The 144,179-nt window shown below is 40.6% G+C and overlaps 2 protein-coding genes across 6 annotated transcripts; one reads left to right on the top strand and one right to left on the bottom strand.

Annotated features, from left to right (window-relative positions):
• Positions 1–24,874: 24,874 nt before the first annotated feature.
• On the top strand, positions 24,875–113,054 carry COL18A1 (collagen type XVIII alpha 1 chain). Of its 3 annotated transcripts, none has more exons than XM_088146209.1 (41): positions 24,875–26,519; positions 51,468–52,012; positions 59,034–59,117; positions 60,040–60,099; positions 66,866–67,010; positions 68,653–68,759; positions 69,813–69,839; positions 74,143–74,358; positions 76,695–76,721; positions 78,085–78,147; positions 78,296–78,382; positions 79,138–79,191; positions 79,543–79,701; positions 80,337–80,399; positions 80,553–80,597; positions 85,646–85,768; positions 87,167–87,238; positions 87,334–87,378; positions 88,155–88,199; positions 89,459–89,521; positions 90,087–90,122; positions 90,715–90,804; positions 91,224–91,253; positions 92,595–92,657; positions 93,690–93,761; positions 95,077–95,112; positions 95,826–95,879; positions 97,546–97,620; positions 98,711–98,794; positions 98,908–98,950; positions 99,545–99,607; positions 100,909–100,952; positions 102,521–102,643; positions 103,367–103,520; positions 103,651–103,727; positions 104,215–104,343; positions 104,992–105,027; positions 106,191–106,508; positions 107,933–108,130; positions 109,869–109,984; positions 110,706–113,054. In XM_088146209.1, the coding sequence occupies exons 1-41, from the start codon at positions 24,974–24,976 to the stop codon at positions 110,917–110,919; spliced, it is 5,631 nt and encodes a 1,876-aa protein (XP_088002335.1). In that variant the 5' UTR covers positions 24,875–24,973; the 3' UTR covers positions 110,920–113,054. The 3 variants fall into 3 exon arrangements, with proteins under 3 accessions (XP_088002335.1, XP_088002337.1, XP_088002336.1); XM_088146211.1 differs by having other exon boundaries at positions 24,877–25,601; XM_088146210.1 differs by lacking the exon at positions 69,813–69,839 and having other exon boundaries at positions 25,634–26,519.
• On the bottom strand, positions 112,033–141,492 carry SLC19A1 (solute carrier family 19 member 1). Of its 3 annotated transcripts, none has more exons than XM_088146212.1 (6): positions 141,325–141,492; positions 130,680–130,999; positions 118,277–119,033; positions 116,996–117,188; positions 116,145–116,286; positions 112,033–114,337 (listed from the first exon to the last, which is right to left on the bottom strand). In XM_088146212.1, exons 2-6 carry the CDS (start codon positions 130,854–130,856, stop codon positions 114,149–114,151), a joined length of 1,458 nt encoding a protein of 485 aa, XP_088002338.1. In that variant the 5' UTR covers positions 130,857–130,999; positions 141,325–141,492; the 3' UTR covers positions 112,033–114,148. The 3 variants fall into 3 exon arrangements, with proteins under 3 accessions (XP_088002338.1, XP_088002339.1, XP_088002340.1); XM_088146213.1 differs by lacking the exon at positions 141,325–141,492 and adding an exon at positions 130,027–130,152 and having other exon boundaries at positions 130,680–130,817; XM_088146214.1 differs by lacking the exon at positions 130,680–130,999.
• Between the last annotated feature and the right edge of the window lie 2,687 nt (positions 141,493–144,179).

Genomic DNA, 144,179 nt, shown 5'->3' with positions numbered 1-144,179 from the left:
TATTGGTGTCATGATTATCCTGGAGGTCCCTGTATGTTGGATTCGGATAGATGAGTTTCTCTTGCTGCAGCCTCAGAAGTGAAGCAAAATCCATAGCGTTGCAAAAGGCAATGGAAAGAACATGGAAAAGGCTGTCTGTCCTTCCTATTTTCCAAGAAGGAAAAGGCGGCATTTATGGTTCTTCCATCTTTGCCCTCCTTTTATACAGACTGGTATATGATATAATTATATAAATGCAATACCATAAGAATTCATATACAAAACAATGTTTTAAGTTAATTTCTGCTTCAGCATGTTTTATGTTTGGAAATCCTAAATTGTTGCCAACAAGCATACTTTTTTTTAAAGCTATGAGATACAGTGATATTTTCAGCCAACACTACTTATATTTTGAAAATGTTTCCAAAGAGATAGACTTATTAGTCTTTTGTAACAAAAATAAGTAGCTCCACAAATCACAGCAACATGTTCCATTTGTCTGAATGTACATTATCCCATTTGTGCACCACAAAAGCTTGTGTGATAACAAAAGTGATCTTTAAGGTACTATAAAATTCTATTTTTAAAATATTTCAATTTGGGAAACTCCTGCTGGTGTTTCTGGCACTTTCTTTTCCAAGGCACACAAACACTGGAAATGTTGAATGTCAAGGTTTATCGCTGGCCGTTAGATGGCGCTGAATGACCTTGAAATGGGAAACTTACTTAACAGAGAAAACAACAACAGTGCCATTAATTTCATCAGTCATTTTGTAAAGAGTTTATAAGACACGTCTTGTTGACTTAGCTTTGCAGCTGTAAAAAACAGAGTATGGATTTAAAGCAGAGAAGGAGATTATTATAGAGGGTGTATATACTAATATTTTGTGATGGGGAGAGATCTTTCCAGGGCTTTCTCTTTCTAGGAATTTAGGTTTGAATGATCCTGTCAAATGAAAGGATTATTGTGAAAGGTTTTCTTTTGTCCCTTGAGATAAATGAGTTTGGGGGGTTGGGAAACGGAGAAGGCCTCAAGTTCAGTCCTTATGATATTTTGGGTAGCAGGATTTGTTTTTGCTTGGAAGCTTGGAAAGTCGTGTCCAGTCAGAAGAAACAGCACTGGGTAATAAAGACCTAGTGGCTGGCAGTTTTATAATGGCTTACGAAGAGCAAGGAACTTGCTTTCCAGTTCAGTTCTAAACTCCAGGACTGCTTTACTGGATCAGACCAGACTGAGTTAATTTAGTCTAATCAAGCAGAGAAGCCGAGAACTGGGGGGCCTCTTTGGAGCATCCCAGGCAAAGTAACAAGATGAAGATAAATGCTCTTGTTTTGTCCCTAACACCTGGTTTATTTCTCAGTAACATTTCTTATGACTGTGTAGATCATGATGATATGATATGATTTGGAGATACAGTAGCATCAATTATTGCTATATACCCTGTTCCAAGCTTCTGCCTGTGTAAATCTTCAGAGCCAGTTGTTTGTTCCTTTCTTCCAACATTTTCCCTCCTGTTACTATGGTTTCCCAAACCCTTTAGTGAAGCATCAAAGGAGGTGAGGAAGTGTGAAATTAACCATTAATTAAAATGAAAGAAAGTATGATGAAGAGAGGAGGCTTAAGGGTTCGGTGGCCTTCTTGAGATGGGGTCTTCCCATCTGCTGCTGTAGAATATCAGCTGCCCTATGCTGGGGGTGCACGTTTCGTTGTCTGGAGATGATCAGCTATACACATGCACCCGGTATATCTTGAAGCCAAGTTTTCACAATGCAAAATAAATCAATATTCAAGAAACATACCGTCAGTTCCTCAAAGCCTTCTCCGGGGTTGCCTGGGTAATCAGAGAGAGTCCTTGAGGAATTGATGGAGTGTGCCTTAAATATTGGTCTATTTTGCATTGTAGAAACTTGGTTAATGACCTTTTTTCCATGGTTCTGGGTGTGGTACCCTTGGTGGTAGTCTTTGTTGTTTCAGGGACTAATCTTGCTTGTGTGTGAGAAAGAGGTTCCCCCCTCTTCAAAATAAGGCAGGTAGTTTAATAACAACGGAGTGTGACTTTTCTATGTTACCCAGTATCTTGGGGGGGGGGGTTGTCAACATTATTCCAAGGTGCCTGTGGCAGCCCAAGGTCTTTTCAAAGTTCTCTCTTTACCTTGAAAGTTTGTTTTGGTAGCTACTTTATTTTAGTTCTGTGCTGTGACTGACAGTAAAAAAAATAATTGTGTTCTGTCCTCTTAATTGCTAAAGAGGGCCACCAAGGCTTTTAACTGGATCCTGGGAAATATGTTGTTGGCCCCACACTATACACAGGAAACATTTTCCCCCTCATCAACTGGTAACTTTCCCATTCTTTCGGAATCATTGCAAACTGAACAACAGTATATTTGCTGTCTTGGTTCAGATGAATCAACAGAGTTGGAGTCCATTAAATATCAGAAAAGTAAACTGCAGTGACCACAGCAGCAACACATTTTTCTGGGTGGAGATGACCAAATGCGAACACTGTAGCAACTTGCTTGGTTTGATGTGGAGAATCTCCAAAAATAAAATGTTCATGTTAATTGAGTGTGTCTGTCACATGTTGCCTCGATCAGAAGGTCAGCTATGTGACTCAGTAGTTGTTTGAAGCTCCACATGGTCCAGAGGTAACAGCTCTGTAGATGGATTTCCATTACCATTTGGGAGGGTAACAACATGGGAAGTTTTTGCCCTCATGTACTGATTTGAAGCAGCACTGAGAACTACATTTAAGCTGGGATTGCTTCATTCTCACAGGAATCTATAGGGAATGCAATGGAGTTTGAGGTAATGATAGGAAGTTATATAAGGCACAGTTGTTATATATTACTGTGCAAAGAGAGAGCCAGTAGTAGGCAAGTAATACTAAGCTACGAATACTTAAATGTCCTTTATTTGCACAAATATTCTGCTCACAAAAATGATTTTTGAAGCAGTTTTAAATCTTTTTCAATGAGAAAATCCTTTGTAAGTCAGAAAGTCCTAATTTTATCCCCAAAAATACTCCTGGGAAATAGGTTAAGGTAAACAATATTAACTTTCCCAAGGTAACATTGATTGATTATGTGCCATCAAGTCGGTGGCAACTTTTAGCGACCACACAGATAGATTTTCTCCAGGACAAGGTCACATACTGAGCTTCATAGGAGGCGCTTCTTCAAGGCTGGGTCTCTGCCATGTCCAGATCCAGGACTATGCTCTTGCATTATTCTCAGAGGTCAACCACCTGAGAACTCTGCACTGACATGAAAGCAGGTTCAGATCTTGGTGAGGATGTCAGCTGCGTCCAAGGCTGAGGCAGATAATTTGCAGCTCAGCTAAGTTATATTTGAAACCACAGTAAAACTAGACTTCTTTTTAAAAACATGCTTCAGCTCTATAGAGGCTTTAGATAGCCCATTTCCCCCTTTACAGAAACACCTGCCTCACTGCATTTCCTGAGGTTATTTGAGGAAAAAAGTGGCTTTTCAACTTCTCTCCATTAGAACCATTGGGGTTTTTTTTTGTTTTGGTTTTTTTGCATATAACTAGAGCAAAGGGCAGGAAATAAGGATGGAGATGGGATAAAGCAGTTCCTTTAATTTTCCTTTGATATGGGGGAGGTGAGCGAATTTTGGTTACTATGGGATCTGCAGCAGCTCATGCAGGGCAGTGATTTTTGCTTCTTAACCTTCTGTGACCAGAAGATGTTTGTGGGTCATCTTCAAATGCCTTTAATGGAATGGGAGTGGCTGTTGTGGCAGTCTGGAAATGCTCTTAGAATCATAGAGTTGGAAGACTTTATTAGGCCATTATGTTCAACCTGCTCCTCAGTGTAAGAATTCCGGTTAAAGCATCACCAGGAGATGGTTCTAGGCACAGTCATCCACAGGATCCGAGGCTTTCATGAAGATGACAGAACCGTACTGCTGTGGCAAAACAAGCTCCATCTCTTTTGTATGTGCGTACAGAGTCACAACGCGTGTACAAAAGGGGGGATGCTACTTTTCCCCCTCTGTAGATGCCTCCGATTGTGTGCCTCTGCCTGAATACTTTGAGCGAATGGGGGCTCACCGCCTTCCTTTGTGATTGGTCTACTGTTGAAACAGCTCTTATTTTTAGGAGCTTTTTATAACATTCAAGCAGAATCCATCTTCTCGTAATTTAAGAGAGTTATTCCATGTCCTGCATCAGGAATAATAGACCACCACAGTCGTGGCTGCCTTCTGTATTCTGCTACTTGAAATTGCTACCATATGCTTACCTCTTCCTTGACATGCACATACTAGGAAAGCAGAGATGGGAGTTAGAAAGGCACAGTTGTTTTAGATAAGTAGGAGAGTAAACTGCCAAGAAAGCAGATGTCTTACCATAATTCCTCCAGATAACTGCACCATATCCCGTGTTTCACACCAGCACTGCAGACACTGAGGTTGCAAGACTGCATGGTTCAAATGGCATTTCATTCAGTGGATTATTTCTGTTGCAACCTGCCCCATAAGCTTCTTTGTGTAGTAATATTTTATGTACCTGGCAGAATCTGATGCTTTTTATTCTTGTATCTTTTTGCTAAAATACATGCTGGAGATGCATAGATCTCTCCCCATCTGCTGCTGCATCTGGACTTATTTTTACAGGTGGACATTTAAAAAAAAAAATGAATGTAAAAGGTTGAGGTTACGAAGAAAAGCAGGATTGTTGCAAGCCAAGTTTAAATTTACCATGATGAGAGGCTGTCAAAAGATTATGCATTCTAACACTTTTTTTTAAAGTATCCAGAATAACAATCTTAGTAGTTTTTGGAGAACAATAGTGGGTCATCCATTGTTCCCAGGATAAAAGTTGTACTTTGATCTAAATACTAAAACATTTTACTTTTCTTTCTAAGGAGGATGAGAAAGTTGGGGGGGGGAGGGACAATTTGCTTAACAGATGGTTTAACCTAGGTCTAGGACTAAAGAAAAACGATGTTTCTGAAGTTGCAAAATAACACATGAAATCATGGGGTATAGTGCAATTAAGCTGAGTAACCCACTTATTTCAGCAAAACCATCCAGGTAACATTTTTCAGTGAAAGTAGAGCATGGGACTAATATAAGCATAGATTAAACAAAGCTATAGAATATTTTGGCTTGACTCATGACTAGGTCAGCAGGGGGCTCACTTTTTCCTTATCCAGAGGGCAGATCGATTGAACCTTTGGAAACCAGTGGCTTGAACCAAAGCTCATATTGAAACTGCCCTCATATCCAGATCACCAGCTCTGCAGCCTGTGGGAAGAATAGTGCCAGAACAAATGTGGGTCTTCCAATATGTCTTGGGCCATTGACAGTGGGGCAGCTCTTGGTATTTATAAAAACCCAGTCCTTTCTTGTAGATTCCTGCTTTCTTTTGTCTTTAGAAGTTTACCAGTCTGGGGCCAAAAATAAATAATAATTTATTGCTTTTTAAAGTGATTGTTGAACCTCTAATTTAATCTGCAGTCATATTTTATTTATATTTTTTAGTATTTATGTTGCATCTTGGATTAATGTCATGACAGGTAGGCAGTGTTTTCCAAGTCAGTGGATACATTCTCAAAATATGGAATGTATTCTCTAAAATTCTCAGAGTTGGATTTTTGACAGCATGTTGTTGGCCTTCTTATAAAACAGCTGCTATGGGGAGAAGGTTCCTGTTTAAAAAAATGGCTGCTGTTATGAAAGTGAGCAGTGGAAGAATATTTATCAAACACACACTAGTAGTTGTCCTCACTCACTAAGTACTGGGTTGCAGCAAAGCTTAATTCAGATGTATTCAGGGTTAAATTGTCTCTTAATTTCCAAATGTGCTTCTTGGAGGACAGAACCAAGAGGATCAGGGGCCTGAAAGGAAAAAAAAAAGAGAAATAGTTGGAGGCATTGGGTATGTTTAACACAGAGATGAGAAGATTAATGGGAGACACGATAGCTGTCTTCAAGCATCTGAAAGGCTTTCAGGTGAAATATAAGGTAGACTTGTTCTGGGTTGTTTCAAAAAGCAAGACAAGAAACAATAGATTTAAATTAAGGGAAATAAATGTTGGTTAGACACGGGAAGAATAGTAAGAACTGTTCAACTGTTCAAGAGATTGCTTGGGAGGTCGTGGAATTTCCTTTGCTGGAAATATTTAAACAGAGGTTGGATGGCCATCTGTTGGAGATGCTGTAGCAGAAGATTCCTACACTGGGCAGGGGATTGGACTAAATAATTTCCAAAGGTACTTCCAAGCATTACATTCTACAATCCTGTGATATTCTTCAGACAAATCACAGCAATGCTATTTGTGGCAAAATCCAGTGAGGCAACAGAACTCATTGGATAGTGCTGGGTTGAACCTTTCTTTTGCATTTTTTCAGCTATTCTTCAATTAGATATTCAGACGAGAAGAAAATGGTGGTATTTTGGGGGGGGGGGTGAATTCAAGATCCTTGTACTTTTCTTTCTTTATGAAGCTGCCTGTGTGTGTGCATGCACGCATCAGCATCCTATCTTCCACTGCACAGCCATTTCTCTCCCAGCCTGTCTCCCTGGCTTCTCATGTTTTACATGTTCTTTCATCATTCCTGCCAGGAGACTATTTCAGATCACGAATTAGGTAGCCAGGGAAGCTGCGAAGTGATTGAGAGGTGTGCAGAAAACAAAACCACTTCTACCAGCATCTTCCATTGTGCAGCAATAAATTAGGCTGGAAACAATCCTAAGAAAAGCATCACAGGAATGATAAAATACTTCAAGAATGAGATAAACAGATGCTACTGTTTATCTGTTTCGCAGAGAAAGAAATAGTTCAGGAAGCTGAAGGATAGGTTTTGGCACGGCAGTAACTCTGTAAACAAACAGATTTATTTGGGACTTCGATATGCATACCAGCTGCATAATGCCACTCAGGTTTTCCTTTATACACACCTGCCCACACACACATACATATGCACACTCAAATACACGGGCTTCCTCAGATTAAAAAGGAGTGAATTTGGCAAAATGGGTTCCCTTGAGGAATCATTCTATTTATTTATTCAATTTATATAGCCGCCCATCAGAGACCAGTGACCAGATTTGATGTAAAGGCATTTGTATGGTGGAGGGGGATCCTGGGTCCTGTCTCTTGTGATGCTTCAGTAATATATGTTATTTGTCTTGAAGATGGACAAGGAGCTTTGAAACATGAAATATTTCTGACAAAGTCAGAATGTGGCAGAAGTTGTGGTGATGTCATATTTAACTGCCAGTAGAGGTTTTAAAATCCCAAAATATATGGTTTCCTAAAGTCTCAATGTCTTGCAAATCTTGTTGTGGCTGCCTTCTAAGAAAGCTTCTTTGCCTCAAAGCTACCATTTTGATTTCCCCTAATGCTGTGGAATAATACTGTGTTGGGAAGACAAGTGATTTTAAAGGATAGCTGGTTGATTTTGATCCGTACCACTGTTGTCATTGGTGTCATGAGCTACAGAGGTGGAAGGGCTGGTGATGACCACAGATGCTGCTGCCAGCGGCCTCCTTGAAACTGGGCTAAGCCTCAGACATGCTTTTGAATTGCTTGTGTAAAGACAACCAGTGCACTGACAGTTGCTTTGGAGGAAAACCAAGCTGCATCCTTATCGAAACTCATTTTATACTTTTGCAGCTGAAAATTAAAAAAAGAACTAGTGGGTTGTAATATAGAACTCTGACATCATTTGTCTTACAATGCCAGGCCATCTGTGGAAGGTTTTAATTGATATATATGGGAAAAGAATGTGTGGTATGCTCACACAAAATTTGTCATGGCACTGTGGCTGATAAGACTAATAAACAGTTTAGGGATCAGCATTACTCAGAAACCATTACTTTGCTACAGCAGTTTGGTGGAAGAAAAGGAGTGATTCTTGATGTGAAATAGCTTCACTCTTGTAGCTGGCTAACACACTGAAGAGACCATTTTAAATAAACCAGTGTAGTAGCTAGTAATGTGGGTACCTGTATAGTAGTTCTCTGTGCAGCTTGGAAATAAAACAAGCATTTCAACTCATCTGCATAACTTCAGCGTACACATACTTCTTCCTTTAGGGACAGAAATGTGGTGGTCATCGGGCCATGGCCATCTTGTGTGAACCAGCATTTTGTCACGTCGTACTGCAGTAAAGTTTATCAAATGCTCGCCCCTTCCACCATTCTGCATTTTGCCACAATGCCTTTGTAGCCTACTTCCAGCCCAAGATTTGTGCATGGTAAGCCACCTGGGACAAAGACCATTTTGACGACTTTTGAATATTCATTTATTTATTTATTTACATAGATTTAAAAATACCTGACTCTGGACAGTTCTAGACATATATATTTGTGCAAACATAGCAATTCTCTTGCTGAATCCGGATGCATAGCATCATTATGCAGCCGTCTGTGGATCAGCCACATGTTTTTTGAAAACTTATAAGACCGGATATATTGATGGTGACCTTCCCAACCTGCTTGCTTCCTGATAGTATTCAAATTTATGCTAATTCTTTACACATAGGAAGATTTCTCTTCTGTTTATAACAGGGGTTGACAGATCTATTGTTCATGCATTTTCCAGTTCTTTCAAAAAGCCATGTTAACCTAATGACATTCATTGTCTCCAATCTTAGTATCAGAAGAGAGGAAGAAAACTTTCTGCTTGTCTGCATCACATTCATAATTTCTTTTTAAACCTCTATTGTGTCTCCAGTAATTATCTTTCCAGGTGGCAGTACCTAGCAAAGCTTGGCTGATCTTGAAAGGAGCTGAAAAAGTTTTGACCTGGTTAGTACTTGGATGGGAGAACAGTGAGAAATTCCAGGATTATATACGAAACTTGGAAAGTTTAAAAAAATATCCTGGAAGATGGTAGTTACAAGAAAACTACATTAAAGTAGTCATGTAACCGAGATAAGCTCAACTTAAGGAATTTGTTTCCTTTATCATCCCTTGTACAAACACTTTAGGCTTTGATCATAAGTAATAGCTCATTTTTAAAAGCTTTTTGACAGTATTTTGAGATGTGAGATAATTGGATAATTATGCACTGTATTCTAAATGAAGTTGGACTATACAGCTTTTGTTGCTTTTCATGAACAGCGTTCTGCATCTCCTGTTGTAACTTATAAAAAAAACCTTATGTGATCATAAATATATTAATTTTTAAGGTTTTGTTGATTTTAAGGCACTATAAGACTCTTTTGCAACAGAGTAACTTTCTCTGTTTCTTTTTGCAAATTTTTCACATACAAATTGCATTCGTGCAACATGCCTAACCTGATTACTGAATTTCTCTGGGTTTGAATACTAAACTGAAATACAAACTAGCCAAATGGTTTCACTAGCATATACTAAGCCACCCCTCTCAACAAAACAAAAACTAACTAAGGGTAAAACTAATCAAGTTTAATATGCTGTGCCAGTGGAGCTAGGTTTATAACTGACTGGGTGAAGCATGTTGGATGAAGATTCAGTGCTTTGTGAATGCTTCATTAAAAGCTGCTTAAACTTCAGTAATAACATATGAAGTTACCCAGAAAAAGATTTAAATCTATCTTGACTGTTTCAAGTATGATACTTAAAACTGTTCATAATGCTGTGTCTGTGTTGCCATCGTCAAGCATGTCTTTATGTCATTATAATTCCAAATGTTGGTTTCCTCCCCCCCCCCCAAAAAAAAAGAAAACCATTCAGTAACAATTTTTTGTGATGGTGAGGAAAGAGGTTGGTTGAAAATGAAAGAGAAATCTTTCCCCTTCAAAGGAAGAGAAACACATAAAAAGTAAAGGTGAGAAATACAAGTAGGAGACTAACATCTAAAATTGTTTGGAGAAACTAATTGAGGTCAGATGGCTTCACAGCTGGCAACACAGCTTCTTCTTTATTTGAAAGATGAGCGGCAAATGGCAAGAACAGGCCCTTCTCTAGCTGATAACCAGGTGAAATGTAGTTCTACTTTGAGTTCATTCTAATCTTGTGATTCTAGGATTCCTGGTTCTTGCAGAACCAAGTACCCAAGTAAAGTTTATCTTCGTGGGTTTGATTTGGGATTTTAAGTACAACTACTTCATAACGGATTGGCTTAAAGATTTCCTCACAATCTTTGCACGCCCTTTAGACCTTGCCAGCTGCATTAAGCTAACAAGATTGTTATAGTACTTTAGGAAGAATGGGAAAAAATAATTTGGAAAGTTGCATGTGGCCATGCAACTGTTTTTCAGGTGAGCTTCAAGACTTTTTCATTGCCACCTAAGGTGTAAACTAGTTTCTGAAAGAGTTGAATGTGACAGTTCTTCAGTGGCACAAAATGGACTTGTTTACAAATAAACCTTGGTTTGCTTAATAATGCACTCATACCCTAAGTCGCATGTGCTCGGAACATAGGCTGGGGCTGGAGAACATGTGAAGTCTTTTGAAGCTAGTTAAGGAAATCCAGCTCTTTCAAGTTGAATAGGGATCTTGTTTCACCTGTCTGCCTTACATCATTTGTATATCCTGCTAAATTGCAGTACAAGGTACATAATGATACAAGTGTTTTACATTGAGGTATTCAAGCCAAAATAAAGCAATTGGTATAGTGTTATTTCTTAAATGGTGAACAATAATTGGCATTTCTTAAAAAGAATATGTTTATATACTAAAACAGTGTTTCTCAACCTCAGCAGCTTTAAGATGTGTGGACTTCAACCCCCAGAATTCCCCAACCAGCATGCTAAACACTGCTAAAATGATGTGAGAACACAATATGCATTAATTACAATGCATTGCTCTATTTGAACTGACGGTATACACTGCCATAGGCTTCAGACCTGCAGATAAGAAGTAGTAGATCTAGTGGCATATCGGGAAGATTGTAACAAGATCCAAGTTAGAAGCAACTCCCTCTGTCTTTCTGAACAACACTTTTCTTAGGAGAAATGACACACTTTCTGGTTTCATTCAGCACTAGCACTGAATAGTTAAACAGCCATACAAGAATCCAAATAGCCATGCAAGAATTTCTGTGCTGCCAAGAATCCACAGGCTAGACAAGGGATTATGCACAAATGTAGTTCTCTTCAGGAGAAAAAAAATGGATCGGCATTGTCGAGGGTAAAGTACAGCCAAGTTCTACCTAAAGTTATGATGGATGGATGTGCATTCAGACAAATATAAGTCAGTGCTAATGTGAATTTGGTAATAAGATCAGAGTTTTAAAATGCATTTTTGCCAATCATAGGATTTATCACGGCAGTGATATTCAAAAACATTAGTGGTTTACATAATCCCAAACACAGATTTCAAATAAATGTGTGAAGCTTGCTAAAAATCAGGTTTGTTTGTTTATTCATTTGTTCAATTCATATGGCTGCCCCTTTTAAGCAGGCAGCTAACAGAGAACAAAAAACGAGATTAAAACATCATTTAAAAATCATAAATGTAGGACCTAAGATAAAACCAAGGACACAATCAGTATAGCCAAGATATGGGCTCAGCCACACACCCTGGGCCCCAGGCTTGGCAACAAAGCCAGTTTTTAGGGAAAAGCCAGCAGGATCAGGGGAAGTCTGATCTCCAAGGGAATTATGTTCCAGAAGGAGGACACCATAAAGAAAAAGCTCTCCTCTGGGAGCCACCAAATGACACTCCCTGACGGACGGGACCTGGAGCATACCTCTCCTGCTAGATCTCACAGAACAGGTAGGTACAACTGAGGAGAGGTGGTCCTGGAAGTAACCCAGCCCCATGCCATGAAGGGTTTATAGGTCACTATCAGCACCTTGAATTGAATCCGGAAGTGTACTGGCAACCAGCGCAGCTTGCAGAGCAGAGATGTCACGTGGGCCAAACAAAGGGTACCTATAACTTCCTGCACCACTGCATTTTGCATCAGTCGAAGCTTCTGGATGCTCTTCAAGGGCAACACTATGTAAAGAGCATAGCAGTAGTCTAACTGGGAGGTGATCAGGGTTTCATGACCATGAGCAGAGCCTCTTGATACAGGAACAGACACAAGAGTTGCATAACACAAAGCTGGGCAAAGGCCGTCCTAGCCATGGCTGCCACCTGCTCTTCAAGCAGGAGCCGTGATTCCAGGAGGACCCCCAAACTGTGTACCGGTTTCATCTGGGATAGTGCAACCCCATCCAGAACAAGAGATGAAAGATCCCAGGTTGAGGGAAGCCTGTTCTAGGTCATCTAAAAGTGTGATCAATGCCATCTTGGTCCCATACTCGTTCTGAATCCTGACTGAAAGGGGGCCAGGTAATCCACTTCTTCCAGAGTTCTGTGGAGCTGCTACACAACCACCTTCCCTAAAAAAGATGAACATTGTCCAGAATAGTTGGGTCCAGCAGTGGCCTCATGAGGAATGGCAGACACTGCATCCTGAAGAGCCAGCAGACCTACCCCTTCTCTCAAAGAGAAATTTACCGCCACCAAGACCCAACACTTTCTGGGAGGCCTTAGCTAACCAGGAGGGACATGGATTTAAAACAGGGGTGGCCAAGCTAACAGTTGCAAGAACCCTGTCTACTTTCTCAGGATCAACAAGATCAAGCTCCTCCCAGATACCAAGCCAGACCAAGCCCCAGTCACCTCCACAGGCCCTGCTCCAAGGCCAGAATCCAACCTAGCATGAATCTGAGCAATCTTTATCTGTTAGATGCCGAACATATTCCTCAGTAATCTTGTAGGTGAAACTCCAAACCACCCCATCCCAGGAGGGTTTGAGTCACCTGAAATAAGGCCTCCAGACAGCTATCCATAGAAGTGATAAGGGCAGAGAGGTTGTGATATTGCCACAAGATAGGCCCTAATAGTGGCCCTAGCCCAGTCAGATTCACTCTTGTGTTGCCCTCCATCAATGCTCCAGGCATCTCTTTACCCGCTTGATCTCCCTCAACTCTTCTGTAAACCAAGTGGAGTTGCAGGATTCCCAGAAAAGGAGAGGCCATATAATGTGATTTGATCCAAAGCCCCAGTCCCCCTGTCATTCCAGGCAGCCACCAGGGCTTCAGTCAGACCATGTAGCAGGCCCTTGGGAACAAACCCAAGTTCCATCTGGAACCCACTTGGGTCCATTAGTTGCCTGGGGCAGACCAATTGAATGGGGTGGACCAAGTGACCAGCTTCTCTGCACTGAAGGACAGTGTCAGAAAACTGGAGGGCTGTCAGGGAATGATATGACCTCGACAGGGGAGAAACAGAAATCTCCCCCAATTCCAGATCATGTTGACATTGCTCCAACATAAAAACCAGATCCATCTTATGACCATAGTTATGTATCAGGCCCTGGATGACCTGGAACAGACCCATGACTGTCATGGTGGCCATGAACTCCTGAGCTATATCAGACCCCACACCCAAAGAAGGCAGATTGAAGTCTCCCAGGGGATCTCTACTGCCATCCCAGCCGTGGAGTCAAGGAGCTCAGTCAGGAAGGTTGCTATGTAGCAGGGAGGCTGGTACCATAGCAGTGGTCCCAACTGTACCCTAGAGCCCAACCTAACAGGGTCCCGCACCTGGCAATCTGCGGAGTAGCACCCCTGGAGCCCACCCAAGTATCTCAGATGACAATCACTACACCTCTGGTCCTGCCCAAGGGTCGTGGCTGATGCCACACCTGAAACCCAACTGGGCACATCTCTGATAGGGGAACCCCCTCTCTGAGCCCAGCCAGATTTTGGCTTTAGTACTAGCCAAACATGTTGTTAGTACTAGCAGAAAGCATTTAATGTCTTCACTGTTCCTCCTCTAGAACATGGCTGCTTGTGTTACCAGTAACATTTACTTTTTTGGAATTTGCCACAGCTGGAGATTTGTTTTTAATTAGATGCAAATAAAATAGCACAGCTGTACAGCAGTGATTCAAAATATTTTCCTTGCAGCATTGGAGAAAGCAGCAACTTTCCCTTTGGTCTTTTGACTCACCCGCATGAGAAATCAATTTGGCTTCTTTTTTTGAAGAAAAGCCTTCTTGTTAATGCTTTTGCATGACCTTGAGAACAATGAGCTCAAATGTTCGCATCCTTTTTCTTTTTGGCCCCTGTACCCGAAGCTTTAAGCATTTCACTTAAATGGTGTTGTTTGACTAAATATTGAATATTTAGTGAGCATGGATGCTGGTGATATGGGGATATGTACATGAAGCCTTGATATTCACTACCAGGCTGGTGCTTCTAAGAAATGGCAGTCCTGAAGTTTGTGCACATTGAGCTATTTAAACCTCATAATTGTCATAAATGAGTAATGAAAAATAAGGGAAGAAATCCCCTAGTGCTCAGGGAACAGTCTTTCAAATCCTGGCCTTCGTTACAGGGGAATTTAAAATTACTTGGATGTATTAGCTCAAGTATCCTAGATTAGTATATAGCATCTTCAAATGAATAGAGGAACTGAGAGCTTTTGTCCCGCTTTTATGATGTTAATCCAGGATGCTAGATATTCATTCCTTGGAAATAACTTTATCTGATTAAGTGAACAGCCTGTAGCCAAGAAATCATTTTGAATCCATAAAAATGTTCTAAAAGGTTAATCTTGCAGGTATCTGGAGGATGTCAGATTAGGGAAGGCTGGCCATAGGATGTGCAGCTTTCATAAGCTGCTTTGAAATGCACAAAGGGTTTTCTCTTCATTGGTGCACCTTTATATGGTTTATTCCAGTGTTTCTCAACCTTGGCAGCTTTCAGATGGGTGGACTTCAACTCCCAGAATTCCCCAGCCAGCAAGGCTGGCTGGGGAATTCTGGGAGTTGAAGTCCACCCATCTGAAAGCTGCCAAGGTTGAGAAACACTGGTTTATTCCATAGGGAACCAGCAGAAGGCTGCTATTATGACTTTGAGCTAATCCTGACAAAAGCATAAATGAGACAATCCTACTAGCAAGATGCCTTTGTGAAAGGCATTTTACTTCTCAAGTAACAATAGATTGTCTGACCTGTGTCATAAGCTCCAAGGCACTGGCAGGGCTGCAGTTAAGTGACTGACTACTTTTTCTGAATCCTAGTTTATGTAGTTCCGATCTAATATCTGTATTGCTTTACGTCATAGGAGTAGAGTTTTGTGGGAGGATTTTTTAAATTGATTTGGGGAACTGGCTCAGGGAGAAAGTGCTGGTTCTTTCTCCCCAGTACTGTAGTGCTGATCCAAATTATATCCTAATCCAAAGTGAAAGGTTTTGTTAATGCTTTTCCTGAACAGCATTTAATTTGGCCCTAGCTGGAAGTCATGGTTTATTTTATCCTAACTGTTCAGTTGGCCCTAGGATGTACATAGGGAAATTTGGAAGAAACAAGAAAGGAAACAGTATGCTGGCAGATTCCCAAAACAGTGCTAGCAGATCTTCTATTGTTGTTTGCTCCATAGTGAATTCAACTGTGTTTCCTTTATTATGAAAACAGGCTCAGAAATCCAAAATACAATAACATCTTAATGCATCTCCAGGCAGGCAGGAATTAATTGCACTTTTAAGGATATTTTTGCTGACTGCAGCAGGCACCATGTTATCTGGGTTATGACTATAGGAGGGAATCCAGGTGCTTCAAAAAATGTGCTGGGCCAAAGTCATGAAGAACAAGTAAAAGCTAGGAATGTAATTCTTTGGAGAAGAATCACCTTTTCTTAAGAGTGAGAGGTAGGAAAAAGTTTCTTTAATCTCTGAGACTGAAAGGAACCTCACATAGAAACAATTGTTGTATCATCTAAAATGGAATGGAATAGACAGGTGGATATTGCCAGTAACAACTTCCAAAGATAAGATACAGTGTGAAGTCTGGGGAAAGAGCCAGAAGTAAAAGGGGATTCTACTTTGGGGAGATAAAAAATGAGAAGTGTTTCAGAAATGTGCTATTTCTTCCTTATATTTCTATACCACCAATCACTTGTCTAAAATAAACAATTTTTAGACTTGCAACCCAACTTTATTCTAATGGTTGGTAAACCCTGGGTGCTATCGTGCAGTCTCCAGGTTGGCCTAGTAACACCTCCTTCCATCATTAGAATTCTTAGTAATGCCAAAAGCATATAATGTTTGCTAAAATATTGGTTATATTTCCAGCCTTTAAAAAAAAAGAAGATTTAATTTACTTTGGTAAGTGAGCCTGCTGTTCCAAAAGCACCCTCTTCTTTTCATACAAATAGGAAGCTTGGAGATCCAGTATTCCAGACTTTGTTTTAAAGCAAAGTTGTGTTGCTTGGCAGTTTCATTGTAAGAAATGCTCATGAGTTTATTTAAAAGTTTCATAAGGCTCTGTACAGAAGAGCAATGTATGGAGCTTAGAGCTGGCGTGAGGGGAGGCACATGACTTTTATAGCTGTCCCACTCCTAGATGGACCACTCTATCTTCCACTACTACTGCCTCGATCTAGGCAACAGGGCCAACATTTGAACTGTTCTTAGATCAGGCTTCTGCTGTCTGGTACCTGTCCAGACACATCAACCCTGTCATTCCCAGACTATCAATCTTGCAGGTATCTGGAGGATGTCAGATTAGGGAAGGCTGGCCATAGGATGGGCAGTTTTCATAAGCTGCTTTGAAATGCACAAAGGGCCTTTTCTTCATTGCTGCACCTTTATATGGTTTATTCCAGTGTTTCTCAACCTTGGCAGCTTTCAGATGGGTGGACTTCAACTCCCAGAATTCCCCAGCCAGCCTTGCTGGCTGGGGAATTCTGGGAGTTGAAGTCCACCCATCTGAAAGCTGCCAAGGTTGAGAAACACTGGTTTATTCCATAGGGAACCGGCAGAAGGCTGCTATTATGACTTTGAGCTAATCCTGACAAAAGCATAAAAATAGGCAAGGTGATTCATATCTGCTTCTCTTGCTCCAATTTTAGATTATTTGTCTTGCAGATTATATTCTTCAGATAATGTCTGCTGAAAAGAATGATTTAGACTGCAATGCTATATACACTTAGTAGGGAGTAAATCCCACTTCTTTTAACAGAGTTTATTTCTGAGTAAATAATCAAATTGTGCATCTTCATCTTTAACCTGCTTCAATCTCAGATTTCTTTTTTAATTACATCCAAAAAAGGTTGAAAATTTATTTTTATTTTTATTCTTTTTAGTTTTTTAATAAAACATTAAACAACAATCTTGCTTAAGATTCTTTTGAGTATGTACATGAATATAAATAAATTATACTATTCCTATATGCGTAGGAAAAAAAATGAGGAAGGGAAAATGAAGGAAAACGGGTTGCAGTTGCTTAATTTTTATTTTGTTTAAATAAATATTGAAGCAAGATAGGCACCATTATATAACTAATTAAAAATAGCAAAACTCTGCCTACAGACTTTATTTATTCTAAACACTCAAGCCTTTTCTGTATATATAACATGTAAAATTGTTAATGTAGTGAAAGTATTACACCTTCTCCTTGTCGAATAGAAAAAGAAAGGTGTTAAGTAGTCTTAGACATTTACAGTCATTGTTAAGTGATGTATCAGCATGCTTTTATTCTTTCCAGTTCAGTGGGCTGTTGGAAAGAATGAGACTCTGAACTCCATCTGCCCACCCACCCACCCACCCATCCGAAGAACTGTCCAAAACCAGAACAGAATAAGACCAAATGTGGTGTGGTGGGAGAAGCTGGCAAAAGAAAGATCTAGTCTGAAAATGCTCCAAATCTGGCCAGGGACTGTGGAGAAAAAAGACTCTTCAAGGCAATTGGGCAATGCTTCAGGATGCTGCCAATTCCATTCATTCTTAAGCCCCTTTCTCCTTCCTCCTAGTCATATGGCTCAACAAAACTGCTCTTAAGGGGGTGGTCAGAATGTCAGAAGCCAGGCTTCTGCAGGCTTTCCCTACCCTTTTTTTTTTTTTTTTAAGCAGATAAACTTTGTTTTAAAACAACGCAGGCATAAATACACGTGTCATTGAATTCTGAAGTTCTTCCTTGCATAATTTCAGAGCTGTGCAATTCATGTGATGCTCTCTGAGATTTTCCTGGGCCATCATTATGCCACAGTTCTGCACTACTTCTAAAATTGGATTTTTTGTTGTTTAATATTTATTAGTATAAAAGCTTACTTTTATGAAACTTGGCAAAATATATCGACTGCATGCCTGCTGCTGATGTCCTTCATTTAGACAATGTTGGTTTCTGAAGGAGGTACGTTACATCTTGATGCACCTGGCTTCCAAAGTTTTGTTAGGTGTCATATGGGCTTCTTATAAACTCAACTCAAAATAGCTGAAGTTCTTAAATCAGCCTTACCAAAGCTGCCTAGGGGATTATGGAACTGATACCCAGAATATCTGGAAGATACTGAGTTGAAGTAGATTTAAATTTAATTGGGTTTTCTATAGAAATTAGTGACCTGCAGTATCATTCAGATTACAGTAAAAAAAACTGCAGCCCCAGGCTACGCATTATTAGAAGGTGGTTGCTATTAAATTCAGTGAAACTTCTGAGGAGACATTTTAGGAGCACATTAGAAGTACTGTATGTATACTTGTCTAGCTAAATGGAGTAACACCTAGCCAACTTTGCTGACCTCAAAAAGTTAAGCAGGATCAGACATGTTTAGTACTTGGATGGGGACAACCAGGAAACCCCAAAGCCCTAGACTGGATTGGAAGGTCAAACTATGCTGGAAGAAGGCAGTGGCAACTGATTTCTCCACTGTTGTCAAGAAAACAACATGGATGTGTCCAGAAGGGGAGTTCAATTTGAAGAAGACTGTATTTTAATACATTGGAATTCCACCAATGGAATAATAATAAATGGAATTCTACCTTTCTGGTTTTTACCAAATATTTATGTATTAATTATATACTACTTTTACAGTATATAAAGTTTTCAGCAATATCCTGTCTAGTATACTGTTTAGCTTCAATAAAACTCTTGCATTATTTGTTCCCAGACTATTCCTAGGCTGTCATCCCTTTCTGTGTATTAATTGGGTGGCTTGGCATCAAAAATAGGATTCTTTAGGCTGTTTGCAACTGCTTACTTATTACTCTGTAGTTCCTGATTGGTGCTTGGATAAATTCTACTTTAAATGCTCTCCTCTCCACTAAGGTAACTTTAACAGTTAAATTGCTAAAGGTAGCCCATGAGAAAAAGTGGCTTTTGCTTGGACGTCAAAACTGCCAAGCCCTGTGTGAAATAATGGACTCTTTATTTGTGTGGATCTGTTTGAAAAGCAGAAATCGGGGCTTTAAGCACTGAAGGACAAGAAAAATGACTGGCCTTGTATTCTAGGATAAGGGCCAGTTTAGATTTACAATATACAGAGCAGACATACACTGAAAAACAGAATTAAAATATGTTAGGCAAATGGTCAGGGAGAGAAGAAAATGGTTCACAGTTCTCTGATCAACCCATTTACCACCACCACCACCATGCTGAACCTTCCAGAGCAATTCCATGTTTGTGAAAAAGATTTACAATTAGCTGGCTTATTACAGAGACTCCTCTTACACAATGGGTATATTATACATATAAAAAACAGAAGCTACTTTGTTCTAAAGTTCAGCTGAGACTATATATGTGAAATTGTAGTTTGTCTGGTAGCATGATGAGTGATTGGGCAATAACCAGCAGTGTGGGCATAGCTGGATGGCCATGTGGATGTGCTGTCCACTACTCCTTGTAGTGGATAGTAGAAAAGAATGTTTATGCTGCTGATACAACATTTCCTATCCTGGTTGCTGGCAGTACTCTGCCTCGGAGACAAGGCTGGCAACTAGTGCTTTCCTTAATGTTTTGATGTGGGACAAGTTAAGGAAAGCAACTGGTGGATTTTCCTAGCTTTGTTTCCCCTTCCAACAAGATGGGAAACAACCACCAGACACACTCCCTAATGTGGGGTGGAGCAGGGTTGGGTAAGTGTAGGTGGATGCTTGGAATGGTGCATTGGCCCACTTGCCAAATTGCCCCATTAACAGGTGGTGGGCAGGGAGGTACTCCTTTGGGCTTTTACTGAATGTGGATCTAACTCAGTCCAAAAATAGGCCAGCTGATGGGTCACAGACCCCAGAGAAGGGGTGCAGGAGAAAGCATTCAATAATGAGTGAGTTCCATCCTCGTCTAGTATTACAAGGTTCTTAGGAGTTTTGTTCTCATATCCAGTAGCACCTGCAAGTAGCTCGTGGACAAGCATGGACCTGCAATCAAGTGGGCACAATGATGCCACTTGCTCACCAAAATAAAAACAGTAAAATGTACAGCCATGCAAAACCCTTTGTTAGCAGAAGCAAGAGAAAATCTGTGATATATTCAATGGTGACAGAAGCAGCAACGCTCAGCTGGCAGAACCTAGTTCTCTTTCCTGGTTTAAATTTGGTGCAGTGTAGGAGCAGCACTCTGGTCTAGCCCTCTTCTAAAAAACATAGAATCATAGGGTTGGAAGTGACCTTGGAGGTTTATAAAGAATCCATGTAACACCTGACAATGCTTTGGAGGCCACGTATCTGATCTCTCTTGCAGTCCAAGCCAAAATGTCCATGGAGAGCAGTTCCTCATGAACCGGAGGGAGGGGGCATGCCTGCAGCAGCCCAAGAGGCCAACAGCCGGGCAGATCCCAGGGCCTGACTGTGTCCTAGTGACCTCCACCTCACTGGTAACGGAGTATGCTATATTGGATTTATGCAGAAATTGTATGGAGACAAGAAACCTGCTTTGAAACTGGAACAGCTAAAGACCATTCTAAGTTGCTTCAGCTGTCATCTGGGGATGAGAGAAAGACAATATCATGAGAACGTGGCATAAACAAATAGTTTACAGGGCAAGTTCATGCCCTGGTTAGGGAGATGTGAAGCTAAAATGCAGAGCCTGTCAACCTGCAGTAAATGGAAAATGGTTATCTGAGAGCTTTAAATGATAATGTTGTCTTCAAGTCAGTCTTGACTGCTGAATAAGTCCCTGAAGTTTTCTTGGCAACATTTTCGGAAGTGTCTTGCCATTTCCTTCTTCCTAAGTCTGAAATCCAACCTTCATTTATTTATATATTTATTGAGCTATATATGTTAGCGCTATAAGATGGTGCCCCTGTTCATATTGGGAGCTATCCCTCTTTAAAACCATCTCCAGGAACAGGAGGAGGAATCCATCTATTCCAGCCTTAGCATTTTTTAGTAATATGTGCTTCCCCACCACCAAGGGTCAGCCAAATTGTCATAATGTTAATGAAATTTAAAGATAATGGCTTTATTTATATTCCAGGTTCCATGAACTGATTAAAGGAAGTATGGCGGGAATTTACAGCAGTTCTTCCTCTTGAACATGTGAATCACTTTTGTATTTGGAAGATCCAGATAAAAGCTAGTAGTTGGCAAGATATTTAGTCTATTCAAGAGGTAATAAAAATAAATCGGAAATTTAGGATAATGGTTGGAATTGTGAGGATGGTAGGTTATCACCACAGTATTCACGAGATCGGACTATTATTGTATCCCATTTAGAGGTGGGCAAAAGCCAGGAAAAATTCTTGTACTTTTCATGGTTTTGTAAAAAAGGAGATTTCAGCAAGTGTAGCTTGCCATGTAATATATATTTGCTGAAATTCCCGTTTCACAGTGGTTGATAAAACTCAGGAGCTCAATTCTCTCTTGTATCTGGTCACAATAGTACTGCAGAAGTTTTCTGTTGTTCTGACCATGTATTTGCAAAACAGCGAAAAAACTGAGAAATGAGTAATGGGGTTGAGTTTGGAGGTCCACCTAAAAGCTCATTATATTTTGCTTTTGATTCCTTGAAAATCTCTTATGTAGTAGTTACCATAGCACACAGTACTTTTCAGGATCTCAAAGAAGTATTAACAGACAAACGCTCAATTGAGTCATTTAAGCAGGGCTTTAAGCTTGTTTTAAACTCCCACCCCCCATTCTCTAATGAATAAAATAAATTCTTTGTTCAGAATAAATCATTTGCATTTGGTTTGCATGCATAAAAATTAGTTAAAATGGGAAGATTGGGCTACAAAACAGTTAATCTTTGATTGTACAGCTGTCTTAACATTCACTTTATTTAATCCTCAGAAAAGTTTACATCACTGCCTATTCAAGCAAACTTTGAACATCCATATGTCATAGTTGAAAAATCCTGGCATTTGCCCAGGGCCTGAAATTGGAATCAGGGGCAAAGCCCAGTGATTTAGGAGAAGAGAGATTTGGAAAAACTGTTTCTGTATCTCTGATGACAACCTGTTTTTCGGGGCTATCCAAGGGGTTCCCAACCTGGTACATGTAGGGCCAACATGGCCATGGGTACCTCCCATGACATCCTAGGATTTTCAAGATATCACAGCCCAATGTGGTTCAGTGAATAGTCTATTGTTGGAGAAAAATCATTCCTTTCTTTGCATAATCCATAGGGCCTCTCCAAGGTCACTAGAAGAGGTCTGTCTTTAGATGCCATCAACTCATCTGATCTCATTTATTCTGCTAGGTTGTGGAATGGACTCTCTGTAGATGTTAGAGGCTGACCTTCTTTAGAGGGCTTCAGGTAGCCTTCAAGACTCTTCAGATTAGCCTGGCTTTTAATAATATTTTCAAATGGCTTTAATATGAGTTTTATATTGATTTTAATGTTTTGTTTTAAAATTATTTAAATCTTCAAGTTTTATTTTGTAGATGGGAAATGGTTTGGTCCATGTATCCACCATGTTCATAGGTAGCAGGCTTTTTAAGAATCCCTCAGTTTTTCTCCTGTATGTGTATAAATAAGAATTAATTGCTTTCTTTTATGCCTAAGATAACAGCTGCATACTAGCTTTGTAGCATAGATGTATTAGTGCTACAGGAAAGAAAATGGGGGTTTCTGCTGGACAAGTAGCTTTTTCACATATTAATATCCATTAATTGGATGAACGAAAGGAAGCTTTCCAGTGAAATCTGTAGGATGCTGTTTATTCCGCAGAAGAAGATGCTGCTGACCATCTTTTCAGTCTATAGAGAACAGATTTCAACAATAGTCCAGGGGGGACTGATGCAGCTTTCTTCAACCCAACACCCTTACGCTTTGCTGACTTTCTGCTCCCATACTCCTAGCCAGCAAAAGCAACACTGGTTGAGGGTTATGGGAGCTAACTTCAACACCTCTGAGGAGCCCTAAATTGGGGAAGACTATATAGTGTGGTGTTTCTCAACCTTAGCAACTTTAAGATGAGTGGACTTCAACTCCCAGAATTCCCCAACCAGCCGTGCTGGCTAGGGAATTCTGGGAATTGAAGTCCACCCATCTTAAAGTTGCCAAGGTTGAGAAATGCTGATATAGTGTATATCTGTGCACTGACAGAAATTATTAGAAGACACTGATGGTCTTCCATTCCATTACTAATCGTGGCTAATTCTGCTTAGCCAACTTTGCCTGTATTTAGAAGCTACAAGTATTTCATAGTTCCAGCCTGGCTTGGGTTTGTGTGCATGTGTGTCTGTGTGTTTTCCCAAATGCTCTAGACTTTTTAAGATACTGCCTGCTTTGAGGCACTGGGTTAGATTAGAAATTTTAGCTGAAATAAATGATATACCTCCACGCCCACCCCTTGCTTTATTCAGGTGTTGCCAGGACACTGAACAAGATAAAAGCATTTTGCAGATGCTTAGCAGCTAAGCTGGGTGTCCCTTTTGCTGATCTAGGCATGCCCGGTCCCTAGAACCGCTTGCTCAAATAGAAGCGTGGTGTTTGTCATCTCAGTAACATTTGCACATAATAGCCCACCTTCCCTAGACAAATTGGAGCTTGCTCAGTACTAAACACATTCAACTATTTCATTGCCTGGGCAGCTTCATTTCCATTCCATCCCTGCTTTCAAGTAGCTCTGATCAAAGTTGTTGTGCAAGAAATCCATCTGTTTCTCACTCCCTGTCCTCTTTGCAGCCTGGTCCTAATTACTCAGAAGTAAGTTCTTTGGACTACAATGATCCCATGGACGGAAATGGAGAATTATGAACTTTGGCTGAATCACTACGCCCAGGACAGTCCAGTTAGTCTGATGCAGTTTTCTAATGTAGGATGTTGAAGTTCCCCCACTTTCTGGGTGTTTGTAAGGACCAGTCTAATAAATATCCTACTGATTATTCATGATGGCAGAAGAGCAGTCAATCCCCTGACATTAGAGAGCCTGTTCATTTGGAGAACTAAGCGTATTGCCTGAGCAAATATCGGTTCTGTTTAATCCTATTAATTTCAATAGAGATTTAATCAAGTTTTGTCTGCTCTTACAATGGTAAGCAGGGTGAGGGAAGACTCCCCAGGAAATCTCAGAGGTGTAGGCTACCCTGTAAAGTTGAAAAGTGCACTAGAAAAGGGCCATGGTAAATCACTGCCAGACTGTTATTAAATAAATGGTATAGATTGGCCATATAGTCATCAGGAGGCAGGCTTGGCTCAAAACAGACGTTCAAAAAATGGACTGAAAACTGGTTGGCTTTGGCTGGATCAAGTCCATGTTACTGAGTGGGATCTCTGTGAAGTAAACTAGTTAGTGAAAAATGCTTTCTTGAGTGACTTGGAACATATTTCATCCTCCACAGGTTTTCCTGATGCCTCTTTTCTCCCTTAGATGGGATTTCTCTGGGGAAAAGCATCTGTGCTCTTATGTTAATGGTTTGAGAAATAAGATCTCAGCAGCTAGGAAAGGGAAAGATCTCCACCTTTTGTTTAATATCAGTTCAGGGCAGGGAGGAGCTTCATGTGCCCAAATGTTTCTCTAAGGTTTGGGTGGAGAAGAGGAACAGCACGCTGCTTACATTAGGAAATTACTAGCTTCCAGGCATGCTTTTCTATTGCTTGGATGTAAAATATAAAATAGAAGCATTACATTTAAGGTATACTCGTATGCTCACCTTCGTTCTGCTAAAAGCCTTCATGGGCTGCATTGAAAAGTGTTTGGTTTAATAGGAAACAGGCTGCTGGAGGGAGGGCTTGGTTAGCCACACCTCCGTCGCTTTATATCTGCTTGGACGGGAGCAGCCAGCGTGCTTCCTAACCCCAGAACTTCAGAGGACAGATCAATGTGAATTCTTTCATTCACCACTCACGGCAGCACATTTCCCCATACCAACTTTTTCATGGCTCGAGTAATAGTCAGTGTTTGGCTTCTGCTGGTGCTCTTCTGCTGCGTATCCAATGCCCAGAGCTGGAGGAATTGGTTTTGGGGGGATTCTGGAAAGACCACACTGGCTCCCACAAAAGCTGCCCAAGCTGAAGATCAGACCAGCCAGGAGCTTTCCACCCCAGCGGCGACCACCAGCCCAAAGGCCCCCTTTGAAAGTACTACTGATCCTGAACCTTTGGGGAAAGGGTGGAATGTACTGACCCCGAAGCAACCAGACTTTACTACAGATTCCCCTGCATCTCCTTCCCAGGAGGAAGGCAGAGAAGGAAATATTGCAGGAGTGGGAGCTGAGATCCTCAATGTGGCTGAAGGCATTCGGAATTTGGTTCAGCTTTTGGATGAAAAGACCACAAAGGGGACAGAGAGGACAGAGGTGCCTGCCACGACTGAGATCAGCGCATCACCTGCCCCTGTTACGGAGCTGGGGAGCATCCAGAACATGACTGACAACTTAATGGGTGACGGACAAACCTCCCTGCAAACTAGGAAGCCAGCGGTGGTTCCCTCTGTGACAACGAAGTTCGCTCTTCTGTGGAACAGGACTCGAGTCCTCCTGAAGAAGCCTGGGAAACCACGTCAAGGTAGTGCTTCTTTCTCATTTTCACCTGATGATCATTTCAGTGGCACCATGTTGGTTTTTCAAGAATCTCCAGAAGTGGGGCAAGAAGGTGCTTTCATCCCAGCAACAAGGGCGGCCTGGGGCGCTTTCTCAAAAAACCAAGGGATTTTGTCCACTGCAAAAGCTCTGAAATTGCAGGAGCCCCAGACCAGCAGCAGCAGCAGCAGCAGCAGCAGCAGCAGCAGCTTGCATGCAGGAATGCCGTCCAAGGTGGTGGGTGCTTTAGACAACGGGGTGCTGCCTTATGTTCCAAATTCCAGCCAGCCTCTCTCTAAAGTCAGTAGAGCACACCTCAGTTTTAAAAGCCACCCTTGCTTTAAGCATTCTGGGATAGCAGTAGCTGATGCACAAACAAACCATTCTAGTGGTTCAGCTTCTAATTCCAGCGCAACTAATTCTATGGATCCCCCCCCTGCCAATCACTCTGACTCTCTTGAGTTTCTACTAACCTACGCTGTGCAACATAGCAATAGTAGTTCAGGGCTTGCCTCCTTCTTTCCTGGATTGACTCCGACAGCTGGCCAGTGCTTGCCCTTACCAACCAAGCTGTCATATTGCAACCACCTGGGCATGAAGCATTTCCGAGTGCCGAATTATTTGCATCATAGCAGTGAGGAGGAAGTTCGGGCTGCTTTGCATGAGTGGGAGGGGCTTCTTAAATCTCGGTGTCACCGCTACTTGGAGTGGTTTCTGTGCTTGCTGCTGGTACCTGGGTGCAATGCTTCTCTCCCGGTCACACCACCACCATGCCGGGGATTTTGTGAGGCCCTGAAAGATCTGTGTTGGATTCACTGGAAAGAGGGGCGCCTTCCGATATCCTGTGACTCTCTCCCAGCGGAGGACGGTCCATATTCATGTGTATTTGTAAATGTTTCAGCAGGTAATAAGGCAGGGCTAATCGTCTCTTCTTAATTCTTTCCCACCGTCAGGTAAGCTCATTTTGTGATAGATTCTGATATGCAAAAAGAGCCACTCCATCAATGTGGACACAGACAAAGTGTCAGAAAGGAAGGAGAATGAAAGGAAACCACCATTTCTCCCTACCTGAAAAATGATATCCAGGCTTTATGATGCCATTGCAGGCATCATTCTAATGTGAACTTCGTCATATATCAGCCTTTCCAAATCTGAGTGTCCTGCTGATGTATGAACTTCAATTCCCAGAATTCCTGGCCAGCACTGCCATTGTTGAGGATGCTGGGATTTGGAAGTTCACACTGCAGAGGGCGTCTAGGTTGGGAGAGGCTGCATTCTTCAGTAACAAGGATGGACTTCTTGCCAACAGTGGAAGAGGTATTCGGCACAGCTAGGAAGGCCCATAATTCTCTTGGTCATGACTAAGAGAATCTGTCTGTAAGGGTTACCTCCACTCCTGTGCTGTAAGAGTAGCTGCACCGTGATTCTGCAGAGTGGAGGCAAAGCAGCACTAACTCACAGGAGACCATGTGTTGGATCAACATGCTGTTGTTTTGTAGACTTCCTGACAGATTTTCCCCCAAAGTTGTTATAGGTTCTAGACATAGTCTTGAACCCTTGAGTGAGAAATTAATGGAAAGTGAAAAAGAGATAAGGTGGCAGCATGTTAAGAATTAGGGTTTGTGATTGTTTCTATATGTGGGTAAAACAGAGGAAGAGCTTAAATCCTTCCTCTGATTTGACCAAAGTGGCAGAAAAAGTGGATTGCCATTAATAGTATTTTTCCTACATAGCTTTGGGCAAGGCGCCTTCTCATCTTAAGAATATAGTCACACAAAAACATATGTGATGATAAGCAGTAAGACTGTTCTTTTAAAATGCTTTGCAAGAAGCAATATGATAAGGCAATCTTATAGGGTCAGAAAGATAGTTGATTTTGTGTGTGTGTGTGTGTGTGTGTTTGCATGCACACGCAAAAGAGAGGAAGAAAAAAAACACGGATGCAGGAATTTTAACAGACTTTCAGTGTAATGCCATTTTCATTTTTTATGGTAATTTTATTAAAAATTACAACTGCAACAATAAGGTAATGCAATTTTCAGTGTAGCACATGTGGAACTATTCTTTTTTCATTTCGTTTTTGCATTCAGCACTTCTGCATAATGCTTTTCTATTTATCTTTGTTCTATTCAATACTGAAACCATTTTCCAATCCAAACTGTATTTTAGGATCTCAAAAAATGCCCTCTGATAAACAGGTAAATCTTTCTTAAAGGGCTTCTTTGCCTGGTCACCCGGCCCTGGGCGTTTCCACATTTCCTATATCTTGGAGTTTCCCATTCTTTTTGCCATGTACGGGAGCTGTAAGATTCAGAAAACAAGTTCCTACAAGACAAGACTTTTCCTTGGTGTGCCTGTGATATCTCAGATTTCTGCTGGCAAAGAATTATCCACGCTCTCACTAAGTTTTAAAACTTGGGGGTCATCCAGAACATTTGCTTGGCAGTAGATTCAGGACAGGCAAAAAAGAAATACTTCACGCAACATGTAATTAATCCAGGATATAGAATATCTGGTCACAGGATGTTCCGATAGCCGTTGGCTTCAATGTTTTTTTCTTACTGATAAATCTATCCAGCGTAAATCTGTACAATAACAGCTATTCATAATAATTATGGATGGGGCATCCATGTTCAGAATCACTCTGTTTGGAGATAGACAATAATCCAGAAATGAAAGTCATCTGAGATAGCTTTTGCTTCCCATGATATTGATAGGTATATGTTTCTTTTGGCCCACTCATCAAAGGGAGTTTTGCAAGTTACTGAAACAATGGCAAGACCTCTTTATCAGAGATGAAAGGTAGATGGCTATATACACTATGATCAAACATTCTTCTTTGAAAAAGTGCTTTCAGTTCTCTGGAAAAAAAAAACTTGTCACTGATTAGCAAACTCTGGGGGCAAAAAGAGGGTGCTCGTTACCACTGTGACTTGCTTGAGATTTCCCAAGAAAGTTTAGTTGCCTGGACAACTAAATAACAGTGATTGATGCCAGTTACATTCTTCAATCTTGTGTGTGTATGGAAATAGCTGGGTGCCCCCCCCAGTTTAAAAATAATTTGGAGCAAAAATAATATACTTTCTAAACCAAGGAAAGCTGAAAACTGCAGCCTATAGGAATGAAGCACATTTAAGTGTGCATATTGTACAGTTGTCCAATTCGGGGACTTCTATTGATCTACCTTTCTTCAATAGAATTCCGGGGACCATTTTTCATTTAGTTACTAACTAGATCCAGATTGGTTTAACTTCTTCAAAATTGTTTCATCCTTTTCCTCCAGGTCATAGTGAAGCCAGTTGATACTGCCCCTTAAATTTGGAAGAGATAGAGGGTAGGTTCAAATCCTGCACTAATTTGTAATATGGTTTGGTTTTAGTTTAGCGTATTGCATGAATCCAGCCATTGTGGTTTGCAAATCATGGTTTGTAGGCTAGCATGACACGACAGTTTCAAACTCAGAAAGACTCATTTTAAATTTGAAATGTTGCACACCACTATTTAAGTGAATACATTTTAATGCTACAGTTATGTGTGGCACAGCAAGGGATTGAACAATCTCTCAATCAACAATAATGTTCTGTAAATCTTCTGAGTAACCCCCAGTTCCTAGAAAACCAACCATATAGATTAGCCTTGTAATTAAATCACTGTTATTTACTGAAAATAAGCTCTTTTATCAAGCACAGCACAGCGAAGGCTAGCTGACGATGAAGGACGCGTGCAAACGACTATTTTTAGTCTTGCCTGCAAGGGTGATCTGTGTACCAATGTCAGAGGAGGCAGCCAAATTGACGGGAAATCTGCCATAGAGATAATCTTAATTCCAAATTTCTCATTTTCATTTGTGGCCATACTTTGCTTGAAAAGCCAAGGCCTTCATTTGTCAGATTCCAATTGTACTGCCGTTTAGATCATTAGGGGTTTCTTTTGGTGTTAATTTCATCTGTAATGTCTCAACTGGTCTGAAATCACAAGAAGTTATATCTTTGGTTGGCTGACTTTGCTGCACTTCATGAGGCACAAAGTTATACACAGAGCTAATTTCAACACAATTTTCTTGACACTGACTTTGTCAAATTAATCAGATTGTTCTATACCCTTACAGTTAGATTGAAAAAATTCATTTGGGTCAACTGTGATATTGGTTCATTTTTAGGAGTCACATATTTGTCTAGATCAGTGTTTCTCAACCTCGGCAACTTTAAGGTGTGTGGACTTCAATTCCCCAACATGGCTGGCTGGGGAATTCTGGGAGTTGAAGTCCACACATCTTAAAGTTGCCGAGGTTGTGAAGCACTGGTCTAGATGGATATGTATATGTATGTATATAGCAAAGGATCGTGAAACAGACTCCTGAATTCAGAAAAATGTATTTTGAAAAGAGGCAAGTATCACTCTACTATTGCTCTTACTGTATCCACAGTCATTTTCCACTATTGGCTTGACTTGTGAAAACATTTCATAACTTTAAAAAAATGTTAAGAGGTGTCTTTTTGCCTGATTAAAGAGTTTCCAGCTTAAATAGAGGAGTAAAATTGCTTGGCTTTGCATCTTATCTGTTCTAATTTCCTTTTACCAGGTAAGAAGAGTTTTCCTTTAATCCATGTTTTTAAGTTGTTCGTTTCTTGAAACATTTATCATGGGAATTACCACGAGAGTCTTACACTGCGTTATGAGAAACATCTTCATGGCCTTCTTGATTATTTTAAAGTTTAATTGTCATTGAAAAGAAATTTAATACAAAAAACCCCACAACAAAGTAAAACTCATTCATGCTTGGCTCACCCTCACAACCATATCTGCATTGTCAGATGTGTCTCCAGTCTATTTTGCTTTGTATTGTAAAGTCTTTACTCTCATTCATCTACTGAGTTCAAGACATCCTAAATGAATTTATTTATTGATTAAATTTATATGGCCGCTCATCTCAAGTACATGACTCTGAGCAGCCAATAGTTAAAAACAGAATGAAATCAGTATGACAAAATTATACATAACATAAATATAAATAGTATACACAACTAAGAAATGGGCTTGCTCACACCATCAGGGCCCAATGACAAAACCAGATCTTTAAGGCCTTGTGAATGGCCGGCAGGGTTGGTGTGAGCCTGTTCTCCAGAGGGTGGGCATCACAATAGAAAAGGCTCTCTTCCTGGGTCCTGCCAGATGGCATTCCCTTGTGGATGGGACCCGGAGCACGCCTCTCCTTCCAGATCTGACAGGACAGGTAGATATCACTAGGTAGAGATGGTCCTTTAAGTTTGATAAATGAAAACTTCCACACAAGTTAGAATTTTGCAATAGAAAAAAATTATTTAATAAAGTGCCTTTATTAACAATAAAGTTAGTTAGTGTATAAGTTGTTATAGACTAAGTACAAGAGAAGTTAAGTTATTGCATTAAAAATATTCACAACCAATTAAATAGAAACAATGCTAGTTGAGTGTCAAGATCACAGGAAGTGATAGAACCGCTCTGTGCTGCACTGGTCAGACCACACTTGGAAAGCAGTGTCCAGTTCTGCTCGCCACAGTACAAAAAGGATGCTGAGGAACTGGAAAGGGTGCAACAAAGATGGCTTGGAGGCTAAATCCTACAAAAAGCAGTTCCTTTAACTTGGGATGTTTAGCTTAAAGAAGAGAAGGCTAAGGGGAGCATGATAGCAGTCTTCCTGTACATGAGGGAATGTCCCAGGGAAGAGGGAGAAGATTTATTCTCCCAAGCACCTGAAGGTAAGACAAGAACCAGTGGGTGGAAGCTATACTGTGAGAGATCCAAACATGAACTCAGGAGGAATTTCCTGACTGTGAGAGCTATTAAGCACTGGAACAGCCTGCCTCCTGAAGTTGTGGGTGCTCCATCACTGTAGGCTGGACAGCCATTTGTCCAGAATGGTCTGAGGATTCCTGCACTGGGCAGGAGTTGAACTAGAAGACCTCCAAAGTCCCTTCCAACCCTAGGATTGTATGATTCTAATCCATATTAACATTTAATAGATCTGATCAAAATAGTACAAAAGTGTATGCAGGCTTTTGACTTCTCCAGAACTCTTCATCAAGTAAGATGTTACAAACTCCAGAGAACAGAGAAGCAGCAGGACAAGTTTGCAGTATGAGTAAAGATAGATATTATAAACTTAATGGACTTGCTAGAACTGGATGTTGCATGTATTAGGTTACACCTAGCAATTAGGAATGAAGAATAATGGCTAACTGTCCTCCTGGTACTGAAAACAAAAATGCCCCTTTTTAATCAAATTATCATGCAATCTTTTGAGATGATTCAAACATCACAGAGATCTTGGTCTGAATGTCTAGGCAATTGTTCACTCTACATCTAAGGCTCTGTTTAAATGTCTGCAGAATATGCCCATCAATAAAAGTCTGGGTGCACTGGAACTTTCTAATCCCCAATTTGTTGCTTTAAATGTGCACATTACATGTGCAAGAGATAATCTCTGTCTCCCACTTTGTCTGTTCTTTCTTCTTGTTGCTGCCATAGCTTTTCTTTTCATGCCTTTCTGTGGTGGTTTCAAGTGTGTGTTCCAGCCCAGGGCTTACTAGCAGTCATACAGTTGTCCATATTATCTGCCAAATAGAGGAAGACATTTTGTGGCTCAAACTTTTTGGAGTTCCTTTGTTTGTTACATAATTTTCCAGGCTTCCTTTTTTCTTTTCCTTTAATTATAATATTGCATTATTAATACTATTATATGTATGTGCTTCTTTTCTTAAACTGATCTAAATAATAAATGATTTAAAAGACAGTGCTGTTGAAAAAATAAAGACACTCTTCACAATATGGTTTCCAGTTAGATCATCCTTATTTTTTTTTTTTCCTATATGGGGAAGAGAAATTTGTTTAAGCCCCATGGCATCTTGTCTATAAAAGCTCTTGTTTTCCTGGCTTGGATGTGTTTCTTTTAATGTTCCAATGGATGCCGGAACCTGTTTTAAGGGCTGTGTCAGTCTGTTGAGAAAGGCACTTCTTGACGATATTATTTATGTCCAAGAACCTTTTCCCTCAAGGGGTTAGGGATACACCTCCCTCTTTTCGGTGTGCTGCTAAATGCTTTACCCTCCAGGTACATATGGGTGGTTCCTGGCATCAGTCCAGTTTGGGAAATATTTACAGGAAAGACATAAGTCCAAATGCCAAAAGAACAATGTGTGGGGCAATCTGAGCTCCCTTGGGTCTCATCTTCAGAAAGAAGGGGTTGAATTCCACCAGCTCCTCCTTTTTCTTGACAGATTCCTTCTGAGTGGAGAGGTCTGGCCAGTTCTGAAACCCCATCGACACAGGCACCCCTCCGTGCCTCTCTGGCTCCTTCTACACCTCCTTTCAAAGCTTAGAGAGAATGGCTGGAATCAAGCAGCGCTGCTTTTTCCAGCTGAAAAGGGCTCATACAGGATCACTGAAGCCTGGGCTTTTGTGATCTGGTCCCATGCATTTGGGGCATGCATTTGGACTGCTGTGGGGTTTCTGAGAGTTTTAGTCCCAAAACATCTGGAGGTTACTAAGCTGGAGAAAGCTGCTCTAGTTGCCTGTGCTGCCTCGTGAGATCACAGCAGGCAAAAGCTTGGCTGCCTCTTCTGGTTTCAAAGTGCCGAGAGAGGCACCGGGGAATGCAATGCAGATCTCTTTCCAGCTTTTAATAAATATGGCATTTATTTTTCCATCACAGTGACTTTAGCTTCCTCCTTAATGCATTGAAACTCCTAAATTTCCCATCACTATTTTAGTTTTCTGAAGAGTTCCCCCCCCCCTTAGATATTGTGCAGAATACATTTTTGGGTAGAATTTAAAGTTGTTCCATTGACAGTTACTCCACTCTTTTTGACTTGCTGCATTGTGACAAAATGCTTCCTTTTTGTTGGTTTGTTTGTGGATGATTAACTTCCAAAGGTTGCGGGCTAGGGTCAAAATGTACTTTGTGGGTTTAGGTTCATTTTAGTTCATGGGATTAGCACGTTGATGAAATAGGGCACAAATGAACAAAGACTGTCGTCGTGGTCTTTAGTGGAAAAATAAAAAAGCTATTACATCTTATGCTCCGCATCAATGGCAGCTACAGCATGTTAGGGTGTGTTGTATGGAACAGAGAAATGGGGTCAACCCTGCTTAGAGGCTTAGACACTCTGTCAAGGGTAGACAGCTTGGTCTCTTCTACAGGTTTTAGACTACATCTCTTGAAAGTCCCCTCCAGCATGCCCAATAGTCACAAGTTCTGGGAATTGTAGGGCAAAATATCTAAAGGCTACCAGGTTATCTAACAAGTATTAGCTGAACCAGCAGACTTCAAACTTTCCATACATTTGAATGGTGGTGGCATCGCTGACATGTTCCATCTTAAGTCAGACTCAGCCATTAATATTGTCCAAATAAGCTAAAGACAGGGAAGCAGGGAGAGATCAATTGAAGTCTGTTTTTCTCAAGTCTAAGCCCTAAACATCTGGGGCAGTGTTTCTCAACCTTGGCAACTTTAAGATGTGTGGATGCCAATTCCCCACAGCTGGCTGGGGAATTCTGGGAGTTGAAGTCCACACACCTTAAAGTTGCCAAGGTTGAGAAACACTGGTTTACACTATATACTAAACCAACCCTCCCAACAAAACAAATACTTTAAGATATGTGGACTTCAACTCCCAGAATTCTCCAGTCAGCCATGGGGAATGGAATTCTGGGAGTTGACGTTCACACATCTTAAAGTTTTTGTTTTGTTGGGAGGGATGGCTTAGTATATAGTATAAACCAGTGCTTCTCAACCTTGGCAACTTTAAGCTGTGTGGACTTCAGTTCCCCAGCATGCTGGCTGGAGAATTCTGGGAGTTGAAGTCCACACATCTTAAAGTTGCCAAGGTTGAGAAACACTGATCTGGGGGATCACAAATAGGCCAAAGTTCCCTTTATTTATTTGTTTATTTAGCAAATTTATATAGCCGCCAGAGTGACTCTGGGCAACTTACAAGCAAAATAACAATTAAAACCATATCACAATATTTAAAAAATCAGACATAAATAACAACAAAAACAAAAAATAAAAACATAAAGGAACAAAACATAAAAGAACCCCAAGATTTATCCCAGTTTCCAAAGTCAGGACAGATGTTGAGGGTTTATAAATCCTAATATTATTACTTAGTGGTCTTTAATTTTGAACATAACCACTTTTTTGTCTGAAATACTTACCAATTTCCTGCACATTAGAAGTAGTGAAAGGTATTATAATGGGGAAATTAAAAGGGGCAGCTTGTTCTTTTCTTAAAAAACGCAGCCTATCTGCAGTGCCATATGGTTTCTAGCCCTGCCCAGAGATAATTCTAGAGCTCTCATGGGAGAGATAATGTTCTGGCAGTCCTCTTGAAAAATAAATCCCCCCAGACAAATGCCGCCTCTCCTTCAGTCACATTTTGACCCTAGAAACAGCGGCTCTAGCAGCCCCCTTTCTTTCTCCATTTCCACTTCAGATAAAATATTTTAAATTGTGTGAAGCAATTTAATTGCTCTTCATCCCACAACTTTTTTCTTAGCAAGTAATTTATTATCTGAAATATATTAAGCCAGTTGTCACCAGTTTCCTAGGCTTGAATCATCTTTGTGTTGAAAGGCCTTGGAACACACACTAGGAATGAGGAGTGAAGCTTTCTGCTCACTTGTAGTGGTTGAGACATCCATGAGCCACAAGAGAAATCTTGCTCACTATGGGCCACTGAAATGGCACCAGTACCCCACGTTGACAACGTGCTACTGCTTGCCAAAGTAACCTGTTGTAGTTATGTTAATTTGAAACGTCATTCATGTGGGAATGTGACTACTTCTTCTGCCCTTTCAGGATCGGCATCTTTACGATTGATTGGGACTGAGGGACCAGTTGGTCTACAGATGCTGTTTTGCTTAAACGACATGTTTTGAGCATGTACAGATAATGTTATGCAGAGTTTGGTGGAGCTATTTTTCCTCCCCTTTTAATATTCTCATGGAAAACTGAAACTTTCCATCAGATATATCTTTGCTCACCTGGCAATTACCCTCCTGGACCTCTTCAGCTTTCAACCAGTTAGTACGATTTACAACATGCTGCAACTACAAAAAGAGAATTAAGCAGGAAAGGGCTTCCCTCTGCCCTTTGAGGAATGAGCCCACAGCCAGAACTATTCTCTTGAGGCTAGATTTGCACAGAACATTTTAGAAGACTCGGTTATTCTAGAATTTACATGGATTCCAAATCCACATAGAATACAGGCTGCAGTGTCAAAGGACACCCATTCAATATAGCTTTTCCCCCTAATGCATAAGCACAAATGGATGCTTTTCTTCCTATCAGAAGTTTCCATACCTTAATAATTTAGAACATCTGGCACTTTCCCTCTTTTTCTTTCTTTTAATGGCACCAATTCAGGACAAAGGATTTGCATCATGCTTCAAACTTGCTGGCATTCATGCCTTGTAATTTTTACAGCTGTCAAGAGGATATCGCATAATACACTATTGTAGTCAGCAGCACTAGGGGAAAAAAACTCTTTGGTCAAGTCTGGACATGAATCCAGTTTGTGCAATCTGTTTCATTAAGAGCAACGTGATTGTCTGATGAATCCAGTGTTCTCGTTCTTCTCTTTCCACCTCCTGCCATCATTAGTACAGATGCATCAGGGTCTTAACAAATAAAACCATTATATTTTGCACCATTTGTTCAGTTGCTAATTCTGTAAAAATAACAGCAGTACACACTCTGTCTCATTTGCCAAGTGCCTCATGAGAAAATACTGTGCCTTTCATGCAAGTAAGATGGATCCCTGACGTAGGCTTGCTGTGCTTATTGGAGATAGGACCACCTTAATTTTAATTACTTTGCTTAAGTCAACGGTGTGCATATCATATGATTGTGTTTTACAATTTTTTATTGTTGCATTTTTCCATATTACATTTTGTATGTTAGCATTGGAGTCAGTTTGGTATAAGGGTTTAAGACATCAGACTAGAAACTGGGAGACTGAGTTCTAGCCCCACCTTAGGCAAACAGCCAGCTGGGTGACCTTGGGCCAGTCGCTCTCTCTCAGCCCTAGGAAAGAGGCAATGGCAAACCACTCCTGAAAAATCTTCTCAAGAAAACTGCAGGGACTTGCCCAGGCAGTTGCCAGGAGTCAGCACTGACTTGAAGGCGCACCCCCCCATACAAAAAAAGTTAGCATTGCTCTTTAGTTTTGTTGTTTTGAAATACCTTTTCTTGATATAAGAAGAGATATACAGTGATTATATAAAGAGCCGGGGTGGTGAAGTACTTAAGGTGGTAGACTGGCACTGGGAAGACTCAGGTTCAAGTCTGTCCTCAGCCACAGAAACTCCCCGGATGACTTTGGGTGAGTTGCTCTTTCTCAGCCCAAGAAATATACTATATTTAGGTTCACAGAACCATGTGGTTCAGACTTGCATAGGAAATAAAAATGATGGATGGTTGCAATAATTGCAGTAAGTACAAAGCTCTTGAGCAGATTTAAAAGAAGAGTTATCTGATCTTTTTGGTTTACCAACATTAAAAATGCAAAACAAGAAGTTACTGCTACGCAAGATGTAGCTGTTAAATTTCTGTAGACCAGGGAAGGCATGTTTTGGCCAGGAGTATATCTGAAAATTTGAGTGTATGAGGAGGTGTGCCCAGGCCAGTCAAACAATACAAAGTTACCAGAAGACAAACTGGTAAGGATAGTCCTCTGCCACCTCCTTGAATCCCCAGCCAGGCCTCCTGGTCTTGCCTTTCCCCAGGACGGCACTAGGCAGAAGACTGAGTTGCAGCCACCACCACTAAGAGAGACGATGGGAGTTTGTGTTGTGGACAGATGCACTCCTGTAAATAAAGATGATAGTAAAAACTAAAAAGAAATTTAAAAAAAAGGGGGGGGATAACAACTGAACTGGGTGGCAAACTAAACATCTATGAGACTCTGCACTTATGGGTAACATGTTGCCTATGTCTGCTAAAGACAGTGGCCTTGCAAATAAAATCCTTTTATGGAGCATATCTGCAAACTGTCCAGTGTGCCTGCATTTATATGCACAGCTGTTTTGGGGCCACCAGGGAGTGGAGTTTAAGCTTTCTTCCACCCAGTTATTCTGGCCAAGATGTAGTTTAATGGCAGCCACCATTTCTGCTAAAGATCACTGCTATTATTGGGGGAAAGAGCCACTCAGTTGCACTGGGAGAATCAATGAGATGAGGTGAGAACTCAGTGAGTTTCCTCCCTGTCCTTCAATTTTTTTTTTATCAATATTGGTGCTTTGGATCTGCTGAAAACAACCTGAGAACAGCCGTCCTTTTTCTATCAGAAGGTCAGGAGAGAAAAAGGACCTGGTATCCTGGAGCCCTGAAAATCACAGGGACTGTAGCCAAGTGTCACAGGTGGGCTGTGGATTGCCCACTTGTACGTTAATGGAACCTGACTCAGGAGACATTGCTTTGAACTGGACACATCCCAAGGAAACTCCCTGTGGGTTACTTGGCTTCCCTCAACAAAGATTTTCTCATCATGCTTGATTGCACTGGAATTAGCAGGATTTTACAAAGACTTGGGAAGTAATCAAGCATGGACTGGGTTTCTAAGACTAGAACAGAAGAGGGAAGAGCAAGTTCTTTTCCTCTTATGACTCTTGGGCTTTCAAAGCTATTTAAAGATTCTTAATTCCTGACTTCCTGGAAAAAATTATTAATTTTTGATCTAGGCCACAGAGCTGTGGAACAGAACTAGAAGGAACTATCTGGATTATTGTAAAATAAGCTTCTTTCATAAACTGTAATTAGAAATAAATTGCACATCTTCACATTCCTCTTCATGTGTAGGACCAGTAAAAAGCCTGAGTGAGATGCTTGAATACTTGTAAGATGGTGCTAGGCAAACTTGTGCCCTCCAGGTGATTTGGACCCCATCAACCCTGAGCAGTGATGAAGGATTATGGGAATTAGAACTCAGAACTTTACAACTCACAAATTACATCTTGGGACAACATAATGACATTAAAAGTAGGAGAGAAATCCTTTGATCACAAGAATACTGTGTTTGCTTTTAATATAAGAAAGAATCTTGTGGCATCTTAAAGACTAACACGTTTATTACATCATACATCTTAATGGATTATAACCCACAATCAAATACAGAGTTGGAGTAATAGCCATTTTGGTGCTGTCATTTATACCTTTAGGTGCCTAGAAAAATTGACCTTATTTAAGATCCTTCTTATGTTGCATTCTCTCTTCCTTTATGTTATTTAATCTACTTTGCTTATTTGGCGGATGTTTTAAATTTCAGTATGATGTATCATTTTGCATGAATATGCATAACAAGAGGTTGCTTGAAGGAGGTTCCAAGTTGAATTGAATTTCCAATTTAAAGGAGCTCGACAGGCATTACAGCTGGGGAGGGTCTCTGCTTGATTCCCAAAGGAGTCTTGGTCAACTGGGACAGAGAAATTAGATCTCCCACAGTATAAGGGTTCTCACACAGTATAAGGGTCAAGGCGGTCATGTGAGTTGACTTTTGCTCCAAAGTTGTCTGTATGGTAGCTGAATACTGGCAGGCATTTTTAGGAATATAGCTAGTTACTTTGGGAACTCTATTTTGGGGTGGGGGGTATATAAAAGGGAACAAACATCTGGCAATCTCTTTTGATTGCTCATCTTTTAGGAGCCATTAATCTCCCTGGTGGTGGTGGGTGAGTCATAGCTAACAAGGGTTATCTTTGTTCACAGTACAGGCCCTGGTCTGGGGTCAGAGGGGAAGACAGTCCTGGAGTGATGTAGGGTGTCCCTTTGCTCTTTCCTGTGGGCTGTAGGTCTGACAGCCTCCGTTTATGATACTTACATAAGCGTGGGAGTGAAAGATTGTGGACTGCACATTTTATCTACTTTCTTAGAAGCTGCTTTTCTGTTTAGTTTTGAGCATCCAAACATAACATCTGCAAAGGCCAAATGGCAACATTTTATAGACTTGAAAGAATTAAGATTTGTTCGTTCATTTGAAAGGGAAAAACTGGTTCAGTGTTCACCATTTTAATTTCATGAGGAATACGTAGAATGTTTTTTGTTGACCCAGGTTTTCCCAGCTTTGCCAGCTTTTATTTAAACCAGTGTTTCTCAACCTTGGCAACATGAAGACTGTGGACTTCAACTTCCAGAATTCCCCAGCCAGCCATGCTGGCTGGGGAATTCTGGGAGTTGAAGTCCACACGTCTTCAAGTTGCCAAGGTTGAAAAACACTGATTTAAACTGGCCAAGCATTCTTGTGTTTGTTAGGCTAATGTCTTTTGCAGATTGTAAAGCTTGTGCGTACACTAAAATACAAATGTACACAGGAGTGGGTCTGTTAGTTTGTTAATGAGTCATTGACTTTAGATGGTGTAGTTAATATTTCTCTGAAAAGGTACAGGGTGGTTCTGCAAAAGATGGCATTACTGGAGAGAAAATTTGCTTCTTGGCCAGAGGCAAAGATCATAATCCTGTTTTCTGTAATTAGAATCTTTTTTATGGTGGCATTTTACTCCAGAATATGAGGAGTGTTATAATTAGATAATGACCTTATCTAAACGTGGTAAGAATCAGTGCGAATTAGCTGCCAATTTAAAATTTTCATAAAAACCCTTGATTTGATTTAATTACCCTTATGGGTAAAAATAATACCCAACTTCCCAATTCACAAGTACTTTACAGTTGTAGAAAACAAATTCTTATATGAGTAGTAATGTACTTGAGAAAAGGCATCACATTTTTATTCCTCAAGCTCTCTTGTTCGTTTTGATTCTGATATTGAATTTTAAAATCTCCACGAATTAGGGTTGCTTCTTTGATTGTTACATTTCTTTCTGCAAAATCATTTAGCATAGTAATCAACTCTGGCTTTTCAATTTGGGGAACAGTTTGATTTATATTTTTGGTTTATTTCCTAACTCCAACCTAGTCCCTGGATAGTCTTTACCTTGTAATTGTGTCAGGTTTTGCTATAATTTTACTTTTTTAAGGACGTTTTAAAATATGCCTGAAATACTGGATAATTATAATTATAATATTTAGATTTTAATTAAAAAATAGAGAAGTTTGTTTGCACCAGTTGGCTCTAGCTTGAAGAATGGACATGTATTTAAAAAAAAAATCTCACTAGCTGTGTGGGTGATTGAGAAGAGATGAAGAATAATGCCAGAAATATAATAATTTATTGTGGAGGTCAGCATATAAATGTCCCAATGTTCTGCTGGGGCTGCTATGGGAATTATTACTGGATAAGAAGTGACCAGCCTGCCTCGTGAGAAACTTGATGCCCTTTATAAATATTTCATTTTCCAAAATAAAAATGTGCAATTAAATTGGGAAGCATGGAACGCCAATGGAGGCAGCTTTGCCAGGGAGTAGAGGAATGGAATTTATAATATTGGGAGGGGCTAGTAAGGGAGCAGTAGTGTGGGTGTGGGTTCAGTGTAATCATCGTCAACCTTTTCAATGTTTCTTGTGCATAATATTAAGTAAGCCTACTTGGTCAAATGGACATTCATTATACCTTCTGTTCATTGTAGCTGATTCCTGCATACATTTGTGTAAGATTATAAATTGAATGTGAAGTGTATTTTGTGGCTGTGTTTGGACACAGAGCTTAGTTTTCCTTCCTCAGTCCAGTTATCAGCCCACAAAAGAACATAGGAGACAGCATATACAGGAACAGATCTTGCACCTACTAGAACTGCACATCACTTTTGCAGTTCAATTCCTGTGTGATATGCTATACGAGGACCATGTCAAAGTACTGTACTGTACATCAGCCTACCCCAGGGCCACACACACCCCCAATCACCATGACTATTGTGATACAAATGGAATGAATAATAATGGCCCTGGCATTGGCCACTATTGCTGCAGTTGGTGACACTTCCACATACACATTTCCTGATGGAATCACGGACCCAAAAGCAGCAGAGAAGGGAAGCCCTACACAAATTGCAACATGTTCTACATTCTCCACTACCACTGGTCACAGAGGAGAAGGAAAGAGAATAACTCAGTGCATCCAATCTGACCATGCATAGGAAAAGTAGGACTGAGGAGGAACTATGGAGAGGTCCCATGACCTCAAGCAGGAAGCAGCAGTTGTCATCCCTGGTCAGGGAACCCGTTGGCCACAACACCCACATGTGCCTTAGGGGATAGGCTGCCCATGGCATTCCCAGGCATTCATGAGGAAGTGCCTGTGAAGGAGGAACGCCTTCAGGTGGGAGGTACAAGGAACGGTCCAGACCAGTGTGGAATAAAGCCGCATGTTCATGATTTACGGAGTTCATGTCCAAGTACATGACTGGATTTTACCTAGATAAACCAGCTTCAGTTCCTGTACTTGTCAGTGCAGACACAAAGAAGCTCTGTTGAATGCCAGATAATAACCAGTGCATTCCAAGCATGAAGTGCACTAAGATTCAGGCGGTCAGCACTGTTTAAATCAGTCAGAGAGTTTTCCTATTGAGATTGTGCAAAGTAAGTGGATCTGAAGTCCCCAACTAGTACAGCGACTCTTTGTGAGCATCTAATATCTCCTGTGTGTTGTCATGGCAATGGCATGAAACTTTTTGAAAGATACTTCAGCTGTAAAAGGTTCTCAAGGACCGAATCACCGCTTTCCAGGGAGTTCTACAGCCCAACAGCACACTACCAGGGCACATATAGGTAGACAACAGGCTGATTACCTTCAGCCACCCAAACCCACCATATAGCAGGATACTTGTGAGGGATGAGTGGAATTGGCCCCTCAGGAGCCTGTAGAACTTGGTCTTCACCTGCTCCAGTCGCATGCATCCCTGGGAAGCTTCCCTCCCCAGGCTCTTGGCCAGAAAAAGGTAATCAAAGAGCAACTAGAGGTGGCTGCTCCAAGTGAACATGCCAACTGGACCAAAGAGTAAGGCCCAACACAATTTTGACTCTCATGTCAGTGATACAAACCAGCTTGGGAGGTCATGTTTTCTCAAAACAAATGCCCAGTGGAGAAAAGTGGGAGAGAATGGAGCTTGAAGTTGATACGTATTGAGTATTCGAGGACACGAAGAGGGACCTGTGCTGGATAAAAGACACAGTGCACACTCCAAACACATGAGAGTCACAGGTGCACAAATTGTGATATAAGCTTCCCCCTCTGCTCTTCTTCTTGCAGCAAGACAATTATGGGAATATGGGTTGATAGGTCAGTATAGAAATAAAAATCCAGGCAGTGAAAGATCAACAGCTACTATTTTAAAAAAATCCACCAGTGAACAGTGCACTCTGCCTAATCCTCCAGTTGGTGGGCTCTTTGTGGGGTGAAAACGAGGGGTAGGCTCTGTGGGGGAAGGCTGCCAGCTGTGGTTGGCGCAGCCCCTGACGATCTTTGCTAGGCGTGCCTGGTGAAGATGCAGCGTGAGGGGCAGAATGCACAGCCTGGATCTCCTCCTGACTTCAGGGCAATACGGAGGCTGCTGGGGGTGAGGCCTTCGTTCCAGAATTGTACAAGGATCTTTAGTGAGGAAAAGATGGAATCACTGCAGAAAAATGTATGATCGGTTGCACTTCCTTTAACTGGAAGCAACCTAATACACATGAGCTTTCTCATACCTCTCTGCATGCTCACCCACACGTTATCATATTCACAGACCCATATACATTTTAGTGGGCGCCACAACCACCTATACAGCCTCTCTCTTCACCCCATTGGGATCACCTCATGTGCCTGCCAGTCCAGGCATTGTTGCGTCTCCCCAGTTGTCCCCAAAGTTAATCAGGTTGGCAACAAAGAGCTGGCGGGGGGGGGGGAGGGAGAGGTAAGTCAGCTGCAGGCAGGACCAAATGCAAATCCATAGGATGCCAGTTGCTTATATTTGGTAGTAAACCAACACTTCTGGAAGGTGTTGGCCTGGGGCAAGGCTGACTTACTGGAGCAGCAAAGGGCCAAGTGAAAAGGGTGTGCTGGTAGACGCCTTTGGCTTAGGCAGAAGCACCAGGAAACACAACATTTTGGAATTGAAACCCTCAACAAGGACATTGTCAAGACGCAGGAGGGCACAAGATGCCACAGGAGAGATCTGGGGAAGTGGTGATTGCAGATATGTCTTATGAGGCAGGCTGCATCTTCTTTGAGTAAAAATTGTTTTACATTTCAGTGATTGACCAGATATTAAGCCATTATGGAATTACCCTGGGTGAGGGGCTAGATTTTATCTATCTCTGTTTTCTTTGCACAAAGTTACAAAGGGCCTATTTTATTTGACACTTTTATTGGAACTTGATATATAGGAATATAAAATAAGCATTTTAGGGTGGGCTGAAAGACATTTGCCAGTTTAAAAAAATAACGAAAAGCATTGGTAGCAATCCATCAACCTAACTTTTCCATAAAATATTTCTCTGCAAAATACATATGTTAAGGCTATTATTTTTCTCTGTTGTGTTTGTATAGTATGTCATCTTTGGGTCATCAGGAAGTTGTCTCACTTCGGCCCCATGTTTCCTCAGATCCAACAAACTGTTGCTACTGCAATTTGTCATATTGCAGTATGTGTTGCTCGATATTCCACAACTTAGGGAAAGGGCAGCCAGGAAAAAAAGTTGAGTTCAGGGTGACTAATAACTATGCACATGAGAAAGAGTTTGTGGGTGGAAAAGTGAATGAGAGGAGAAACATTCTTTCCCCTGACTGCAGTTTATGTTCTCATGTACCTGCCAGTTTTTATGCTTGTGCACTGCAACGCTTTCTTGCTGCAGAATTTTGGCTTAGCAGATTCTATTTCATTTTATACATAAAGTTACAGAAAGGTGATACAAGGTCACCGTTAAGAATGGAATGGAGAATTGGATGGATCTCTTCATGTCTGCCCCACCTAGCCAAAATCTGCTAGGCTACAAATTTCTTTCTCTCTTGCAGCTGCGTTCTTCCCTAGAAAGGACAGTCCCTGGAGCTCAAGCAGAACAGCCATGAGCTATCGAATGTGCCGGTACTTTGGAATATCTCAGTAGTTTCAGAGTCCTCTTCCCTGAAACAGAGCAGTTCAGTGGTGAAGGAGAGACACAACTCTGCAAGTGTATTGGACAGATGGACCATGTGGAGCGGCCGTTCACTTAGCCTTTTCATTTTATGCAAGAAGTCCTTCATCCTAGGTCGCATGAGTAAATGTCACATGGGTTACAATCTGTTCAAATACACGTGGAAGTGAAAAATTATAGTGGGCTTTGAAAATTGTGACAGCAAACACCAAATGTTTAGCAAAGTTTCAGTTAACGTTGGTTTTCCCTAAGATAACGAATGGCATATGACATATCCATCAGCAAAGGCCTGTTTGCATGACACACTTGCAGTGTGCGTGTGATGTCATGTAAACACTTTACCCTGTGCAAATAATCCATTTAGTTAACTCAAAGGGGCCTAAGATTTAGTCTCAAACAGACCTGGACTTATCTGGAGCAAAATTAAACATACTTATTTAGTATAAGTGATACTTACCAGGGATGTGGATGATTCTTCTTTTTCCTGAGACTGAAATGACCCATTTCTGTGTCCTTGGTAGTTTTCGTTCTGGCTATACTGGGATCCTGAGAAAGGGATGGAGTTGGGCTTCTGCCTGCGATGTCACTACATTTTTAACAATTCCCTCCAGAGGGAGAAAGAAAAATGAAAAAGACAGAAAGTGAGGTGGGAAGGGATAGCCGTCCAGCATTCGTTGCTTGAAAAGTGGCCACTGCATGGCAGACTGTCACATCTGCCTTATGTGATCTGCTACTAGCATACAAAGTGAGCTTACAGACTCGGGCAGGAAATGGCTGGGCCATTTGTGTTGTGCAAATGTAATCAGAGAATACAAAGCTAAACTGTTTTTCCTTCACTGAATCTGAAACTCCAGTATTACAGTTTTCATTGTCAAGGAATGCCACTGACCACCCCACATGGCCATCATGTAAAGGGCTCCCATGTCCATTCCTTCATTGGCCAGGTATACAAAGTGGGGCCAGGGAGAATTAAAAGGGAAGTCTGCACTCCACAGTAACACAAAAATTGGGGAATCCAGGACCTTCTAGATATTGGGCCAGGGTTTCTCAGCCTTGGCAGCTTTCAGATGGGTAGGCTTCAACTCCCAGAATTCCCCAGCCAGAATTCTGGGAGTTGAAGTCCACCCATCTGAAAGCTGCCAAGGCTGAGAAACCCTGTATTAGGCTAAGTAAGTAAGTAAAGTCTGCAAGTTGAGCTTTACTTCGGTTGACTACATAGATACAACCAAGTTGGGGTTGGGGGGGAAGTTTGGCAATAGTATAGAGGTAGCTTGCCACTGCCTTTCTCTAGGATTTCCCCCCTCCCCCTTTTTTCCACTTCCACCTGCAGTCCTGGAATTTCCATTGTGACAGAAATGATGAAGCCTGCTTAGTTTTTTCAAGATCAGTCAAGGTTGGCTAGGTCTTACCCTTTGGCTGGTGGCATTAGGCTGTTACACATAAAACTTGCCTTTGCTCAAGGTGGCTGGAGCCCAGCACCACCTGGAGGACCACAACTTCTCCATCCATGCTTTAATAACCTATAAAAGGTATAGGCTGGGCAAGGACACTTGCCATGGAGGCGAGTTTGGGGTTGACATCCTTATAGGAACTGGAACCATGCTTCAGCCTTCAATATATGATTATGGAAGAATATAAGAGGCTGTAAGTACAAAGAAGGTTACATAGACTATTAAAAGTTCTTTTGGCGGCAGTCTTAGCCCTGTTTGTACAGTATACGTGCATAGGATGAGTGTGTGTGTGTGTGTGTGTGTATAGGGGGCAACGAAAGACCTTGTCATTTTCCCACCCACATCTATTAACATATTTGAACAGAGCTTGAGCCTGGAGGAGGTTTCTGTTCAGGCAGTGTGATGAATGCATATACAGTGGTACCTTGAGTTATGAATTCAATCCGTTCCGTGACTCTGGTTGCAACTCGAATTGGTCGCAACACGAGGCAAATTTTCCCATAAGGTTCAATGTAATTACCATTAATCCGTTCTGGCATGGAGGACAGGGAGGTGGCTATTGTTTGGAGGGAGAATCAGGGGCGTAAAAATGGCCGCAGACCACGTGTCAGGGGCGGAAAATGGCCACGGACCACGTGTCACAGGAGGGAAAATGGCCACGGATCCAGTTCGTAACTCGAGGTGGTTCACAACATGAGGTAAATTTTTGGGGCCAGAGGTGGTCATAACACGAAAAATTTGTAAGCAGAGGCGTTTGTAACTCGAGGTACCACTGTATTTTAGGAATTAAAGTTGACATCTCATCTTCATTTTATGTCCATGCAATGTACAACTACTGTAAAATTAGCTCCTTAACTCCATACAGGACTACAAAATGGTTATCAAACCAGAACTTACTGCATTTCTGTCCATGTGAATATTTTATTTGTTGTTGTTTGTTGTTGTTCCAGAACATAAAAAACTTTTCTGTTTTGGATTTCAGGTTGCCCCCGTTGTCCTTACAGTGATTGTATTTCAAGTGCTTTGTGGATGTACCATTCTCAAAGTTCTGAGGAGAAGGAGCAGTTCCCTTTAATGCAAAGGAGGGAGGGCAGATTGTTTAGTCCGTGTGTGCACAGCCTTTTGCAGGCTGAGTTGATGTTATTTGGCATTGCAGGTTGCTCTCCAGAATGTAGCAGATGGGGCCAGGGCAAAAGCTACATTTCATTTCATTGACAAATCTAATTATTATTATTGAATTAAGTCTAATTCAATATACTTAATAGGATTATTTTTCAAATTAAAGTCATGCATTTAATAACTCTCTTATTTTATCAGCTTAGCATTTTTAGTTACATAGCCCTTGAGTTGCAACAAAAGATTTCAGGGCCTGGGCTCCAAGTTACTCATCCTGTTTTAAGGGCAGAAGTGAAGCCTGGCTGCTAATTATATCCTGGCTGCCATAGGAAAGGGATTAAATACATTATCTAAACCTGCCATGCAAGAAAGTCCATAAATGTGGGCCTACATTTTTAAAAAGTAAATTGCCTGTCTGCCTCCTCTTTCTGTTTTTGCTCCATCCAAAGCCAGGTTAAAATGTATATTGGGTGTCTCTTTTCAGCTTGCTAAAAATGCTCAGCCTCTTCATTTAGAGTTGGTAAGTGACTAATAGTTGTGGGGTTGCAAAAATAATGTTTAGCTGCATAGAGGATTATTTCAATTCTTCAAGGAAATCTGTATGTTTGAATTGTAGATTCAGCTGACAACTTCATTGTCAATTTCCATTTACTGACCCTGGTTTTCCATTCTCATGATTTCTTAAACTAAACCTATGCGAAGTATTTGGGCTCTAACCATCAGCTGTACTGCTTTTCTGCATTGTTAGAACATATTCTATAGCAGTGTTTCTCAACCCCCAATGCTGGCTGGGGAATTCTGGGAGTTGAAGTCCACCCATCTTAAAGTTGCTAAGGTTGAGAAACACTGTTCTATAGAAAATAATTTTGAATCCTCAGCCCATTCTATCTGGGAAAAAAAAATGAAGAGATAAAAATGACATTCTGTGTCTTGTCTCTCTTGGGGCTGAAGGGGGAAAGGAAGCAGCCGCCACAGAATCTATTCTCAGGATGAGCTTTCCAGTGTCAGCCTTTAGCAGAGTCGCTAGAGACTTTGTGCAGGGATTTCCAGTTGTAGTTCAGGAAGAATTTTTTCCCATCCAAATAATACAAACTGAAACAGGACAGATCCTGTTGTTGGTGTGAATTAGTCCCTTGGGTCTAGTCACTGCCAGCAAGCAACAGATGCTGGGTCTGTGATAGATTTCATGGAAGTCTTGCAAATCAGTAATACATTATTCTTGTGGAACAGAGCCCAGCCTGAGTGAAGATTTTGAATTCTTGCTTTTCCTGACCTACTTGTCAAAATGAAGATCTTGCAGTCTAGGCTGCAACTGCGGAAGGCTGATCACCCTACAGATATACCGGATCCTTTCATTTCAAGAGTATAAAAATATAAGTAAGAAATGAAAAACAGGCAGTATTCAACACAGTTCTGGGGGTCAAATTGGAAGTTGTCTATACCCCTATAACATATGTTCCAGCTGTCTTTAAACATTGCTTAGAAACTGCTCTTCATTTAAAATATCTGTGCTAGGCTGCAATCTGAAAATGTTCTTTACTAGAACTTAAACACCCTTTAGTATCTTCCAGTTAGTTTCTAAGCAGAGTTCAAAGTACAGGTGTTTCCCCTTTGAAAAACCGTGGCTTTCCATTACTCCCTGTGTACTTCCTCTCCCCCTTCAGATGAATCGAAGCAGGGACTTAATCTTGACACTTGGGAGAAATTGTTTTTGAGCACCAGGTTAAAGAGTTCTCCCAAATCAAGTTTAGTTGTTTTAACTGCTGCTCTTGTTGCTACTATACACAGATTTGCCGTCTGTCTTCCAAACCAGTGATGGAAGTGACAGTCTAAATTTTCCCAACTCCATTTTTGAACTTATTTTCCAGATTTACTTCTTGGAGAAGGAGGGCAGAAGACACATTTGCAAGGGGAAGATGGTCACTGGAATAGATGCCTAACCTTCCCTCCACCTATTTCTTTTCCCTGAATCTGTTTTTATGCTGTCATTTTCACCCCTGGTTTTGAAGAGAGGCTGACTGGAATTACGTCTGGCTGGCTAGTGCATGGAGGGAGAGAATGACCTCATTAAATAACCTGTCTTGCCTACTACATTCAAAGGGGAGCATTTATTAGCAAGAGGTAGTAGGCACTGACCCTGAAAATAGACAATGCAGTGTGCCTTTCCTGCCCCTACCGTCTTAAAAGTCTGGATATGGGACTGTAGGCTGGCTATTCACTGGATCAATTATTTGTCTTAAGAAGAATGTAATCAATTGGATTTTGTACTTAAAGTGTAGATTGCTGCCTAGAAAGAGGACGAATAGAGACTTGTTCATCTCTTTTTAAAAAATGGCTTTTTCTAAAACTTTGCTGACTCCAAACTTTGTAACCCTTTGAACAAGATAATGTCAGAGCAAATCCATATTTATTCTTTTTTTAAAGTAACTGGCAGCAGTCATGGGTGGCATTTATGTTTGAATGGACATATTTTAAGAAAATTTGGTTTTCATTAAGTCATTTAATACATTCATAGACTGCCTTTTTCCTTATATCAGATGCACGGCAACTCATGGAGGTCTCTCATCCAGGGGGGGACTAAACCTTAACTTGCTTAGTTTTAGGAGATTGTCTACATGAGCTGCCTCCAGTGGTGTACATTAGATCACTGTTGGTCCTACATGGAACATTCAGCCATTCAAAGGAACTGCTATCATTCAAAATTGCCAGTGTAGCATATACAGAAATATATGTTAATTCATTGTATGAACTTTAATTGGTTGGAGTTTGATTGTATGGATTTACAAGAGAAAAAGTCCTAATTAAGGCCTTCTTATGGTCATTGTAGGGACTGTCTTTTCTAAAATGAAATTTGCCATCTGAAGTTTTGACAGTGAGGTCTAATTTTGACCAATAAAGCTATCCAATATTACAGCCCTGAGAACTTACTATTCAGATCTAACATTTTTGAGTTTCAAAATGAAGTGTGAATTACTCTGTATCCTTCCAGCTCCAGTGTCAAAGAAAAATACAGAGTACCATTACCCCACAACTCAGCAACAGCCTAGAGCTGTAGGAACTGGTTGTGTTTTGAAGTCCTTGCCTGATCGTTGGTACTTGTTGCTTCAGGAGTCCTGACCTTTCTACCTTCAGAACTTAAGGCAGGAGCAGACAGCTATGCTTTTTACAACAGGGTTCCTCAATGTTGGCAACTTTAAGACGGGTGGGCTTCAACTTCCAGATTTCCCCAGCCACCCGTCTTAAAGTTGCCAAGGTTGAGGAACCCTGTTTTACAATATTTGTTTGTACCAGGAGCCATTGGGGGTGGGGGTTTTGATAGCATAGGTTACCGTATTACTGTAGTTTATTTTTTCTGCACATACTTGATGGGAAATCACACTACTGATATATAGTGGTATGCTGCTGCATTTTGGTAGTGTGATCCTGTGTGCTAAAAAGCAAAACAGGCACAGGAGTTGCATGTGATCCAAATTGCCCATCCTGACTTAAGAGAAAGACAGTTTAATAGTAAAACACATGAAACAACTCCTGCTTTGAAATCTCAGAGTTAGTTCAGCATAGAAGACACAACTGAGCTAGATGAATCCCAGTGAAAGCAGCTTCTTAGATCTTGCTTGTAGATGGGACAGGATGTTGTGAATTTGGATGTACATATATTGCTTTTAAATACACACACACACACATACAAACACACACACACACACACACATACATACCTACTGAGCATATTATGTATATAACTCTTGCATCTATGGAAGGTTACAATTAAAATTCAAATAGATACTTGCAACACAACCTCATTCCTTGAAGTGTAAGCAGGCAGTCTTGTAGAAGTCACCATCTAGAAATCCTATTTGTTTCAGAGCTATGACACTGAGCTCACTAAATCATGTTACTGGTAATGTATCTCGCTTTATTACTTATTTATACTGGGTGTCCAATAACTATTTGCAGTTGAAGACCTAGCTTCATTGAATACAGTACGTGCAACATGCCTTCTTCACTGTGCAATAAGTCATTTATTCTGAACTGTTCTCTCTAGGACGTTCTGAGAGATAAATAAGCTATAGCTAGGAAATAGCTGAACTATATGGATGGGCAAAAGAAGTGGTATTCAATACAGGACCAAGCATCCCACCTAGCTCAGGACTACCCCCTTCTCACGCTGATTTTTAGGAGACTTTCCAATGTGTGTTCGGTACTGTCCCTGTTATTTCTGAAACTACCCAATTTCTTTTCTTAACAGAAAATTTCAGCACAGAAGTTGGTCTCTTAGAATTGATTGGAGACCCTCCCCCAGACCAGATAAGCAAAGTCTATGGTCCAGACAAGAGTCCTGGCTATGTGTTTGGACTGGATGCCAACGCGGGACAGGTGGCACGGTACCATCTCCCAAGCCCCTTTTACAGAGACTTCTCACTCTTGTTCCACATTCAACCCACTTCAAGCAAAGCAGGGGTGCTTTTTGCTCTTACGGATGCCTCCCAGTCGATCATCTACATTGGTGTGAAGCTTTCTGAGGTGAAAGATGGAAAACAGCAGATCATATTCTACTATACGGAGCCTGGCTCTCAGAATTCCAATGCTGCAGCCACGTTTACCGTACCTTCCCTGGTCAATCAGTGGACCCGCTTTGCCATCAGCGTGCGGGATTACAGTGTGGTTCTTTATATGGACTGTGAAGAATTTAAGACGGTTCATCTTGAGAGGTCACCTGATGAGATGGAGCTGGAAGAGGGATCAGGACTTTTTGTGGCACAAGCTGGAGGGGCAGATCCTGATAAATACCAGGTGAGCTTGCTTATTTCCAGTGAGATGGTTGTCATAAACCGATGTTTTCCCAAAAGTAAAAGACAAAGTAGCAATGACTAGATATTTTTTCCCTAATGATGTGGACTTTCCTTATCTGTAGTTTGTTTCAGGGAACTTTTTCTTGCTGCCTATACTCAGCCAGTGCCTCATCCTCCATCATATATCTGTTTAGCTCTCTTTCACTATCTTTTTGTCTTCAGCTGAGGACTATTTAGGAACTGACAGATGTACAGGAATGATTAAACATCTTTCTGTGGGTTATGAATTACCGCAAAACATTTTGGACAACGTTTATTCTCCCCACCACTACCAATTATGTTTTGGCAGAAGTATCAGTCCTTCTGAAATAAGCATCTAATTTACTTCATTCTCTGCTTTATGCAATGGAGGAGCTAGGAATGTGGAAGAAAAAGCTTAAAGAGGGCTGTAATGTGCTTTCCTGTCTTCGACAAAAACCACATCCAATATGTGGGATGCATTGAGAAGCATGTATGGCGTGCAACTGTCAATTGGCAGTCTAGCCTCACATACTTGGCTACCACAATCACAAGACCACAATCAATAATGTTACAGAATAGAGTTCCTGAGTGTTCATGTTGCAGAAAAACAGGTTAATGTGTACAAATAAAGATGTCTTTGGTTAAAATCTGGGTTTTTTTCCTTCCCCATTCTGTTTTCTCTCTGTCTGTGTTCATTCTGTCCACATACCAAGGTGCCCTGGACTTTTTTCTCTCTCTTTTCTTTCTTTTAATGGCATTCATAAAGAATTGGTTGAAGGATATTTGCAGGTAATGGCTGCAGACCATTTTTGTGGTAGATGGAAAAGACTTTTAAAACAAATGTAAATACAGTAATCGTTCAGAGGGGAAAAAATGAAGTGGAAATAGTTAACATTTTTCATCTTCAAGTTCATGTCCAGACACTGGCTTAATTTGCCAGTCTAGTGATTCCTGAGATTTATCCTGGGCCTCCCCACTGAGATCAAATCTATTGCTGCATTCTTCCTTTTTGCTGGAAAGAGAGAGGCAGGAATCCTCTGGCGCTAATGACTCCAGACAAAACATGGAGTATTCTCCCCCTACCCCGGTCTTGTTAAGAATTAAGTGTGAGGGATGATAAAAACAAAAGTTGCTGCTTTTCCATGCAGACTTTCTTGGGGAGGACTTTCCTACCCATGCAGAAACAGATGTAGATAATTATCTATAGTACATGTGGCAGATAACTTCTTTAAGCTTTAAGTGTACCAGAAATACTTAGGAAGAGTAAGAGTGCTAAACTTTAGCAGGAGGTGATTGATCCTGAGGTGAGCTTGATTAATACTAAAATATTTCCAGTTGCTGATGTAAGCTGGAGACTAATGCAGCCTCTCCAAGAGCAAGAAGACAGCAAATACCAGCAAGCATAGGTTTGACGTATATATAGTCGTTAATTTGATTTAAAGAACAGAGTTGGGAGGGATTTTCTTCTGCACCATCTGCAATCACATTTCATTATCCTGTCCCAAGAAGCCTGCTGATAATGTTAACTCAGACATCAGATGGGGAAGCAGCAAGCATTGAAGTGATGTTGATTTATGTTAAGAATGATTAGAGTCATTCTCATCCATGGCTTACCACTGGGATAATGACAAGCTCAAAGCCATCCAGTGAGTTAGTCCAACCTTTTAAACTATGCTGGAGCTTAGATATTTATTGATGCTTTGATATAGTATGTGATGACTAGATCTTCTATTGCTGAAGGGCACAATCAGCATCTTACATGGTCTCTTCTCCATTTGTGCAGGATGCCAAGAAGACTTGAGAGCTATTGCTTCTTTTAATCATAGTTAGAATAAACATATTTCTAATACACATATATGAAAATAACAGGGAAGTTTTCAGGCTTCTTCTTTGTGCTTGTGGGAAAAAATGGCTGGATTATGAATTCAGGACTCATGCAACCTCATTATTACAAAGGTAAAATTGTAGGAAAGCTGCATAAAGTTCTCCTATACTTGTAATAATCAACTGTGGTTTTGTATGTGGTGCATCTGAGCTGGGCCAAAGAGAATCAGAGTTCTGGATGCCATCACAGAAGACTGTAGGATGAATTTTCAGTTCTCTTTGCCATTTGCAGTCCTACTGTACTGCCCAGAATCTTAATGGTGCTTCAGCTTTGTAGATGCTAAGTACAAACCCCAATAATGATTATGTATTGACATAATTCTGGTAGTGTGCTGTGGTGTTTATCCTGCCCTTTAGCCATGAAGGCCCTCAGGCAAGTGTACACACACTTGACAGATCCAGATCTCAGGCATGTAGCAGACCTCATCCAAGGTACTTATTTGCTGGCTAGTGTTTGCTTCCTAATTGCCAGGTACAACTTTTTTCCTAAGGAAAACCTATAAGGTGTTTTTGAAAAAAGATATTACCTAAGTTGGTCATGTTTATTCTGTTATTTTTTGGTCAGTAGACCAAAATTTAAAAATGTTACTCATACAGTAAGGGTTGCAATAGAAAAACACTAAAATACTGATATAGTACAACACTAAAAGCCAGTTTGGTGTAGTGGTTAAGGCATCAGGCTAGAAACCAGGAGACTGTGAGTTCTAGTCCCACCTTAGGCACAAAGCCAGCTGGGTGGCCTTGGGCCAGTCCCTCTTTCTCAGCCCTTTATATATATAATAAGATGCTTTATACTGAGTCAGACCATTGGCAATGCCTCTCTAGGGTTTCTGGAGGAGTTGCTCCCAGTCCTTCAGGAAGTGGGTGAAAGATTGAATCTGGGAGCTTCTCTGTGCTACCATGTTGCTATGGCCTCTCCCTTTCCAGGCAATAAAGACCAAAAAGCGGCAATATTTTTCACTCCCCTGATCAGTGGCATTACATGTTTTAGTTTGGCAGGTTCTTTGGGCTTTTAAGAAATAAGTTGTTGTATTTCAGATGTATACTGTACAGCAGCAAGACTAAACAAACGCAAAGGAAGTGTGGATTATCCTGAGGAACACACGCACATAATAGTAACATGACATGATAATGGATGAAGCATTGTTTAGAGAATGCTGTAGCTAAACAACTTAATAAACATACTAAGAGAATTTGAAGTGATTGTCTGCTTTTTGAGGCCAAGAACTTTGCACAGCAAAGATCTACACAGCAAGGCTGAAAACAAATAGCCATGTGCAAACTCTAATGTTAGATGGTTAAAATAAATTTGAAGAATTGTGTTTAAAATGTAACTGATGTATTACTGAATGTATAGCAGGAAATGTTTCATACCCAACCTCTATCAAATGTATTGGTTTATGCTAAAAAGGATTTGTGGGGATTCACCTCCCAGTGAAAATGTTTGCCCATAAAAAGTGAGAACAGGAAGCAGTGCTCTCATTCTTATTGATTTTCATAATATCTCACAGTAAAATCTGACTGGCTGCATGATATTATAAGGAAGTATTTTCAGAATGAGGGCAATCCTCCTGACTTGGGTGTAATTTGGTTGCATGGTCATTTAGGCAGAATGACATGGCTTGCATAATGATATCGTGGCATGCCCACATGATCTTGCATTGTCTGGAATTGGTTGTGAAGAAGCCAATTATTATTAGGGTTTTTAACAACCAAAGCTGTAGGTTAAGGAAAAAAGCAACCAACAGCATGCTAAAAAGATAAACAAGGAAGACTGAAATTCTCTTTTATCTTCCATAAATTGGTCATTATGTCCAAACGTCATTACTCATTCTCTGACTGTTAGCAGCTTCCACATGCCTTTTGCCTGTGGCACAGAGATGGGATTGTCTAGCAGTAGGGAATCAAGGGAGCAGCTAAGTTCTGAGGGACAGTGCTAGAAAATGCTTGAGAATGGTTTCGCTAGGCGGCCAGCTTGTCCTGCCTTTTCTTTCCCAGGAATATGGGATCGTTGTCTGCATTCCCACAAAGATCATGGGATCTTTGTCTGCATTCCCATTTCTGATCATGCAGCTACTTGCAACCTCTGGCCTGCCACTGCCTGCTCCTTTTTTCCACTTTTCTATCCTTGGAGACTGAGTACATATTATATAGGTGTTTACAGTGAGACGGGGTATCTAAGTCATGCCCTTGAACATGGCAGTTTCCCAGATCAAGATCTCACTGCACAGAAATGTTTGCCACATCTTGTCAGGAATCCATGCATGAATGAGAAGAGATACTTCAGGAGGCAGAAGTGGTGGGGTGGCGAAAATGGATTCTAGAATTCTGTCATAGAGATGTGAATGAAGGCAGAGGAACAGGGAGATCATTTTTAAATTGAAGAGCTATCAAGAGAGAGAGAGAGGGAGAGACTCTTTGTCTTGTTCAGGGTTCAAGCAAGACAGGACTATGGTTGGATCATAGGGATCAGTAGGGACCTGAATGTAAGAAGCAATTCACTCATTATGTCTGCCTCTTTAAATCTAACCATCCATTACTCCAATACCTTTGCCTGAGGCTATCTAAGCTGAGATACGAATCTAGTTTTTCCGCTTCCAAAAAGAGTATAAACTCTATGGTTGAGTTATAATTTCTTGATGTTTTAGAGCTCAGTAAATTGGCAACAGTAACTTTTTTGTGGCTAGGGCTGGACATTTCTTACTAATTTTTCTTTTTCAGCAGCCACAGGAAGCATAGTAATAATATTGTTACAAAGAGGATGGAGCTGAATATTTTGTCTCTGCTTTTTTTCCCCCTTCAGTGTGGTGATGTTATTTTTATCACAGATAGATGCACTAAGTTTGCTCAGTGCACCAGTTTTCTTTTGTTTCCCACCAAAAATCTGTGGGAAACTACTCCACTCCAATCCAGTGATTTGCTGCTGAATTTCGGGAACACAAACATGAGCAATACTAGAAACCTCAAGAAGGGGGGTTGGGGTCCTGTGGCCCATGGCTGCCCTTGGTGGGCTTTAAGGCTATCTCAAGCTATCAACTCCGTTTTCAGGTCAGTGTGGTGTTGGGAGCTAGAATAGTTGCCACTTTTTCCTGCAGAGAAATATCTGGGCATGCCCAGATTTATACTGAAGTATGACATCAGCCACAGACTTGCCTCCTCTTTGGGGCTGCTTGGTTTTCATGACCTGGGAGAGAGGAAGATGGCAAGGAGATGGCTTCTGCTTACATCCTCCCTGAGTGTTGTAAAATGCCTTGGAATCCCTGTTCCAGGACAGCTTTGAAGAACAGCTGCGCACACAAAACTCTGGGTAAAAAAAAATAACTTGCTCCTCCCTGTGATTTTTGTCTGTGACCCCATTAAATCGGCAGGCTACAGCAGGAATGTTCTCCGTGAAGAATTCCAAGGGGTGGCTGGTTGCCTGACAGTCATGTTCTGCTCTCAGCTTCCAAGTTGTTAACTTGAAAGGAAAGGCCTCCACAGATTCAGAGAGCCATTTTTTTTCTTTAATCCTGCCTAAATCTGCACGCTCATTTGCCCACTGGCTCTGCAGTCCTAATGTTGCTGAAAAGCTCCTCCCGTGGGTCTGTCTAAAATCTGATGATCATGAATCACAGAATTGTAGGGCTAGTGGGAAGCAGGTCCATTGCCTTCCTCCCTGCCTAAGAAAAGAATCCTGCATATCACCGGACACACAGGCATCACTGACGGACAGGCAGTCCACAGGGTAGCATCTGTAATAGCAATTCAATACGTGAACCAGTTTGGCCATTGCAAGGTCTTTTTGGTCTTTTCCAGATCAGTGGCAGGGGATTAAAAGTCAGTCCAGCTAGTGTGCCCCCAATCAGAGTCACTAGGCTCAGGTTGGGAGGAATAGATCTCTAATTTTTAAAACTGACTTGCTCTTTTTAATGAAAGGAAGCCTTACCTTTTGATAGACCATTCTGTGCTTCTGCAGCAAGGGGTAGTAGACAGAAGGGTATGCTCAAATATGGAGGAGAAGGAGGAAAATACTGTGGGAGCTGCCACTGGGGAAGCTGCTGGTGTGTGGCTACAACTTTGAACAGGCACTCCCTTAATTTTTTTGGAGCACAAAAGAGAATGTTGACCCTGGGGAAGGTCTTCCCTGAGGACAATATTCCTCCAATTACTGCTCCTTGCCCCCATGACTGTTTGGTGAAGCTCTGTTGTCTCCCCCAGCTAAGCAGAAATGTCCATGGAGGCACAGAGCCCCATAGCTTGATGGGAGCAGGCAGTCCTCAGCTGCACCAATTGAAGCCCTGCAAGACACCAACCTTCCTCAGGTTCCTTCTCCATGCAATGTAGAATCTTTGCATTGGAAATCTTATTGAATATTCTGATGGAAAACACTTTTTTGCCAGATCATCTGGCTCCAGCTTCAGTCTGTATCAGTGGCAGGCTGACACCCAGCAGACTCTGAGGATGTTGTGACATTTTCAACTAATGGTAAGCTGGCCATCTTGGGAGTCAGGGCAAAGAGATTAGATGGTTGAGCCCTCTTTGAAAAATATCTTGATGTATCTTGTTGAGAAGGTTTGTCTGGTTTAGTGCTATGCTGCTAAGCTGTATCTAAAGATACTACAAGAACCATAATGCCCAGTGCTAGGATTATGCATTAGAGCCCACTCTTTTAGGAGGTGTTACCTAGAATTGCAGAACTACACAGCTTGCTGCTAGTTGGTTACCAAGGCCCAGCAGAAAAAATAGTAATCTGTAAAGGGTTTGTAAATGTTGGAAATGTCAGATCTGTGTGTTTGATCCTCCAAAAACCATTGCAATCAGAATCATAGATCTGGAAAAGGTTAGAAGGATAAAATCTAACACTTCCTACCACAAGGCACAATGTGCATTATATCACTCTCCTCTCCCATATATATATTGTTTTCCTGCCTTACATTTCTTGTTTTTACATTGGATATTATACTTCAATCAGAAGCTAACAGTATTTGTGTTATAAATGAATACTGACTGAAAATAAAATGGGCAATGTTTTTGGGGTATGGGCCTGGGAATTCTATACTTCCTTAAACTGGGAGTGATGCTCTTTTTGCTCCCGGGAAGCTGAATATTTAGTAATATTTTTGTTTCTGCTTTTGTAGGGCGTAATTGCAGAATTAAAAATAAAAGGTAATCCTTGGGCTGCTGGTGTCCAGTGTGTCGAAGAAGAGGATGACTGTGATACGGTGAGTGACTCTATCACTGATATTTTTTTCAGCATGTGAACATATGGGATCACCTTTACGCTGGGCAGGTTTTGTTGGAACCTGAATTTTAGTTTAGCGTTCTGAGAATGAGCTTGGCTTCCTGTCAGATTTGCACACTCCAAGTTTTCTTCCAGTGTGACTTCTGCTTTTGCTTCACCACAGTGTGTTGTGTTTTCCAAATCTAGCTGAACTGTGATTAATCTTAACTATACTTCAAACATATTTCATTAAGTTGTTTTCATCAATCATACTTACAATTTCAAATGACATGCTAAGCTGTTATTAATCTGGAGTGTTTGATCTCCTTGTATCTAAAAAACAGAAGGTGGAGGCATGTGGGTTCAAAGAGGGTTAGGTTAGTGAGGCCATGGAATCAGACTACTAATCAATTTAGGCTAATATTGCCTCTTCTGTTGGCAATAGCTGCTTTTCAACTCAAACAGAAGTCTTTTCCAGCCTTGATTTCTGAGAATATTTAACTAAATATGCTGAGAACCTGGACTCTGTATGTGCAAAAATGGCTGCTTACACTGACTGATCACCTCCCCTACTGTCCAATGTAAGCTTGGCAAACGTTTTCTCCAGAATATTGATGCAGATGATTATACAACTTTGTTAATATTTTACATTAAAGCATTTGTAGCTGATGAGAAAAAAATTAAGATAAATCCAGTTGGTTATGCTGTAGCCTTTGAGATGTTCCTGAACTACAGTTCTCAGTAACCCAACTAGCAAAGCCAAAATGGTGTAACACATTCGAAATTATAGTTCAGCAGCATCTATATGGCCATGTTGTTTCATTCCTGATGTAGACTGTAGACTTTTTTTTTTTAGTGGGACTATATCTGCTGACTTAAAATACTGATTATACTTTTTCTTTATTTAATAAAAAACTCTTTAGATGTGTGGTGATAGTGGAAGTGGAATAGACATAAAGCAATCATCTTCCGAAAAGGAAAGCGTGAGTACAATGCCATTTTCGTAATCTTGTTACTATTTTCCAGTATAGAAATCCTTTTCCTTCTCTTCCTCCTTCACCATTTCTCTCTCTTCTCATCATCAGTTCCTTTCCCTCCCCTTTATCCCCTCCTTGTCCTCCTCCTTTTCTTCTAGCTGTAGCACTGGGTGGTCTGGTTTCATGGTATTACTTAAACCCACAATGAGGAGGCTTAATTTGACACGCTTCTAGCATCTGCTTGTGGTGATCCCATTTAGCACATGCCTAGGGTTGCTGCAGGCAGAGGGGAAAGAGCCACCATCACGAACCATTAATTGATCACGTGTATCAGAAGGTTGCTGGGCTCAGGTTGTAATAAAGTTTCATTATTGTGCATCAGTCTGAATTATTTCCCACAGGGAAATACATGTGATGTGTGTAGCATAAAAGATCAGAAAGGGGTTTTTTTCTCTCAGAAGAGTTCCATCTTATTTATCAAATGTAGTTAGAAGCTACAGATGCACACTGTGTTGTATAACTATATAACGTAGTGGATAAAAAGCACTGGTACAGAAGTGAATGCAGGTCAAGACTGCAATCCCAACTCTGCCTGGAAATTCACTAAAAGGCTTAAAGCATTCAAATATTTTTGCAACAAGAGATAAAATTAATTTTCCTTACTGAGACTGATTTTCACATTTCCACATTTGCAAAAGGAATGTACAACCTACATTGTCTAAATTGTATATAAAAATTAAAAACAGTTTTCTTTTGCCTTCCCTAATATGTCTTCAGAAATGTTTGTAGTAATGGCACAAATCAGTTGACTCACTCTATTTAACCTGACTTTCCCCAATATACTGAGAATTCTTTCATCATGATGGTTGAGAATTCTCAGAGTTATGATCCCAACATATGTGGAGGGTGAGAAAAGTTGCCTCAGGAAGTGTGCGTCTAGGGCGGTGTTTTTCAACCTTGGCAACTTGAAGATGCGCAGACTTCAACTCCCAGAATTCCCCTGCCTGGAACACTTGTTTAGGGAAACATAGTCACAATGAAATTGCATAGTTCATCTCACTGATGTTGAAGCAAAACAGCACTATGAGTTGTATGTGTTTTCAGTAGTGCAATCACAAAATGTGCTAGGAACTGTAATATTTGGCACCAAGTGTTATCTTTCCTTTGAGCAGTAAAGCAGTAGGTTGTGTAAGTAGTGTTAACTTGGAAGAGATCAAGGTGGTAGCAGTCTGCAATCTTGAAAAAAACTGATGTGTGATGAGCACACCCTACGTCGTGCATGGATCCACTTTCTGGCAGCCCACTGATTGATCCACTTCCAAGAAACTTGGTGCTGAACTGACATGCTCTCACAAGGAATACTTTAGGAAAAACTCTTGCTGAGCTCAGGGATCCAGCAACTGGAGTTATTTTATGATTTAGAGAAGAGCTATACAAACTGTATTCATTCATTAATTCATTAATTAATCAATTCATTCATTCATTTTGAATATATATAATACTGGCATTTGATTTCCTCCTAAAACTTTGCACTGATTTAGTACTAAACATTGTATGGAATATAGAAATGGCATACCTCATTCTTCCTGTCCAGAGAGGTAAGAACCTAGAATGGATAGGCAAAGAGGAAAAAGGGAGACTCCAAAACTTTGGATAATGGGAGTGAGAAAGATCATACAGGAAAAGACGTGGGTTCAGAATACATTTTTATTTGTGTATGATCATCATTTCTGTACGTGAAACCATGTGTTCAGATTTACATATTTCAGCTATCCATAGGAGGGCTTCCTAATGTACTAAAGCAGGGTTCCTCAACCTTGGCAACTTTAAGACGGATGGACTTCAACTCCCAGAATTCCCCAGCCAGCAAAGAATTCTGGGAGTTGAAGTCCACCCATCTTAAAGTTGCCAAGGTTGAGGAAACCTCTACTAAAGTGTCTATTTGTTAATTGTCTTCTTTCTATCAGATATGTGGTGAAGTCCTGGAAATTTGCCCCTTTGTGTTAATCCAAACAGTGTGTTCAACCTTAGATATTTTTGGTGATGAGCATGTGTGATTAGGCAATAGGTTTTTTGGACAGCTGGTCAAATTGGACTCTCAGTTTCTTACAAGGAGATTTGTTGCTGTGGTTTTGTTGGCAATATGCAGATGTTTAGCTAGGTACTCGTGGCATCCTACTGACTAGTTTCAATGTCACATCATTGCAAAATCTGTGAATTTTCTTCTTCAAATAATTTATGTTTCTGGTTATTCCCATCTAATTATCACGACAGTATTGGCCATGGCTAATATGACTGTTTTCTTCTGTTTCCTTCTTTTTTTCTATCAGTAAGTATCATTTGTAAGCATTACCCCTTTGGAATGGCACTGCATAAACCCACTGACCTTGGCACCAGCTTCTTATTACTTACTTTTTAATATAATTGACACTAATTTATAAGTTGTCTGAAACTTAGGTTATGGACACAGTTTTCATTTAATATCTAATTCCTGATTTTCAGTTTTCTGCTTAAGAAACCTAAGCAGTGCAGTCCTTTTTTAATTTTCCAACTTCATGTTGATCTGCAGCAAATGTTACACATTCATTTTTTGTTCATGTTTGATATCAGCAAGAAACTGAGGACATGTTATGCCTTATTAGGGTGGGGAGCTGTGTTCTATTTATACATTACACTTGGATGCTTTGCAGCTCTGTGTGAAACCCCTCATGTTAACCTCACAAGGGTAGCCTTACATTGTGACATATCATGTCTTGCCACATATTGGCAACATGTGTTTTGGAAGTATCCCCCTTTGGTACTAAGCATGGAATTTGCTTGAATTTGCCATTAGCCCTTTAGAGCAGGATGAGGGTATCTTGAAACCTTCAAATATTGCTGAGTGGAACCTGCAGGAATTGTAGCTCAGCAAGCTATAGATTCCTCATTCCTCCTTTATTGTCTTTCATTGAACACCAACCCAAGAATCTTACAAAAAACGTATAAGGATATTTACTAAAATACAGAGCCACTCCCCAGCTTCTGCAACTCTTTCGAACAAGATTTATGAGTCACTACTATTATGGCCACAGATAAATTGATAGATTAGGGTTTTGGCCTTTTTGATTCCCAGATGTTTTGTGTTTTCCCCAAAAGTTAGTTTTCCTTTATACCTTTTCTCAAGGGATTATTAGAAATCTCTGTTTGGCTTTGACATAAGAGTCACCCGCTCCACCAGAAATAGTGCAAGATCAATTTGCAAAAACAACCAAGGCAGGGATGACCTTCCTATAGTTTATTTTTCCAAAGTATACTTTTACACATCCTGAAAACAGTTTTGATTTTGCTCAACATACAGAAACTAAGACCAGTATTACTGAATTGTCAAAGCACCAGAGTCATGAAGGGGTGCTACTCTAGGACTTCTTTTTGTTTTCATTATAATTAAACTTTTCTCTTCCAATTCTTTCCAGATGTGTTTGTGTGTGTGTGTATTATTTACTATACTATAGCTGTTTAAATTTAATTGCATGCAGCATTCTTTGGATGAAGGGGCAAATGATAAATTCTTTAAATTAATTATAAATATATTTAAATATAACAGTAGGCAAAATTTAGGTACGTACTTGGGTGAAAACAGTTCTACTGATGGAATTATTTCCCTCCCTGCAGTGCATTGTGTATTTACAAAACTTGTCCTGGAGAGTCCCCCAACTTTCTGGAACAGATTTGGCAGATGTATGAGAGAAGGAAATTGAGGGAGGGGAATCCTATTTCACAAGTGGGTACTCACTTGCATGATGCTGCATTCCCTCCCATCTTCCTGTGTACTATATTCTGTTTTCCCCCCTAGAATAATGGAACAGAGAACTGTCCCTCACTCATATTTTTAATATTTAAATTGCTTTTATATATTATATACTTGACCCAGGAAGCAACAATGTTTGTATCTGTTTGAATACATTTAATATGGATTAAATATGAGGAGGAATGGGCAAGCAAACAGCCGTGGTAAACATGTGAGCACAAAGCCAGCTTCCCCCAAATGTCCATTTATTAAACAACTATTGAATCCACAGTAATCTATAAGACTGGACCGTGACTATTCAGGAGTTCTTAAGGCTTATGATCTCCTCTGCTCATCCTGTGTTTGAGTGCGTGTGCTTGCATGCTTGAAATTTATTTGTGTGAGTAGGCATATAGTTATAATGACTCTTAAAGCATTAAATAGAGATTTTGACAACTAATGAATCTGGAAGCAATGTGGAGATCTTTCAAAGTTATCTAGTCACTATCACCCAAAGACTCAAATCCATAGTTAAAGCAACATAATATTGTATACAAGGCAGAGTAGAGGGTATGAATTTTGCATTCATTCATCATTCATTCATTCATTCATTCATTCATTCATTCATTCATTCATTCATTCATTCATTCAATCATTCATTCTCTTTTCCACCCCAAGTATTCCTAATGCTAATGGAAACATTTAATGCAACAGTGCAATGAATTTTAAATTATCAAAAGGAAAATAGAAAAAAGAAATTATAGCACTTGAAGTATTATATGTATATTCTTCACTGTCTTCAAGGAGTCCAGGGAAGAATATAACATTCTTTCTCTTCCCATTTCACTTTCATAGCAAATCTGTGAAGCTGGGCTGCAAGAGAGGAAACAGCTCACAGTTAACTTCACAGCTAAGTGAGGATCTGAATCTGTCCCACGTGTCTGCCCCCAATCCTACTCTGGCATGCTTAAACATCATATCACAGGCAACAGTCTTTTTCATCAAAACAGGAAAAGAGCACAAAATGTGGTAGGAAAGGCCCTCTATGGGAAAAACAATATTGGACATACAGTATGTCCAACTCTGGCACTTAAGGCTGTGAAGAAAACATGATGAATGTAGAGCATAGGTGCCACCCAGTGGCAAGACACATAGATGTCCTACATGATCTCTCCATGGGTTCTGCTCAAATATGTGAAATTTCACAAATTCAGAAGGGATTATTTAAAATATTATCGAAAGGAACCATCTGTGGAAAATTGGAAATACAGTATGTGCAATATATCAAATATAAGTTTGCCATATTCCTTGTATGGGAGTCTTACAGTAAAAAATGCGGGGGGGAGTGATCCTAAGCTCTCAGGGAGAGAGTCTGAAGGAGTGTTGGGTTGGGCCACTGTCCTTGGCAGTGAAGAATAAATCTGCAGGTAGAGGTGGAAATCTACCCCAAGAGCCCCAGTTCTAACACCAATAGAAAGTAACAGCACAGAGCAGGGGTAGAGGATGCAAAGAGGTATAGTGAACTGAAGACCCACATGGAGCTGGCATGCTTACATTCCCTTCCAGTGAAAGTAGTGAGAGAGGAAACATAGAAATCATAGTCAAATGCAAAAAAAAAAAGGGGGGGGGAGAAAAGTACCACACACCTTTCACTTGACCATCCAGAAGGATTTAAGAAGTAATATTTCTTCCTCCAGAGATTCTACTCTATGCATTCATTTTGCCTGCTTTCTTTCAGAAATGATCTACAGCTATCCTGGGAGTTAGAAGTGACACTAGAAGCTAGTGTGTTCTGAAATAAATAACCATATCCTAGATGCTGCCCTTTGGGAAAAATAGGAATAAACATTTAAAACATGTTTTCCTACCTGGATTTAGAAAGCATGTAGAGTGAATGAAATGTTTTAATATTTTCGCCACATGTGTGAGTTTCCCCACATGTGTGAGGCTTGTTCTGGTTCATAAAAGTAAAAATAAACCTTTTTTTCCTCCTAAGCTAGACTGGCAGTAACATTGTATTAGAATCTTTTATCTAAGAAATTTACAATGGTAGGAAGTAGTTGAAGCAATATTGCTTTACCTCACTGCTTTAAAAAATATTTCATTTCTAAATGAGAAAATACTAAGACAATTTGTCCAATTTATCAGTTTCAGTCCTGACAATGGTAGGGAAGTTTTTCTGTTGTTGTTTTTTTTAACTGAAATTATAACTTTTCCAACCCTAAACAGTAAGTATTAGAGTGCTAAATGAGCAAGTCTTCTGTAAATGCAGTGAGCTTTTACATATTAAAAAAGCAATACCTTAACAACATGAAACTTTAATTGATAACATTTCTTATTGGTAAACTGAATAGGCTGAATTAAGGCAAAATTAAATGTACTCTGGTTTAGTTTGACTGAAATCAAGTTTGAAAGAATTCACACATGATGCTAAGTATGATTTTGTTAACAATGACTGAATAAGCCACAGTTGGCTAGGTTCACATGTGACACAATTATAAACCATGTTATACAAACCACGGTGGGTAGAATCATACATCATGCTAAAGAACAAGCCAACCTGCAGCTTAGCAAGGGGTGTGGGCCTAGGCATTAACGTGCTTCATTCATCTCAATAGGTGGAAAATACAGGGCACAAAGCCCCAAATCAGACCCTTTAACTGTGGGCCACATGAAGACTGTGACCACGTTTTGTGCCACAAATGGGACTTTTCCCCACCCTCCAGCTGGCTCACTTCTCCCCAGTATTGCCAGAGTGATAGCTGGGAACCATTGAGAGAACTCTTGGCAATTGGTGAGAGCAGAGGAGTCATGCAGAGGGGTTGTGCAGGCCCATCTCCTTTTGCCAAAGAGACTAACATTCACCTGTGCTTGAGTATGTGTGTGTCCTTCTTCATGGGAGAAGAATTGCTGGACCCAGCCTTCACATTGGCAGAATCAATGATTTGTCTTGGGTTGCCTGCTCTGGTACAAGAAGAGGTTTAATTCAGTTCTGTTGTCTCCAAGGTGATTCCTGTGTTATCAAGTCTGCCAGTGCCCCCGCCTGTTACTTCCCCTCCTACTGCCAAAAAGCCTGTGCAGCCAGAGGACAGTCTCAGTTTGCAGACTGAACACACTGAATCAAAAGAGAGGCCGCCATTTGTTTCTACAGGTAAGTCTTGTTTCCTGGCACTGGCAAACATTTTTGGGGAATGTTAATAATATAGTGGAGATTTTGCTTGTGTTCAACTATATATAAGATAGATAGATAGATAGATAGATAGATAGATAGATAGATAGATAGATAGATAGATAGATAGATAGATAGATAGACAGACTATCTATAGATGGCACCCAAAGATGAGCTGCTGAGAGAATGCCTCAGGCAGCAGCAGACATGGTAGGAAGATCAAGCAAAGGAAGGTCCATGCCAAGACAAGACCCTGCATGGGATGTACTATCGACAGATAGCTGAGGTGGCTGACATTGGGAAATCCTATCAGTGGCTGGAAAGGGCTGGACTAAAAGCACTGAGGCACTGACCATAGCAGCACAAGAACAGACACTAAGCACCAGTTCCATAGAAGCAGGGGTCTACCACACTAGACAGGATCCAAGGTGCAGGTTGTGCAAAGAGGCCTCAGAGACAGTCCAACACATAGTGGCAGGGTGTAAGATGCAGGATGATGATGATGATGATATCAAATTTATCTCGCCCATCTCCCCCTAATGAGGGACTCTGGGCAGCTGAAAACAACTCAGTGTGCCCTGCTTGGTATCTCTTTCTTTCTGGTATCTGCTTGGTATCTTTCTTTCTTTCTTTCTGGTATCAACTTCATGAAAACAACTCAGTGTGCTCTGCTTGGTATCTCTTTCTAATGTTATATTGAACATTAATTGTACAACTTTGGTAATTATCTGCCCATCTATAGATACTATCTTTTTTTGGAAATATATCTTTGTTTTAAATCAAAACAAAAGTATAAAAAAATTAAAAATGGGGAATGTGGTGGCACAGTTGTGCAGATATGAGTAGAAAAGTAATCAGAATCTCACATGTTCTTCGTGTTAAGCTTGTATAGAGCAAGCAGAAATATAGAAGGCAGAGTAAGGTAAAGAATTCTGCACCTTGTTTTAAGTAGGAAAAAGTATGTAAATGAATGCATCACCTGAGACGGGAGAAGAGTCTAGTTTCACAGTTGAACTAGCAACCAATTTATTAGTATGTAATTTCAAATGTGAAGCTACCAAAAAATAAATTTTTTTTAATAGTAGCTGAAGGTAACTGGTGGCCCTTTTTTATGTCACAATTATTATAGCTCTCAGTGATGTTGTGATGTGAGCTAAGTAGGGCTATGGAAATTGATGGCCTCATGTTAAGAGTATGTTAGAAAGGCATCAATAGTCCCTGGAGTATTTTTTTTAATTAATGCATTAATTTCATGAAAAAAATACTTTTATATGCCATGTATGCCAATAGTATAATTATGTACTAGTACAGTGTTTCTCAATCTCAGCAACTTTAAGATGCGTGGACTTCAACTCCCAGAATTCCCCAGCCAACATGCCACTTACATGCTGGCTGAGGAATTCTGGGGGTTGAAGTCCACACACCTTAAAGTCGCTGAGGTTGAGAAACACTGTACTAGATAATCTCCCTGAAACATAATTCACAATAGTAATCTTTCATCAATCCAGTTGCCTATTCCTTTTAATTTTTGTCCTAACCCTGAACACTAAGCATTCTGGTTTCCAGGCTCCTGTTTTGCATGAAACAGAGAACTCTGCACAATTCCTTTTCTTTCCCCTTGTAGCTGGAACCAAAGGTGAAAAGGGAGACCCTGGAGAAAAAGGGCAACGTGGCCCCAAAGGAGACCCTGGGCCTGGGATTTTGTCAACAAATGGTGACAAAGGAGAAAAGGTGAAGTAGCAATGCATAGCTTGCTCTCCTTCCTTGTTTTTTACCGAAAGGCAACGGTGTGGTGATCAAGCTTACTGAAGGAAGGAGTAGAAGGCCCTCTCCCCCTTCCCTTTCCTTTATTAAAATCTTCTGATTGTCCCCTTCACCCTCCCTCTCTATCTCGAGTCTTGCCCCCACCAGATATCCCACCTGCACAAAGAAAATGGTGATTCCGGATGGGCAGTGAAATGAACTTTCACCAGTTAACATTTGTTTGATGAATTTGGGAGGATCTTCTATAACAAACTTCAGGGGGTGGGGGGAAGAAACGAGGCCAGCATGGGAAACAAGGCATTTCAGAGCGAAAACTTATAGTGCCTGTAGTCCCCTGGTGATCCTGAGTAAAAGCCTAAAGAGAAAGGAAATAGCCACCTACTTCTGTTCTCTGAATAATGGTAAAATCTTACGAGGAAGGCATAAATCTAAAGTAGTCAGACTTTTGCTTTTCCAAGCAAAGGACAGAAAGATTGTCCAAGAGTAAAGTGCATTTGGGGGTAAACACAGGAATGTGTGAGATCAGGAGGAAGGGCAGCTTCTTCTAGAGGTGATAAAAAATGCATTTTCTCTTGTCTCCTTCCAATTGTCTCCTCCTAATCCTGACCACTGACATTTTTTTGTTGCTCTGGAGCCAAAGTGAACTTTATGGGAAGCAGATGTGGACTGTGGTTCATGGGAGATGCTTGCATTCATTTATTATTTAATGCTCCCTTTCCTGACATGAAGCACTCCCACTGTTGGATTACAACTCCCATCACCCCTAGCCAGCCACTGTTTTGCTAATGATGATAATTGATGGGAACTAGAGTACAACACATCTAGAAAGTTCCGCACTAGGAAAAGCTGCATTAGCAGATACTTCCTTAGCTCCTTTCTTTTGCTACAAACAGCAGTTAGGTGGATAATTAATTTTTCTGAATGTTGGATTGATTGTGTGTTAGATTTTGTTGTGTGTTAGATTATGCTATACTGAAAAGCTTTGCTTTGCTCTGCTTTGCTTTGCTTTTTGCTTTGCAGGGAGAAAAGGGGGAGCTGGGTGTAAAGGTAAGCATCGCAACTATCTTATTTGCCTCTTAAAAAAGATGTCAAAGGAATATAGGGGTGAGAACATCTGACATACTAATAATTCTTTCTCCAGATGTAGACCTAGAGCCCTCAAAGTACCATCTGCCCTTAAGAGGGAAGTTTCAAACCACGTTGAGCAAAAGCAATAATTTTAAGGGGAAAACCCCTTTGAGAGCAGCAAATCCCAAGGACAGCCCATTGAAGACTGAAGAGCTAGGTTCATAAAATAAACCTTACCATGGCTTACCCTAATAGCCAGGTTCACACAACATGCTAAGACAGTAGCTCGATTCCCACAACACACTGAACCATAAACAACCCAACACCAATGTTCCTTCTAAAGCAGGGGTTCCTAAATTTTTTGCCATCACATTTCTCTTTAGTATAATCTTAATGTCCACACCTCCCCTAAAAATGCAAACACCCAAACTAACACAAATGAACAGTGAAAACAATACAATGAAACTTTGGGAAAGGTGGATTTATTGTAACAATGTACAACTAAAAGATTCTTCACACCTCCCCGGACTCTGTCTGCATCTCCCCAAGGGAGGTTCACCTCACAGTTTGAGAAACTCTGCTCTAAACCAAGGAAGCAGGAGCACAAGTCATTATGGTTTCTGAACAGCAGCAGCAATTTTCAAAAGAAGTGCATAACCTACTTTATGTTTATAAACTCCCAAAATTATATAAAAAAACCCATTGAGGTTATATATTTTTATGCAACTGAAAAAATAACTGTATATAAAATACACACACACACACACACACACACATATAGACAGTGGTGGTGATAGATGTAGCGGTGCCAAGTGTCAGCAACATCAGGAAGAAGGAGTATGAGAAGCTGGAGAAGTACCAGGGCTGGATGGAGGAACTAGAGAGGATGTGGAAAGTCAAGGCCAAAGTGGTGCCAGTGGTGGTAGGAGCACTCAGGGCTGTGACTCTTAAGCTGCGAGAGTGGCTCCAACAGATCCCAGGAACAACCTCAGAGCTCTCTGTCCAGAAGAGTGCAATGCTAGGAACAGCGAAGATACTGCACAGAACCCCCAAACTCCCAGGCTTCTGGTAGAGGACCTGAGATTGAGGAAGACACGTACCACCCATAGGGGTGAGAGGGGATGGAGATAGATAGATAGATAGATAGATAGATAGATAGATAGATAGATAGATAGATAGATAGATAGATAGATAGATAGATTTAAAAAGTAAAACAAGAATACTTGACTTTAAAACTATTGCATCCCTGATTTGTTATTTTCATTACTAGCATGAGCTGTTGTTGGTTCTCCTCAGTTTTTGCCTGTTCTTATCACTTTTCCAGAAGGAAGAAACAGTCATGGAGAGAGAATGCCCCCCTTCCCCATTATGCTCTCCTCTTTACTTGGACTTTACTTTCCTGGTGCCCGTCAATCCCTCCTTCAGCTGGAGCCCAGCAGAAGGTCTACAGGCTTCAGCATAGCTCCCTCTCCCCTCTCCCCTTTCTTTGTTCACCCTTTTGCCAAAACACACTTGGTTAGTACATCACCTTTGACAGTGAGTGGGAGACTCTAAGGAACATTGTGACACACCATCGTAGGCTAATATTTTGTGTTGTGCAAACAGTCAGCAGGTGTAGCATAAGCTAGTTGTTGAGTGAGTGGGCAGGAATATAGAAAACTGAGACAGGTCAATCAAAGGCTATTGTACTGGTCTAGAAGTCTCATGATTACTACTGACTGGGGGCAACATGCCTCCAGTACCTATAGTAGGGGAACAATCACAGGAGAAAGTCATGTCTCCAAGCACCTTGGAGAAATCTGGTTGGCCATCTGAGAAACAAAATGCTGGACTAAAGTGGACCTTGGCCGGATCCAGCAAAGCTGTTTGTATGTTTGTTTGTTTATTAATCAAATTTATTTGGCCACCCATCTTATCAAAGGTGACTCTGGGTGGCATACAATAATCAAATAAAACAAGGTGTATATAAAGACAATCATATACATTATAAAATTCAGTGTTAAAATTGAATATTATTAAAATATCATTAAAATTAAAGTTAAAATATACAAACCCCAGGCATGGAGAGAGTAAGTATGTCCACCTCAATAGTGGAACCATCTAAACATGTCTCCGGTTCCCTGGGATTGAGGGACTTCCGTAACAAAGCTGTTCTTGTGAGACAGGAAGTGGGTAGGAATGAAATAGAATATCCAGGAAAGAGGGTAGGTTGATAAGACCCATGAATAGAATTCTTCCTCGTGGCAGCATTCTCACATGCTTTTAAAGTAAAATTAGAACCTATATCCATTAATTTATCCCTAGGATTTTAGTGGGCATAACTCCATAGCCTCCAAATTCCATTTTCCCACTGCCAATCCCAGAGGCTAGAGCAAAAGATAGGAACTAAATGATGTTAGTGTGAGGGAGCCCTTCCTGATTCTAATGGGTTTCCATCTAAAACACAATGCTTCTTTTGTGCAGTTATTTATGTGCAATTGCTATTCTTTGCACAGGAATAAAAAGAGATTTTTTAACTAAGAGACTCAGTTGGATGGCCTGCCCTCAGCATCCCTAAATATAGAGATATCCTCTAGTTTATATTTATCCATGAGCTGTAGCAACATCTTGTCTCTAATATCCACTGGTACCAAATGACTAATCATTTGGAACTTGCCTGGGGAGTGAATGATGCTTATTAATGTTGTATTATCAGAGTTTGGAATTAAGATGCTTGTTGCAAAAACTGACTATAAAAGAATTCAGTTTCCATCATGATATTAAGCAGAATGCTTTTCTGCTCAACAACTTGATGGGATGCACTATTTTTAGACTAGGGCTATTGCTCTTGCTGCCAGGCAAAAGAGTTAAATCAACATAAACCGTCTAACATGGCAAGAAATAGAACAAGAGTTCCTTTCATTTAGTATCTCATTGCTTCCCTCTCCTTTTTCCTTTTAAAATATGTACTACAATCTCTACATATATTGATAATCTGTTCTGGAGTAACTGTGCAATGCAGAGCCTCTGTAAGCACCTACCAAGGATGGGGAAACATTCTGGAATTCAGGGGGATCAAAACAGGATTAATTTCCCTAAAGGAATATAGATTAGCAATATAACACCATAAACCTGACAAATGTGCAAAAAATAGGTCAGATTTTCTAGCTTTATCCCGATTATCATAATTATCACACTTTCTATGGTTCTTGGAGGGAGGGATAGATGAATAACATAAAAAAATAGAAAAGCTCACCCATGCTTGACAGGTAGGTAGGTAGACAGACAGACAGACAGACATAAAGATTAAGCATAATTTGCATTATTTGAAAAGGGCCTGATGTGGAAAAAAATAATAAATAACCATTGTTGAATTCCAGGTGATTCAAAACTTAAGCAGCTGGAAACCCAAGTCCTTCAGACAAGAAAACAATCAAATTAAAATGGGGAAGTTTCCTGAAATGATGCTAGCCATGACATGGCATCTTAAATATGGCCTCTGTCGAACCTTTGGCCCTCCTGGATGTTTCCTCCCTTTAGGAAAGGGAGTGAGCAGCCTCCTTTTTCTTTTTACTTCTGTTCCATGTTGTTTCTCCTTAGTGGACTGAAGGCCTGGGCTGTTTCCTTTTCCCCCCTTCCCTTTGCATCGGCCATAATAATAATCTCAGCCACCATGGAAGTTGTTTCTCTTCCTGCCCCACTGGAGGTTGTGCTTCTTCCACTATCTCAGATGGTGGGTGGGTAGCTGGAATGGGGAAACAGCATCTGGGTCCACCTCATGTGGGTGGTGAGGGCATGGCATGCAATAAGATTTAATGTCAGTTACCTTTGCTTTGGCAATAACATGTGTAGCCTTTGCGCATAGGCCAGCATATCTGTTTGCATTGTTGCTTTTGATGTATAAGTAACAAGTTGTGAGCAGGAGATCTTATGCAGAAGGCTTGTTTCTTTCTGCAAAATGATATTGTGAAAAGCACTTAAACTTATATTGGTACAAGCTGTGATTTATACAAATGTACATTTAATTAATGCTATACTTGCAGGGAGAATCAGCCTGGTACCCTCCAGAAATTTTGGATGGCAGTTCCTGTAGTCCCTTGCCACTGGTGGGGACTGATGGAGGCTGAAGTCCAATGAAACTGGAGGCTATCAAATTGCCTATCTCAGCTCTTCCTGTATGTGACAAAAGGAAACGAGAAGGTCTTTATAGAGGGAGATAATGATTCACACCCATGTCCATTTCCAACCTCAAAAGAAATTATATTTGGCTTGTTTTCATTTTTCACATTTCCCTGACCTTTAGGGAAGTGCCGGCTTTGGATATCCAGGCTCTAAAGGACAGAAAGGTGAGCCTGGTATTCCAGGGCTTCCTGGTCCAGTTGGGCCCCCAGGACCTTCTGGAACTGTCATTCAGCACCCTGATGGCTCTACTGTTGAGCAGGTTCCTGGGCAACCAGGAGCCATGGGCCCACCAGGATCTCCTGGAAAAGATGGTCAACCTGGAAAGGATGGAGAGCCTGTAAGTAACCTTTTCATAAGATGGTTGATTTCAGCTGGTGGGAAATGCACGAAAGAGTTGGAAAGGCTTGCCTCTTAGAGTTCATTAATTTATTGCTACTATACATTGGCATTCATGCAGGGTGTAGCCAAGGGTACCATCCTTAGCTGGACCCATGTCACATGCAGCATACCCTATTAACAGTTGCAGCATTCCCTGTTAACAGTTAGGACAATACTGTTTGTACAGATTTTGCCCAATATGCCATAAGCACACCCAGAGTCTGATTTTATCCCAAGTGTGCTCATGCTAATCCATGAAAACTGGGATTTCTACTCTAGAGACTATTTGTAAACCAACATATTGTTGCCCACATCCTACCAATCACTTTGTTGATTTAGAACAAATATACAATAAAGTGAATAGGAATTTACATAATATGGAGATGAAAGTTGGTTGTTGTATATGGATGGAAGTAAAACATGCATGAGAATTAATGGACTGCTTATAGTAGGGCAAGAAGATGAATTTATGTACTTCAGTAGAATGTTACTAATGAGAAAATGTACAGAGACCTTTTTAGGCATGCAGATGCTGGTGGAAAAAATAATAGGTGGTATGTAGTCTGTCGTGATGAATGAATGTTTGTGTGTAAGAGCATGCTTTTGCCTATTTGTTATATGGAAATGAGAGTGGGATGTAATGGGAGAAACATAAAAATAAGTTGAATGCCATAGGACTGAAGTACTAAGAAATGTGTACAGTAAAACAAGAATCAAGAGTAAATGGATACTGAATGAATGTGGATTAAATACAAAGTGTGACCAGTATGAAAGAATTTCGTTATATATGTTTGGGCATATAGAGAGAATGAATGAAGATTGAATGGATAACAAAACTAATATATGAAGGAAGTGTAAATGGGTTGAAAGGAAGAGCAAGGTCAAGAAAGCTGTGGTTGGATGGAGTTGATGAGATTCTCAAGAAGAGAAAGATGAGAAGTTTATAACGCAATGTATAAAGCAGTGATTGAATGTGGTAGAAGGAAAGACAGTTTGCAAAGATAGAAAGATATGAAGAGAAATACTGAATGATATTGGTATAAACTAGATCAATCTATATTTTCTTTTTCTTATCTCATGGCTTTAATTTCTTTATCTTACTATTTCTTACTCCTTTTCTGCTCTCTGCATAACATCACTTACCCTGAAAGGGAATAGCATCATAGGTATGTATACATGCATCTACTATGCATTGGAATGAGCAAGATGTGGTTACGTTCTCTGTATACAAATAAATCCATATTGGTACACTCTTTCAGGTCCACCGTAGAAGTCACCCAATCCTCCTAAAGATTTTAGTGAACCTTTTCTATCTATTTTCTTATTCTCTTCACATGAGTTTTATATCCATTTGCTTCCCCCTCAGTTTTTGTTTCACCCACCAGACTTAAGAAGTTGACTATTTATTAAAAAATGGAACCTTCAAAGTGCAAAGTCTCTCTTTAGGTGATAGATTATTTTTGAATGGCTATAATACGATATTTTCCAAAGGACATAAATAACAAAGCCATGATGGTCTCTTATATAAAATCCACAATTTGTCCATATTTATTAGAAATACGTCATAAAATAGTGTAAAAAAAGTTTTAAGTTCTAAGGAATTGCTTCCATGGATAGGAAATCTTCATTTTTAAGGGAAGGGAATTTTCACCTGATCTTTGATGTCTCTTTGGTCTTTCAGTTAATTTTCTTCCAAACAGATTCCCTCTTTCAATTCATTTTAGTTTTGCTTCCGCTTTTCTGCCTGCATATTTTGTTCCTCCAATCCCAAAATCCAGTGTCACGTAAATTGAACTTGACACATCCTCCCTATCCTGCACCCCCCAATATTTCTCAAATCTATTCCAGCTGATCTGCAACCTCTGAAGCAGATGTGAGGATGAACAGATGGCCCCAGGGAAGAAGGGGGACTGCCCCTCCATCTTCTGGGAAAAGGAGTGTCCTTCTAGGTTCTTCCCCCAGTTGGTGCTCCTTTTAGATGTCCTTATCATTTGCTTCTCTCCTCATTCATAATGCCAGTCTGAATGCCTTTTCCCATTCTTCTCTCTTTCATTTCCTCTCTGAGCACCTATATTGCTAAACTGTTTTTAGCAGGGTCAGAATCGAGCCATTATATCCTTCCTATGTTTTGTGCAAGTCTGAGTGAGCTACCCCGCAGCTATCTCAGCCAAGTCTCCTATGATTGCTGAGAAGATAGCAGAGGAAATTAGCCTGGGGTATAGAAGTGGTTTGAAATTTAAATCACAACAGTGTAAAAGTGCCTAAGTTCTGTCTCCAACATTTTATTCTTTCTAGGGGGATCCTGGTGAAGATGGTAAACCAGTAAGTTCTGTTGTTTGTGCCTCACATTTCAAAGATGATTTTTTCATGTTTGATCTGTACAGTCCTAAAGAAATATACCCTCTTCAGAAATTCTCTGTTACCGTGCAAAACTGTCCTGAGTGTCTCATCAACAGATCTGATTGCAGTCTTGTGCAGGTTTGCTCAGAAGTGACTCCCCTAGTGTTTAATGAGTTAACTCTCAGATAAATAAAGAGAATAAGATTGTATCCTAAGCCACACTTTATGCAGACATTTCCAGACCAGCCTTTTAATAAAAAAATAGCATGCTAGTTCTAAGTTCATTCCAGTGAAGTTTGTAATGATTAGGCAGTCAGACCTGTAAACTACCTAGGACCATAACTGAGTTAGTCTAATCTCCCCAAATGGCCCCCAGCCTAAGAAATATGAAAAACAAAACTCGGGAAGCCAAAAGAATAAACTGTTGTCAGGTTAGTATTATATTTATTATGCTCTTATAACATTTTTTTTTAAAAAATGCAGTTTGTCACTTTCAGTTACATTGTTGCACATTTGTTTATGAGTAGTGAGTTATATTGAAATGTCGCCTGAAACATTTCAAATCAGTTGAAATATTGAAACAGAAACCAGCAGACTTTAAGGTGGGGATAACACTTCTCTGCAAAAGGTGCTTCTCAGTTTTATCAGATAGAAAATGATTCACACACTGCACTAAGCCAAGGGTTCTCAAACTGGGGTCAGGGCCCATCAGAGGGTTGATCAGGTTTGCGCAAGCAAAGTGGGAGCCCTGTCAAAACTGGCTCTGGACTTTGCTTTTCTTGTTATGTCCATACAAAGCCCTACAGATGACATGATATTTATTACTTTATTACTGCTATTTGTTATTATTAAATTAAATAACTTAATTATTAAGATAAATGTAATATTTATTTCTTGCCCAATTCTAACTTCAGTGAAATCATTCATTTTATTCAGGTGCAGGGAGGGGTTTTTAAAGTTCAGCGATCATTTTAGGAGGTTGGGGCACTACAAAATTGGAGAATCCTTGCACTAAGCCATAATGTAGTTTATTTAATTCTGTTTTAGCATAATTCGTAAACCCAGTCATTGTACCTGTGTTTCTTATAAACCATATTTTTAGGTTAGCATTATGACTTGTTCAATAAACCATGGTAAACCACATTTGGACTTAGCGAGGTAATCCGTTTATGCTGATCCTGTGTAAATGAACTTTGTATGAAGCCCTGCAGGTGACTGAAGTGACATTCAGTTGTCATACTGTACGTACAATGTGCAATTTTGTTTATGTCGATAAATGAAATTATAGAGTTTCTAAAATCAGCTAACTAGGCTTGGTCAAAACACGTATTTATTTCTTGTGTAGGGTGATGTTGGCCCCCAAGGATTCCCTGGGACTCCGGGTGAGCCTGGCCCAAAAGGTGAAAAGGTACAAGTACTATAAGAATATTGTTGTACTGTTATTGGAGCTCAACATCTTCTGAGTAGTCTACGGTCTGTTTTGACTTAGGGGTTTTATGGAAGAGGGGTGACTGTGATCAGTGTTCTCAGCTTTGTAACTTGTTCTTTCTGTCTAGGGAGAACCAGGTGTTGGTGCAAGAGGTCCTCCTGGACCTCCAGGACCGCCTGGGCAACCTGCACTGAATTCCAAACTGGATAAGTTGGTGAGTTCCAGAGACTTGTAATAAAGACACAGGGTGGAGCTTGTTCTCGTGGCCTTATCCCACCCAGGAAATGATGCTGCCAGGAGAGCTCTCTGCTTTCTCTTTAGGGAAATGATCTCCCTTCCTTAGCCTGACTTAGATCCGTGTAAGTTGACTTTCCACCAGCTGGATGAAAATACCAGACGGCAGGGATTTCATGTGCCCCTGCGGCCCCCATCCTCAAATCTGAAACAGACTTAGGGAGCCATGCAGGAGGTAGGAGAACAAGGGAAAAGTCCCACTGCACCAGTGCAAATCCACTTGTGTATCTTTGGGTGGAATTCTATGGATGTATTTGCCAAATCTGTCCCTTTCTTGCTGTAGGTAGAATCCTTTGGATTTCCCCAGCTTTTATAATTCTAAATTCCTTGAAAATATTAGTTGCTCCACTCTTACATGGTATAGTATTTTTACTGTTGTCACTTTTTATTGTAAACAGTTCTGGGAGAATTTGCATAAATATTCATTACTCATTGGCTGTTCATTTAGCCTTACATGTGGAAGATTTAGTATATAAAATAAGTAGTGTATGCAGAATAACACTTCTATCTCCCCTAAATCTATTAACATGCCCTGTTTGTCTGGATTTCTTCCCAATGTAAACCAAGAACACAGTAGGTGAAATTAGGCAGATATATTACTCTGGTCTTTGTTTCACAAGCATTTAGCTTTGATATGTTTAATCATTTGTATGCATCTGTGCTCTTTTCTTCCAGACATTTCTTGATATGGAGGGCTCTGGTTTTGGAAGTGAGTTGGAGACTTTGCGAGTAAGTACCTAAGCCGTGTAAATAGGTGAACTGATGTTCCATTGATTGGACTGGATTTGGGAGGAGGAGGGAGAGAAACAATAATAGTAGCCTTCCCCAATATTGAGTCCTCCAGATGTTTCAACACTCTAACTCCCAAAAACTGCTCCAACAATTTCTAACCAGAATGCCCAAAGCCAATGTGCTGCATGCTCCTCAAACATGAAAGGTGTGTCATTTGCTCAGCAAGCAGCTCTTTCCAGTTTTGTAGGGCCTGGAAGCAAATTGCTTTGGCTAGGCTCAGCACAGGTATTATTTGTTGGGCACACGTCAGGTTAGAGCATACAGTACATCATATTTATTGTGTTTCAGGGTCCCAGAGGACCACCTGGGCCTCCAGGCCCTCCTGGTGTACCTGGTTTGCCAGGACAACCTGGAAGATTTGGGACAAATGGCACTGACTTTCCAGGCCTCCCAGGCCTCCCTGGGGTTCCAGGGAGAGATGGCAGCTCAGGAATTCCAGGACCTCCGGTGAGTAAAGGGGACAATATCGTGCAAAGGCCACCCAGTAGCTGACTCTGTCATGGTGAGCAAGTTTTCTGTTGTGATTACCAGAGGTGTGTGTGGTGGGAGGGGGCTTTGCCTGCCCCTTTGCTAGCTGTGGTTATCATGCTGAATATTGTGTATTAATGCATATTAGTAGAACTAGGCGAGTATCTGAAAAGGAGAATTTGATTTGGCTTGTATGGCATAGTGGTTAAGGTGTTGGACTAGTTGGGGATACCTGGGTTCAAGTGCACCCACAGCCATGGAAGCTCACTGGGTGACTATGGCCTCAGTCATTCTCTCACAGGGTTATTGTGGGGGAAAATTAGAGGAGGGAGAACCGTATATGCTGCCTTGAGCTCCTGGAGAAGTGGGCTATAAAACTGTTGGGCTATAATAAAAAATGGGCTACAATAAAGAAAAATAAATAAATACATGCAGACTGGACGCAGGTTAATGCTGGTAAGAAAATCAAGCCTTTATTTATTTGTCTGCTGTGGATGTTGATGTCCACATTTTGCAAAGCATAACTGCCACACAGATATGCTGCATACAATAACCTGTGGACAGTTCTGCATCTTCAATTTAACTGAGGAAAAGTTTTCCTTACTATTTTCCAGGGCCCCCCTGGTCTTCCAGGAAGAGATGGCATCCCTGGTCAACCTGGAGAAACAGGAGCACGGGTAGGTATCTTTCCTCTTCAGTGGAGGCTTGGGGTACTCGCTGATGAGGACCAGTCAGGGAAGCTGGACTGCCTCTGGCCATTGTCTACTTGGTCAACGTCTCTTTCAGCACTTCACCATAAATTCACTGGTCTTTTCCTTTCCTGTTTCCAGGGAGAATCAGGTGAAGTGGGTTTCCCAGGAGCACCTGGACCAAAGGTACAACAGCTTATTTTCTAAAGAAATTGTTACTATTCCATATATTGGTTCTACTTTGGTAGCATTACAACATTGTAAGACTTTTTTCTTGTATATACTAAGGTTTTTGCATGCAAGGGTTTACAAAGGTAAAGATTTCATTGACTTAAGTTCCATTGCTGGTGATGGTTCATGAATATGTCCATGTAGTTTTCTTGGCAACAGTATGGAACTGGTTTGTCAATCTCTTCTTCCAATTTTTTTTCCAGATGGTGGGGATGGGTGGGTGAAGAGACAGGAATTTCCCAGATTATCCTATACTCTTGAAACTACCTGATGAGCTATTCAACTACTAACTAGGTCTGACCGTTCTTAACTTTTCAAGATCAGCCAAGGCAGGATGATTTATTTTCTTGCCAAGCATTTGTGCTTGCTAAGTATAATTGATTTCATAAATCTCATTTCCCACCGTTCTGTGGAAACATATTTACACCTAATGCTCCTTTGCAAACAGCCCAGGGCTTTTAAAGCATTGTAAGTGTTCTAGTTGTAGGTACTGAGAATGCTATATTAGAGATGCCTCTGTGCTCACAGAGAAATGCAGTTTCCTTCCTTCTTAGGCCATGGTAGGTCAACAGGTCTATAATGTAGGCATGCCCGAAGATTGCCACCAAGAGGAACATAAAATTACTTTACAAAGTTATATATTATGTGATAAATTTTTAAAAAGACAATTTCCCCAGCCATGAAAGCAGCTTAGTCTGGTTTCAAAATATACTAGATATGGGGACTTATTCTGCCATTGTTAAGCTTATAAAACTCTGCACAGGGTTTTTTACCTTCTGTACTGAAGATGTGTGCTAGAAAATGGAATTATGCCAGAAAGCAGTATTTATAATACATTAATACTTATCAATATATGATATTTTGGCTACAGTGTCTTCCATTACCTCCCCAACTGTTTGTTAAAGGGGGAACTTCTTTTATAACAACATCTTGCTTTAGCAAATACAGGTGGGGTTCTCTGAAGTAGTTTTAATCCCCCTTCCAGATTCCAGTCCTCATGCCATTATATGTCATAAGAAGTATACATATTTCATTTGATGAGTAGCCTCTGTGCATAACCATCTGCTTCTGCTAACATTTTCCACCTCTTGATTTCTTCCTCTTTACACTGTATACGATTCTTCCAAATGTACAATTCTAATGCTAGTGCAGAACCTAATGCAAGAGTATTGCCACGGAAACATCTCTAACAAGTGTTCAGTATCTGGTCTTCCCAGGTTTTCTTGCTGGATGTTTTACTCCTCCACATCTTGCTTTGACACACATAAATAACATAGTTTCAGTCTAACAAGATGAAGAGGCAGCAGCCAGCTTGGCTTCCAGTGAGAAAATACTGGCCTAAATTCTCAACTCTTTCACAACAGAACTTTCTCATGAAGGATTACAGCTTAATGTAACATTCCATTGTTATTATTCTAAGAAATAGGCATATATAATCAGTGTTTCTTAACCCTAGCAACTTGAAGATGTGTGGATGAAATAGGAATCGGGGGTCTGGCCTGAACCAGTCCTTGTACATTTCTGCTCTACCCTCAAATGTTGCTGAAATCCCTGCGCTCACCCATGAATAGAAGCTGCCAGATGAACGGAGGAAGCAGGAATCTAACACAGACTCTTGTTTCTGAGTACTGTACTTTGCTCTGTGTCCAATGTTCTCATAAATAGAAAAACAGCACAGTTAGGAGCAGGTTTAACAATATCATTTCTCTGGATGTGCTATTTGCTTGTTGTTGTTTAATTAAACAGTATTTTTTATGGAGTAAAGTAGCTGCCCTCTCCTCCTTGGCACCCTCTAGATCAGTGTTTCTCAACATGCTGGCTGGGGAATTCTGGGAGTTGAAGTCCACACATCTTCAAATTGCTAAGGTTGAGAAACACTGATTATATATGCCTATTTCTGAATGAATCTATATATGTACCAGCCACTATATGTCACCATATGACTATTACAAGCTGAGCTAAATCTCAGCAATCAAATGCAACAGGTAGAACATAAGAACAGCCCTGCTGGATGAGGCCAAAAGCCTATCTAATCCAGTTTTCTAATCCAGTGACCAACCAGACACATTCAGAAAGGCCAGACACCATAGAGAAGAAGGCAATGGCTCTTTCCATTGTTGCTCCCTACCAGGCGTTATTTAAATATGGTGACTGTGATTCGGGAGGTAATAAACAGCCATTGAAACTGAAAACCACTAATCATGTGATCCTCCATTAATTTATTCATTCCCTTTTTAACTTGTTTTAAATTGGTGGGCTTCCATTGGCAATATAATTATATAGTTTACATGCTATAGAAAAAAGTATTTCCTTTAATCAGTCCTGATTAAAACTGACAAACTACCTACAAGTAGTTTCACTGGATGGTTCTGAATTATAATACTACGAGTGAGAGAAAAACTTTATAAGGTCTATTTTCATGCACCTTCATTCCAGTTGCTGCTGTAGTCTTTCCTTGTAAGAACCTGCTCTAGCCTCCTCATTATTTTGGTTGTCCTTTATTTTTGCAGCACTCACAACCTTTAGTGTTGAACCTGTGTTCCTTCAGACTTCACTTATAAGGTACCATGTGGAAGCTTTACCACCCTGAGCATCCTTCACGTGTATAGGCTTCAACTCCCAGAATTTCCCACCATTGCTTAAGTTGCCATTGCTTAAATCCTGAGAATTGAAGACCATACATCTAAAGTGGTGTTCCTCAACCTTGGCAGCTTTAAGATGCATAGACTTCAACTCCCAGAGTTCCCCAGCCAGCATGTTGAGAAACACTGATCTAGAGGGTGCCAAGGAGGAGAGGGCAGCTACTTTACTCCATAAAAAATACTGTTTAATTAAACAACAACAAGCAAATAGCACATCCAGAGAAATGATATTGTTAAACCTGCTCCTAACTGTGCTGTTTTTCTATTTATGAGAACATTGGACACAGAGCAAAGTACAGTACTCAGAAACAAGAGTCTGTGTTAGATTCCTGCTTCCTCCGTTCATCTGGCAGCTTCTATTCGTGGGTGAGCGTAGGGATTTCAGCAACATTTGAGGGTAGAGCAGAAATGTACAAGGACTGGTTCAGGCCAGACCCCCGATTCCTATTTCATTCAAACCCAATGCTGGAATAAGACTTCATTCTTTTATTGCTTCTCAATCGCCCTGTTTTCATCTGGGCAGAGCACTTCCTTCTTATTCTCCATTATGTGTTAGAACTACTTTCTTATTACAACACATCCCCATATAGGGACTATAAAGAAATTGGAGGAATATGTCTATGTGTGTTTTTGTGTGGCACAATATCTATTACACTTGTCTCCTTTTACACATGCACACATGCACACACACAACCCTAATCATCACAGAAATGAAGTAACTTTTGCCACGTTGATAGAATATTTGCTGTGATCTAGATGCAGGTTAAAGAATTTCCAGCCCTCTAGATGTTGGCCTTCAGATTCCATCAGCCCCAAGTAAAGTGGCCAATAGTTGAGGATAATAGGAGCTGTAGTCCAGCACATGAAGGTCATTTGCCTGGACCTGAGTTAATGAAACTGACACTGGATGTTGCATTTGAACAATCATGCGCAGTTCTTTTAAACATTTTTCTTGGATGGAGTGTTAGTGATCATTCTAATTCCTCTAACATTTTTATAAAACTATTATTTAAGATTTCTTTTTCCACCCAGGTATGTCTTAGTTACTATAAAGGCCCCATTCTTTTTATGTTATAGATCCAGATTTTTAAAGGACAGACACATATTTTAGATTTATTTAGATTCTCCAATGTTTTTTGCTTTATTCTTTTGTTTAGAGCAGTGTTTCTTAAACTTTTTTTCTCTCAGGACTCCTTCCCACTTTTAAAAATTATAGAGGCCCCAAAAGAGTTTTCCTTTGTACGGGTTATATTTATTGATATTTACAGTATTAAAAATTAAAATTGTCACATTTGCGGCCTATACCGTTTCTCATGATTGTTTGATGGGATTTTAATATTGTATTATTGTTCAACATAAGCTGGCAAATAATTTTGATTTCATGGATCCCTGAGAGGGTCTTGGGGGAACCCCAGGGGTCCTCGGACCACCCTTTGAGAAACACTGGTTTACAGCATACATGAGAGCCTTTCAGAGAAGAATGCTTTTTATTAGCAGTTTGAAGACTAAGAGCAGAAATCTATTAAATAAATGAGGGTTGTATTTACAGTAACTGCTTTCCCCTTTCAGTAGACTCATTCTGTGATGCAGTACAAGGCTATGGACACAATTTGTAAGCCAGCATACTTGTCAAACGCCTGAATCATTTGTATTTTCCCCATACACATTTTGCTTACGTGAGATGGTTATTTTTGTAGTCACTTTTAACTACATCTGTCTGTAAATGGGCAACTATGTCAGGAAGTTGTCTGTACCAAGGTTCTGAGGTTCCACAACAATCCACAAGCACAGGTTCACAGTCACACAAGATGTGGTGTCATGCATAAAATGTCACCATTGTTCTCCAGTTTTGAGCAAGTAATCATAATTTGTCCAATCTTGCACATTTACTGAATCTCCAAGCAGTGTGTGGTAATACTGTGTAGCAAAAGCATACCTATGCTGTATAATGTAGATGCAATTCTGGGATTTTTTTTCAAAGAAATATACTTAGCTTAATGCATGCAGAGGAACCTTTTGTTCTGTGAATACCTTGCATGGCATGATGTAATAAGGGATCTGTATGCATCTGTATACATTTGCAAGCAAACAACTAAGCTCAGAGAGCACCAGGGACTCCACAGATCTGTATATAGATGACATACTGACACATAAGTGCACACATAAGTGCAAACAGACACTTAAGTGTACACATACATATGTAATCCAAATTGGATTACAAATCTGTAAGCAGAGGTCCATGAATCTTGGATGCATGCATTTTCATCCCTCCGTTTTGAAGTTCTGATTTGCTTGGCTCTGGATGCTTTACTCTACTCCTTGCTAGAAAGAGGGTTATCTTAATTTTCTATGTTCTTTCAGGGCAGCAAAGGAGAGCCAGGACCACCAGGAGCACCAGGTGAAACTGGCCTGGCAGGCCTTCCTGGGCCCATGGGTCCCCGAGGATTGCCTGGGCCTCCTGGGCCGGGCATTGCGGCAGAATTTGTGAGTCCCAAACTTTTGAGGGTGGTCTAGAACAAGGTGCAAAATGCTGAAGAACATTGCAATTTCTATTGTGCTCTGTTTATTATATGTTATTGCTACTACTGAACCATCGATGTCCTTGGTACTTCAGAGAGAAATAGTAGAAGCTGACCAAATCTATTATGATCTGAGATTCAGTACAGAGTGAGAAGACAGATAAAGTCAAGGAAAAACAGGGAGAATGTCTCTTCAGTTCAGTTATTATAGCTAGCAAGGCTCTGTGCCAAGCTCCTTGTTGGTCAATACTAGAACTCACATTGGGCAAGCAGTGATTCATGGTTGCGGATCTCAGGTAAATAAGTTTATTGCAAGAACCAGAAAAGCTGTTAAGCAGGAATTCCAATAGCTGCCAAGTATAAAATGCAAACCTTATTTATAGTGAAATCACAGTTCAATTTTTGTGCCTCTTTCTCCCACCCACATGGTGTAACGGGGGAAGCTTTCCCTCCATCCCTTGTACTGGACAAGGTTGGTTTTGGGCTGTTTGCTTCTGACCTTACTGGAACTGTCACTCACATCCTACTGACGTAGAGGGATGAAGACTAGAAAAGATGAAGGCAGTGATTTCCTGGGAGAGGAGGACGTTCTGTGGAAAGCTTTGTTGTTGGTAAACTCTTTTTAAAGAAGAGGGATTGCCACCCATTCTCAAAGCTCAGGAAAGCCAAATCCACCCCTTAATCCCTTCAATATGAACAACTTAGAAGGAAACCTGGCCTGTAAGAGGGAACCATTGTAGGTTGAAAGACCAAGGACTAAAGACCAATCTTTTTGGCAGCAAAGGCTGTTATAGAGAAGAAAAAGGCTACAGTTATGACAATGAACAATCACAGAGGAGGAGACTGTGATATTCATGACATCACATTTCATTGAGAGAGCAGAAAATGGGGTTGTATAGTACTTGTTACATTATATATAGCAGATATACGTAACATGATATTATTCCCCAATAACCTAGGAAAAGCTAAAATATTGGGAGGTAATCAAGAGAGGAAATACGTAACATATCTCGGAAGTGTCAGTGCAAAAAATATAACTGAAATTACAAGGATTTGTAGTTACAAGGGCAGCTTACTGTTTTTAGTTCAATCAAGGATACAAGCTGAGAGGAAGTAAGGTACAAGGAGGAAACATATAATCCCATATGAGCTTGGTTTAACAAGCTGGGAACTGAACATGTGGACTGGGCTGCTGTCAGGACTGTGATCTTCCTATCTTCATTCATTGGCTTGTTCCTTTCAAGTACTATTTATGATTTGTTGTGGGGGGGGGGGAGGAGCACAGCCTTACAAAATGACATGCAAGGAAGAATCTTACATGATAACATACATTAGTTGACTAATAACATCTATTATTTTTTAGATCGACATGGAGGGCTCAGGAGTCCCATTTGTTTCTGGTGGCCCTGGAATTCGTGGGCCAGAAGGTCCTCCGGTAACCCACCTTATGATGTTCCTTTGCACATCCAGCCTGATATGCAAGCATATGAAGACTGACGAAACTGAGGTGTCACCTCTTTCTTTTTACAGGGGCTTCCAGGACTTCCGGGACTTCCAGGACCTCCAGGACCCAAGGTCTGGATTTTAAATTTTGCGGTTTTTGCTTCATTAGGTGATATATAGATAGTTTGGTGAGGTGACTTTGCCTGCTTTAATCCAAAATTGCCTCTGCAAATGATAAGGGGCATTTTATGACTGACCATGTCCACTGTGACAGCCATTCTGTGAGACTGTCCATGACATGCTTTCCCAAGCCGGTGCCCACAGACTCTAAAAGGTTTCCTATCTCTAGAATACACTTTAGCACTAAGTTTTTTCATTATCCTATTCAGATTAACATTGAAATAACTAAAGTCGACAGAGCTGGTGCAGTATTGCTGATTGTGCTGTTATATTCAGAACCCTGCACTAATAGAATGTTACATATATGCTGTATCTTGCACAAGTAATTGATCTTGCACAAGTAATTGATCTTGCCCAAGATGTTGCACAAGTAATTGGTAGAGGAGTTATGGGGAGGTTCTTTCCTAACCTTATCAATGAGACTCACCTCTTTGTGATACACAATGATCTTGAGTGTTGATCATAAGTCAACATTGATGTTGAGCAATCTGTTGTTCCCACAGTCCAAATGGAAGATAGGTAGACATGCGAATGACTTATCCTTCTGTATTTTATTTAGATCATGTGACACATTGTCGCCCTGATTTGTGTGTCCCCCCCAAAAAGTTATTCCCATGTATAGAGTCACTTTTTGTGAATTGGACAGCTATATAAATTTGATAAATAAATAAATATTAAGTAGTATTTGTAAAAAATAGTCCATATGTCTGTCTTTTTGTGAACTCTAGGGATATGAGGGCATCATTGGTCTCCCAGGTTTGCCAGGTGAGAAGGTAAGTTCACGTCAAGAAGTTTGGCAAAAAAAATTACATTTACCTTCCTCGATGCTAGCTTTAAAGAAATGTTTTATTCATATACTATCAAAAGAATTAGGGCTGTACACACATAGAAAATGACCTGAAGAGGCATTTTGGACTTTGTGTGAGTGTGAGAATTGTTCATCTCTACTATTCATTAAAGCAACCTATCTATTTTCAAAATATGACACAAATTTAAGGAAAAAAAGAGCACCGATTTAAGGATATTTGTATATTGGTTTGTTTGTCTTACTTGTCCAACTTTAAAGGGAAAAGTACTGGTTTAAGGACATTTAGACAAGCTGTAACTTCCAGGTGGTCTTCAAGGGCAGCCCTGTGTAGGAATGAGTGCCTGTGAGCAAGGCCTGACATCCAGGAATGGGGACAATTGGCACACAAGAATCTGTGCAAAGCACCCCCGCCCCCCATCCCACCCCCCAGCCTCTGCTGCTACCTGCTACTCAAGCAGGAGCTGCAAGTCCAAATTGCACACCAGGTCTATCTGGGGAAATACTACCCCATCAAGAGTCAAAGATAATGTATCACCAGATCCAGAGCGGCCAAAAACCCAAAGCTATTCTATCTTGCTAAAGTTCAGTTGGAGCCAGCTCCTCCCCACCCACACCCTCACAGCCTCCAGACTTTGGGTCAGCACATGAATGTCATTGCCAGCCTGGCCTGGGGTGGAGATGTATAACTAGGTGTCATCATCATACTGATGATACTTCACTTAATGCTGTTGAATGACCTCACCCAGTGGTTTCACATAGATATTAAAGAGGAATGGTGAGAGACCTGAACCCTAAGGCACACAACATTATAGGGGTCTAGGGTTAGACTCCCCCCTCTCCAACACTGACTGGAACCCAATACAAAGGAAGAACCACTTCAGAACAGCGCCCAACCCCACCCCCACCCCCACCCCCACCCCCCAACCCCTGAAGCCAGTCTGGAAGGATACCATGATGGATGGTATTGAATCTGCTAATGAAGTGACTCTTAAGGGAGCCTCAACCTTTTTTTCATGGTCACATGGAAGCCTGAAATAAACCAGGCTGCTTTAATTAATAGGAGTGAGGCCATGTGCTTTCATGAAATTCTGTAGCACTTCCTCTTAATCATTTTTGAAGCATGCACAGCCCTAAATGTATTTTAACAGGAGTTGGATCATTGAATTACATCTGGGGTGAAAACCAGGACTTAATTTTATTCTATTCTGTTCCCCCCTCCCCCAGGGAAATCCTGGTTTGCCAGGATTAGATGGTCGCCCTGGATTAGAGGGTTTCCCAGGACCACAGGTGAGTCCAGTGATGACTCCATCTAATTTCCTATGATTTTAGGAAATCATAGAATTATTTCTTTGAAAGCTTCTAGCCCTTGGACCCAGAAGATTATGATATAAATAACCTGTATACACAGTTCTACAGAAAGCATCAGATAGCAGGGCTGCTGCTGAAAATGGACTTTGATTCCTTACTAATGGCCTTGTATGGTGTCTGTTCCTACACAGTTAATTTAAAGTGACAGTGATATTTCTTCAATACCTGTGAGTGATCATACATGCTTCAAATATTTGTTGTAATGGTGGTGGTTGTATATAGCTTTTAATTCATGTAAGATAGGCTGTATTCATTCATGAGAGAGGGGAAGAGACTGAGTGAAGGTAGTAGATTAGAAGCCATTCAAGTGGGTCAGTGGTGAAGTTTCAGTCATACCTACCATACATTTCCTAGATCCTAGTTCAGCCCTCCATATGCTGGACCATAGTCACTATCATTTGCAGCACATTCCATCAGCATACCCAGTTGTCCTTTGTGTGAAATTGACTTCTTTCCTGAAAATGTCTTTTTCTTCCCATTTCAGGGACCAAAGGGTGACCAAGGTGACCCAGGGCCTCAAGTAAGTACCACCAAGATTTGAGGAGAAATTATGTTTGTGTGTTGTGTAATAAAATGTGGAATGTTTCATGTAGGATTTTGTTGGGGACAAAAGTCTGAAGAACATTGCAATTTATTTTGTTTTAAAACAACACATTTCAAAACTCTTAGTTTATTCCTGTGAAAATATATTAATCTAAGAAATGTGCCCAATTCACCAGTTCCTGAAATATGTGCACATTCTAGTATCTTCATTGATCCAGTTAGCATTATAAACCATGATGATTATCTGTGCCCAGCCCTCTTAGAGGAAACCTGAGAGAACTGTTGCTAGGCAGGAGAATGAATGACTAGCATTAAGATGACTCCTTCTTTGAATGCCCAAAGATAATAGCGTCCTATGCAGAACTGAATTTTGCATTAAGAGAGTTGGATGGAGAATTTTTATTTTAAATATGCAAAAAAATTGTTCTTCCAAAATCCCAGTTAAAAATCTGAAGTTTGTAAACATTTTTCTCAATGGTGTAGGAATACAACTTGGCTAGAACAGATGCAGTCAAGTAGGTTTGAAAGAAAACCCTCAAGACTTTTCTTTCTTTCTTTCTTTCTTTAAGGGTGAAAAGGGTCAAGATGGAATAGGACTTCCTGGTTCTCCTGGGCTCCCTGGCCCTCCAGGACAAGTTGTGTACCTGTCTAATGAAGATGTAAGAATATTTCTGCCTTTTACTAGCTATTTTCTTTTACTCTTCCAGAATAATATTATCTTAAGAGGAGTGCTGCTCCAGAAATTACAGCACTTTATTTCTAAATGTTAAGGATCTGATGTTACTAACCATAAAGTTATTGCTAGAAAGTCACTGCTATTGCACAGCTAGATGTCTAGAATGAAGATACTTTGATTTTTTTTTTTTTAATCAGTCTCATGAGTTTTCAGGCAAATGCCACATAGGAGTGTTTGAAAATACAATTATATGCAGATGCAATGCATACAATGCAGATGCAGATTTGAGTGTAGTCATTAACCATTTTGTGATGCTAACGGCTCTCTTTAAATGTTCTGCTGAGCAATCTAAGGAAAAGCAGTAGCGATCACATGTTTAACACATGGTTTTATTATTTTTAGAAAACTCTGCCTGTTTTGCCAGGCCCAGAGGTAAGTAGAAGGGGAGGCTTTATAAATATTACTACCAGTTTTAGAAACATTTTGTTTTTGTTGCTAGATGCCTAAAATAGGATCAGACTGCTTGCAAGAGTATAAACGTTAGCTTTTGCTAGGTAAACCTGGTCCTTATCTGAACTTTATTATTAGGATTAAAGTTATAAGAACCTTTTCTCAATATAATTCTCAAGAAGTAGGTTTAAATTTCCTTTAAAATCCATCTCAGTTGTTCCTTTGGGACATCATGGGATGAGTGGATAGTGCTCTGGAGGGGTTGAAGAGTAATATGCATGAAATCTATGAGCTGAAGTTGCTTTCTTTGAAGACCTTATCTACTTGCCCATTCTGAAAAGGGTTTACTCAACTTAGTTTTCTCCTGAAGGAGTTCTAGTGAGTTCTATTGCAGATTTTGCAACAGTTCTATTCCATTCTGGAAAGGGACCATCTGAGTCCTCTTCAGAATAAATGTGGATTATGAAGTGGTCCTACAGAGGACAATCCCATATGAGGTAGCTCCAAGCCTCTGAAACTGCTCTCACTCTTGAAGTGCTCTTATAATTAAGAGAGGATCTGCCATTCTGATGAAAAATAGCAGTTTTTGAACCTTGGCAATGAGGTAGGGCTTTTGTGTATTGGCCAAGAATTGGACAGGTAATGAAACCAAACCAACAGGATAGTATGTGTTGGTGGAGGATTGCAAAGCTGTCTTTCTTCTCTTTTCCTTTTCAGTATGTTAAAGGCAAGTAGTAGGAGACAACGATCTGCAGAACTATTAAAATGGTCTGGATGCTCTTGCATGTGGGGAGCTGAGAGACTCATTACATTTTTCAGGCTAGGCAGATATTTCTTAGTTTTCCTTTGACCCTAAAGCTCTGCTCTGCTCTTCCATCCCCTCCCCTCCCCTCCTCTCTCACAATAGTTATTCCTGTTCTTTGCAAGTTATTCAAATGTGTACCTAGAGAATAAAAAATGCATTATCTACCTACCTACCTACCTACCTACCTATCAATCATTTACAGAAAGAGAGTACAGAATAGCATTCTATGAGCTGAGATACCCAAACTGTTTTAGAAGTCCAAGAAAGAAATATTTTAACAGGAGATCTGCAGGAAGCCATGACTAGTTTCAAGGCAGTATTCCTCCAGCATGTTCTACTGTCAAGTAGGTTAATGAAAGAAAGAAGTCCCTATTGGATTACCACATGCTTTAATGTCCCATAGGAGAAGAGTTTGCAGTTAGCAAAAATGCTCAGAAATAAAATTGCTCCATTAGCCCAAGCACTGAAAAGATGGGACAAGAATCTTTATGACCTGAAATATATACCTTCATCTTTAGGGCCCAGTGGGACCAAAAGGGGATCCAGGAAGCCCAGGTTTACAAGGCTATCCAGGACTGAAGGTAAGACTATACAAAGTACTTTCTTTAAGAATCCTGGGTTACAAGATCATCACCACAGTGCAAAATTGTTGGTTACCCAAGATGTTTGCCCTTTGGTTCTAGTTTTACTATTGCCACATATCCAACTCAGTTTCTATCATCAGAAGTGCCCTCCCCGTGACCCATTTTCATCCTTAAATCAGGCTTTCTCTAACTGCTTCCCTAAGTTAGAGTAAGCTGTTTCATTGGTTGGAATTTGTGGAAAAGCTAAATGGGAAATGAAATATTTTAGTGCGGGAGAAAATGAATTAGATGATGTTCTGGTAAAACTAAATTGAATTTGTGGAAAACAAGAAAAGTGTAACTGAAAATAACTGGTTAAATAGTTATTTCTACCAGTCATTTTCCTTTCTTTAAAATGTCTTTTGTAGGGTATTTTATTTTTTTCTTTGTTGAATGAGCAATATATCTTACTTGTGTGATCAACAGTAAGAAAGAGAACCATCTTATTGCAAGAATACCTAATGTTACTGTATTCATAAGTTATTTCCATAGTAGAAATTAACAGCAAAGATACACATAATATCCCAAAAAGAGCACATTTAGGATTGGTTTAGATATTATGTTCCCTTGTACACACCAACCTGACCATGTCCCAGCATGATCACCCTCGTGGTGCACGATCAGAAGCAGTTAGAAAAATTATGGCAGTTACTTTTAGCCAAAATGTATGGTTAGTCTCATTTCAGTATTGTAGCTTTTACAATAGAAAAAAGAATAGAAACTTGCCCACTGAAGAATTCATTTTAAAAATTGAGAGTTGGGATAATTATTCATTTAAGTTCAGGATAATAATTGCATACTTGATCTGTGCTGGGTGGGAGTATGTATGTCTTAGACATACGAGAAAAGTACCATTTGGGATCCAGTTTAATTTCTCCTTACTTCAATAAGATCAATGTATTGTACTAAATAGATGCCTATAATACGGGCTGCATTTGCTCCGGAAATTATGTAAATCACTGTTCCTTCTTGTGTTCTGCCCCCGAACAGGGTGAAAAGGGAGATCCAGGAGTAACTGGGCCTGATGGAACAATCTTAGCAGCTGAAGCAAAAGGAGAAAAGGTATAAACAAGCTTATTTTTGCTTACATCTGAAGAATGTTTCCCACTTACTGTTGCTTTTGTGCAGTAAAATGCTAGAGGATCTGCTTCTGACATAGTAAAGAAGGACAGAGCTCCTCTTAAAGGGAAGAAAGGAAAGAGGGCCCCTAGCCCAGCTTCTGAGATAAAGCCTCCATTTTTCTTGTAATTGTCAAGGCAGTGCCACTGAGTTTTTAGATGACCTGTCCACCACATCAGTTATTCTGCCAAACTTTGGAGGGTATTATGTTTAAGGCATGCACTTGTACTACTCAAATATTTTCCAGGAGAAGGAAAGTAATTTCAGCAGACAGGTAGTAATGAGGTGGTTGTTTAGCATGAAACACACGCAGGCATTGTGGGGTGATTGATGAGGAGGGAAAGGCTGCCGTCCTTACATTCAGTGGGAAGTGATAATGAAATCAGCAGGCTCAACTGGTGCCATCCAACCACATGGTAGCTAGCAATGCCCATTGACAGCTACAGCCCAGGCTGGGGGCTACTAGCCAGTCATCAGCAATGTACCTCAACCACAGTGACTTGAGACTTTTTTTTACAATGGGCAGTTTCCATCAAAAGATCATTCCTGGAAGTTGTTGCTAGAAGAGATATCTAGGGAACAAATGATACTGCTGTATGTTGGACATCTGCAAACCTCTGGAAAAGTACTGAATACTATTTCTTCTACAGCCAGCTGTTCCTCATATATCAAGATATGTCATCTTGATTATCCAGAAGGAATAAAGTGAGATTCAAGGGGCAAGCAAAACATTGCTTCTCAAACATTTTGAAATTTCAGAAAATGTCCTGCTTTGACTACAGAGTGGGTCTGCTTTGCAAATTCTGAAAGTCTTTTAAGTTTTCAAAATGCCTCAGAAAGTTCAAACTAGCAGTTTCCCTTTGAAATGTGGCATTTCATGAGATTTAGCACTCAAAACATTTTGAAATGAAATGTTTTGCATATCCCTATAGGATTCTCTGAATCAACCTTCCTATTAGAACAGGGTTCCTCAACCTTGGCCACTTGAAGATGTGTGGACTTCAACTCCCAGAATTCCCTAGCCAGCCATGCTGGCTAGGCAATTCTGGCAGTTGAAGTCCACACATCTTCAAGTGGTCAAGGTTGAGGAACACTGTATTAGAAGTTATTTCCAGATTATGCTGTACTTCAACTCCCATAATTCTGTGGTAATTAGGTGAGCTACAAAAGGAAGATCCATATATCTAGAGGATGTCTAGTTAGGGAAAACTGTTCTAAAAGCAATGTGCCTTTCTGACATATACCTTTTTATTTGCAGGGTGAGCCAGGCCCAAGGGGACCTGTGGGACCAGCAGTAAGTTATAAATGGTATCTTTGCTTTTATGCAAGGGATTTACAGAATTACGCATTCATCAAAATGATCATTGTTTAATTTTTTGACTGATGAAACTTTAAAAATTGTTCTTGCAATTGTATCCATTGTCCCTGTTGTGAGTATGCCTAATATTAAAATACTGCTGCCCTCCCTCTCTTTATTTCAGTAGGTGCAGTTAGGAAATCTTATTGATAGATTACGCAAGTAGATTCTGCAACAAAATATTGCAGGCCTCCTCACCTCAGAGTAACCGATACCTGCCAGCCAGACCTAGCCAAATCTAAGGAGCCCAGGCTAGCCATTTCTATCCCATGTCCTGCATTATTTTTCATATCGATGCTTGGCATTTCATGACTCTCCAGCATGCTGTCATTGGGTTCTCTGTGGGGAAGGGGGAGATATTAGGGATTTCTCTAATTTATCCAAATCTTGGAATTTCCTTGAGCTCTGTAATTTTCCCGTGAGCCTTAGTACTTTTTATTGTCCAGTTGCTGCATTTTGACCTTGATTTTGCCAACATTCATGTCAAAGTTTTCTGTTGGAAGGAGCAATGACATTAGTCCTTCTGCCTCCTTCTGGGTTTATGAATCCTGCAGTATATATGCCATGATGTTGCAGTGGTCCTGGGTCCTCCCATTTAGCCACCTCTTGCTATCTTTTTGAATAAAGTTTTTCATTTTGCTTTCTTTTAGGGGCCACCTGGGCGATCTGGACAGAATGGAGAAATTGGCTTTCCTGGAAGACCTGTAAGAATTTTGATTTTAGTTCCTTTCTGGTATATATTCTCTGCTATGAAATGAACAGGAAGAGAAAACTCTCCATTCATCATCCTGTATTTCATTGGAGTTAGTGGCAGAAATCAGACCTCAAAATTATGTATATTTTCTTTAAAATGAACAGTGAACCAGCAAAAAAAAAAAAAAAAGGAACACAGGCCCCATAATGTTCTGCAGGCAACTGCTCCAGGAAATAAATACCCATGTCAGGCTCTGTAATATCTACCTAAACTAAAAGTACTTTTTTTCTGCAAGCACTCTTCTCAGAGTCTCTTTAGCAAGATTTATTAAAAGAAAGGGATGAAGTTTCAAGAATCCAGAACTGAACTATTGTCCTTCTACAACCAATATATTCTAAAATACGTTAGGATGGAGTCTTCTTCATTATATTTTTTATTGCTTTTCTGTAAAGTAGTAGACTGGTGCGTCAATTCACTGATAATGAGTGAACCATCTCCTGAATCCTTATAGTGTCAAAACTGACCATTACAACTCATCAATCTTCTCAGCTACTCCTCCCCAAAGCAGAATTCTGGCTCCATCCAGATGCAGCTATGTCAGCCTCATGGCTTTTTTCTATCTTCCATTGAGCATGGGGCTATCTCCCTCCTAGCCACAATGGCGTCCTTTCTTCAGGGCCTGCCCTTTTCCAACCAGGATGCAGCTGCCTGCCAAAGTAATCCCACTAGCCCACAATTTGACATACATGGCACATCTGCAGCTGCTCTGGAATGACTCTCCAGTGTACAGCTAGAGTCTCTGGCAGGTGTCAAATCAGCACTAAGGAAGGAGAGCAGCTGTCACACAAGGCACCAGCCAGGATCATCCATGAGGATCTCTCCAGGGGCGAGAGTGTCTGGGTCTACCACGCTTCTTGGCTAGTCTCCAGTGGTCAAGCCTGGGCTTCTTAGCTTACCCAGCCATTCAAGACAGAACTGCAGTATAACTGCTCTCCTCATGAGTTTTTTAGGCATAAGAATGGCCTTGCACAGCCATGACTTCTTTCCTCTCTCTACCTTTTTGCTGTACACCCAACCGGACCAGGAAAGATTATGGGGGCTGAGCTATCGGTGCATGACTTCCCCTCTCACACTGTGTCATTTCTGTAATCCTTGTAACTGAATGTAATTAATCCATTTACTAGTTTTGTGTGTTTTAAATCATGGATGTTCTATTAGAATTGTTTTCTTACATTATAAATGTGAATGAAAGATTATGCAACAGTTTCAGTATAGGAAGATCCTATTTCATTGTACTTCGCTTTTCATAAGCTAAGTCTGTAAGTGGCTCATTCATAAGTTGCAAGTAACATCAGGTCTTCAATCTACTGAATAATTCATCCATAAATGTATCTTTCTGATATTGAAAGACTAGCTTCATATACAAGTATGACCCTAGATATAGATACATAGACATATAGACATATAGACATAGGTATGGTTTGTTGTATTGCTTTTATTTTTTCTCTTTTTTTTCTTTTGCTATACTTCCTTCTCTTTGTTCTATTGTATTAAATAAATAAAGTCAATTATAAGTAAACAAATACAGTACTTTCTATAGATATTTCATTGCATTTCATCTTGCTACTCCTCACCATCTTTTGAAGGCAATCCCACTGATTTGTTGATCCTTGCAGGGTCGGCCTGGTATGAATGGACTGAAGGGAGAAAAAGGCGATCCAGCAGACTTAAGCGGAGGTCTGGGCTTAAGGGTAAGTGAGCATTTCTTTGAGTGATGAGAACAGAAGAGATGCTGCATCAGACCACGGACTTCTCCAGTCCAGCTTTCCGTGTCCCACAGTGGCTTACCAGGTTTATTCAGGAAACTCAGAAACACAGGCTGTACAGTTGTCTTTTCCATTGTCTTGCTCTGGCAGTTGCTGTTAAAATATGCAGCTGGTATATTGCAATTTGTCTGTTCTGCTTAAGTTCATTTGAATACAGTTCCAAGAGCTAGTTTAGTGTAGTGCTAAGGCACCAGGCTAGAAATCAGGAGACTGTGAGTTCTTTCTGTGAGCCCTAGGAAGGAGGCAATGGCAAACCACTTCCATAAATCTCGCCAAGAAAACCGTAGAGACATATCCAGCTAGTTGCCAAGAGTCAAGCCTGACTCAAAGGCACATAATAATATTGTACCTTATGCTGAGGGGTGGCAATATTGCAACAATACCAAGTTTAGCCTTCGGTTACTTTGGCCTAATATAGACAGTTGCTCAAAGTTTGGCCAGCATTTTGACAGTCAAGCCCCTCTAGTGCAAGAGTGCAACTTCACAGGGAATACATTTTGTTCTGAAGGATCTCCTCTCCCCTCTTGCTTTCCTGAGAACCAAGCAGTGGGAAGCAGCATCCAGTTGGGGAGTAAAGCAGCAACAACCCCCACTTGTGGGTTCTCATGCCCTAATCCAGGGGTAGCCAAAACTCCAAGAAAGGGATTTAGGCAAACTGATGTGAGTCCCCATAGGTTCCTTAAACCTGCTGCGCACACAGCCATCTGCTACTGCAGACTAATGAAATATTCATATTATTTGCAAAGCTGTGGGTGGCAATTTTACTTTCTTTTTTAATATGTGGATGGTGGAATGAAACACAAGCTTGTAAATTTTCATTGTTGCCTATGCTGCAAATGATAAGAAGCTGGAACAATATTTCACTGACTATGTTACTTACTTTCCATTTTTTTTCTGCTGTGTTTAGGTAGAGTTGAGTGGCTACTGATGTATCACATTCTCTCCGTCCTCTGTTTAATATTTCACCCTACTGTATTAAATGTAATGAATTTTGTGTTTTTCTCCCTCTCTTTAGGGTCTTCCTGGCCCCCCAGGTCCTCCAGGGCCCCCAGGACTTCCAGGTTCTCCAGGCAGCGCAGTACCTGTTTATGAGAATAATGTGAGTAACAGCTTTCTGGGGAACTAAGGGGATATATTGTTTTAGGGCAAAAATGGAATGTCTAATACACTTTGTAGCAACACACTTTTTGAGAAACTTTTTTATTGTTTCAGGCATTTGGTGATTTGGGCCCTCCTGGACCTCCAGGACTGCCTGGTAAGAAAGGGGCAGAAATGGATAAAGGAAAGAGGAGGTGGATTCAAGAAATCGTGCAACCATGGTGATTCTTGCCCATGTCCTACACTTGAACTGGTGGCTGGTTGCAATAGAGCATCCTCTCTCCAGCCTGGCTTCTGCCAGATGGTTTGGACTTCTACTTCCACTAAGCCTACACATGGGCCATGTTGGCAGGGCCTGATGGAAGATGTGATTCAAAATATTTGGGAGGAACCCAGATGGGAAATACCATGATAGAAAAGTAATACATTTTTCCTTCCGCGGCTCCCCTTCAGAACTTCTTGAGTTGCCGTTAAAAAAAAACAAAACATTAAAATGTGTTTTTTGTTTTTTTTCATCTAGCGATTCTTGTATCAGAATCATTGCACTGTTCTGCTCCAAAAGGATTTAAAATAATTTTATTTTAAAACAAGCCACAGTTTAAGCACACATTTACAGGGTTGTTTGAATGAGCAGTTTCTGGACATTTGGTTTTGTGTTAGATTTCACTTGGGCTTACTTTCTTGTTCTGGCGTGCTATGCTTTCTCACTCATTCTTGGGGTTGCCAAGCCTTATGCCAGTTTCTGTTTCAGGCTACCATGGTACTCCTGGTCAGAAGGGAGAAAAAGGTGAAGAAGGACCTCCAGGGCCACCCGGTAAGATTTCTTATAATATGATACCTATATTCAATTTCACATTTCCTCCAGCTCTTACCAAGACTTGTCATGGGTCATGTCATTTAAGGAGGCACAGAAGCTTTTTATGGTTTCCCTTGTTTGTTTGACCCATTTGGAGGTATCTTCTCCCTAAGGCCCCAATATTCCAGAACTTGTAGGAAACGTTGAAAATTGTAGCATGCTGTGACCTCAGGGTGGACTGGTTTGTGAGAAGGTGAGCCACATGAGTTCTTGCTCTGCAGCAGATTGTTGTATCAATACATCCTCCTTTGATTTGCTTTCTATGTCTTGCTGTCTTACTAATCTACTCTACGCTGCCCAGAGTCTTCTTGGAATTGGACAGCCTTAACAAATCCAATAAATAAATAAACAAACAAACAAGGTATGCATAACCTTCTGATGGTACTTCCCATGTGTTTACCTCTTCAGACCCGGAGAATCAAAAAATGTAAGCCTGGAATAAACCTGGTGCCTTCTAGGCCAATTATGTCATTGGAAACTTCTCCCCAGCTCTGATGCCTCAGTTCCTTTAAACAGAGATGTCAAAAACTAATGCAAAACAAGGATCGTGCCATGCCCCCCCCCCCCTTAAATAAGACAGGAAGCCAACCTTCAGCTGATTTCATCTTTATTCTCTCAGAGATGTATGTGCTGACTTTTTGAATACAAATTTGAGGAAGATAAAATACATCTACAGATGATACAGGTGTAACTGTATTGCCTGGAAAATGTTCACTAGAATTTACAGTGTGAGACTTGTACACAAGGCAAGCTATGCCTGCCAAAATTGCAAACACATACTGATACTGAGTAACCAGCTTTTACATGCTGGGTTTTAAGCACTGAATACCCATAATATATGTCCTCAGGCATATATTTGTTTTCTGAAAAAAAGTGGTTATTTGTCTTTCTCCCTCTGTGTCAGTCATTTATATTTATTTCTTCCCAACTCCCACTATCATCAAAATGAACTAAAAGATTTCTGCGTCTGCTTCTCTTTGGTGGGGCTCACCTCTCCAGTCTGTCAGAAATTGGCACGTGCCTCCCATTTCAGCCCTGCCACTAGATATTCAGGGAGAGGCATATTTATTGGAAAGTGAGTTCCAAAATGTTCACTCAGTAAATATAAATACTCCTTTCATATGTTCCTAAGTAGCTTGGCATGCCTTGAAGGTCCATTGTCAAAGAGAGAGGGAAAGGAAGCACTCTCCTCAGTGTAGTGCATGTCTTGCCAGCAGGACAACTAATTCTCGGGGGTTTTTTCCTTTATTCTCCACCAGGCCAGTTCCCTTATGACCTTAGCAGACTCAGCTCCACCTTCAGGGTAAGTATGCTTCACCTGGGAGGAAAGTCTGGGCTTCTAAAGAAGCCAGATCTCTCTGTCCCAAGATGATTGCTGGAGTAATGGATACACTGGACTTCAGAGCAAAATGGCAAATCCTTTTTGCCTGGCATGTATTTATTAGACTGGATAATATTTATAAGGAGACACAGGATTTTCATTGCAAGAGTATTTCTGTGAGTTATCTTAAGTGCCAATACTTTTCTCCTTCTCCATGTTAATAGCATTCAAGTTGTATTCCCTTAAATGTTGCTGAATGACTAGCCCCGGTATTATTGATGGTCCCTAAGGGATTGGAAGAGCTAAAGTTCTGCAGGTCTACAAATGGGGATTGTGGGCTGTTTAATGAACCAATCTTACACAACTCTCCCTATTTGTGATTGTGTTGATTTCCATATCCTTGGGATACAAACAAATTCCTGACTGCTCTGCACCTCTGAAAATGTAGCTTTTTAACCCAAGGAGCCTCAGATTATTTGGTCTTTCAAAAAGCATGCCTAGTATGTCATTTCTTGTTACATATGGCTTATCCATTATCAGTGTATGCAAATTCAAAATTAATGAGTGTTAGTTTTCAAATGACTGAATAATCATTTATTCCCTCAGACTTCTCAGTGACAGATTCACAAATTGTACAAAAATGTAGTATGTTTGCTTGCTTATCATCTTGATTAATGTTTTTTAACCAGGAGTTCCCAGCTCAGACTGTCATGATGACTAGTTCATTAGCCTGAAGGCTACAAAACTGAAGCCTTTTCATACAACAATACAGGTCTCTAGGGAACCCAAATTAAGACTGTCTCAGTCTTATTAATTTTTTATTTTTATTAAATTAAAAAAAAACTTTACTGCAAAAAGAGCTACTTTTGCCATTTCACTATGGCTGCTTCTCTGGCAGTGATTTTTATTAAGCAGAACATCAATGTCTGGTATTGTTGCTGAATAGCAACATAAAACCTTTGAACCTAATCATCTGAAACTTGCCTGGTTACCCACTCAGAAGAGGCAGTGATGTCTGACAATTATTTCCAATGCTGCATTCTCAAAGGAAAAAAAAAAATCGTTTTCAATTTGGCATGCATTACCCTCTCTTAAGAGCCAGCTGGGTGTAGTGGTTAAGGCACCGGGTTAGAAACTGGGAGACCGTGAGTTCTAATCCTGCCTTAGGCACAAAGCCAGCTGGGTGACCTTGGCCCAGTCACTCTCTCTCAGCCCTAGTAAGGAGGCAATGGCAAACATCTTCCAAAATCTTGCCAAGAAAACTGCAGGGACTTGTCCAGGTAGTCACAAGGAGTCAAAACTGATTTGAAGGAACAAAACAAAGCAAAACAAAACAATTAGCTTTGTATTTATGGAGCGTAGTGGCCAAGGTGGGCTTTTCATTCAGGATCAGAAATTTTGGTTGTTATGCCTCATTCTGCTTTTTCTTAGATTTGCGTTTCCCATTAGAAGGCTTCATTTGTTCATTTGCAACTTCTAGCAAGAGAAAAAGGTGGATGCATTTCAATTGATTATTGTAGCGTATTTGTTTACTCATTCTCTTTCCATAGGGAGAAAGAGGGGACAAAGGTGATCCTGGGTTGAAAGGTGAAAAGGGTGAACCAGGTGGTGGAGAATTGCTTGGATCAAGTGTTGCTGGACTTCCTGGTCCCCCAGGGTATCCTGGCCTTCCGGTGAGAGATGTCATAGCATATAACAATGTCTTTATAAAATTCTGAGCTGCAGCCTGACCACCATCTCAACAGCCTTCCCTTAAAAGAGAATGGTGGAGACTGGATGAACATTTTCTACAACTGTTCAGTCCAGCAATGGCTTCTTGAGGAGGGGGCACACCACTGCCTCTTTCAAAGCAGCTGAAACTACCCCCTCCCTCAACAAAGCAGATACTTTTGCATGGACCCAATCATGTCAGATCCTAGGCAGCTTTCACCAATCTAGACAGGCATAGATCTAATTGATAGGTGGCCAAGTTAGCAGACCTGAGGATCCTGTCCACTTCCTTGGGAGTTAAACGTTTGAACTCATCCGAGCTAACCACACAAAGCCTTGCTTCTGACACCTTGACATGACTTGCCCAGTCAGAGTCCAACTCTGAGTGACTTTATCTACCAGATGCCAAGAATATTCCTCACAGTACCCTTGTAGGTGGCCTGTGGTTTGTCCTCCCCAACAAAGAACAAATCACTGTAAAAAGAGCTACTGAATCACATCTGCAGATGTGGTGAGAGTGGGAAACAGCTCTGTAAGCTGGAGGTTCCCCTTCTGTGGCTTAGATTAATCAATAATGGTGATTATTGATTAACTTAACCATACTCCTGCCTTCAGGCAAGAAGTTAGTATTAGATCAACCTCTACTTTTATGGTTGTAATGACATCTACATTACTTGCTTTTTCAGGGCCCCAAAGGTGAGAGCATCAGGGGCCCACCTGGCCCTCCAGGCCCCCAAGGACCTCCAGGTGCAGGTTTTGAAGGACGTCCAGGGCTGCAAGGCCCTCCTGGCCCTCCTGGCCCTCCAGGACCCCCTTCTTTTCCAGGTCCCCACAGACAACGTGAGTAGATACTTAGTGCCTTTTCAATCAATTTGTTACAAATATGGGTGCTTTCAGGGTGGCATGGGGGAGGGGGTTAGGTTTCTAACAAACCAGATCATGGTTTAACTATAGTTTTGCTTTTTTTCAGATATCAGCATTCCAGGACCACCAGGGCCTCCAGGACCTCCAGGACCTCCAGGTGTTAGTGACCCATCTTCTTTGGGGGTAAGAAGAAAAACTCACCAGATAGTATCAGACTTTTAAAGTATTATTCTCCAACCTGATACACTCCAGATGTGTTGAGTCTAAAATTAAGCCTTGCAGATTTAGTCTGGGTTTCTACAACATAGAGATTAGAATAAAATAGTGTCAGTCTGTGGTTCAACAAATTGTGGGAATCTAACCACTGTCTTAGCACAGCGGTGGACAACCTGTGGCTTGCAAACTGCCTCCCCCTTCCTCCCCCCGACCTCTGAAGATTGCACTGCTGAAGTTTAGAAACAAAATGGTCAAATATGGGTAGTAGTATTTTGGTCATTTTTGAAGATTTGGGTGGAGATTAAGGGGAGAATGATAATAGTGTACATCTTGGAGGCCTCCAATTTCCATTTCACTCTTGCTCCCCTTGTCTTGTATTACTGACACTAGTGAATGGTAGCCAAAATACAAAGTTCTTTTCCTCACATTTTTAAAATGCTTTCTCTTCCAATAGGTACGGATCTTAGCAACCTACCAGAGCATGATGAGCAGAGCTCATGAGGTGCCCGAAGGGCAGCTGCTTTTCATCCGAGAGAGAGAAGAGCTCTACATCCGTGTCCACAATGGCTTCAGAAAAATCCTTGTGAGTACCCTCTGCCTGGACAGTGGCAGTGGTCCTAATGGGTGAAACTTTAGATGGACAATTATCTTGGGAGAATGGCATCTCTTTGCAGGGAAATAGAACTAGATTGTTTGCATATACAAAATGGGAATGCAGTGTCAGAAAGGAGCAATCTCCTGGAGAGTGTGCAGGAGTTTAAGCAAGCTCTTTCTAAATCCCACACTTGATTTAGAAAGAGCTTGCTTAAAATAAACTAATGTGGGCTTGATTCACATTGCATTGTTTAATGTCAATTTAAATGTGGCCAGTCTTTGTCATCTGATCTTCTCAGGTCTTAAGCTATGTAAATAAATACAACTGTTACAAATCCAGCTTCACCATCACTAAGGTCCCCAATGTCCTGGGAAAACCATTTATATACCCTGCAACTCAAAAAATTGCAGCAGGCCTGGAGCAGGCAGGAAATAGGCTTGTGAAATGTTTTTTTCCTAAACTCCTAGAAAGGAGAATGACATGCTGAAAATGTTTGTTCATTTGTTTGTTTGTTTTCTATAATTTCTGTGTGTCAGTATTATTACCAAAAATTTAGCTGTTTCAAGATGTTGGCTGGGAATTGCTATAAACAAGTGCTATATACATTCTTTAGTAATTGTTCTGGTTCAATTTCAGCTTGAGGAAAGAATATCCATTCCTGGCTCTGGACTGGTAGGTGGAACATTATTATCTAGCACTGGACCGTAGCTGGAAAACCTATTTCTATGGAACATCCTACACTTGCTGCTAGGTCTTTTCTGCTTCAGGAATGTTTATGTTTCTTTAGGATTTGTTTAATGCTTGGATTTCCATACGTAGTTATCCCCTTTTAACAAATCAAGATAGCTTATGTCTTGTCTGAATGCAATGCAACTTGGGTTATTAGGCAGTGGCAACTAGGGAGAGGGGAAATTCTCCCCCATGTAAGTGAATTGTATGGTTTCCTCATCCATATGCATAAAGGGAGAAACTGCACTGCTGAGAAAAGGGTAGCGAAGGATCCTCAAAAGGAACTGAGATTCTGTTTTTTGGCATTGGGACCTCTCCCTGCCACTCTGAGTGAGTAGAGAATCTTTCACTCATCTGAATGGGGAAGAAGCCATCCATTGTCCCTGCAAAACAACTAGAGGATTGGCTGTGACCTTAGCCATGTGTTTCATTGACTTTAGCATGAAAATGCCCTGGTAGCCCTTTTTTTATGCCATGTCCTCATATTGCCTTTGACTCATGCCCTATTCATACCTGAGGCAGTTTAGTTGGCTTTAAATGTTTCAGTTTTCTTCTTCTCCCAACATGGCTTTTGCCACTGTTATTATCTAGGATGCTTTATTGACAATGTGATTAATTACACTGTCAGGGATGGGATCTACTCATCTCTGGTCACTGGGAACTGCCCTGTTATCATGTGGGCATGGACTGCAGGAGAGACCAGGCACTTGACTTTTGCAAAGGCATCTACCTGTGTAATACATGACTACCACTTCCCAAAATATGTCAGCTCCTTACAAACAGGTTTGGCACTCGTTCAAGTACACCAGACCTCTTTTTTAAAAACATGGCTTTCATACTTTTTGAGAGAATGCTAGTCCTGTGCTGCACAGAAGGTAGATTTAAACTGGGACAGAGAGCTGGGTTCTACCAACTGTGTGTTGTTAGCAGATAGTGAACCCATAAAAGATCTTGAAGCACCAATACTGAATGGTAGATGAATGCAAACCAAGTTGGATTGCACTGTGAATGGCAGAAAATGTGGTTGTGATGTGATGAGTTCTGCCCTGTGGCAGTGCTTAATAGATAAGCTCTCCAAAGGAGTATGATTCTTCATCCCATTCCAGGACAATGAAGTCTATGACAGGTCTTCCAGCATCCATTACTCTCACGGAGATACAGCCTCCTCTGGATCCCAGCGTCCATTTCAGCCACACTCACCAGTGCATGCACATCGGGAACATAGTACTTATTCTACTGCCAAGCCTTGGAGAGGGGATGAGAGTATTGTCAACTCACACCACCTTCCTGAGCAACCTGCCATCCACCAACCTCATCAGGGAGCACAGTCCCAGCAAGGATCCTTGGACCATTTCTTTCCCAACCACCGCCAGACTGAGACTGCTCCTTTGGCAGTCCACACGCATCATGCCTTCCAGCCTGCTGTGAGTGCCCATACATAATCAAAGTGGTCTTTGTTCCAGTATTCCAGTGTTGTCCAAACCTGGCCACTTTAAGATGAGTGGACTTTAACTCCCAGAATTCCCCAGCCAGCCATGCTGGCTGGGGAATTCTGGGAGTTGAAGTCCACTCATCTTAAAGTGGCCAAGTTTGGACAACACTGCAGTATTCGCTGCACCCTGGTGTATTGTCAAATCAGTTGACTTCTTCCATAAAAGGAGATTTAAGGTGCTATTATGAAAACAGCCAGCAATGGTAAATTAATGTAAACAGATGTTGAGATCATGGGAGATGTCACAGGAGCAATGGCTCTTGGCGAATGGACCAAAAAACAACAACACCTTGATACAATTTCCTTAGATTGCCATCTTGCTAGTGAGCAGAACAAGATGCACCCAGAATGCAAATGCAGATGAAAAAACACGGGGACTAGCTTTTAGGGGTAGACAACCATGGGATTGTCATAAGAGCAAGGAGCAGAACCATCTGGCCCATGCAAACTCCTCCATGAATCATATTCAGCTGCATTAAACTGCACCTATTTCTAACATGACCTAACTCATATCTATAAATCATATGCCATGTTTTCAATTCAAGCAGTTAACTAGTTGTTTAAGCCTCAAAACTGAAATAGGCAGTTACCTACCTACTTTTACAGGTGGAGTCTGTCATGTGGGAGCATCCTAAAATATGGAAAGAAATAACATTCCTGGTAAACAGTGCCGCATCACAGCCATTGTCTTCTAGGAAATAATGTCTTCCATTTTTGGAAGTGAGCTTGGCTTGGAAGTATATCTTGCAAGTGAAGGATTTTCACCATGGCATTTGTGCTTCCATGTCATAAGAGACTCACAAAAAATATAGATAGTCCACCCTTCCACTAAGGCAGCACACACAAGCTATGTTGATACTCAGTTCAAAATCTAGTATCTACATTGCTGTTTTTGTCTTCTTTGTATGGATTAGCACATTATACTGATCTGTTTGGTTAGCGTATGGCTCAGTGTATTATGTAATTCAAGACAACAGGTTATTTTGTTAACTATATTAAGCAGCTTGCATGAATGTAATCATTGGACCTCTCTTCCCTTTTATCTCGAAATAGATTAGGCTGGCAGATGATGATTGGCCCAAGATCAGTGAGAATCAGTGAGCTTCAGAACTGAATCAGGATTTGACGTCTCCTAATCATCACTATATCACACTGCCGGCTTTTGAGGATCCAGCTGTTAAATAGCAAAACCTGTAAGATCCTTCTAGGCAGCTGTGAGATGAAAAATTGGTCTGGATAACTTGCATTTGATAGGAGCAGATACTTTCCACTGCTAGGAAGCAACAGCAGGAATCAGCCAAATGAAATACTGATACTGGCTCTTCCTCGTGTGTGACTGTCTGTTTGCTTTTCCAGCTGCATCTTATAGCCCTGAACGCTCCCCAGAGCGGCAGCATGCGGGGCATCCGAGGAGCGGATTTCCAGTGCTTCCAGCAAGCCCGGCAGGTTGGACTATCTGGTACTTTCCGAGCGTTCCTCTCCTCCCGGCTGCAAGACCTCTACAGCATAGTGCGCAGGGCAGACAGGAGCACGGTGCCCATTGTCAATCTCAGGGTATGTTGGGTCACAGACCTGAGCAAATTAAGCTTCATCCAATTATTGAGAAGACAATCTGTAAGTCTTTAGGGGAGAAAACACCACAATCCCAGAAAGCAATCCAGCATGGGCTTCTTGGGAACAAACTGCAGCAGACTAAACTTAGCTCCTTTTTTAAAAAACAATTGTAGAACAAGGCAATATTGTACTATGGAACTAGTTAATTGATCTTGGTTTAAGCATGACTTTGCACGAGACAGCTCACATTCTTCTTGGTAAGCAGGTAACAAAAGCGTTCACCGATGGCTATTCAGCCACGCAGATAGAGCATTACGTGTTTTGTACTGGGTTTAGTTTAATCTCTTTGTAAATACTTTGAGCAAAAGTGTAAAGGAAAAGCTTGTAACATTTTCATTTGATATTGCAGTACACCCTTTGCCCAATAGGATTTTGACGGGTGAAAGACTAAGACAAATCCTAAATTGAGTAGATGTCACTGACCATGTCTGTATTTCAGTAGGAAGGATCATTGGCACGTATACAGGATGCCTGACAATAGTAAAACGTATGAAAATAATTTTAGATTACATGAATCAACAGGGCAGGACAACAGCTGAAATCCTAGAATAGTTCTAGATTGCATCTATGGAAATTTTGTTCTACTCTGCTTGGGTCAAATCTCTCCTGGAACAGTGCATTGAGCACAGAGGTTTAAGGGCATTATTATTTATTTATTTATTTAAATTTATTGGCCACCCGCCTCCAGTGGACTCTGGGCAGCGTACCAAACTAGGGTATTGATGGAATGTGGCCAATAAGAAGGTGGTAAACATGGCAAGAGATTATAGTTTTAAAGATAATTATTTTTTAAGTAAAGGTGATTTAGTATGGCAGATAAAATTCAGCTCTGAGCCATGCAAGGTAAAGCATGTAAGTAATTATATCCTTTTTGTCATTGTGGGGCAACCAAAATTGATTATACTAAATTAGCTGACATCTTCCCAGACATTTTGCATATTAATGCTCTTTATAAGAATGATTTTTGGTTAGGAAAGTCACGGTAGGCACTTGACCCATGCCTTTAAAAGATGTGAGCCTGCTTTCTTTTACAAAAAAGTTATTTTGAAAATAATATAATGCCTTCATATGGATCAACAAGTTCTACTTTGGACACTGAACATTTCATTTCCAAAGAATATTCAAAACTTAATTTAGAACTTCTGGTTAATTTAGAACTGTAGAAGCTGCCTTAAACGGCTCCTGATATCCCCCCAAGATTTAGGTTGCCTCAACCTAACAAGTCTTTAGACAATCTCTAAAAACCTCTTTTCCCCCAAGCTCTGGGCTAGATTGATGGTGAATCCAATGAGATATTGTTCCTCTGTTGTGTTTCAGTCTATTCTTATGTTTGTTTTTTAGGAGTTACATTAGCTTTAATTTTGTGCCACACAGAATCTGTGTTAAGTGGCTTTATAGAATGAATGAATGAATGAATGAATGAATGAATGAATGAATGAATGAATGAATGAATGAACGAACAAACATACTCCCAGGTCATGGACAAGAGTGTTTTCCAGGTACGTTACCAGAGTTCCTTCAGCTGGAAATAGGAAGGGGTTTTGACAGGCACAGCAAATGCTGTCTCAGTGAGCTAGTCCTTGAATTGGAAAGCTCAGTCTAAAGAATATTTCTAGGCAGAAAATGTTTGTGAAATAACGCTTAGGCAACTACATTGCTCTGTCTTCTTTCTTTCCAGGATGAAGTGTTGTTTAATAACTGGGAGAACCTCTTCTCAGGCTCTGAAGCTCCATTCAGAACTGGGGTTCGTATCCTCTCCTTTGATGGGAGGGACGTCCTAAGAGACTCTGCATGGTAAGTTGGGGGTGAGATTTATTTTCCTGTGGATGAAGAAGTTGGAATGTGCTTTGATTTTAAGTCTGCTCTACCTCCCGCTGGGTCAGGCCTCTGCATGTCCAGTGTTTCCAAAGGCATCCCCAGAAGGGCCTCCTTCCTTCTTGACCTTTGTAAACAATGCAGTTTATGTTTCTCCTCCACTGCTCCCCAGCCCCACATGAAGTATTTTTGGAGGTAAGGATGCAGCAATAAAATATTTATAGAGACAAAAAGGTTTGCTTTGTCAGGCATGTTATGTAGCCCTTTAGCAACATTTGTAATTTTTGGTCCAGAGCAGAGTAGATGTTTTGTGTCAAACCACTATCTGGCTCCAGCATATTTTTTCTTTCCCTAGGATAGGCAATAAGATTTGCTCAGATTTCCTTAACTTTATGGAGCATGAGTAGTGGTTACAACAGCTCAGGCATGATTAGGCACTGCAAATCCTGCACCAAATCATGGTCCACCAGAGGCAGGGCTCATGCTTCAGACTAAGTCATAGTATGGTTCTGTTTTGGCTTAGCGTGCTGAAACAACCCAGCCACTGTTCTTAAACCATAATTTATTACTTATTAAGTTGCACCAACCCAGTCAAGTGTAGTTGACTCAAATATAGTTAAGCAATAGCATAGCAGGGTGCATGAATGCCTTCATAGTGCTTGTGTGTGTGAAATGGCCTTCACATGAAGATACTTTTCAGGCCTCAGAAGTACGTATGGCATGGCTCTGATACCAAGGGACGGCGACTAACAGAGAGCTACTGCGAGACGTGGCGGACAGATGACACAGTGGTGACTGGCCAGGCCTCCTCGCTAGCATCAGGCAAGCTGCTTGAACAGAAGAGCAACAGCTGCAGAAACGCCTTTGTCGTCCTTTGCATCGAAAACAGCTTCATGACATCTTCCAAGAAATAGAACCCCGGAATGGGCTGATTGCAAGTGGAGGCTGAGAGTCCCAAGGTGCTCCTTCTGCAGTGGGGAGCAGGCAAGAGATTCCTCCACCTCCACCGTCAATCAGGATAACATGTCCAGCCAGTTTCATAATATAGCAACCAAGCAGATAAATGAACAAAAAAGCCAAAGAGCATTTTCCTATGATTTACGGCACAGATCTGATGCTGTTTTTTGTTTTTGTTTCCTCTGAGCACAGCTGCTGGAGGGGCTCAGGCAGAACAGGATTATATGCAAGGCAGGCTCCGGGCAAGCGCAGCCCCTGAAATGGTGTTCTCTCTCTGTCTCCTCCTGCTCATATGTAGTCCGATGGCTTTTTTTCTTGTTATCTTAAAGCTTCCCTGATCACCTCCCTTTCCCTCTTACCTTTCCGAACAGTCCATAGGTTCCTTTAAATAAGAAAGCCAAGGCCAAATGGGATGTCAGAAGATCTATTTATTTTTATTGACTTAGTACAAGATGGCTTCCCCAAACAGGGAAGTGCTATCTTTGGAAGCCCTTATTGTGAGCATGTCCTCGGCGTTTTAAATCCCAGTCACTAGGCACACATGGTACCATCTGCTCTTCTATTAGGGGCATGGAGCTAAAGGAAACGTATTTGATCTTGCTGAAACGTTCATCACCAAAATCATCTTATAGGCCCCGGGCAGGCTTTTCGGCATGTGCCCTGCACAGCATCAAAAACTTCCTATTTCAAACAACTTGCCATTGCCATTCTGCTGGCCTTGCCAGCTGGCTCAACTGCTTTTGCTTTTTTTATTTCAGACACAGAAGGAAGTAATACTGCTCCCTTCAAAGGCTAGTTACAATTCCTGCTGCAGAGTTTGCAACATCCTCTGCAGAAACAGGGCCAGAAGAGAGAGATGAATAACACTAGCAATCATTCAGCACCATTCTTCCCATGTCCCTTAATTGCCCATTTCTTGTTCTTAAAAGTGACAGAAGTGTTACAATCGCCTTAAAGGTGATTTAGGTGTGGAATTTTCCTTAGGGGTCTGGAGGGAAGCACAAATGGAGCACAGTTACCACAAAAAGAATCTCTATTTTTTCTTTTATTGAGGATTCGTTGTTGTTTAAAAGATTTTTCTTCTCTGCTTTGCAGGGAAGTTGCCATTCTTTACCTCACCCAGGCATTTGCCACAGAAACTGGGTTACAGCAAAACCTGGGGATCCCTAGAGCTCCCATTAGTTATCAAAGCCCTGCCAGTCCTCTCCCCTTGACCTGCTGATAGCAGCCACTGCTTGGAGAGAGAGCCTGTTCCATGCACACCATCCCAGCCAGGTTCCAACCTCAGTTACCAGGGAGTGCATAATGTAAACGGTCCCTGGCTTTAGAAAGCAGCGGCCAGGTAACAGTAGACAAGAAAACCAAATGCACCCACAAGGAGCTACCTTCAACACATCAGGTCAAGTTCACTCAAAACCTGGCAAACCCCTGTGCCAATGAACATCAGGTTAAGTGCTGTTAGCCACTTCTTTCAAACCAAAGTTAAAAGAAACCCACCCATCCAATCAATAATTGTGTCTTCCCCTGTTCCTGATTATGGGTAGGAACCACGCCTATGCATTCCAAAGCATTAAAGCACAAGGATATTTTAAGGTGTGGAGACCACTGGAGTAGACGGGGGTTGTGTCTGCTTTGCTCCCCTATAAAAGCACAGCTTGGAGTCCTGACCCTGGAGCCTTTTTAAAAGCCATCATAAGAGCGAGTCATAGCAAAGCAACTTGGGGCCTTTCCTCTGTGGGTAGGCTTAACTGCTATGGAGTGTCTGATCTACATCACCTGTCTTGCATCTTGGTGCCCAGAACCTCGGCCAGGCTGATGCTTGCTCCATACCCATTCATTTGAGTTGGTTTTTAAAAACCAAGGTGCTAAATTCCTACTTAGCTTTGTTTTTACCGTCCTAAGAAAATGTTGCTACCGCGGTGGGGAAAATTTGTGCAAGTCATACAGTCAGTTTTCTTACTGTCTACTGTATTTTGTGAAAATTTAATGCAGTTTTAAAAGCCTGTGGATCTCTATATCTTCGTCAGTTGCGTGTTGTGTATTATAAACTGTTTTCTAAAGGCACTGAATAAAGGAAAGTATCCTCCTCTAATGCTGGCTGTGCTTTGTGGATCTTTACTGAAAGCTTAGCCTAGCTTGGCCTTGTCCTGGAGCATATGAAGTAGTAACAGATGCTTCTGGGTATCTGTGAAGCACCCCTGAATTATCAGAATCTGGGGCAAACCCAGGGTGTCAGTGTCGAAAGGTCTGACTACCAAGCCACAAGGCTTACTGTACCTTTTTAAAAAAAAATTCATTGTAAATAAAACTGCACACATATTGGACACGCTTAGAAATGCATACAGGTTGCTGCTTGAAGATTCTCTACGTAAGTCCTGACCTACTTTCCTTTCAAATCCTGCTTCTCCCAGTAGGCTCCTGTAGGGATCATGTGAGTCAGCTCCATAAAAAAGTGGCTTAAAAAGAAATGCTTGGTCTTTGTGGGAGAGGAGCATGAGCATTAATCAAAATGCAAACTCTTGGTTTTTAATGGAGTAGACTGGATTGTCAAGCTCACTTTGGTCCTGTGTCTGCCAGTCAGTATTCCTCATGAATTTGAGGGCATATTTTTTTTGTCTGGCAGTTTCATTGTTTACAGTATGCTTTCTGAGTATGGCAGATTAGAAGTACCAGGAGTCAAATGTGAAAAGGATCTCTGTTTTCTTATAAAGGGAAAACAGAAATGTTTTTTGAGTTATTAAGAGTCACATCACAGCATATTAACAGTATCAACATTAAAAGTGCCTTAGTCTAGCTTGCTCTGTCTTTTGGCAAGTTTACATGATAGGACTAGGAACACAAAGATTTAAAAGCAAATTCATACAATCATATAATTAGGTCCTCAATTATAACATTGGCAAATATTGCTCTGGTACAACTTGGCTCAAGAAGAAGGTGCCTGCAGAAGGAAGAGGGAGAACTGTGGCTGCCAGAAATGTTACCTGCACACAAGTTGCATCTTAAATCAAGCAAGCTCTTTCCTCTGGGCTTCTGCAGAGTACTGATATTGTGAAAATAGCGGTGCATGGACTTTGATAAGCACTGATTGCCACGATAAGTGCTGACTGCCATGATTGCCATGTCTCATCTCAGATGGGACACGGCAGGCAAATCCTCTCCAGATATGTACCAAGACTGGGACAGTTCTCAGGCTTTGGAGCTAGCCAGTTCTGGGCTTCTTTCCTTGTCCACATTTTCCTCAACTGGGCTGCAGAGTTCCTTGGCTGGTGTGGCCTCTTGGGGTGTCTTACATGCACTGTGCCTTGCAGTCCCGTAGACAAATGACAAAAGATATGCCCCAGTCAGAACGGTGAAGTAGCCAAAGTAAACATAGAACTAGAAGAAGAGAAAACACCTGAGTATTTCGATGAAGAACAATACAGGGCTTCATAATCTCAATGCATAAGAAATGAAAGCTAACCATCAATCCACCTAAGGACGAAAAAAGCAGAAATGGGCCTTCAAAAGAGCAACAGAAGAGCCCTGAAATTGGATCAGCTCAACGGGGCCATCCAGTATAGCATCCTACTTTCCACCATGGCCATCCAGAGGCCTCTTGGAAATTTCACCTCTGCACCTGCCGCCAGCCTGGTTATTTCTGTGCCATACCATACTGTGTCTGAACACAAACACTGGCTCAGCCGTCAATCCCAATCCCCTTCCTTCTCCTTCAGGAGAAGAGGGACGAGGGGCAGGCAGGGGAATCTTGCCACCTCAGTGACAGAATTGGAAGTGAGTGAAAAAAGTCATTTGCTCTCTTACCTCAGAATTAGTTTATCTGCAATAGCCCAACTAAACGTTTACCTTTAGAGATTTCCATTAATGAAAAGTAAATCTATTCCAACATCTAACCTTTGTACCTGAACCTGCCTGGTGGTTGCAGCTAATTTTAGGACTTCCTTAAGCCCACCACTGCAGGTGTCAGCCCTGATCACTCTTAAGGGAACAAATTAGACTTCCTCTTCTTGAACTACCTGCTCTCCAAAGCAGGATGCAGGTGAGATGTTTGGAAATCACTGTAATACATATTAGCAAATAGAAAATATCAGCAGCAATTTGAATGCATTTTTAAGAAGGGCAGAAGCGTATTTTTGTCTACTTCTGCTAAGATCATCAGATTGCACTAGCATATCTTTTGGAGATCCAGAAGCTGGCAGAGATTCCTCTAATGTTTGGGAAACCCAGAATATACAGGTAGTCCTCGTTTAGCAACCACAGTTGGGACTGGCCACTCCATCACTAAGTGAAGCAGTTACTATCACATGATCGCAACTGCTTTCAAGCTCAAAATTAAGACTACTTTGGCTTTTGTTTGCCTCCTAACCACTCCCCTGCCCTTTGGAACGCTCGCCCCGGGGCTGGGATAATTAGCAGGAAGGGAATTCATGTTTGTATTTACATTCATTGGAGAGGAAGGGATTACAAGAGAGTAAGCAGGCACACAATGGGGAATACACAATGCGCTGGCATCAGCAGCCACCAGCCCCACTACGCAAACAGCCTGGTGCATTCGTTATTGTGTGCCTGCTTACTCTCTTGTAATCCCTTCCTCTCCCATCTCTGCTCTGCAAAGGAGGGGAAAAAAAACCACAGGTCAGGCACAGGACATGTACTGACTATAATGGTGATCATGTGACTGAGGGACACTGCAAAGTCATAAATTGGTCGTAAAGTTATTTTTTCAGCACCATCGTAACTTCAAACAGTTGCTGAACAAGTGGTCAGTAAGCGAGGACTACCTGTGTATTTAAAACATTAAAAAGATAATACTGGTTTTCATAACTTAGGTGCTTTTGAACTTCACTGTTCCTGTTTCTACTACAAAAAATATATATATATAACACAATGGGAGTAAGCTAGCTCCATTGACTAAACTGGGCTTAATAGGTATCAATGGTAGGCAGTGTAGAGCCTCCAGCTTTTGGCCTTGAACTCTCACCCATATAGCCAATAATAAAGAATTATATTTGTCTGCCCTTGGATTGTGTAGTTCTGTATGTCTACTCAAACTTCCTTCGGCTTGTTGCTCAGGAGGGACTTTAATGTGGCCCCCCACAACAGGCAAGGCAAAGCCTAATAGGCAGTTTCTACTGAGCAAGGGGCTGCTACCATAACTATAGTATAAACTTGCTCCTCAGCTTACCTGAGGATGGACTGAGAGAGCCAGACCCCTCTTATCAGTTATGATGATAGTGATGATGGTCTTCAGAACTGTGGCAAGGAAAGTATTGACACCAAACACCAGAGCGCAGAGTTCTTTGGAGAGCGAAGATGCAATCTGGAATCTTTGGTCAGAGAGAGAAAGCAAGTTAGCTTTGGCACCAACACAAAATATATTGAGGAGAAAGAAGAGTCACTTTATGGACAAGGACTCAGCTGGTTTGCTGAAACATCACTCTGAATGAGGGGCACCCACAATTGTTAGTATGAGTTTTATTAAAAATCTGAAAGTGTGGCAGCAGACATTTTCATCCACCTCCACATGTTTATAATACACATGCCAACAAAATGTGTAGGTTTACAACCAACACATCTGAGGACAGCAAACTAGGGAAGAGCGTGCTACAGCAATACAGCTACCGCTATAAATGGAGGGGGGGGGAGGTTTCTTAGAAAAAAACTGGAAATCTAAAATAAGATTTTAGAAGAAAAGTATTTGTCATCATCATTAGTAAACTATTTTCAAGTTAGCTGCATTAACCTGTTGGTCCGAGAGGATAGTAAAGACTACTTGATCCAGTATTTTGCAGTTTTAACATCCTTACAAAAATCCTGCATTGCTTTTAGGATCCTGGAACATTGCACTGTGTTTGGATCCTGCTCCACACTCTGTGTGCGTGCACGTGCGCAAGCATGTAACTCTACAGGCACGTGAATGATAGCTCTTACTCCAATACTGAACTGGTTTCCAGGGTTGATGGACGTTCTGTGTATCCATTTTCACCATTATACCTAATGTAAATTTAGTTGTCAGTTCTCACCACCATCACTCACATAGCTATAGGCACAAGAAACTGATAGGAGCCCCTGAAAAGGATGTAGGCCACATAGCACAGCCAAATATTGGCAGTTGTGTTCATCAGCAAAAGTAGGCCTGCTTGGACTGCTGTCACAACCCCAATCACCAGTTTTGACCAGAAGGCCCATCGGATCTTCACAAAGCCAGCAGCAAAAGCAGTGATGGCACCTGGGAAAACACAAAAGATTGTCAAGAGGGGACAGGGCCTTTATGCGTAAACAGGGCTCTAGTTTTCTATGCAGTATTCTACCAAGGGATATTAAGTAGGTACATCCAGCAATGCCGTGGAGGAAAAAAAATTATCAAACAAGATTTGGCAACTTTCTGATCTACTAGTTTGAACAGCATATAGACTGTTAGGGTTGAACAGCACCAAGACTTTTAGGGTTACTATAGGTACTAGTCATATTGTGCTTGTGAAGCTGGAACCAAAACAACTATACAAGAAGAATCAGCTGACTCAGGGACACCTGGGGGGGCAGGGGGGCAGAGATTTTTTTCCAGGGCCAGAGATATGATGAATCATAGTGAATGCCACTCTGCTAACATGGATTTTAGGATGGTGTAAATCAATTTTGGGGGGTAGGAATAAACTTACAAATATAAGAGGACCTTATGATTGCAGCAGAACATGTACCTACTTAATATCCCTTGGTAGAATACTGCTGGGAAACAATATAAAGTGAGACATCGCAGGAAAATGTGTTTTTTCTATAAGGTGTTGATCGCTGCTTGCAATGGTGTTTTTTCTTGCTGGAAGTGGTCCTTCCCTGTCTTTTTGACTATAGATGAAATGAACTGAGCCTGTGATCTCTGGCATTAGTGAACCAGATAAGGCATTCATTTTACACACTTGGAGATAGGGGAACTTGCATAAATAATAAGCATCTGAACAAGCAAAAGCACCTTGCTCATTATGCAAGGACGTAGCACCCTGGCCATGTTTCCATACAACTTTCTATGCTAGATGACTAACACGGGTCCTCTCATCATTCCCAAGTGACTTTTACAACTACAGCTGCAGATTTCTTAGTTCTACAATAATGGGAATCACAACCCAATAATTACAGAGTATCCATGATGACCTTAGTATGAACAGTGGAACTCGCCTTTGCATGAAGGTGCTTAGGGCAGTGGTCTTAAGACAGTCTGCTTCATTATTAGTGGAGGTTATGATTAGTCCCTGGTTGGGGCACAGCAGAGAAAAAGATAAATACATAAAGCACAACTGCAGATGAAGAGAAATATCCATATACCAAGCAGGGTAGAAACAGCTTCCACTCCACCATTGTAGACCTTTCTGTTGTCCCTGGTGGGGTATATTTCATTCCATAAAATATGCACATAGTAAAGCATCAGATAATAGCCAGCAGAATTGAATATCCACCAGAGGGACCAAAGTCTCAGCTGGGGCATTTGTACAAGAGACCCCAATTCTTCTACCATCTGGAATAAGATCAGATTTTTCCAGGAAGAGGCCTTATGCCACATGGGCTCCCCTGCCCCAGGGTTCATTTTGTCCAGCTCTGAGGGTGAGGTACCATTGCACCTGGTCTTGCTCCTGTTGAAGAGGAGGCTGCGTTTTGGGCGTTTCAGGAAGAGGGTCAAGACCAGCCCAAAGCACATGAAGCCGAGCGAGATATAATTCACTGTCATGAAGGTGGTGCCTCCAACTGTGACACAGAGTTGTCCCAGTACGGAACTGGTGAAGACGCCCATCAGCACCGAAGACCGGGAATAACTGGCCATGCGCTGGTAGCGCGAAGGGGTGACCAGGGTGAAGATATAGGAGGAGTAGGCTATCCGAGCAGCCATCGTGATGCCATAGAAGAACTCCATGAACTGCATGGCAATGATGCTGGTACCAAAGATCAGCAGCAACCAGATGGCAATGTGGCTCAAGCTCTGCAGCACCAGCATTGGCTTGTATCGCAGATAGTCTGTGAGTAGAAAGATGGGCACCAATACTGCCATGTAGGAGTAAGCCAGGACGGGTGTAATTTCATTGGTTACCTGCAAGATAAAACCAAACCAAGTGCAACTGATTTATGAGAGTGATTGAACCAAAGGGGTAAAGAACTCTAGTATGAAAGATGCTAGGAACTTGCACGTTCACCTCCCCTCACCTGCAGACTAACCATCTAGGTCCTCCTCCTTCATGACTTACTAATTTGGGTGCTTCTTCTTCACATTCTTTTCTGAGAAACAGACACCAAGACTTTTAGGGTTACTATAGGTACTAGTCATATTGTGCTTGTGAAGCTGGAACCAAAACAACTATACAAGAAGAATCAGCTGACTCAGGGACACCTGGGATGGGGGGGGCAGGAAAATCCATAAGGGCAAAAAACTTCCACTGCTATAACAACTTGATGGCATTCTGGGTGAGTGAGTAGAAATACACTGATCACTTGGTGGGACTGAAAGGGAAGAAAAACAGATTTACAACAAACATAGAAAGCTATCAAATGTTATCTAGCTAGAACATGTCCTAGTTCATCAGAGGAACTGTTTTTTTCAAAATTCCTAGGGATAAAATGGAGTTGCCAACATAGGGAAATGAAATGACTGCATGTAGCTCATAAAAGAGGGCAAAGCACCCTCAGAAGGAATGGACTATGGTGGCTGGAGGGGAGAAAAAGGAGCACAGGGCAAGAAGCAGCTGTGGGTATCTGGAGACCCTTCTCTTCAGCCCAACCCCCCAATTCTTCACAGATGTCAATGATAAGTGAGAGGAATGCCACAAGCATAATTAACCCAATTTCCCTGAATTTAAGGTAACTCCTCAAAAGAAGATCTGACTGTAAAAAGTTCTCTGCCTCCATCAACAAATATCATGCATCAACATTGTGTAATTTGAATACACATAAATGCAAATTTCACAGTGGAAAAAGTGAGCACACCCCTGTATTTATCACCATCTCAAATACCTAAAATTAGAATCTGGTATAGATGATTAAAACATCATTGGAGAAGATCTGGGAAGAACCTATCTTATTGAAATGTCAGACATTTAGTTTGATTTGTTCTTTGTCATTGAACTGTGTGGTGTTACCATGCCTAGATCAAAAAAGCTCTCTGAGGCCTTCAGAAAGAGAGTTATGTATGCCTATGAGTCTGGGAAGGGATTTTAAAAGACTGCCAAACAATTAGACATCAATCATTCCACTTTTTAGAAGATCATCTACAAGTGGAGAAGATTTCTAACTGTCAACTTGCCCAGGCCAGGCTGTCCCAGCAAATTCAGCCCGAGAGTAGAATGCAAGATGCTGAAAGAAGCCTGTAGCTCTTGCCGCTACTGATGTCAAAGTGCATGAGTCTACCATTAGAAAGAAGGTGTACACATTAGATCTCTATGGGATGTGTGCCAGGAGGAAACTTTTGTTGTCCAGAAAGAATATGAGGGCAAGACTAAAGTTTGCTCATGAATACCTAGGCAAAGACCAGGACTTCTGGAACAATATGCTCTGGACAGACGAGGCAATACCAGGTATTAGAGCTTAGGGTATACTCATTTTTTCCACAGAAGGAAATGGCATATCCGTTATTTCTGGGTTGAAGAAATGATTGCAAAGTCATTTATTCAGAGTTTGTTGTTGTTGTTGTTGTTCAATTGCAGCACCTTTATCTATATATAGTGTTTGAATGAAGATAAAATATTGATATGTCCCCATATGTTAAAAAAGAAAAAAAATTACATGGGGTATTCTTACTTTTTCACATGACTGTATTTTCAACAAATTTAAAACCCTGCTCCCATGTTGAAGACAATTATTTGTAAAAAAAAACACTAGTTCATGGAAATACAGTGTATAGGAAAACTGAAACCTGCTTTATACCAAACCAGACCACTGGTTCACATAGTTGGCTGGTAATAATTCTCTGGGATTTCAGACTGGAATTTTTCACAGTCCCACCAGGGGATGAGAGGGTCTGAACCAGAGACTTTACTCATGCACAGCAATGTATTCAAGTAATGAACCTTGAACTCTACTGCCTCATGCTTACGGATTTCAGGGCCCAAACTCACATGCTCAGGTCGTGCTTGAACTTTTGTCTTGCTTAAAGCCAATCTTTCGTCACTCTTGAGTGGGACTGGCAATATTCTACCAGTGCAAGAAACATTATTTTTTATCTCAAATTAAGAAAGGGTTCTTTCTAAATGAAGACATTCAGTGTTTTGCTTCTAGTTTTCTACATCTAGTTCACACTAATACTACAATTCACAGAGCCATAATAGGTAATGTCTTGCTTCTATCTCCCTAAATGTATGATTTTATCTGACCAGTCAGCACCATAAAGTCCCTTTGTGCAAAAAGGTAACGTTTAATCATATGAGGCAAAAGCACGCATTAAAGCAATGAGAAACGGGCACATTGGGCTATGCATGTTTGTAAGTATCGCAACCATTCCAATGCTGGTATCTGCTCCTATGGGATGGATCCTATGACCGTTGCTGATTTTACCATGGCTGGTGGATTTTTTTTTTTAAATAAAATTTTTTATTCTTTACAACAAACACAAAACATACATAAACAAACAAGAACATACAAAGGCATAAAAAAAAACATCTTCCATTTTATACCGTGTGTCAACCAGTTACCAAATCATTGGTGCCCCTTTCATAATCTTCACTCATTTATATAAATTCTCATATCATCTATTCAAAATATACTTGTATACTTATCAATTATCAATTATTAATCATTTGTAGCTAGTCTATAAAATCATTTATTACAAGAAATTTTAGCTTTCATTATAGGATTAGTAATACATTTTTATCCATCGATTATATATGTATATATATATAGTAATTAATATCAAATTTCTATTATAAAATTTCCTAGTCCATTACATTACTATATTTTCTCAACCAACCATTAATAAAACAAATCCCGTGTCATATAAAATTGCTTATCTTCTTACTCTAATTTCAAATATCAATTTAACTCATCTCTGCACATTCCATAATTTTCAATAACTTCCTCCTGCATAGGTACTTTTTCATTCTTCCAATTCTTAAAAGTTACAGTTCTAACCACTATCAAAACATACTTCATTCTTCACTACATGTTTCAACAAGAATATCTCTAGTTTAAAATCTATATGTTACTATGTCCAAACATGTATGAATTTTAGTCTAATATCTTAAAACATTTACAATCAAATACAATTCTTTACTATATATCTCAGTTTTATACCTTATTCAAACGCTTGCATAGTTTTAAGTTCACCCTTTTCATTCAATATCCCCAAATATCTAGCTGTTTATTCCTTTTTCTATATTATTGGATAAGAGAAAGCAATAATAAATGTCCTTTCAAACATTCTGCTTTTTGAAGCTTCTGTCAGTTCCATCATTGCTGTATTCCCCTCGTTTTTTCCTTTAGGCATCTGGAGTAGTTTCTTTCAATATTGTTTTACTTCTTCTTTTTAAGTATTCTCTTAGTACAATTTTCCATTATAATCTTGTATAATCTTTTTCTCACCCTCATTACCAAGAACAAGTCTGTCCCTCTTCATTTATCAATTGATTAACCCTTTTTGATTCTCAGTTTATAAGCCTCAAAATAGTTCTGTTTAGTGTTTCTGATTTCTTGTGCTATTTCTTCCTTTTCCATTGATCCCGTTTTATGTTTAATTAAGTCCATTTTAGCTTTGATGTCTTTTTTTTTTTTTCTTGCGGGAATTTCTGGAGCTCTTCTTCCAGTTTTTTATAGTCATCCTCAATAGTTTAAAAATCTTTTTCTGCATTGTGTTTCTCGTATAGTCTATTATCAAACCCCTTGTATAGACCTTCATTAAGTCAAAGGATTCTTTATCTTTGTTCTTGCCAATATAAATAAAAAAAAAATATAAAAAAAAAGAAGAGGAGGGGAAAGGCTAGGTCTCTTTAAAAGTCCAACTGGGGGGGAATAGAGAGCAAAGCAAAGCTTCTACCAGAAAGAAGAGCTACTGCCACTAAACAAGGCTCTTGTGACTAACTCAAACTTTCCATCTTGAATATTTTCAAAATCGCTTTCAACTCCGCTTTCTTATTTATAGTTATTTGGATGGCACCTGTATAAACATGCACATCCCACTATCTTTTTAGAAAGCCCAAAGTCCTTGAGTATACGTCACAATGAAAAAAAAAACACTATATCAAGCCTCTAGATGGCAGTGCAACTTTCTTTCATTTACTTTCTCTTAACTCCACTTTCCCCATTTCCAAAACAAAAAATATAGGTTTCTTATAACAATAAAAAAAATCTTAATCAAAAAAGAAGCTTGAGATAAAAGATTATTGAGTATTGAAAAGAAAAAGCCAGTCCAGTTAAAAATATATTTTTTTAAAAGAAAAACATCTTGCTAATTCCACTAAAAAGGGAAAGTTAAAAAACAAAGATTTTTCCCCCCTTTTTTTTCATAAGGCTCAATCTCGCCGCTTAATCCACTTTTCTTCACTTTTAAAAATCTCTTTGTTACTTAAGGTGTTCTCTAAGAATAGTTGAATAGTAAAGGTCCATCTCACCCGGTTGACACCCCTCTCCTTCTTCTTCCTTTGGAGCTGTCCCGGCTTTCGCAGTCATTAAATGGCTGCCTCTCCTCCGCCGGCTTCAAGAGCTTCTCCTGGGATCAATCTGGGACTTGCGGTGTCCCTGAGATCCGCAGGACGCGCCCTTTGCAATCACCGTCTCTACGGGACGGCTTAGGTCCATCGGGACCATCCGGGGGGGGAGATATCGGCTGCGATCCTGGGAGCCCAGGATCGCCCGCCGTACCGCCGCGACGCCAGCTCCGCCCTCCACCATGGCTGGTGGATTTTATCATGCCCAGTGTAAAAAAGCCAGAAATTTCTGGGTTCAAATACATATAATGATACAAAGAACCTTAAAAATCAACATTCAACTGAAACCAGAACTTTTTCTTGCTGGGATTCATGGACAGTCAATTAGAAAAGAGCCATGGAAGATGATTTTTATATATGATTACTGCTGCAAGACTCTTTATTATATGCGCAAAAAATGGAAAGACTCTGAAATACCCACAACAGAGGAATGGTTGGTAAAGATGACAGAATTAGCAGAGATGGCAAAATTAACTTGTTTGATTAGAGAAAGATTAACAACTACATTTATCAGTGACTGGAAATCCCTTATGGACTTTTTGCTGAAAAAAGATAAAAATGAACTTATGGTTTATGGGTTTGAATATTAGAAAGGGTAGCTTATAGAAAAAAGGAAATTGTGATGTAACTTTAGAGAAAAAGGGTAAAATATAAATGCATTTATAACTGCTGTCAAAAAGATTGGAAGCCGCTCCTTTACAACCTTCCTTCCTTCCTTCCTTCCTTCCTTCCTTCCTTCCTTCCTTCCTTCCTTCCTTCCTTCCTATTTCTATTTCTATTTCTATTTTCTTATTTATTCACTATTTTTTCTTATTTTCTTTGTTTCTTTTCTAACATATGCATTATTTTTATCCTGTTTAAAATGTGTTCAATAGAATTATATCAAAATACTGTTGCTGAATGAACGTTTCTCTTTACCTATTGGCTTCCTTTATTTATTGGGCACAGAATCATTATTTCACAGCACTAGTTTTTAGGATCATCTTGCAGTGCACTGAGGACATCAACGAAGGACAAATACCAGGAAGGTGTATTAATGAGAGCTGGTTCAGGGGAAGCAATGTTTGGTGTAATAGACCCCCTTAGTTTTTCCAACAGTCACTTGTGGATCTCACCTCTGGTTGGAATCCATGTGTATTGTTTGCCAAGGAGGTTGGTTAAGCTTCTTACAGTTATTTTAGATTGGAACTTGACCTGTCCACAGAAAATGAACAGCAGAAGACTCTGAACTTTGGCCAAACTGAGCTACCTTGTACTGCTGACCCACCCGGCCACCCAAATCTCCCATAAACAGCAGAGTGAAAGTACAAAGGAGGTTAAATTCACTTTCACTGACAAGAATTCCAAAGATTTTGATTCAAGAGATGTTTGTCCTGACCACCCTGTCATTTTTTTTTTTTAAATAGAAGTCCATAACACTCCCCAGCCTGGTATCTTCCAGATTTATTTCACTTCAGTTCCAAGCATGCTTCCTTGAAATTTGAGGAGGTGAAGTCCAACCATTCGGCATACTTTAGGGGGAAGAATAGTATATAAGAATATACTTAAGGAAGGATGAATAATTCCTTCTCCCTAACTCAAACTGGTCTAAAAGTTAACACCTCCCACCCAAGTATTTATTTTAAGTAAAATATTTTGATCTTTCTAAGATTCATTCCACTAAATTTTAGAAAATTCTGAAATCCTGACAGACATATCTTTTTTTAGCAGATGGAACTGAGTTACAGGGGCATCTGGTATCTGCTCACTTAATTCCATAAAGTTGATATATGTAGACCCAAAAGGACTTCTAGATTGAAGGGCTTTCCCAGAATGCATTTACTTTTCAAACATACAAATGTATTTCAGTTTTTTCCATCATGGAACTCCTAAGCAGTCTGTCTTATTCAACCTAGAGGCCTGAAAAATGACTATACCAGCCTGAGTTGGTAGGTGATCAGGAGAATAAAAGCAAGATATCAAACAGAAAAAGGATCAGAATCAGAAGGAGACTAAGATTAGGGAGAATATGGGAGAGATAATAGAGTGGGGTAACCTCAGTCTATAAATAAGGAGCCATTCTTCCTCTCCTAGCAGTCTATGTTATTAAGGATACAGCTTCAGGAGACAATGTTATGGTACAAGACCTTTGATGTTGCAACTTTCTCTCCTTTTCTATGGAAGGGAAATCAGCCTTGAAGCTGGGATCAGCATTCAAAAGCCTCTGCCTATAGAAGGAGCAGTATAATAGATCTCTGCTATCACTACTTTTCCATCACTGATGTTATAGAAGAGAAGGGAGAAAAAGAACGTAGGAGGGCAGGATATGCCATAGATCAGAGGAAACATGTGTGCCATTATATCAGCCCTGTTAGCATGAGATCACTAGGATTTGGCATTTGGTAGTTCATCCATTCCTCCCTCTTCTATCCTCAAAGGACATTTGTCAACTTGAGCCATTTATTCTGGTCAAGGAGTTTGGGATGTTTTAGCAAAAGGAGCTGAGCACACAGTTTATAAATGGAGTGGATGCACAATATATGATGCCTCTATCTCTGGACTTATGCATCTATACTTTAAGATCAGGGATGGACAACCTGAGCTCCAGGGGCTGATTGATTGATTGATTGATTGATTGATTGATTTGCTGGCCTAGAGCCTCTTTGAGCCACAGCTGCTGAAAATCAGTGACATGATTTGCTGCCGCCGAGATAAAAAACATGCAAAAACTATAGTGCAAATCCTAGAATTTAGGCTTAAATTTAGTTAGGAATGCCCTCTCCAACTGTCCCCCACAAATCCAGGCAAAATACAGAGAATACATCAGCCCCACCAATAGCTGTAACTCTGCCCACTGTGGTTCTCAGGCTCTTCAGAAATACTTGCTGCAGTCCTTCACCCTGAAAACACTGCCCATCATGAGATTGGTTAAAACCCTGTTTCCAACCTTTAGCATCTTATTCAGCTTCGAGTCATCTCTTGTAATGCCATCTGAAAATGTTTTGCCCTGTCGCTTACCTATTGAGACATTCACACTGATAGCTTTTTAGTGTCAGGCCAGCACATTTCTCTTATCCAAGAATTTTTGCAGCTAGTTTATTAATTTCAGTATCCACAATATGCCAGGGGAACAGCTGTTCTTTAGTTTTTCATATTTTTAAGTAACTTTGTAGTCTGCCCAGCAAACTTCAGCAACTGGAGAGATTAGGGTGAAAGTTCTACTTCACAACTTTCCACCCATTATGACATGGAGCATTAAATAAGCAAAGAGGTTTCCATAATTCAGGAGTGATTCTCCCCCACCCCCACCCCCACCCCAAACACACATATACACCTGCTCTCAGCATGCAAAGAAATTGCCATGCACTTAATTGATAACCTGGGATGTTGAGCTTTGACTCTTGCAAAGAGCACAGCAGTAAGGCAGGACAAAGTGTTTGTGGACAGATACCCATGTGATTGTTTTTGTCAAAAACGACAAGAGCTGCCAATGTTCCAGAGAGACCTCTGCAAGGGATGAGAGAGAAAACAGACCTTGCTCATTACTAAAGGGAGATCAAGTGTTAAAATATAAACTTAATGAAACCAGAGCGGCAGGTCACAGTCACCTCAACATGGCCATTGCAAGATTCCATCTTTTTTTTCTGGGTAGCTCCTCATTCTAAGCTTTTGGTTCTTTAAAACTAGTAAACAGGGAAATCCATAGAAGATTAGGTGTTTTAAACCATGTTTTTTTAAGCATGAAACAAACCAGTACTATGTTGGCTATTTGAGGGATTGATCAACTAATTCTTAGGACAATGACCTGAAAATAAACATAAATCTATATTTAGACTATTTATTTTGAAAAAAACTGGGAGGTTACCAGCATCATCATCATTTCTTAGATATGGTTATACTTCTATAAGAATATTTACACTCAACTTTCTATTTAAAAATAATTGGAACAATATAGTATGTTACTGCATCAAAAATCAGAGTCTTAAGCTCCCATGAATCATCTGCTATTTAGCATTTTTAAGGAAGAAAAAAAAAGAAGAAAGATAATTTCAAACTACTGAAATTGCAAAGGGGCATTTAATTCTATGAATTAGGATGCTGAACCAATATTCCTTGATTTCAAAGAAAAAAATGTTTCTTTATCCAATTATAATGATTTCCAAATGAAATTATTTCAGCATGTTGTGTGTGTCTGTGTGCCATCAAGCAACTGGCTGGATAAGTCTCTGCAGTTTTCTCGGTGACGTTTTCAGAAGTGATTTGCCACTGCCTGCTTCCTAGGGCTGAGAGAAGGTGACTGGCCCAAATTCTCCCAGCTGGCTTCATGCCTAAGGCAGGACTAGGACTCACAGTCTCCTGGTTTCTAGCCTGGTGCCTTAACCACTAGACCAAACTGGCTCTCAGCATGAGGCCTTTATAATAAGAGTAAGGAGGGGTGGGGAACTGGTAATTTATTTCAGGCAGGAGCTGCAATTCAGTCTTCTAACTCACGACTGCTCCAAGTTGGAATTCTGGTGGTCAGTGATTTATATTTGGGTGCACTCAAATTGGGGAATAGGGAAGGAGTTCAAGGATGGGAATAGAAGTGTTTTGCCTCATAGAAGGCTTATGTTGTTACTCCCACTCTTCAAGCTACTCCAACCTCATCCAACTGGGTAAAAATCATGCCCACTAAAATTAATTTGGTTATCAAATTATGAAAGCGTGATCTTGGGTTGCTGCAGGACCTAGATTGCCCAACTCTGCATTAGAGGTTGTAACGATCAGTTTACCTTTACAAAGTGACAAAAATCAATGGAAAAAACAAACCTTAAAATGTTTAGACCCTGTGCAATGACTAAATGGGATTCGTTATTCTGGATTGGCCAGCATGAATGTTCAGCATTCTACTGTGAGCCACACCACAAATTTCTCTCTTATACTCACAGGCAACCATGCTGTGAATACTTTTCTGGCAAACACTGATCCGCTGTAATATAACTGAGCAGCTTAAAGCTTGCCTGATGTAACTCAGCAGTCACCTTAGCAAGATCAGCACAATCCTGCCTCTGCGTGGAGACTTACTTCCTGGCTGAACTCTTTCCGTGAAATTGTGTCAAAGCCAAAAGAGTAAAAAAAGAGCTGGGGGAGGGGGTCTGGCTACCATTATCCTGGGCCTTGGAGGAAGACAGTGTCCTTATTTACTGGAAGCGCCCCAATAAAGAACACTTAGTTATGTGAGGACCGATTTAACAAAAAGCCTCCTGTCCCTACCCAGAAATCATTTCCAGACAAAAGTAAATATGTGCCTTCCCTAAGATTTTGAAGGTGAAGAACTTTTCAAGGCCACCGTGAATTAGATGGCTTGGAGCTAATGTCACACCAAATCATGAGAGAGCATGCTGTTGTTCACAGACCTTGGACATGTCCTGATTTCAGGCAAACCAATTTACAATTTCTTTTAAAGATTCAAGCTATGATTGAGCAAACTCTGAAGACTAGAACTGGAAACAAGACATAGAAATCAATGCTCTAGTCTGGATGAAATCCTTTAACTCAGGCAGGAGCAACCTGCAGCTTCAGGACTGTATGCATCCCTCCCCAGTCAATTCTGTTGTGGTCCTCAAAGTTATCCTGTTATGGTTCTCTGTCAATGATTGCTGAAAGCTGATAGCACAATGCCCTGCCATTCTGAGGTGCAAAACACATGAGTGTCTAAATGTGTAGTGTAGTGTATATGATGTAGCCTACAAAAATGTTAAATGTGGCCTTTGGCCACCTCTACTTTACTCAATCCATAGGAGCAGGTGGGAATAACCATTCATTCGATAAAGACAACAATGGGACACTCAAGCTTCAGGCTTCCATCAGCTCATCAACAGAGAGTCAATATCACAGTTTGGTGTGGTACGAACCCAGCCCCATCAAGCTGAAGAAGTTAATTGATTTCACTAAATTTAGGAGGACTCCAAACTGCCTAATTCACAGTGGCCTTGAAAAGTCCATCACCACCTATAACTGGCACTAGATATTAAATGAGGCAGAGATTACTATAGAATAATCATGGGTTCCCTTCTACCAAAAAAGTAAATAGGTTCCAACAGTAGCAGTAAATGAAACCTGAGGAGAATGGGGGTGAGGAGACAGTCCAAAGGAGAAGGACAAAATAACATAAAAAGGAGAGGAAAACCTTACCACAAGGGTTTATTTTGGATTTTTTAAAGGGTTCTATAGTATGCCATATGATACCACCACAACAAAGATCTTATCATGAAGCACAGCCTTCCCAAAGTGTCCTCCAGATGCATTGCACCAGAACTCCAAACATAGTCATGTTGGCTAGGAATGATGAGAACCGTATTCAACCCATCTGGAGGGAGCCAGAATGTGGTAAATGGTTGTAGGAGTTCACTCAGAGCAATCAGTTAAGGCGTTTACCTTGCTAGTTTGCATTCCCAAACTATTTGCTGACTCAAAAGTTAAATTTTAAGTCTGCACTTCAAATCACCAGAACAACAGGCAGCAGGTATGTTCAGGCTGAGACTCCTTTCAGTTTTATTATAACTGAAAAAAAAAAAACAGATTATCCTACTGCTTTACTATTCTGAAATAAGTTTCAGTAATTTCCATTACTGCATTAATATGTTGGAGCAGAATGCAAGCATGCCCACATGTTTGCTACTTTAACTCAGAAGCAAGCTAACTTAGACTCTGTGGAATCCTCTTTTCATCTTAGCCCTCATGCAAGCCTTTGGTCACAAAAGAAGGTCTGAGTAGGTCTGTTTGTTCCTAACCCAATCATCCCTCTTCACTCCCTGAGCCCATGATCCAAGAGTCAAATAAAGAGGAAGAAAGAAGAATTTTTTATTCCGTGTAGTAGTCCTGCCATGCACTGCTGCATTTAAGGGACCAGATCATCCTTCTTTTCCCCTCCATTGTACCATTAATAGGCCCATTCATAGCATTTTCCCAAAACTACTGCTGCTCAGACAATCTTCTACGAGACCACTCAACAACCCACATTTCAGTGCATTCTTCAGCCCACTGCAACTAATCTGTCCCTTGTATGCTAATCTGTCAGATGGCCTCACCTCTTCCTTTGTGAAATTCTTCTCAGTTCCCAACAGGTAGGGTGTGATGAAGCTCTCTCCAGGTCTAATCTGGCTCATGAAGCCGTAGAAACAGAGGTAGGCAACAAGGAACTTCCAGCGTGGGTCTGGTGGAGGGTCAGGGGGCTGTTTTTCTATTTTTTCAGCCTCTTCAGACATAGCTCCCTGGTACCTTGACCACTTTGAAAAAGAATGGATTCTTTTCAGTGAAGGCCACAATGCTGGATCTATTCTTGGTTCAGCTTCTCTTTCAGCTGCTGTGTACAAACTCCAACATGCAGAGGTATGCCTCACTGGTATGTCTGTAAAAAAAAGGAAAGAATGTGGCACCCCAGGAAATTTCCTGGTGAGAACATCACAAACTAATCCCTACCTTCATCTTGCCAGGAATGTGTTGACTTTGCAATAACATTTCCTAAGAACAAAATTGTACTCAGCTCCCATAAATGTCTTCTATGGCCTATCAAATATTTACTTGATACCAGTGACCAATGCAATGGAATGTTTCAGGTCAGTCAGATCAGGGAATATATATGGGGGGGGGGGGAGTGGGGGGGGAATAAGGGAACCAAAATAAAGAAACATGGAACACTGTGGTGCAACATAGTTTATTCAGCTGGACTATTGTCTTTATAAATAGTAACTAATACTAATATCATTTCTTCAGCTACTACACTTTCACTTCACAACAACTCTGTAGGATAGACTATGAGGTCGAAAACCTAAGAGCATACAGGGTCCATCATAGTGGAGGAGTGAGTTGAATTACACATAAACTCAGCACTATAGCCACTCTGTTATACAAACTTCTGCTAATAGAATTGTACTAATTAGCAATTTAAAAAGTCCCCTTCAAGTCAACCCTGATGTCTTGTGGCTTAATGTTCATGTCCACACACTTTTCTTGATAATACAGAAATGTTTCTCCATTGGCTTCTTCTGGTATGGTTTTGTTTTGGTTTTATTTCCCTGTCTAGCTTACACTATTGGGATATCCTGGTAGTCTCCCACCTGTATTCCTCAAGCCTGATTCTGCCTAATTTCCAAGCCCAGAGAAGGTCAGCTGGTGCTACCAGCTGTGAACATTTGTTATTAGGAAGAATTTCATTTCTTATTCCTTATTCACTCAGTTTTATCTCAGCTGAATCATATTCTAGTTAGGATGTTGTAATGTGCTGTTCACAAAGCTGTCTTTTGAGCTGAACTGGAACTTTCAACTACATCATATGGCTACAAAGAAGCTCTCAGTAGCAACCAGGACAAGGAGCCTGCCAAGAAAATAGTTGCTCAATGGTCAAGGAGAAAGTCCCAGTTTCTGTTAAAGACAAGAGAGCAGTGTTTCTCAACCTTGGCAGCTTGAAGATTTGTGGACTACAACTCCCAGAATTCCCCAGCCAGTCTTGCTGGCTGGGGAATTCTGGGAGTTGTAGTCCACACATCTGCAAGCTGCCAAGATTGAGAAACACTGCAAGAGAGGATTGGATAAACATCACTGAGTGATATGGACCAATGCTTTAACTCAATAAAAGACAGCTTTCTACTTTCCTAAGATTTGCACTGGCAACTGCAATGTTTTGAACATGTAAGGCTGAGTGCATTTTCCCACTAGCAATTTACAGCATCTTCTAGATGGGTGTTTCTTAAACCTTTTGCTCTCAGGACCCCTTCCCACTTCTAAAAATTATGGAGGACCCCTGGATCAATATATACCATATTAACAATTGACACATTCCCAGAATATTTATTGAATCATGTAAAAATAACCTTATTAAACCAATTAGGTATTAACATAAATAAAATATTTTTCATGAAAAAACCTGTTTTTTTAACAAATTAAAAATAATAATGAGAAGAGTGACATTGTTTTAAATGTTTGCAGATATCTTCAATATCTGGCAAATAATTTTGATTTTGTGGACCCCTGAGATGGTCTTGGAGGGCCCCTAAAAGTCCTCAGACCGCACTTTAAGAAACACTTTTCTAGAGTTATTCATTTATCACTGTCCCAAAATAACAGCAAGGATAGGCTTTCTATCATTTCAACAATGGCTGGTTGACACCATGATGACATTGCAAGTGACTAGTAGGGAAATAGTCTGGTACATGTTGCAAGAATGGTTTGAATAGTCAAAATCACACACACAGTCCAGTTTTTAATTATTACTACAGGAACCCCAAAAGCTTGCAATTATTACATATCAGTTGGTCTTAATAAAGTTTCAAGGACTTTAGACTTAAGCTATATAAAGAGGAAAAAACCCTACTGTCACAAGCAGCAGAATTTATTTGCAACTAAAATGGGGGGAAAAAAAAAGACTGGAAAATAGAAAATAGAAGGGAGGTTTATCTGATACTGTCTCAGAGTTCTATACACAAACCCTTTCATTTAACAAATCATCAAGGGTAGCCGTACATCTTATCCATGCCTATTCAGAAATAAGCCAAGTTGAGCTCAAAGAGGCTTACCAATAGATTAATGGGTACAGGACTGCAGCCCAATATTCACCTTCCCTGTTTTTGACAATATGGTGACATAGATTTAAAATGTAATGTAATGTACTGGCTGGCAGAAGTGAGATAACTAACTCCAACGTACACCCTTTCTTACTGTCTGCCCGCTTTCATAATCCCCTCTGTTTCGGTGTTATGGAATGTGTTTTGGTGTTATGGAATGTGGTAAGGCAATTATAATTCCTCCAACAGGAAAACAACTCACCAAACTCACTATTTAAACCACTCTACAGCACTCAGTTGTATATATCAAAAATGGCCCTTCATTGCAGAGCTGATGCTATCAATCTGCTGCTGTTATGGTTCAACAACTGCAGAGACAACTACACTACACACACAGATGAAGAAAAGGCAGGGCAGATGACTGCCACACAGATTTACTAAAATGCTGTTGCCCCAGCATAGGGACAGCATAGTTATTGGGGAAATGATCAAATATATGAGTTGACATCAATATTCTAATTGGATCCCACCTTCAACCTTACCCAGACTGAACTACATTTGTTTCATAGTTCCTCTATTTTGGGTCCTGTTCAGGTTTTACCCATTACAGAAAAGCTATTCTCAGTTATTACCATCTCCTTAATATGGACACAGACTTCTTAACATACCCCTTGAGGAAGAACCATGAAGTACGAAACACATGGAGATCTCTGGAAAGCAATTACTGTACTAATACATTTGTTTTACCTCCCTCCGCTCCCTATCTTTAAAGCCTCCTCTGATACCCCTATAGGCAGTCCTCGCTTTACTACCATTCACTTAGTGACCGTTCAAAGTTACAATGGTGCTGAAAAAAGTGACTTACGACTGGTCCCTGCACTTACAACCATCACAGTGTCCCTGTGGTCATGTGATCAAAATTTGGGTGCTTGGCAACCGGCATGTATTTATGATGGTTGCAGCATCCTGAGGTCACATGATCACTATTTGCAACCTTCCCAGCTAGCTTCTGACAAGCAAAATCAGTGGGGAACCACATAATTCACTTAACAACCACGGTGATTCGCTTAACAACAGCTGCAAAAAATGTCATAAAATCAGGTGGAGTCACATGATGCCTCGCTTAATGACCGCACCATCTAACGATGAATTTTCAGGTCCCTATTGTGGTCTCAAGTTGAGGACTACCTGTATCTATGTCCTAAAAGACTGCTTTTGACTACAATGGTAGAAGAGTGTTTATGACTTCACAAAGAGTTTCTGTCATTCTAGGATCCACTCAACCAGTCTTCTCCAGCCTCTCCCCAAGTTATGGAGACTGAATAACTGAATCCATTATACATCTCTTACAAGATCTATATAATATGCTCAAGAGCCAAAGAATCAACAAAGCTTTACATACTCAAAAAGCTCCCCCACCCTTCACGTATATTAGCAGCCCCACACCAAATCCTAGCAAGTCAAACCTAAAAAGCCACAAGAAAAAGAAGCCATCAGATGCCACCTCCTGAAATTCTGAAATCCAGAGAAGTTAGATTTTTCTCACATTACTGCTATATAAAAACTGTATTTAGCTAAAGCACCGTTTAAAAAGAAACGTTGCAGTGTAGATTTAACAAGTCAATTAATTATTGCTTTCTCAGTTTATTTCTCCTCAAAAGGTCTCAAAACAGGGACTTAACGGGAAGAAATGGCAAACTGAAGATGGATCCACTAAAAGTGAAGCCAACAACTGGCAGAATGAAGAGCTGGCAAGTAGATCGGCTTTTCTTAATTCCTCTCCAGACAAGGAAAGGACTTGAGATTACCCACAAGTGTTCCATACAGTTGCTCCTCGCAAGGAGACCACCAGACAGAGGTCTCCAGTGGGTTTAGAGCTTTAGGAGACAAGGAAATAGACATCTTTGCTCAAACTGCAGTCGGCACCTTTCAAAAGGACACTGGATTCACATACTTCCTTTTCTAATCACTTTTGGAAATTGCCTGTTAACTGCTTTTCAGCTATTAGAAACCTTTGGATTGACAAGTTTTACAGCACCAGGTGAGTTTCCTTCAACCCTTAGTGAAAGAATTTTTAAATACAAGTTGAATGACTTAAAAAAAATTTTTTTTTATGTTATGGAATAAGCAGCAAAAGGGTGATTAGAATCTTGATTTTGGAAAATTACAAATGGACTAAGGGTCCAAGTGGATTTGAAATAAGATTTTGGAATTAATCATAAGAATCCTTCCTGTGGGAAAATGCTTTTTGTTTTGAATTCTCTTAAAAAAAAAAAACATGATGAGATTTTGAAGGTTGGACATTAAAGGGAACCAGAAGGAACTAAAAATTACAATTAAAGGAGAAGAACACTTAAATTTGACTTACTAATATAGAATGGAGCAAAATATTTTACTGAAGGATATTTTTGAACAGTGGACCCAGAAGTTAATTTTAAGAGTGTCTGCCATTATAGGCTGTGTTGATACTATGAAAGAGGAACAAGTTTTACTGGACAAGACTGAGACTGATCTGAAAGTGGACTTGAAAATGACAGGCTACAAGAATGATATGGGAAAAAAATGCTACACTGGACATACAAATGAAACTGGCTGATGTCTTAGTAATTAAAAGGGATATACAAATAACAAACCAAAAGAGTGATCTGGATAATTTTCCTATATTGGATTTACAAAAGAGGCTTGCTAAAGTTTGAAGAATTTTGTGAGAAGGGACAAATAAAAAATGGAAATCAAGTTCTAGGACATTATTTGAAAGGATTAAAGATCAAGATCCTTAAAAGTACAAGGAAAGAATATAAAGTTGGTTTATTTGATCAAGGTTAAAATAGGTATGTTGTTATCTCTGGTAGCCCTTAATAGATTTTTGCTGATTAGGACTTGCTTATAAATAAGAGATGGGATATGGAAAGAAGAGGTCTTTTGTTGTATTTTAAGAGAAAGTGATGTTACTAAAATTGTTTATATTTGTGATGAAGGGGGAAGTTATTTCTTTAAATATTTATTTTCTTTTTCTTTACTATATTCTTATTTCTTTCTTTTCTGTTTTTTTCTTTTCTGCACTTTCTATTTTTTATTCTTTTATTTCTTTCAGTTTATATTAGTTTTTATCTTTTTAATTGTAATTTTTAATAAAATTACTATATTGAAAAGGGTCTCAAAAGAGCACACATGAACGTTACAGGTGACTACCTCAGAGCAAAGTTCAGACCTGCTTAACTGCACAGGGTAGAAGTACATTAAGTCATTCTCCAAGTCAATAGTCACCTTCATCTTGAAAACAGACCTTTATTTTGATTCAAGTATGTTCTGTTTTATGGTCAGCAGTCTGATGCTAATTAAGTCTTTACTATCCATTACTTTTGTTCTCATAAATGCACTCTGCACTTAAGCCATTCTTATCTTATGTTTTATAAGCAAAACGCTGATTAGATGGCATGTCTCTGACGACATTTCATCTTTTAATCAAAAAGATTTGGGTTAGGGTCACCCCATCTCTGCCCTTTTGGTCCCCTGCACTCTGCCACCCCAGCTGACCTTCACTCTCTTCTTGCTCCTGCTGCTAACCAAGCACGCCTGGCCTGGCTGTATGAGACTTTCTTCCTGAGGTCACATGCAGCGGTTTCCTCACAAGACCTGGAGAAGAAGGCCTTGCACGACCAGCAGCTGCCTCATGAAGGGCTAGGCCGGGCATGCTTGGTCAGCAGTGGGAGCAAGAAGATGGTGGACATCAGCTGAGGTAGCGCAGTGCAGGTGAGCAGGGGCCGTGGAGTGCAGAGCGGTGGGGGCGCCTGGGCTGAGCTGGTGCAGCTGCAGTAGCTTCCCAGGGTGGCTGCGACTTTGCACTACGCTGTGGCTTGGGGTCTTCTTGCAGCCCCAGAGCCACACGACTTTGGGACAGGTCCTCAGCTAACGACTGGCGGGATTTGGTTAATGACAACAATGGGGAGTGCCAAGATTGCCATCACTAAAAGATGTGGTCATGTGACATCAAGCTTTACAACACATTGCTTAGCGATGGAAATTCCAGGCCCAACTGCCGTCATAACTCGAGGACTACCTGTACACCAAATTGAATAAATCACATGCAGGTTTTTATGTAGTTTAACTGTACTATAATAGTTTCTACCTGAGTAGAAACTTGTATCACATGCTCAAGAAAAACACAAAATGGGTACAGAATAGTAATTTCATATGTGAGAGAAGATATCAACACCATATGATCTATGCTATCTTATTAATAATTTTTTGTAATAAATGCCCAACTAGATTTTGGCTCACAGAGCTAAGCAAAGTTAGGCTTGCTTAATACTTGGATAAGGAACCACCAGGAAATAGCGGGGCTATAGGCTACACTGAGAAGTCTAAAAAACATCCCAGCAGAGTCAATGAGAAACCACTTCCAGACTGTTTCCAATAAAGCTACAGAGACCTCACTTCTATGAAATCACCCGCACTTGAAGGAGACTTTACTTCAAGGAGACTTTACTTGACTTGAAGGAGACTCTATGTTACTCATCAGTAATTGAGTTAAATGGGGCCTGATGCCAAGGTAAACATGTACAGGATTTTAGTCTTAGCCTGAAATCCTATGCTAGCCTCCTTGGGTTAAACAAACTCAATGTACTTATAAACCTGAGCAAATATGCTCCCAGCTATGCTATTAATCTTGTTAAGACACTTTTCATTAGAGGACATACAATTGGTCTCCTTCAATAGCCATTAAAACTGGCATTAAAACTAACACAAGGAAATAAAAATTGTTAATAGCTAAATTAATTTTTTTCCCAAACAGATTAACTTTCTCTATACAGAAATCCCTTTGAACTTCCCAATACTTTTTTTTTTAATTGAAAGTTCAGAAATTCATTGTTTAATCATTTTTCCAGTCATTCCTAATAGAAGGCTTTCAGCTTCAGCACCCAAATAACCTATAGGCTATTTTTTAAAGACTTAGAACCAGACTTAGTTGTACTTGATAGTGTCCTACTGGAATCAATAGGCCTGAAATTTTCATGACGTTAGTTCCATCGATTTTGATAGATCTGTTCTGCGGTATGGGTAAATCTGAATCTTATCTGATGATGATTTTCTAAGTTAAATGAAGAACTCTATATTGCAGTGAAATTAAAATAATGAGTGTTTTGTGTATATGACTTGAAGGTGCTTGGTCACTCTCCGCACATATACACACACAAGCACATGGAGACTCAGAACAAAGAAGAATATATCAGGAAACTCTTTAAGAACATATCACCTAATTTGATAACTGAACCATTAACTCCCAACTGAACTTTTAACTCTCAATGTTAACTGAGCCACTAACTCCCAATAATGCAATGCACTCTGAAAATAGATTCCTAAAGAAAACAAAACAACAGTACTTCCTAAAATAAAGGGTTTTTTAAAAAAACCTTTCACTTGTAATCCATGCAGATTACATTTTTCTAACAATCAAGCAGGGCAATTCTAAGGCACCAGTATTCTGGCAGTCACTATGGCTGTTACCCAGGCTTGATGTACTTAATGTATGAAGTTTTATTTCGAGAGCACACAAGACCCATCTTATACGAGCTGTTCTGAATGCCAGTTTGTTACTGGCCCCATTCAAAACACAAGCCATTCTTCTCAGAGGCCATCTTCTTCCAGATGATTCTACCAACTGAACATGACTCCCCAGCATCAGAAGCACAGTTGGTGGGCACAAGGGAACAAGACTTCTCTCTGGCACCAGCCAAAACTCAATGTCCATGTAATCCCTGAAGGAGGGTGGGGTATGATCTATTTCTGGGTAGTGAGTGGACTGGATCTTATGATTACAATTCAGTTTTGTTTCTCCTTTCCCTGAAGCATTGTCAGGGTTTTATTACTGTCTCTTTGATTGCAAGTTTGATTATTATGATTTTGTTTTTAATTCTAATGTGTAAAGCACCTAGAGTTGCTTCTGTGATTGAGCCAGCATATTGCTCAAGGGTATCTGCAGAAGGATGTAAAAAAAGTCAATATGATAGCTACAACCACATGATCAAAGCCCACCCCTTTTTTACATGTGTCATACGCATGATACACATAAAATAGGACCAGGTACCAACTGCACACAGCTACCACCTTGACTTTTCTGAGACCCCACCCCTGCATATGTCCCTGAAATTGATTAAATAAATAAAAATTGCTTGCCCATCACATACAAGACATTCATTTTATCTGTTTCGTTCTCCATGCTCCCTCTGGAAATTCATCCCTTAGTGTTGGTGGGTTTTTTTTTTTAACTTTCAATTTGTTTTTTTCTCTGTAATCCCATAACAAATGTTTTTTTTATTATTATTATTTCCGTTCTTCCATAACTATAGTTCATGAACTCTGTACTGGAAATCAGCTTCCCAATCCTTGGTAACATCTTACCAGATTCAGAATCATGCCATTTATCCTACACGGCTTCTAGTTTATCTGAAATAAACACCCCAGCGAAAATGCACAGAAAGCTGGCCAGATGGTGTATGGGGCAGCTTCCAGAATGTAATAAACACAGAGGCAACAATCAACTAGCCACCACTTGCCAGGTCATTAAGAAATGGCTGCACTCCAATTAAGCCTAGTAAGTAACACTTACGAGTGACTGCTTGCACACCTATGCTTCTTACAACAAAGATACAAATTCTGCTCAGTCACAATTCAAGACTAAGGTATCTATTGTGATAAAAGAACAAAACAAATGCATTTTAACACGGGTATCAACATTTTAACTTGACCTTACCTTCTTAATCACAAAAATTGTCTCAGCCCATCTAAGACAAGTCTTGCCAGCTTTGTCTCAGTCCAACAATTTTCCAGCCTCCTCTGCTGCTGCAACATCTTGCTAGCACAAAAGTGAAAAATGTGTCCCCCCTATAAGTTGTTGAATTGTAACTCCCATCTGCCTGACTCAGCAGGGCCAATGATGAGGTATGAAGGGATCTGGAATACCTCAACACCTGGAAGTCCTCATATTGCCCACATGCATGTTAATACAACCCTGTGCCAATTCTACTACAGCAGGCCTAGTCTGACCCCTGACTGGGCCATATACGCTACTGTGTGAGTATTTCTGTCCAAAATTATAAAGCAAACCATGATTAGTCTCTCTTGTTCTGTGGGAAAGATGTTGCACAGTTACACTCATTCTGGCCTTTTTCCAGCAGAGCACACAGATCAGTAGACAACATAGCCTGTTGCAGCAACAACGGGTCATGTGGCACCCCAAATATTTATTATGGCTTTATCATGCAAGCTTGGCATATATTGCAATACAGTCCAATAGTCTGAAGCCTCAATCTTAAACAAACTTAGTAAGGAATAAATCTTATTAAATGCACTGAAATCTACTTTGTGAAAACAGGTTTCAGGCTGTTGCACTGCAAATAAGGACAATTTCAGGTTTTCTAGGATGTCTTTCATTACTAGCTAAAGCTTCTTAATTTAGCTAGGTTTTTCAGCCATGAACGGCCCTTAAATGCCTGTACTATTCTGTTATTAACTGTCCTTAAAATATAACATTAGCTGCATTTGATGAAGTGGGCCTTAACTGAACTTGCTGTATGGAAGAACTGTTGAAAGATGCCTAAGTATTTTTAACATTCTAATTTATCTGCCCCCTTTGATATACTACTCTAATCCAACGAACTTTTTTTTAAAAGATGTCCATTCTTTTTTTCAGGTAAGAAGAGGCATAAGTGGATAAGTAAACTAATCCTTCTTAATTCAAAACAGGCACACACCCCCCCCCCCCAAATCATATAAAGCTTCGAATACAATCACTTGCCCTTTCCTATTTCCTGACTTTCGTTTCCCGAAAAGATTCGATTTGTGCACTCAGGACTAGATAGATGCTTCTCTTCCCTGTATCTTCTTTTTCTCACAGAAGTAATGAACAATTAGCGGGGAATGCAAACGCGACAAGCTAAAACCACGTGCACGTGTTCTACCCTAAACTCCCGCTGGCCCTTACCACTTGCACCCAGTATACAGCAAGTGACCACCTTTCCCACGCTCCCTCCCTCGCTCATTAAGCAGATAAACAAGCAGGACAAAACACGTCACTGTCTTGCAGCTACCAGGTGGCCCGCAGATATTCTCCTCCAGCCTAAGCCGCCCCCCTTCCCCGACAGGCCCGCGCGGTGCTCTGCGTCTGCCTTACCTCGCTCTCTTAATTCACTGTCTCGGGTTCAGCCTGCCTCTGCTTTCTGAACGGGGCACGACTCCCGCGCTTACAGCGCGATAGAGAGCCCGCGCGGCAGACTCCTGGCGCACAGACCTATCGCCCATAGGCATTCTCCGTTCGTCGCACGTGGAAGGAGGGAGGGACGCACAGCTTCTGGGAAGTGTAGTTCTTACAGCAGGCCCGGGCAAGGGCGCGATTAAACTACCATCCCCACAATGCAAGCAAGGCGGAAAAGGCTCAGTAGAAATATGATCATGTGCAAACGCAGCCCACTCCCAACACTTTAAATGAGCTGTGTTCGGGTGGCCTTGTCAAGAGTTCTTCTCCGAAAAGGAAACCTGTGGAAAACTTGCGGCGGTGGCTACTTTCATTGTCAAGGCAGCAGCGAAATCGGTGTTTTTTTATTATGCCAGCTAATGTTCAAATAATGTCTGATCTTTAAGCACCAAAAGTGATGCATCCTATTTGGAAGAAACTGATGATCGTGCTTCCGAATATTATCACTCTGCTCTTATTCCCTGGTTGTAATCCAGAATCATTTACTTGATAATAACTCCGTGATTATATTAGCATAATACTGTAAGTCGTAAACCATTGGCAGACCCACGTTGGCTTTGTTTATATAATGTGCTAAATCAAAACAAAGAATACTTTTTATTGTTATAGTCGCGATCCATCTTCCTAAGATTTAAGTGAAATTTAAAAAGCAAAGGTACTTGGGTTAAGATTACGCATTTGTTTACATTTAATAAGTTTTCGTTTCTTTTTTTCCCCTTAAGATAACATGTAGCAGCAATGATGAAGCACAGAAATGGGGGGGGGGGGGGACATGGAAAGAAGGAGAAATTATATACTTTAAAATAAAACTTTTAGTCAATTAAAGTAACACTCATGGCCACAATCCATCCAACCCTGACCGTTGTCTAGGGTCTAAAGTTATCTGAGCACACTTCTGATGCCCAGGGAGAAGATCATCCCATGTCCTGACTCTTTCCCATCAAACAGGGTGCCTTGGACAGTGAGGTGTTGAAGGAGTTTTATATCCAAGGGTTGCCAGAGAACAGCCCGTCTGTACATGGTGAGCTACTTCTCTGCCCTTGTAGCCGCTGGACCTCTCCACTAGAGTTCACCAGTGTCCCATCTTTAATCCTTGAGCTGATGGAACAGAATAGACAGAGTTCATACATAGTTACTCCAACCTGAGACAAGCTTATTGCGGACAGCTGCACCTAACTCTAAAATTTACATTGCAAAGGAATAAAGACACTGTCGAATTGAACTCGACTCCTTGTGACTGCTTCCCCATGCAGTTGTCTTGGTGGTATTACAGAAGTGGTTTATGGCTGCTTTCTTTGCAGAGACTTTTTCAACCCCCCAGTCCAGCCCACAGCCCTAGAACTGCCAGGAGTCACCCGTCCAAATACTTCTCTCTAGACTTCCAAAAAGAGAGAGCGGAGCAAAGCAGAACTTGGTTATGCAGTCAGGAGAAGGAGGCAGAACATTTTTGTGCAATGCTCTAACAATATTCTGAGATGCATCTTTAGCTTTAGATGCTGAAGCCTTGTTTTTCCTCATTGCAAAAATTAAGAAGGATGTTGAAGTGGGGTTTTCCAGCTTATTTTCCAGTTTCCCAGCATTGGTCAGTTTCAGTCATTTCTCCCTGCTCCCCATGAGGTAAGAGTCCCAGCTGCTAATTAGTTTTAGTTATCCTGTACTGCAGGTTTCCACTAGCCTCCCTCCTCTCTAGGGCAATTTCTCGCAGAATGTTTTCCCATCATTTTTTAATATTTATTTATTTATTTATTTGTGCTTTTGAGTCAGCTTTTGACTCCTGGCGAGTGCCTGGACTAGCCCCTGCAGTTTTCTTGGCAAGACTTTTCAGAAGTGGTTTGCCCTTGGCTGCTTCCTAGGGCTGAGAGAGAGGGACTGGCCCAAGTTCACCCAGCTGGCTTCATGCCTAAGGTGGAACTAGAACTCCCAGTCTCCCAGTTGCTAGCCTGGTGCCTTAACCACTACACCAAACTGGCTCTTATAATTGTCTTTACTCCGTATTATTTTAACTTAGGAGATGCTGTGGAAGAAGGGCAGATAAACCATCTTAGAGTCATTGTGGGAAGTCCCTGTAATAATGCAGGCATTTGCATATACTCTTCCTGAGACATGCAGAGTGGCTCCTCTGGCTCCCTCAGGTGGGGTCCCTAAGCTGTTCCCCCACAACTCTGTTGCAGCACCTTTCCTGTAGAACACCATCCGTCTGGAGATCCAGATGGCTCCAACCCTACTAGCTTCGGCCAAGGCACTAAGGAACCTGGCTGATCCCCCAGATGTTCAGGCCTGGAGGTTACATGAGCTCTGTTGGCTGATTGGCTTTTACTGTTGTTGTAGTTGTTGTAAATTGTGAACAATTTCCAACTTTGGACAATTGTTATCTGAATTGTTGTTTATTCTTACTGTTTGGTTTTAACTCTTGAACGCTGCCCAGAGTCATTGCTGCAAGATGGACAGCTACATAAATCATTTAAATAAATAAATTTAAATAAGTAATCCCTGGCTGCTGCAACTTTCTAAATTTGGGGAGGGGGGAGGGGAGCGGGAGGTCACCCCCGCTTTCATTCAGAGACCAATTTTCCACCAATGCTTTACTTTGGAGGAAGAAAGAAGAAGCTCCTTTTTCCTTCCCTGTAGCTAACAGAGAGGCCAGGATGTATAGTAGGCAAAATTGCTGGTTAGAATGAGACTACCGATTTCAGAAAAAGTGGCAAGTTGTTTATTATGTAGATTAAGGTTAGGGAGCTAATTAAGGATGGAAGACATAGGAAAAAGGCAAACAT

The sequence above is a fragment of the Python bivittatus genome, unplaced genomic scaffold (assembly GCF_059951505.1).
Source record: "Python bivittatus isolate LINGU-HERP-01145 unplaced genomic scaffold, Pbiv_v1 ctg000480_np1212, whole genome shotgun sequence".
In the NCBI taxonomy this organism is placed as follows: Eukaryota; Metazoa; Chordata; class Lepidosauria; order Squamata; family Pythonidae; genus Python; species Python bivittatus.
This window is presented reverse-complemented; position numbering and strand designations above follow the sequence as displayed.

Coding starts and splice junctions, on each gene's coding strand:
- COL18A1 (XM_088146209.1), top strand. CDS start 24,974: ATGGCTCGAGTAATAGTCAGTGTTTGGCTTCTGCTGGTGCTCTTCTGC. Junction 103,728..104,214: donor GTGACCCATCTTCTTTGGGG/GTAAGAAGAAAA, acceptor CTCTTCCAATAG/GTACGGATCTTAGCAACCTA. Junction 108,131..109,868: donor TGCCCATTGTCAATCTCAGG/GTATGTTGGGTC, acceptor CTTTCTTTCCAG/GATGAAGTGTTGTTTAATAA.
- SLC19A1 (XM_088146212.1), bottom strand. CDS start 130,856: ATGTCTGAAGAGGCTGAAAAAATAGAAAAACAGCCCCCTGACCCTCCA. Junction 116,287..116,995: donor TTTCTTGTGCCTATAGCTAT/GTGAGTGATGGT, acceptor CTCTGACCAAAG/ATTCCAGATTGCATCTTCGC. Junction 114,338..116,144: donor CTCTCTCAGTCCATCCTCAG/GTAAGCTGAGGA, acceptor CTCTTCTTCTAG/TTCTATGTTTACTTTGGCTA.